The 123,632-nt window shown below is 43.5% G+C and overlaps 2 protein-coding genes across 2 annotated transcripts; both read left to right on the top strand.

Moving 5' to 3' along the window:
• Window positions 1-3,131: 3,131 nt before the first annotated feature.
• Window positions 3,132-45,448, top strand: AK7 (adenylate kinase 7). The gene is made up of 18 exons (XM_056851830.1): window positions 3,132-3,236; window positions 5,705-5,890; window positions 9,172-9,280; window positions 11,846-11,940; window positions 13,647-13,757; window positions 14,094-14,177; window positions 15,153-15,241; window positions 17,507-17,597; window positions 20,197-20,274; window positions 22,596-22,745; window positions 23,600-23,728; window positions 26,276-26,423; window positions 28,923-29,051; window positions 31,193-31,261; window positions 33,488-33,685; window positions 38,327-38,547; window positions 42,889-43,047; window positions 45,364-45,448. The coding sequence occupies exons 1-18, from the start codon at window positions 3,132-3,134 to the stop codon at window positions 45,400-45,402; spliced, it is 2,190 nt and encodes a 729-aa protein (XP_056707808.1). The 3' UTR covers window positions 45,403-45,448.
• A 3,226-nt stretch (window positions 45,449-48,674) lies between these two features.
• Window positions 48,675-89,103, top strand: PAPOLA (poly(A) polymerase alpha). The gene is made up of 22 exons (XM_056850963.1): window positions 48,675-48,796; window positions 57,817-57,990; window positions 60,363-60,429; window positions 61,003-61,084; window positions 62,476-62,585; window positions 62,910-62,963; window positions 64,734-64,845; window positions 65,602-65,691; window positions 65,785-65,923; window positions 67,394-67,466; window positions 69,145-69,265; window positions 70,384-70,468; window positions 74,053-74,106; window positions 74,678-74,797; window positions 76,659-76,768; window positions 79,575-79,696; window positions 80,375-80,517; window positions 82,536-82,636; window positions 83,486-83,685; window positions 85,150-85,212; window positions 86,391-86,465; window positions 88,232-89,103. The coding sequence occupies exons 1-22, from the start codon at window positions 48,789-48,791 to the stop codon at window positions 88,325-88,327; spliced, it is 2,199 nt and encodes a 732-aa protein (XP_056706941.1). The 5' UTR covers window positions 48,675-48,788; the 3' UTR covers window positions 88,328-89,103.
• The last annotated feature ends 34,529 nt before the right edge of the window (window positions 89,104-123,632 follow it).

Below are 123,632 nucleotides of genomic sequence, written 5' to 3'. Positions count from 1 at the left end.
GTTATAAAATAAAACTATTGACTTTCAGCAGATGGAAGTGTATAACGATACACTTTGTTAGATAATGCTCACGCTTTTCTTATTTCTCAAAATTATGAGCTTACAAAGTCTCTAATTCCTTGGGTGTTGATACTTGTTGCACTTTTTAACTCTACTTGAGTGATGCTATCCTACCGTAGCTGAGAATCTGGCCCGATGACTGAAGAACCTCTTAGCTTAGTTGAAGCATTTGCTGTAGCTTTGTATTAATGCTGTAACTATAATGACCTATAATAGAACTTTATATTTTGAAGCCAGTTAATGTTTTCTTACTTCTTTAAAAGGTGAAATGTTTCCCACTTCCCTTTAATCCTGTAGCTAAGGTATTTTTGTTAAAAGTTCAGTATGTTCTAATAAAACTGGGCAGATGCTCACTTGCACTTCAGACTTGTAGCATGTGCGTAAGACCTCCATGAGGAAAATGTACTTTGCCCAGTTTGCTCTCAGTACTATCTTGTGAATAATGCATCCATGTTTGTAGAGAGTATAGTTAAATAAAGAAACAAAAATTGTTTAAGTCTGCATTTCCTTTGTTGTAAAAAGGAGCTCAGTTGACACACATGAAGGTTCCTAGATTTCTGCATTGGATGCCAAGTTTTGCCATATGATCACTTGTTATTTGGCATAAATTTATTGCAATCACAAACAATGTATTGAACCATGTCCGAACTAATATTCTATTCCACCATGTATTTTAAAGCTGTAAAAATGCCTTAATATGATATCTTCTGACCCTGGTTGTCAGGTTTTATCAGACATTTATACCCTATGCTTTCCCCTTTCTGGGGGGCTGAAGGCAGCTTTCAAAAATTGCACCAAATACAAAAAAATAAAATAAAAAATACAATGTTAATACAGTATTAGAACAGGGAGCATCCCAAATGGTTCAGCAGTCCACAATATATATTACCTGTTGCCTTCATCAAAAACCCAGTCAGAAAACAGTTATTGTGCAGGTTCATACAGGGAGAGAGCTTCCAAGTATGGGGGTCCTAGGATGTGAAGACGTTTAAGTATAAGAACCAGCACCTTAAATTGAACTCTGAAACAAGTCAATGCAGATGTTTAAGATTCAGTTGTACATTGAATGGTAGTAGCTGAGTCTTGAAGATACAATAGTGTGAACTGGCATAACTAGATTGGCTGAGTCCGGAAGAAAATATAATTTCTATGCCAGATGTAACTAAAAAAAGCATTTTTGGTACCATTCTAACCTGATTGTCTGGCACCAATGCCAGCTCAAAAGGCATTCTGGACTCATCCTGCCCTTTCCCTGCACAGAACCTTCTGTAAAAACATAAGAAAGGCCATGCTAGATCAGACCAAGGTCCATCAAGTCTAGCAGTCTGTTCACACAGTGGCCAACTAGATTCTTCTAGGAAGCCCCCAAACTAGACAAATGCAGCTTTATCCTGCCTGTGTTCCACAGGACCTAACATAACAGGCATGCTCCTCTGATCCTGGAGAGAATAGGCATGCATCATGACTAGTACCCATTTTTACTAGTAGTTAGGTCTGAGTCCAGTAGCACTTTAGAGTCCAACAGGAGTTTGAGGGTGTAAGCTTTCCAGAGTCAAAACTCCCTCAGGCACAGTAGAACAGAAGTGGAGATCCTACTGACTTTGACCGTGCCTACTCCAAGGAAATTGTTCAAGACTTTCTATTCCTTGGCTCCACCATCAACCAAAAGGGAGACTGCAGCCAAGAAATCAGAAGGAGACTGAGACTGGGAAGGGCAGCCATGAAGGAGCTGGAAAAGATTTTGAAGTGTAAGGATGTGTCACTGGCCACCAAGACTAGATTAAATCATTTTCTGGTAGGGTATGAGCTTTCGTGAGACACAGCTCACTTCTTCAGATACAGCTAGAATGTGAATCCATTGGTCTTTAAGTAGAGGAACAGTATGTAAATGTGAATAGCAGGCTTGATTGGATTAGGTGTGATATGCAAAAGAGTCTGTGATGTCCAGGGGAGAGATGGGTGTGGAGAAATCAGCATTGGTAATGGGCCATGAATGCAAGGTCTTTATTCAGCCCAGGTAAATGCATTGACTTTAGTTTGAATATCAACTCAATATCAACTGTAGTTGATATTCAAACTAAAGTCAATGCATTTACCTGGGCTGAATAAAGACCTTGCATTCATGGCCCATTACCAATGCTGATTTCTCCACACCCATCTCTCCCCTGGACATCATAGACTCTTTTGCATATCACACCTAATCCAATCAAGCCTGCTATTCACATTTACATACTGTTCCTCTACTTAAAGACCGATGGATTCACATTCTAGCTGTATCTGAAGAAGTGAGCTGTGGCTCACGAAAGCTCATACCCTACCAGAAAATATTTTTGTTAGTCTTTAAGGTGCTACTGGACTCTTGCCCTTTTTGACTACTGCAAACAGACTAACACCGCTACCCACTGTAGATTAATTCATGCCATCGTATTCCCTGTTACTATGCGTGGGTGTGAAAGCTGGACAGTGAAGAAAGCGGATAGGAAGAAAATAGATTCCTTTGAAATGGGGTGTTGGAGGAGAGCGTTACGGATACCGTGGACCGCCAAAAAAACAAAACAGTGGGTTATAGATCAAATCAAGCCTGAACTGATCCTAGAAGCTAAAATGACTAAACTGAGGCTGTCGTATTTTGGTCACATCATAAGAAGACAAGAGTCACTGGAAAAGACAGTCATGCTAGGAAAAGTTGAGGGCAGCAGGAAAAGAGGAAGACCCAACAAGAGATGGACGGACTCAATAAAGGAAGCCACGGCCTTCAATTTGCAGGATCTGCGCAAGGCTGTCAAAAATAGGACATTTTGGAGGACTTTCATTCATAGGGTCGCCATGAGTCGGAAGCTACACACACACACACACACTCCAAGGAAAGCCACGCCCCCGAAGCCTGGCCAGTGCATTCTCCATTCGCCGGGCTAAGCGTTAGCCACGCCCACTCCTATCGTAAGCCCCGCCCAGAGGCCTGGTTCGCCTGCCTCCCATCGCTTTGGCGGGCCCTCCTTCCTCCCCCCCCCGTCTCCAGAGCGTGCTTTGGTTGCTTAGCGACGGTGCGGCCTTCCCTGCCCACTGCAGCCATGTCGGAGGAAGAAGAGGCGGTCATTGAAGCGGAAGAGATTATCCGGTGCCAGAGGATCTTTGTGAACCAGCTGGACTCCTACGGCGGCCGCAGCATCGGGAAAGTGAGAAGGACGGCTGGGGAGGGGGGAGGAGGAGGATAGGAAGCTGTGTGTGGGATCGTGGAGCAGTAGGAAAGAGCAAGAGTCCAGCAGCGCCTTCAGGACTAACAGAAATTGCTGGCAGGGGGTGTGAGCTTTCGTGAGTCACAGCTCTCTTCTTCAGACGCTTCTTTACGTTGGCTCGTGGTTAAGAGTCCAGGGGGGGAGACCTGGGTTCAAGTTCCCACTCAACTCCCTGGGCGGCTTTGCAACAGGCATTCTCTTTCGACCTAGCCTACCTCACAGGGATGGTGCGGCGAAGGTAAGGTGGCGGGAGGGAGATCTGGATTTGCTGCCCTGAGCTCATTGGAGAAAGGGGAGGGATTAAAACACACACACACACACACACACACACAAAGTAATCAAAAAGGGCAAGAGTCCAGTAGCACCTTAAAGACTAACAAAAATATTTTCTGGTAGGGTATGAGCTTTCGTGAGCCACAGCTCACTTCTTCAGATACAGCTAGAATGTGAATCCATCGGTCTTTAAGTAGAGGAACAGTATGTAAATGTGAATAGCAGGCGTGATGGGATTAGGTGTGATATGCAGAAGAGTCTGTGATGTCCAGGGGAGAGATGGGTGTGGAGAAATCAGCATTGGTAATGGGCCATGAATGCAAGGTCTTTATTCAGCCCAGGTAAATGCACTGACTTTAGTTTGAATATCAACTGTAATTCAGCAGTTTCTCTTTCCAATCTCCCTTTAAAATTCCTTTGTAAGAGAACTTCTACTCTTAAATCTGCAACAGAATGTCCTGGAAGGTTGAAATGTTCACCCACTGGTGAATGAAGACAATATTTATCCACTTCATTTTGTACCCCACTTTTCTCCCCAGTGGGGACCCAGATTCTTCCCTCCACTGTTTTATCCTCAAAACAGCCCTGAGAAGTAGGTTAGACTGAAAGAGGTGGACCGGCCCAGGACCACCCAGGGAGTTTCTGTGGCAGAGTGGGGAGTCAAACCCGGGTCCCCCAGATCCTAGTCGGACACACTAACCGCTACACCATGCTGGCTCTTTGCTTGTGTGCACATCTGCTACCTCGCAGGGTTGCTCTGGAGATGAAATGGAAGAGAGGAGGACTGTGTATGCTGCTCTTGGAGAAAAGACAGAATATTTTCCTAAAGGGCGGTTCAAAGATGCAATCTCCACCATCATGCCTGCTGTCTTCACTGGAATTCTGGATTGCTTCCCAGTCCCCTCTATACCTGTGTTCCGTTGATGGATGTATTTTCCATCATCATCTGTGCATAGTGGTTCCTTGCAGTATTTACAGGGCAGTATTTCCATAGAAATCCAGTAATGCCCTTTTCACTACCTGCTGTCCTACTAACAATGTTATTTGGAAGTAAGCCCTGTTCAAACATCCCACATCTCCTTGCAAATTGTTCTTTTAAATACATTTACTTCTTTTATTTAACATGTTTTTATTCGTCCATACTTAGTGAATTACACAACACTCCTCAATAGGTCTTTAATGAGTTCCTTTATTCTAAAGGAGGAGGGGAGCTAATCTTTTTGCAGCCAAAGGGATTCCATATGTAATGTTTTTATTAATTTATGATATTCAATAATACAATTATGATAATCAATAATACAAGAAAAATGAATGAATTATTACTTTTGCTGCAAAGAGGGACAGCTATAGTTAAAGCTTTGGGCTAGAGTGAGACCGAATTAAGGATCTGTTGAAAGCTCCAAAGTAAGCATGAGTTAATAATTTAAGTGCAGAAGCTGTTTTCAAACAGCAGAAAGGAGAAGGAAAGTGTAAAAAGACAGTAGTTCTGGGAAGCCTTAATAACACTTTGTTTCAGTAGCTCAGTTGGACACTGCAGTGAAAAAAATGTCCACATCTGAAATCTGAAAAAAAAATCCAGAAAACACTGAATGAAACAGATTGACAATGTCATATGCATTTAACATAAAAGCTGAGTGAATTATGTCCACTCCAGACGTAAATAGCTAGTGTAGAAGCAACCCTAAAGGTCAAGGTGAATAAATGGAACCCAAGTCAAAGATTGAGACAGGACAGATGTGACCAACACCATCCTAAATGAAGGCAAGGAACCAAATGGTGCAGAGGGAAATGAATTGTTTAGTAAAGGAAAAATACTTTAATGCATGCATGGAGACATTACTAAGAAGAATCTGAAAGATATTCCCCCTGATGAAGCTACACGTAAAACGCGTAGGGGCTGCAAAAATTATTAAAGCATTTGTTTCCCTCTGCACCATTTGGTTCCTTGCCTTCGTTTTCCCTGGCTATCTAACCCTTAGCCTTCCCCCTGGCTAGCAGGTTGCTGTGTGTTGAGATATTACCAACTTCAGGAATAAGAAATGAAAAGGATGTTATTGATGGTTATCAATGACTACATCAATGTGAATTGGGTTCCCTTTCATTATCTGATTGGTCGCTTTCTTGTCAACGTTTAGTACTTGTCCACCTGTGTTGTTGGAGCATCTCTGGAAGACATAACAGAGGAAGAGGAAGAAGATGATGAAGCCAGATCAGTTTTCGAACTTTTACCAGCTAAACCAAAAGAAGGAATATACCAAATAGTGGGAACGGTTTCACAGGCAGAGAGTGGGAAACCTGATTTTGCTCAGGAAATATATATTGTGAGTATCAAACTGGTTACGCTTGTAAAAATTCCAAATTAATCTAGCCAGGTAAGGGATTTTTTTTCTAATGGTAGGAAAGGACAAAAATAAAATGGTGCAATATATCGAACAGTCATGAGAGCTTTTAATTCATTTCATACACAATCCAGGGAAAGTGAGTTGTGATGACGTTCCATTGAAACAATGGGATGAGTCAGTTGTGGCTTAGAGCTGGGCTACATCTTACACTTACCATGTGAAAACTTACTAGCTCTGCCTGGTTGAGAATCATGGAGGCTTCCAGCCTACTGGCAGAAAAAAACTGAAGGAAAATCAGTCACAAACTACAGGAAGGCCACCTTTTGCTATCTACTGTTTACCCCAACTTAGTGACTATGCAGAGAGTTAGTAGGGCAGACTTTGGCAGACTTTGGGTATATATACAGGTACACCACTATGGGAATGGCATTGACAGTTCTGATGCTTTGTAAAGGGATGTACTTCTGTTCTGAGGCAAGCTGGCTATGTGGGTTTTCAGAACACTGGACTAGAATCAGGAAGATCTGCCTGTGCAAAGCATTCACTGGCTTTCTCCTGTGATGTCATGAAATCATCTCTCCCCTTCCCCACTGAGTTCTAAGCTGTTTTACAACTAAAAAAAAAAAGGTACAAAGTCTGTGTGGGTGCCGGAGGTAGAGGTGGAACATCACGATTTGTGGCTCAGTGGTAGAGCATCTGCTTGGCATGCAGAAGGTCCCAGGTTCAATCCCCGGCATCTCCAGTTAAAGGGACCAGGTCTGAGATGTGAAAGACCTCTGCCTGAGACCCTGGAGAGCCGCTGCCAGCCTCAGCAGACAATACTGACTTTGATGGACCAGGGGTCTGATTCAGCATCATGTGTTCATGTGTGTTTCTTTAAGATTGTCACAAGGGCCAGCCAATGAGTACTCTGCACAGCCACCTTCTCCAGGAAACAGGAAGAAGTAATTTTTCACTAGGTTCATTTCAGTTTGGAAGTTTGTACATTTGTTCAAAATGTGCGAGGGCAGATCCATATCAGAGTTAGTGTTCAAGCTCTGTCCATCTGTCTTCGTCATTACCGTGATTGAAGGCTGTTCTGATACATAAATTAACCTCATGGGTGACTAGGCCCTTTTAACATAAAACGGGCCTGCAACCTATGGCTCCAGAGTCAAATGCAACTCAGCATGGAACCAAATATGGCTCTTTACTAAAGGAAATGAAATCTTTAGGTTAAGTTATATCAGAAAGGGGTAGGTGGGATGCAAGAAAAAAAATTGTGGTACTAAATAGCTTCTTAGAGATGCTTGACAGAAAGTGAAATGATAGAGGTGAACAGTTGCCAGTATTTCGAGCATGATTCATGCACAGATTTATGCTACTGTACTAAACAGTCCTGCTTCTATGTATATTAATTATTTAGTGTGGGCCTATGTGCTCTACTTCCTGATAAAGGACCTGCAAAAACCACTGTTTGAACTGCAGAAACTTTATGGATTATTGATCAGCACACCAATTATCTGTAATGTTAAATTGCATGCTTTCAGTAATGCAAGTGGGCATTCTTACCAGGGCCTTTGTCAATCTCTTGCTGAGAACTTTGATATTAGTTTGGCTGTTTCATTGTAAAAGGCTGCTGACCCCCAACCTGAAATGTTGTTTCTTTGTTTGCATAGCCCTTTTTCAGTCCACTACTTAGCAGTTGGTGTTTGCTTTAATTTCTTGTTACGTGTGCCAGGATTAATGAGATGCTCTTTTTATTATGCGTCCTAGTCTAGATTGAAAAGCCAAAACCCTTTTTGTGTGTGTCTCTGAGGGGCTCGCTATAGAATAGGGAGCAGCACCATCTGTTATGTAGAATCTTGGATATGGAAGAGCTCAGCCAAAATGCAATTTCAGCTACAGCCTCATAAGAACATAAGAAAGGCCGTTCTGGATCAGACCAAGGCCCATCAAGGCCAGCAGTCTGTTCACACAGTGGCCAACTAGGTGCCTCTAGGAAGCCCACAAACAAGGCGACTGCAGCAGCAGCATCCTGCCTGTGCTCCACAGCACCTAATATAATAGGCATGCTCCTCTGAGACTGTAGAGAATAGGTATGCATCATGACTAGTATCCATTTTCACTAGTAGTCGTGGATAGCCCTGTCCTCCATGAACATGTCCACTCCCCTTTTAAAGCCTTCCAAGTTGGCAGCCATCACCACATCCTGGGGCAGGGAGTTCCACACTTTAACTATGTGTTGTGTGAAGAAATACTTCCTTTTATCTGCTTTGAATCTCTCACCCTCCAGTTTCAGCATATGACCCCTCGTTCTAGTATTGTGAGAGAGGGAGAAAAGCTTCTCTCTGTCCACTCTCTCCATACCATGCCTCACTGAGTTGTCCTACAGATCTTCCTCTGAAAAGTGGAAGTAACACTGGCAGGTTTATAAGAATAACAGTTGAGATAATGACTTTAAAGTACCTGGGTCCTTTTCAGCACCTGTTGAAATGGTGATGGTTAGAGGTGTCCAAAGTCCAGTGTGGCGTAGCACTTAGGGCACTGGACCAGGATCTGAGAGACCCAGGTTCGAGTCCCCACTCTGCCATGGAAGTTTGCTGGGTGACCTTGGTCACATACTTGCAGCCTAACTTACCTCACCTCAGTCACATACTTGCAGCCTAACCTACCTCACAGGGTCGTGGTGAGAATAAAATGGAGCAGAAGAGAACAACGTAAGCTGCTTTGGGTCCCCGCTGAGGAGAAAGGCTGGGTATAAATGGAATAAATAAAAATAAATAAAAATATAAAAAATAGAAATATAATGCATATTTTATATGTGTGTAGATAACTAAATAAATAATTAAAATACATTTGTGAGCCATTTCATCCATTTAGCAGGCCATGTGGCATAGTCCTCACAGTACTTGTACTAAGCCAAATAGTGCCGAGGGAGATTAATTGGTTGAACGTGCCCCCTCTTTTGGTGTGTACAAAGGCTACACATCAGAAAGAAGCACCTAGTCTTTTCCCCAGCAGCTTTGCTTGTACTGTGAAACTCTGATTTTGAAACAAGCTGGTCCTCTGTGTACCTATCTAAAGTGGTATAGATAAGTCACATGGCTCTGCTGAACGCTTCAAGCAACTTCGAAAGTGGCTTTAGAAATTCCAGTGTTGGCTGTAGCTACCCAGGCATCCCAGGTCTACTTTAAGCCTGGAAATTGGAACTTAAAAGTGGAATGTTGGAATAGGAGGACAGCAGTTCCTTCTCCCAGGCGTTTTGTTTTTGTTTTTAGACTTCTTCTCGAGATGAGCTGCTAACCCGCATGAAAGAGTGTGATGTCATCATTTATAACATCACTGAAGATGAAAGCCAGATTGAAGAAGCAACTTGGGCAGCGACAGGTTGGGAAAGTTTCTTTGTTCTCGAAAAGAGGCATAGGGTGTGAAAACACACACACACACACACACCCTGGGCAGAAAAAATCTGGTCACTGTGGTGCATGCCGTCATTATATCTAGATTAGGTTAGATTACTGCAATGTGCTGTATGTGGGGCTGCCCTTCAGAAGTGGGAGGGGCCATGGCTCAGTGGTAGAGCATCTCCTTGGCATGCAAGAGGTCCCAGGTTCAATCTCCAGCATCTCCAGTTAAAGGGACTAGGCAGGTAGGTGATGTGAAAGACCTCAGCCTGAGACCCTGGAGAGCCGCTGCCGGTCTGAGTAGACAATACTGACTTTGATGGACCAAGGGTCTGATTCAGTATAAGGCAACTTCACGTGTTCAAGTGTTTGGAAACTTCAGTTGTTACAGAATGTTGTAGCCATGACGCTGACTGGAGTGGGTTGCAGGGACCATATCACTCCAGTCTTGGCCTATCTACACTGGCCACTAATTTGTTTCCAGGCACAACTCAAGGTGCTGGTGTTAATTTTTAAAGCCCTGTAGGGTTTGGGACCATCATGCCTGAAGAACTGCCTACTCCCTTATGAACCTGCCTGACTACTATGGTCATCCTCAGTGGTCCTGCTTTGGGGACCCTCACCTTCTGAGATGGTATATGTGTGTGTCTGTCTGTTTGTGTGTAAAGTGCCGGCAATTCTCCGCCGACTTATGGCAAGTCCTTATGGGTTTTCAAGGCAAGAGACTAACAGGTGGTTTGCCAGTGCCTTCCCTTCATAGCAACTCTGGTATTCCTTGGTGGTCTCCCATCCAAATACTAACCAGGGCTGACTCTGCTTAGATTCTGAGATCTGATGAGATCCGGCTAGCCTGGGCCATCCTGGTCAGGGCCCCTTCTGAGATTAGGTGGGTAGCAACCAGGAAAAGGGCTTTCTTGGTAATGACACCAAAGTTCTGGAACTCTTTCCCGAGGTAAATTTGTCCCATTCTGTTGCCATCTTTTGCCAGCAGGTGAAGACTTTTTGTTTAGTCTTAACATTCCCTCAGTAATCCCTCATTCCGAACCAATGTTTTAATTGCTATTTCTTTTCATGTATTTTAACTGTTTTTTCCATAATGAATCTGAATCAATAATGTGTGTGTGTGTGTGTGGGGGGGGGGTGATTTTAATAGTTTTAAAATGTGATTTTATCATGTACGTTTTAAATTGTTAGCCACCTTGGTGGCCCTTATAAGGGCAGAAAGGAAGGTTACAAATTTTGTAAATGAATAAATAAGAGACCTACAATAATTACCACCGTTATTTGAGGGGGAACTGGTCTTACTGAACCTCTAACAGCTTTTAATATTCTGGAAGGGGGGAAATAGAGTCAGGGGATAGATGAAGTGATTCTTTTAGTTCTCAACCCTAATTCCCCCCTCCCCATGCCCATCTGGGATACAATGGAGCCCTGGTGTGTGTGTGGGGGGGGGGGCAGATTGATTATAACACAAATGGCCTCTTTGGTTTCTAATATCCCTCCTTTCAAGGACTCTTCAAGCTGCAAAGGGTCGGAACTAATAACTGTCTGTGGGATCCTGTTACGGGACATCGATGTGTGAATTTAGAATTGAGGAGTACACAGCTTCTGCATCTCCTCCAACTAGGGTTGCCAGGTGCCCGGTGGTGGCTGGAAAACCCCCGGCAATTCACCCCTCTGCCCGTCGACCAGCTGAGGGCCGGCGGGCAAACGTGCATGCGCGCAGACACATCACGGCACGTCCCTTCCATTAGTGCTGCCTCGCAAGGGGGCCCCTTATACCACTCACTCCCAGTGGTAAAGGGCCGCTTGCGATGCGGCACTTCCGGGTGTAAATGCATTGCAAGGGGCCTTTTACCACTCAAACTGGGAGTTTGAGTGGTATAAGGCCCCTCGCGAGGCGGCACTTCCAGTTCTAAACTGGAAGTGACTCACGCTCGATCCCCTCGGCTCTGCCCCCAAAGTCTTCCACTGGAGGAGAGGGGGGACCTGGCAGCCCTACCTCCAACCATTACCAGACTTGTGCAACCGGAAAAGCCGTCCCCCAAACTCCATTACAAGAGAGGCTGTCAAAGAAACAAGAAAGAGGCTCTGATATGTATGTGCAAGTCTTGGAGCACACATAAAGATGCTTTGCATTGCAATCTGTATATAAAGTTGCTAACTATCAGACGGCACCTGGAGATCTCCCGCTATTACAATTGACTTCCAGATGACCAAGATCTGTTCCCCTGGAGAAAATGGCTGCTTTGGATGGTGGACACTGTGGCATTATACCTTGCTGGTTCCTCCCCTCCCCAAACTCCGCCCTCCCAAGGCTCCACCTCCAAAATCTCCAGGTATTTTGCAACCCAGAGCTGACAACCCTATCTACACATATATAACAATCTTAATTTGGGGGAAGTCAAGAGCCGTTTTTCTAGAAAGGTTTGCCATGTTATCCCAAGCTAAGCTAAAGGGTGTAACTCTGCTTAGGATGGAACCAATCTTGTCCTCAAAGTTAAGCCGGAAATTAATCTTTTTTACACACTGTGATTGGAATATATAGCACTGCATGGAGAGATGAAACAATTTGAGAAGCAGAAAGTGTTCATTCTGTTATCCACAATCATGACCTGGGCCCGAAGCAAGCCTCTCGATCCGGTGAGTGATAGAGAAAGTGAGTGAACATGCTTCTAATGCTCATTAACTGCCACAACCAAGTAGCACACAGATTTGCCTTTCTAAATCTTGGCGATATGGGGAAAGCTCAGTTATGGGAATGGTCTGGGATGGTTCCAAAATAGGGAGAAAGGCTGCAGAAGCCTCAACTTTTCTGTCTACTTTTTTAATAAAAAAGCAGTTTGTCTATAGGGAAGAAAGTTTGCATTAATTCTTATTATTTATACTGTGACTTTTCAGTTAAATAATGCGCAGACAAACTGTCAAATGGCTTTAACTACCATAAAACAATAATTTTTGCTGCTTCTTCATGGGGGCAGGAAATGGTGCCCCCATGGGTGTGGAAGTAGCAGTGAGTGGAAGCTGATAGGTTTGGTGTCTGAATTTATTGTATTTATTTTATTTATTGGTCTTGTATCCTGCACTATTTCCTGGCCAAGGCTGGGCTCAGAGCGGCTAACAGTCATAAAATATACATTTAAAACATAATATATACAGAATTTAAAAGCTACATCAAATAACAGTAGATTATTAATCAGTTGGCGCTATTCATCTCAGGAATCCATGGCAAGCCCGGGGAAGAGCAATCTGAGTCTCCAGTTATATACCAATTAAAATTATAGAAAAGGGGGGGAAGGGAGGAGGGCTGCCCTGTCCATACCCCTCTCGCTGATGTGCCTGCAACCCTGCCCTCCACACCCTCACACTGTCCCCCTGCAGCCCAGCAACTCTTCCTTTCCCCTTCACAACTGAGCCACGGTTAAAGGGACTCTGTATCTCAGACATGCACAGAAAAAAAGCCTTTCAAAAGGCTGGAGGGGATGAAAAGAACATAAGAACATAGGAAAGGCATTATCCTGCCTGTGTTCCACAGCACCTAATATATTTGGCATGCTCCTCTGATCCTGGAGAGAATAGGTATGCATCATTACTAGTATCCATTTTGACTAGTAGCCATGGATAGCCCTCTCCGCCATGAACATGTCCACTCCCCTCTTAACAGGGTTAGCTGGAGAGCTCCTGCTATTACAACTGATCTCCAGCTGATAGAGATCAGTTCCCCTGGAGAAAAAGGTCGCTTTGGCAGTTGGACTCCATGGCATTGAAGTCCATCCCTTCTCCAAATCCCACCCTTCCCAGGCTCCACCCCCAAAATCTCCAGGTATTTTCCAACCCAGAGCTGGCAACCTTACTTCAGGGCTTTGGGGCTCCAACCAGCTAGCACTAGGCATATTAAAGGTTATGATCTTACATAAGAAAAGCCATGCTGGATCAGACCAAGGCCCATCAAGTCCAGCAGTCTGTTCACACAGTGGCCAACCAGGTGCCTCTAGGAAGTCCACAAACAAGGTGACTGCAGCAGCATCGTCCTGCCTGTGTTCCAAAGCACCTGATACAGTAGGCATGCTCCTCTGATCCTGGAGAGAAAAGCTTAATACTGCCCTTCTGAAGATGAAGCTAAGCTCTGCCCTTGTCCCCAGACTGAATGCAGGTGATGCATCCATGCGTGAGAGCACAATAAATGCACATGTGGAAGCTGCCCCGAAATGTGTAGGCATCCAGCTGTCCTCTCAGGGAAAAATCCTTGTGTGGGAAGCAGCCTTTAGTTTGGTTCCTTGAAAAGCATTAATTAAATCATTCCCAAGGTTGCATTCTTTAACAACAGCTTGGTTCCCCCTCCTTGCCAGGATGATCCAGAAATACCTTTCACAGAAGAAGACTATCGCCGAAGAAAACCTCACCCGAACTTTATAGAGCATATCAATGCTGAAAAAATTATTCTCAAACTTGGGAAAACCGTGAGTATTACTGGGGGAATAATCTGTATAAAGAAAAGACACAGAATATATGTACAAAAGTCATTGCAAATCAGCATTAAATGAGATGACACCAAAGAGAGGGGATAGGAATGCACCTCTTTTGGAGAAGCATTTTTGGATCCACGTGAGTGAGTGAACGTGGTCAATACCGGAGAGAAAAGGGACAGGCTGGAAGCGCTCCCAAGTGTTCTTGCTTCCCCATTCTTCTGCCTTAATTTCATGTTTAAAAATGCCAGTGAGAAGAATATACCTTTGGATAGTTGTATGGGATGAATTAAGTACAGATTGCAACATGCTTTTTTTCTTCCTCTCTAGAACAAAGCCAAGTTTGCCACTTACGTTGTTGCTTCAGGTGTTCAGTATGGAATGGAAGAAAGAATTCTACATTACTTTTTTAAGGTAACTGAGGCCGCTTGGACAGCAGAAAAATCCACTGTTAAGGGGCAGTGTCCGGACAAAGCTGTGCCCAGCCTCTTCCTGATCTGCTGGCTTCTGTTTTCTGCCCTTTCCTCCAGAGAAAATACAAATCTGATTTTGTTCAGATCTCAGAAGCTAAGCAGAGTTGACCCTGGCAAGGGACCTTCGAGACACATGCTACACAGTGACCCTGTTGCAGAGGCTGAACTTGAATACGTCACCAGGATCCAAGCCCACTCTCTGTGATAAACACATGAAGCTGCCTTATACTGAATCAGACCCTTGGTCCATCAAAGTCAGTATTGTCTGCTCAGACCAGTAGTGGCTCTCCAGGGTCTCAGCAGAGGTCTTTCACATCACCTACTTGCCTAGTCCCTTTAACTGGAGATGCTGGGGATTGAACCTGAGACTTTTTGCATGCTAAGAACATGCTCTACCACTGAGCCATGGCCCTTCCCCAAAATAAGTTTTAGAACTGTGAACACATGTAGCTGCCTTATACTGAATCAGTATTGTCTGCTCAAACCAGCAGTGGCTTTCCAGAGTCTCAGGCAGAGGTCTTTCACATCACCTACTTGCCTAGTCCCTTTAACTGGAGATGTCAGGGATTGGACCTGGGACCTTCTGCATGCCAAGCAAGTGCTCTACCACTGAGCCACAGCCCCTCCTCCGAATAATAGGGCCTGAATCTTCCTCCTTTTGAATATCAGATATGAAGGGTATGGCATAGAACAGAGATACTGTCAGCATGGCAGCTTACAACCTACCAAAGGAGGAAGATCTATTTGTACTTTCTCAGGAGTACATACAGGAGTTTACAGAACTGTAAAACCCAGATCCTATGAAATATGCCATTAACTTGACTCTTGCAGATGGTGAGCCAGGCCTCTTGAAGGACAGATTTCTCAGAAATCGTACTAATGTTACAACTCTAAACTCCTCTGTAATTCTTTCCAGTTATCTTGGCTGGGTGAGACTCCTGCAATACCTTTTTTTGGTGATGGAAAAAACGTTGTCCCGACCATTCACATACTTGACTTGGCAGGGTAAGTACAGAACCCCTTTAGCTTTGTTCCACCTCCAGAATGCTTCAGCCCTAAGCACAATAGAAATCAACAGCATGTTCCTTCATCAATGACGATCAGAGTTGGACCTAACCCGGATTGATGCCTACTAGTACAGGTTTCTAAGAAGTCTGACCATTCCTATATTTAATAACTTCATTCATTAGAAACATTTTGGAAAATGAATGTTGCCTAATAGTATGAAATAAATTGAGCCTTCAGTGTCTTGAGTAAGAAAAAAGGTTGCATGAATGGTAGAGCTGATTGCCTTTCTGATTTCACCCTTCTAAGAAATTCAGGAGCCAGAAAGGGGGAGAGCCAGCATGGTGTAGTGATTAAGAGCAGCAGACTCTAATCTGGAGAACCGTGTTCAATTCACCACTCCTCCACATGAAGCCTGCTGGGTGACCTTGGGCCAGTCACAGTTCTCTCAGAACTCTCTCAGCCCCAGCTGCCTCAAAAGGTGCCTGTTGCCTTGAAAATCCTACAGCCCCCTGCCTTGAAAGCCCTACAGGATCACTATAAGTCAATTCTGACTTGATGGCCCTTTCCTCCACCACAGCCATTTGCTTGTGAACATTTCAGACAGACAGTCTGGTGTCGTGGTTAAGAGCAGCAGACTCTAATCTAGAGAACTGAGATTCCCCACTCCTCCACATGAAGCCTGCTGGGCAACCTTGGGCCAGCCACAGTTCTCTCAGAACTCTCTCAGCCCATGTGGAGGCAGGCAATGGCAAACTACCTCTGAACTCCTCTTACGGGGTCACCGTAAGGCAGCTGTGACTTGACTGCACTTTCGCACTCATAAGAAGTTGAAAGGGGTACCATACCTAAGTGGTGGTTGTACAGGCAACCGCTGGAACAGCAGCATGTCTTAAACAAGATGAGGTCCCAATACCTTTGTGCCTCTTTTCCATAACCTCTGGCTGCAACCATTTCTTTGAAGATGTTTTTTAATGCCCTGAACTGAATGGCCCAGGTTAGTCCAATCTCATCAGATCTCGGAAGCTAATCAGGTCAGCCCTGGTTAGTACTGGGATGGGAGACCAGGGATGCTACGCAGAGGCAAACAATGGCAATTCACCTCCGTTTGCCTCTTGCTTCGAAACCCCTATGGGGTTGCCACATCAGGTATAACTTGACTGCACTGTCCACCACCATTACTTTTTACCTTATTGCTATCTGGTTATGATGTGCTAATGTCTTTGCGGGTCTGACCACTTTGTCGGCTCCTTGAGTCTCAGGAGATAAGGCGGGATATAAATTTATTACATAAAGAAATGTCTCGTTTTGAAAACCCTACAGGTTGCCCTAAGTCAACTGCGACTTGACAGCAAAACCAAAGCAGGTATATGTGGGCTTAATTTGGATTGGACCCACAATGTGAAGCGTAGATCCTTGAGCTTCCCCTTCCTGTGCCATTTTGCTAAGTTGAAATGGCTCCGCAGAGCTGCTGTTTGCCCTGTGTGTGTGTGTTAAGTGCCATCAAGTCGTCTCCGACTCATGGCGACCCTATGAATCAATGTCCGCCAAAGTGTCCTATCCTCAACAGCCCTGCTCAGATCCTGCAAATTGAGGGCCGTGGCTTCCTTTATAGAGTCAATCCATCTCTTGTTGGGTCTTCCTCTTTTCCTGCTCCCTTCAACTTTTCCTAGCATGATTGTCTTTTCCAGTGACTCTTCTCTTCTCATAATATGTCCAAAGTATGACAGCCTCAGTTTAGTCATTTTAGCTTCTAGGGTCAGTTCAGGCTTAATTTGATCTATAACCCACTCCTCCAACACCACATCTCAAAGGAATCTACTTTTTTCCTATCAGCTTTCTTCATTGTCCAGCTCTCACACCCATACATAGTAATAGAGAATACGATGGCATGAATTAACCTGATCTTGGTTGCCAGTGACACATTCTTACACTTCCTTACAATGGATACTGTTTGCCCTGCTGAGACAAAAAATGCAGATCCCCATCCCAGTAATGGGTAAAGAGGACAAGTCATTCAGCGGGCTGTTTCAGACTGAGAAAACAGCGTGGAGGAGAGAAGGCTTAACCTGGTCTTCCCGTGTGCCACAGTCCTGATCCAATCTAGACCCCTGTGCCTCTGCTAGGAGCTCCACTCATTGAATGTCCCGATGCCGTGTCTGCTCTGGCCCTTACAGTCATTCTGGGCTGCTTCATCGTCATATAAATCATGCCAAAGACTCTGTGTTGGACCCCTGTCTCTCTCTCTTGTTGGCTTTGCTGCAGCGTGCTACAGAACATAGCGGATCACAGGCCGAGGGTTTATTACCTCATCGCGGTGGATGAATCGATACATACGCTGAGTGAAATCGTCAAGGTAAAGGAGCCTGAGATGTCGATGGTCCTGTCACACCTTTGTGCTTAAAGGCCGGGCTTGTTACAATGACTTTGGGCAGCAGTTCTTGATGACTGGAACCCTAACCGACTTAATTTTCTTTATGGCAGCTATGAGCATGGGTACTTTCACTCACGTTTGCCCCCAAACTGACTCAGTTGTTCCTTGGAGTTATGCATGAGTTTCCCGTCCATTAGAGATGACCTCGCTTCCAGCCCTCGCTAATTCCAGGTCTCCCCATTCCTGTTAAAACCCGATTCTTCAATCTCCTCTGAGATCAGTCTGGGTGAAATCGTCCTCATCTCCATGCATAAGCCAAAGCACGGGACAGGGGAGTTGGGGTGTGTGACGTTTTTCTCACAATAACAACTACAGCCAATTACGAAGCAGTGTTTCAAGGGGCGGAGACACAAATGCTTCCTGATTTTTGTCTCCCAGTTCTTTCTGAGCAGACATTGTTTCCTATAAGAAAGGGTTTTAAAATGACGTTTGGGTCGTTCCTCTCCCCTGGTTCCTTTTAAAGAGTGCCATGTTTTTAAATGGTTTTTAAAACAGCACTTGGGTTTCCACCGGGGAGGGGGAGAGGGGAACTGAACTTTTTTTCACAGTAAGCACTACAGCCAATTACAAAGCAGTCTTTTCAAGGGGCAGGGACTCAAACTCTTCTAGATTTGAGCTTTGTGAATTTGCTGGTGCAAAGCAATGTTTGGATTTGCAACAGAAAAGTGTGGGTCGAGCGAGCATCGAACCCCAGGTAAAACTCCCATGCATAAACGGCCTAATTAGAATCTATGCTTGTCTTCTAAGTTTTAGGTGTTTCTCATTTTTCTGATGTTTGCCTGATATCACACAGACTTGTAGGTGCAGATGCTTTACCTACTGCAAAAAGCCCCTCCCAAAAAAACAAAAACAAAAAGGGGATGGCGGGAGTTACCTGATCCCACCTAAAGCTGGCATGAGGGTTTATCCACCTATGATGCACTACAGATTTCTCCAGTCAGTTTGGACAGAAGTTATGAAAGGTCAGCCGGGGCTTTCCCTCAGTATGGGCAGCAGAGGAAAATCACAGTGGTGGCTGTACTGTCCGGTGAAATCAGGCGAACAGGCCCTTTGCAGCTCAAGGTGAAACAGGAGTCCAAAAACTTAAGACTAATGTTTTCCAAATCAAGTTTTGTGAACCAGAGCTCGCTTCCTCAGACGCAGGGACTGTAGGTCTTTAGCAGTTACTTAGAGTTATCAGCTAAGTATAATGGGTCAGTATAAATAACTACTAAATACCTCTGAGGAAGTGAGCTGTGGCTTGCAAAAGCTTCTTCTGGAACAAATGTTGCTAGTCTGGGTGCCACTGGACTCCTGTTTTTGTTTTGCTGCGACCAACTAACACAGCTACTGCTCTGGAGTTATTAGAACTGCAAAGAGATCCTCATATTGGATTGTCCAGAATTTTTGCTAAAATGATGCTATATCTGAACTCCGTTTGAATTAACACTTTTGATGGGGTCCAGTGACACTCTTCTACTAAGGGAAAATCTTTCTCTAGTGGAAGAAACCTCCTTCCATTGAAAGAGGATTCACTAAGTGGAAATGAGTTGCTGAATTCAACCATCTGTACTGGTTATACTGGGGGCGGGGGCAATGAAGGAGCTTGGCGTTATGTGTTTTCAAGATCTCTGCATAACCTTGTCAGTATAAACAGTATAATAAACTCTTTGAACGGATTCTAAAGAAATGTATATTACTGGTCTTCACAACCTATTAATTTATAGTTGATCCAGATATTTTGGGTTAGTTCTGCCAGCGGTGCTTCCCCTGGCACAGGTGGCCCCATTGATGGAAGGGGCAGAGAGGGGAGTGCCGCTGGGTTTCCCTTCCGCAGTGCAGTCACCCGCGTTAGAATCGTAGAGTTGGAAGGGACCACCAGAGTCATCTAGTCCAACCCCCCTGCACAGTGCAGGAAATTTACAACTACCTCCCCCACATACCCCCAGTGACCCCTAGTCCATGCCCAGAAGATGGCCATGATGCTCTCCCTCCCATGAACTGCTTAAGGTCATAGAATCAGCATTGCTGACAGATGGCCATCTAGCCTCTTCTTTAACACCTCCAAGGAAGGAGAGCTCACCACCTCCCAAGGGGCGCTGTGTGTCTTTTCATATGCACATGTCCCTCGACCCTTGTGGTCCCATGCTGAGACCTCTTGCTATTTCTGAGGCTCACGTGGGGAAGTGGAAGTTGGGGAAGATCCACCTCTGCCCGCCCTTTCTGCTGGCACTGTGTCGGATCCGTCCCATTGACTTCAAAGAAGGAGGCTCAGTGAATGTGGCAAATGCTGGGCTTTGCGGCAGTTTTCGACAAAGGATTATGTTGTGATGTGGCAGAGAGAGTTCTGTACAAATGTAGGTTTTATTTTTATTTTTAGTGTTCTGTGCTGTTTTTGTTGGCGCCCATCAGCGCCATCGTCTCTTATTTTTATGGCCTTATGGCTTAAAACAATTAAGAAAGTATCCTCCCCGTTCTTCTGTATATTCAATCTTTTATGAGTGCAGAATTTAAAATGCACCCCCATGTTTTTCTTTGTCAGTGCATCAGCAAAAACCTTGGCCCGGGAAAAACGCAGAAGGTCCCAAAAGAAAATGCTTTCCTAAATAAAGATTTAACGGTATGTATTTCTTTTTAAAACATTTTCTGCCAGAGAAGGGAACTGTGTTTCATACCAGCTCCCTGCTGAAGAGCGCTGGGTTGATTTCTGCAAGTAGAGGGTAGCTCATGTAAGTGATCTTCGCCCCCTTCTCCCTTCAGCTTCTTATTCCGCCCCTGAAAAATCACTTCTGAAAGTGGGGTTGTGGGGGGACACACCTCATGACCTGTGAACCAGTGACGGGAAGAGCGCACTGGAAGAAAATAATCGGTGAACGAGTTTGTGCCACAGTGTTGGGGGAATGGGACAATTTCCAGCCGTTAGTCATTCCCACTGCAGCATCTTCACGCCACATCTGCACTGTTCCTGCGGACACGCCATATCCGCACTGCCCTGCCCTTTTGGGCAGATTTCTAGGAGTGTCAAGAGAGAAGTCATCTTAGAGGCTTGGGGAGGGGCCGTGGCTCAGTGGTAGAGCATCTCCTTGGCATGCAGAAGGACCCAGGTTCAATCCCCGGCATCTCCCGTTAAAGGGACTAGGCAAGTAGGTGATGTGAAAGACCCCTGCCTGAGACCCTGGAGAGCCGCTGCCAGTCTGAGTAGACAATACTGACTTTGATGAACCAGGGGGGTCCAGTATAAGGCAGCTTCATGTGTTCATGTGTTAGAGGAAGATTCCATCTAAAACTCTAATCTTCTGGCACTCTGAGTGCTTGCAGGTGTCAGCCAACCCTCCCCCACCCCACAACTGATTATTTGCCAAGATCATCTCCAGGTGATCCAGTAAAGTCCTGTGCCAAATACAACAGAGCAGCAAAACTAAACATCTGGGGCAGCAAAAGAAGCTGGAGGAGGGGGGGGGGAAATCATCCAAAAAGGGAGGGGGGAAATCACCTGGTGCTGAAAGTTGTACAAGGAAGGCCCCAGGTAAATAGTGGCCGGGAAGGGATTCTGAAGTAGAGGCGCCAGGGCTGGAAGAGACTCTGCGACTAGCGACCTCTGGAGGTGGGAACACACAGGGCAGGGCTTCTGCAGAAGATCTTAACCAATACTTGTACGGGAGCAAGCAGCCCTTGAAAAATCCTGGTCCCAGGCTGTTTAGGTCTTTTCTCTGTACTGATGTTAATCATTGCCTCTGCACAGTTCCTAAAAACAGTGAAAAGCAAGAGAGAAATTCAAGAATGGGTGAGAGCCAGTTTCCACATTGTGTGTGTGTTAAGTGCCATCAAGTCACTTCCGACTCATGGTGACCCAATGAATCAGTGTCCTCCCAAATGTCCTATTGATCACAGCCTTCCTCAGCTCTTGCAAACGAAGGGACATGGCTTCCTTGATCGAGTAAATCTACCTCATGTTGGGTCTTCCTCTTTTCTTGCTGCCTTCAGCTTTTCCTAGCATTATTGTCTTTTCCAGTGACTCTTGTCCACTTGTAACATGACCAAAGTATGATAGCCTCCGTTTAGTCATTTTGGCTTCTAGGGACAGTTCAGGCTTGATTTGATCTAGAACCCACTTATTTGTTTTTTGGGGGCAGTCCACAGTATCTGCAACACTTTCTTCCAACACCACATTTCAAAAGAAACTACTTTCTTCATTGTCCAGCTTCCACATTATCTTAGGGGGATTGTTTTCATGCATGGGTGTGGTCCACTTTCTTATACAAGCACCTTAGTGTGTATTCCAGCAGCTCTTGGATAAGAACATAAATACATAAGAAAAGCCGTGCTGGATCAGACCAAGACCCATCAAGTCCAGCAGTCTGTTCAGACAGTGGCCAACCAGGTGCCTCTAGGAAACCCACAAACAAGACAACTGCAGTGGTACCATCCTGCCTGTGTTTCATGGCACCTAATATATTCGGCATGCTCCTCTGATTCTGGAGAGAATAGGTATGCATCATGACTGGTATCCATTTTAACTAGTAGCCATGAATACTCCTGTCTTCCATGAACATGCACACTCCCCTCTTAAGCCTTCCAAGTTGGCAGCCATCACCACATACTGGGGCAGGGAGTTCCACAATTTTACTATGTGTTGTGTAAAGAGGGGGGAAATCCAGGAAATAAAAACAAAACAAATACCTAGGGCAGATCTTTTTCGTGATTTTTTTCTGGGCCTTCTAGGGGATGCATGCAGCTGCAGCAGCTAGCGAGAGACCAGCAGTTACCTGGCATGTGGATTCTTTGCGTTGAGCTTTTTATCAGTGATAATCGTCAAGCCATTTTAGCGCTCTGCGTTGTTATTTTGTTTGTTTGTTTGTTTGTGGGGATTCACATAATAATCGACAGTTTCTTATACAATAGGGAATCCCCTCTTACTTTAATTCTGCTTCTTCCTTTTAGCAACTACACTTGGATGAACTACTTATGAATCTGCGAATGGAAGCTGTGTTCTTGAAAGAGAATTTCAACATCAAGTGGGTCGCCCAGAATGGACTGGTGGAGAGTATAGATCAAGTTGTTGCAGAGTACAAGCAAAGTCGAGGATTACTGGTAAAAGTGGTCGATTTGTTGTGTGTTTTTGGCTTGGAAAATTTTGCAGAAAGGCATTGGGATGGATTGAGCCATCCTTTCAACTCCTTCTTGTCCAATTCTCCCCTCTATTACAAGCCCCTTCACACATGGTTTTTGTCCATGCACATCCTATGCTCCCCTGCATAGCCTCTTTGGTGGTCCAACAAAAGCCCCCCCTTTTTTCACCAGCAAAAAAGCTGGCTGAGTCACATTCATAGTGTTTGATCAAGATTCAAGTTCAGTATCACCTTTAAGACCCCCAAGATTTCCAGAGTATAATCCTCAGTACACATGAAGCTGCCTTATACTGAATCAGACCCTTGGTCCATCAAAGTCAGTATTGTCTACTCAGATTGGCAACGGCTCTCCAGGGTCTCAGGCAGAGGTCTTTCACATCACATACTTGCATAGTCCCTTTAACTGGAGATGCTGAGGATAGATCCTGGGACATCCTACATGCCACGCAGAGGCTCTACCACTGAGCTACGGCCCCTAAGCTTTCGAGAATCAGATTTGACTCATGAAAGCTTATATCATGGAAATCTTGTTGGTTCCCAAAGTGCCACTGGACTGGAATCTACCCACCTGAAACTATACTCTCATGGTGTTTGTTTATGAAACTGAGATTTATTTTCTGTTAAACATTTACAAATTCGTGGTCCAAAATGATATCTGATATGTATTGGGCTGCAGGAGGTTGGCAACCCTATGCTGTACTGATCTAGCCCTTTTGCTGTTAGCCCTAAACAACAACAACAACAACAACAGCAAAAAACGGAAACAAAAAGCCAGTCATTTAAGAAATGATAACTTTTTCATCCTTTTTCTTTCAGCCAGTCAAAATTTGTATACTTGGTCCTCCAGGAGTAGGGAAGACGTCCATTGCAGAAAAGCTGTGCAAACACTACAAGCTGCACCACATTAAAATAAAGGACGTGATCACCAAGGCCATCGCAAATCTGGTAAGGAAGGCCGGCTGTTGTGGGCAGTTCCTTTGCATCTGGAGTACATTAAGGAGCTGTTAGAAAAATGTCAAACGCCCCCCCCCCCAAAAAAAAATGATTAGCAACGTGTACAATTAAAAATAAAGATGTTTACAGTGGGTTACATATTTCTAGGGGATGTGGAATGGTATAGCATAGCTTGATCTCATCAGATCTCGGAAGATAAGCTGGGTCGGTGCTTGGAAGGGAGACCTCCAAGGAAGACTGCAGAAGAAGGCAATTGCAAACCACCTCTGCTTAATCACTTGTCTTGAAAACCCCACCAGGGGTCGCTATAAATTGGCTGCGACTTGATGGCACTTTATACACATCTCTCCAGATTGAGCATTTTATTGTCAGATACTTGAAATAATCCCTTTCTTCAGCAAATGGCTGTACAGAAAGAAGTTCATGGACTCAGTCCACCGAAGTCAAGCACTGCGAAGACCCATCCGTTGCAGCAGGAGAGAAAAGTGCTAAGCTTTGGCTGGATCGTGTCCTAAGTTTCCAGCTAAATTGATGGGGAAGCTGTTGGGATTTGAGCATCCGAGTCTCTCCAATGTAAAGGAAAAATACAGTGGCTTAGCTCCAAAGAGACTCTTTTGCTGGCGTAATTACACCGATGCCAGCGAAGCAGAGGATCTTTGCTGATTTACACACATACACAAACACGGAAGATTCCCACTTTCGCCCCTGTGAACCCAGATCTCGTGAACACAGAACAGAATTTGAAGGGACACAATGGACTGCAGCTGGAGGAAGGAAAATCCCATTCTATGGGTTTAGCTCTGCTTGCAATACTTTGGATCCAACCCAGTAACTGTAAGGTCAAAATAATTGAAATGCAAGCATGTGCATGCACACCCACCCATACACACACACATGCATGTTTAAAGGTCATCAGAATTCAGTTAAAAACACGAAACAGCAAAGCTGTTGCAGCTAAAGGTCAGTCAACATGACTGTAAACAATTTCCCCTTATGGGTGGAGAGCACAGTCAACTGACGGCCACTCCTGCTTTCGGGACTGAATACAAAAGAAGCTGAATATCAACCTGTCTATGAGAAGAATGGGATTTCCCTGTTCTGGGAGCAGCTTATGGCTAAGAGAGTTAGCTGTCATCCAAGAGGATACATGAGAGCATCCAACTAAATAATTTCCAGATTGCAGACATACAGTCACCATGACCACTGAATGTTTATAGATCATACATTCAACAATCTTTAACTGGAATACTGATGGTCCTGTGAAAATGGGTACGAAAGTCACATGTCACAGCCCTTGGAAGTGAGAGGAAAGGGTTGCAGCATTCTAGGCCAGGGGTCCCCAACGTACTTCCTGTGGACTCCACACTGCCCGATGACACCTTTTGTGGTGCCTGCCAAGTATTTTTAGGAAGTGAGTGGAGCCAGGTAGGGCTTTTGCCCAGCAACGCTTCTGATTGACTATTGGCGATTTGAATGCCTGTGCAGAGTTCCTTAAATGTTGCTTTGGCGGCAGCAGCTGCCACCACAGCACCAAGATCTACACTGTGTTACTGCAGTTAAGCTGTGGCAATCATTTTGTGGCTGGCTCTGCCTCCTTTGGCAGTTGTTTTCTCGCTGTGCCCACCATGCTGTGTCAGGATTCCAAATGTGCCCACAGGCTCAAAAAGGTTGGGGGCCCCGTTCTAGACACACTTCTATTACAAGTGGGAATTTTTGAACAGTTTAGTTTACAAGGACTGTTTTCTGGCATCCTTAACTTAGATTCATGGTGCGCAGCTATCTGGGAAATCAGGTTCAGGTAGCCAGGTAACAGACTGGAAGATTGCTGAGGAAAGAGAAAGAGCCAGTTCAGGATCGTATAATAGATATAAACAAAACATTTGCGTTATTGTACTTTGGATATAGATTCTCTAGAAATTAATGGTATAACAGGATGGAACAAGTCAAATACAGAAATGCCAGTAGAAATACAATGGTTTATATATCTAATATACGGTCTGCCTGAAAGGAAATATTTTCTAATGCTGTAACTTGTGTCTATCAATAACTGTCTAGATAGTGGGTTGTTACATATCTTGCTTTAAGCATGTCAGATCAATTTTATGTGTAGTAGCAACCTCAGTGTTATTTATAGTTTCTGCTTATTCTTGTTACTTTCTGCGTTTTTATTACTATTTTAAAATAAAAATTAAAAAGAAAGAGAAATCCTTTATCTGGTTTACAGTTCTGTTGATAAAAGCTTGACATAGTGTCAAACAAGACGTGATCCAGGAGATCCATGATTAAGAACTCCCACATTTGGGGGGAGGGATAAAGCTGAAAGCAGTTGTCCCTGGGGGATTCGTTTGGATCTGATCACAATCCCCCCTCCCCTGTTATATTTACCTACAGACTGGGAAACATGGTAGAAAATGGTGAAATCCCTCTAAACCTGTACAATGGCTCCAGTTTCCGTTCCTCTGCTACCCACCCCAAGCAGCTTTTTAGCCTTTTAAAAACTTTTTTTTTTTGCATTTTTGTTTGATTTTTCACCTCCAGGAGACTATTGTCGCTCCTAAAGAAATGGAATCCCTTGACGTGGAAGAGGAGGAAGAGGAGGAAGAAGAGGCAGAAGAAGAAGGAGATAACGTAGAAGAAGCACAGGAATTATTAGACTCAATTAAAGAAAACATGGAGCAAAATGGAGGTATATCTTAAACTATTTTTAAAAAGCTTTTGGTTTATTTCTCTCTGTCCTCTCCTGTTCCCTCAGATTAGGTGCAAGGTAGACACGAACTTTACCCACACCACTTGGAGGTGGGGAAGCGACAACAGATCTGTTTGGCCAACCCCTGCTGTGAACAGGCCCTTTACACCACTGTCTGTCTCACAGCTGAGGGGAGCTGCTGGGCCCCCTAAGGAGCCTCGGCCTCACAATCCACTCTTTGGCAGCCTATTGGGAGCAGCAGGGAGGAGCTCTATTAGTGTTGCCAGCTCTGGGTTGGGGAATTCCTGGAGATTTGGAGAGTGGAGCCTGGGAAGGGTGGGGTGTGGGGAGGGGAGGGACTTCAGCAGGGTATAATGTCATAGAGACCAACTTCCAAAGTATCCATTTTCTCCAGGGGAACTGATCTCTGTCATAAGGTTGCCAAGCCCCCACCGGGGGCAGGGCATCCCCCATTTTGGAGGACCTTGCCCCTGACGCCGTTCATCCAGCCGGCAGGGGTCTTACCAAGCTGCAAATCGACACCTAGGCCTTGGCCCTGTTGGCACGATAACGTGACTTCCGGAAGTGATGTCATCACGCCGTCAACAACGTGGGAGATGCTCTGGTATTTGAACAAAATCTCTTCTTCTCAGGTTCGAAGTACAAGGATCTTGGGTGCAAATGGGCTCAGCCACAGAGGCAGGAGCAATAGGGTTGCCAGCCTCCAGGTACTAGCTGGAAAGCTCCTGTAATTACAAGTGATCTCCAGTCGATAGAGATCAGTTTACCTGGAGAAAATGGCCGCTTTGGCAATTGGACTATAGCATTGAAGGGAGGATGGACTGTGACACCCTCATTATCTTTACTGCTCGTCAGTTTAGTGATGCTGGGTTCATGGATTTCAGATCTCTATCGCTATTATTAACTGCTGTTTTATTGGAGTCCATGTCTGGTTTTACCTGTTTTTATGGCAGGTTTCAGCTGATTTCATAGCTGATTTGTTATTACATTTTGATTATTAAAACTGACTTTCTTTTTTCTTGCATTGGCAGCTGTTTTTGGGTTTAGAGTACTGGGTGTAAACTCCCAAACAGACAAATTATATTTGCTTCATTTGAATTTTTATATTAAATATTCTATATGTTGTAGCACTTGGGACTTATACTAAAATACTAAGCGTGTGATTTTGTGGCTAAAGATTTGGACTGGGGAGATCTGAATTCAAATCTAGCAAGCTATAGAACTCTCGCAGGCTGTCCTTGGTTCCGTCATTCCTCAAACTGACCTACTGTGGTGTGAGTCCAGAAGTGTCGGGGGGGGGGGGACGCTGCGAGTGGGTGGCGACCTGAACACCTACCATACAGGGTTATTGTGAAGATGAAAAAAAAAAATTCATTTGTTCCACCTTGAGGGCCGTGGAGGAAGGGCAGGGTACAAATGAGATGATGAAGTTGGTTTTTATACCCTGCTTGGTGTAGTGGTTAAGAGCAGTGTGTAGTGGTTAAGAGTGGTGGTTTGGTGTAGTGGTTAAGAGCGGTGGTTTGAAGTGGTGGAGTCTGATCTGGAGAACTGGGTTTGGTTCCCCACTCTTCCACATGAGCGGCGGAGGCTAATCTGGTGAACCAGGTTGGTTTCCCCACTTCTACACATGAAGCCAGCTGAGTGACCTTGGGCTAGTCACAGCACTCTTACAACTCTTTCCGCCCCACCTACCTCACAGGGTAGCTGTTGTGGGGAGGGGAAGGGAAGGTGATTGTAAGCCAGTTTGATTCTTCCTTAAGTGGTAGAGCAAGTTGGCATATAAAAACCAACTCTTCTCCTCCTTCTCCTCCTCCTCTACCTTAAGGAGTCTCAAAGCGGATGACAATCACCTTCCCTTCCCCACAACAGGCACCTTGTGAGGTAGGTGGGGCTGAGAGAATCCTGAGAGAACTGTGACTGGCCCAAGGTCACCCAGCAGGCTTTATGTGGATGAGCGGGGAATCAAACCCGGTTCTCCAGATTAGAGTCCGCCGCTCTTAACCACTATACCACGCTGGCTCTCAAATTAAAAATAACTATTATTTACCCAGAAGGAAGCTATTAAAATCCATTAGACCGTGGTTAGGATTTTTTTTGGGGGGGTAGAATTTGAGTCCTAGAAAACTTTGTTCCTCTATGCACAAGTTTTTAAGAAATGCTGCAGAACTGGTGAAGTTTCACTTTACAAAAGCGGGTGAGATGAGAAGAAGCGACTTATGTTCAGTACAACAGTGTATGTCTTGCAAGCCTTCTGGTGAGGTACAGCATAAAGGCACTATATGTTATCCTTAAGTGAAATTGGACAGGGCTCCTGACATGCCATCATCTCTTCCACTAAAGCTCTTCTCAAGTGCGATGGAATGTGCTGAACAAGCTTTTATTGATGTCGCAAAATTTGAAATATTTGTTCCTCAGGGCACCTCCTCTTCCCAGGGCGCATGCACAAGATTAATAGTGGATGTTTCCCTTTTCAACTAGGTCGTCTGGATGATAACTTTGTGATTAAGTTCATGAAGGAAATGCTAATGTCCATGCCATGTAAGAACCAAGGGTACGTTTTGGATGGGTTTCCGAAGACCTACGACCAGGCAAAGGATCTTTTTAACTGTAAGTGTTAATGCTCTGCTGCATTGCTTATGAATATGCAGTAGAGAAAAATCTGCGTGGCCATTACATCATTTCCTGAATCCACTTAAGCCGTGGATTCAGTCTACTCACAGGGTGCAAATCCCAGTTTTTACTGAATTCTGTGATCATTGCTTTCATCTACATTTTTTTGCTGATTTGGCTGAGATTTCCAGGGGGAATTTGCTAGGAGAGGGAAAAGAAAGGCGCATTTATCCCCTTCCTTGTGCCGCTCCCTGAAAAAGTTTCCACTCTAGAATGTTCCTTCCCCCCCCCCACCCATACACCCACTGGGGAGAAGATACAGATACCCACATTTTTGTTCCCTTCCAGTGGTAAAGGCAATTTCCAGCAGGGGAAAAAAGATAGAAAGGAAGAGATGGAGAAATGATCACAAGCTACAGGTTACTTTTGAGTTCCATCCTTAGTACAACATTAATACTCCTTTTAATATTTCTGTTAAGAAAATACTTTGGGTATACTACCAGAATGTGGTAGAGCATCTGCTTTGCATGCAGAAGGTTCCAGGTTCAATCCCCAGCATCTCCCGTTAAAGGGACTAGGCAAGTAGGTGATGTGAAAGACCTCAGTCTGAAACCCTGGAGAGCCACTGCCGGTTTGACTAGACAATGCTGACTTTGATGGACCAAGGGTCTGATTCAGAATAAGGCAGCTTCATGTGACCACGTGTTCATCAATCCTCATTGATATTGTTGGAAAGAAAAAAAAAGTCTCTAACCTATTCAGACATCACACTTGCAATCAACTACATAAGGTTGCTAAACCACATTAATGTTAAATCATCGGAAAGATTAATGCATCTTCTTGAAATCTATCATTCCAAAATATTCTAAAACCCGGTACGTATTTTCCTTTACACCTCTTTTTCTGGCTTATATGGATAGTTTTGGTCATTATAGCTAAGTTTAGAAAATCTATTCTAGAAAATATGTCTGAAATAGGAGGCATCAGACTTATTTTTCCAATCAAGCTATTCCTGTCAGGGGAACAGAATGCTCTTGCTTCCCCCCCTCCCCCCCCACACCTATAGCCCATTGAACTCCCTAAAATTCTGCTCCTGGGGGAGAGGAGACCCTTAGGAAGAACTTGAAAGACAAATAATTTAACGAAAGTGCTATTGTAGTGCTATCTCGTGTTCTGTAATAGCAAAGGGCAGCTTGCCCATCTCCCTTTCATGGGGGTCTTTTAGCCACTGAATTCCCCCCACACACACACACACCTGTTGTTACAGCTTTTTAGACATATGAAATGTCATTTCCACTAAAAATAAAAGTTTAGGAGATGGGGGGCACCCATGACTCCACATGCTCCTTCACCCTATCTCCTCACCCCACTTGTGTGTAAATTCCCCCCACAAAATACACACACATTTCATTTTTTGTGCCCCCCACGGTGCAGCCTTATGTCTCTGCCAGCATTTTTGCTAATCATATATAGCGAAAACCATAGATTTCCAAACCCACTTCTCAGATCTGCTTTGGGGTGAACTATGGGTAGTGAAAATGCCAGTGCAGACATGGCCTTGCTGTGTTAAAGAGAGGGAAAACCTGGTGTGCAAAAGGGGTGAGAGAAGAGGCCAGTTGGCGACCCTGTATGGTTTTCGAGGGAAGAGACAGGCAAGAGGTGGTTTGCCATTGCCTGCCTCTGCATAGAGATCCTGGACTTCCTTGGTGGTCTGCCATCCAAGCACTAACCAGGTCTGACCCCGCTTAGCTTCGGAGATCTGATGAGATCAACCTTGCCTGGGCCACCCAGGCCCATGTGATTCTACTAGCTTTTGGATCATGGGGATGGGGCAACTATGAGTTGAATCCAGCCAACACTTTCACTCATTCTTATCCCAGTTCTCATCCTTACTACAGCCCCTGTCCCACATGGCTTTTTGTCTGTATTGGTCTGGTCATGAGATCTTCAGCGTAGCCTTTTTGGGTAGTCAAAGGGGACCTCACGTCCCTTTTTCAGCAGCTGGTTGGATCCAACGTTTAATGTCGACATTGGGCCCAAATGGTGCCAGTTGAGACCAAACCTGATTTGTAAGCTTTAGTACCTTAGTTGGCATTGGGGGCGGGGGACATGCTAATTACTTTTTTTTTTCATTTAAGTTGAAGATGAAGAAGAAGAGGATGATATGAGAGGGAAGTTGCATCACTATGACAAAATAATAATTCCTGGTAAGTTGGCTGTATTTTCCGCCAAATTTTATATATCACAGTTGCATGTGTTTAAACCTGGATTTATCTTTTTCAGGTGGAAAGGGGTGGCAGTTCCACTTTTAAAAGCAAAAGGGGAGGAGTTTACCTATGCACGCCTGAAAGCCAGCTTAGTGTAGTGGTTAAGGGGCAGATTCTCATCTGGAGAACCAGGTTTGATTCCCCGCTCCTCCACGTGAGCAGCGGATTCTCATCTGGAGAAGCAGGTTTGAGTCCCCACTCATAAAGCCTGCTGGGTGATTTTGGGCCAGCCACAGTTCTCTTCGAACTCTCTCAGCCCCATCTACCTCACAAGGTGCCTGTTGTGGGGCTGGGAAGGAAAGGCGGTTGTAAGCCGCATTGAGACTCCTTACGGTAGAGAGAAAGCGGGGTATAAAAACCACCTCTTCTTCCCCCTCGACACTTTTCTTTCAGCCAGCTTGCGTAAAAAGGCATGGGAATTGGTCCATATGGAGGTTTAAATGTAGTCAGAGGGAAGAGATCCACACTCACCCACATGCTTCTTGTAAAATCTGCACCCATACCTCTCCTCATGCTTAGATGTGACAGTTCATTGTTAAAACCCACAAAACTGCTGCTGCCCACTCGCCTTAAAAGAGGCAAGTGATTGTCACTGTTAAGGAGGCCCAGATGCCACACTCAAATGTTCGTTGTTCCTCCACTGCATATCAGAGGTCTTAGGAAAACACCAGATCTTACAGAGAAATTTTGCGAAAACGTACAAGTGTAATCTGACAGCCTTTTTGGAGAAGAGGAGTTGGTTTTGATATGCCAACTTTCCCTACCTTTTAAGGAGAATCAAACCATCTTATAATCTCCTTCCCTTCCTCTCCCAACAGATACCTTGGGAGGTAGGTGGGGCTGAGAGAGTTCAGAGAGAACTGTGACTAGCCCAAGGTCACCCAGCTGGCTTCATGTGGAGGAGTGGGGAAACCAACTCGGTTCACCAGATTAGAGTCTGCCGCTCATGTGGAGGAGTGGGGAAACAAACCCGGTTCTCCAGATTAGAATCCATCGCTCCTAGCCACCGCTCTTCACCATTACACCACGCTGGCTTTTTGATCAAGTTACTCTGGCACTTATCCGTGTTGATCTCCAAAATGCTAAGAAACATAACTTGAAACCCAACTGGGACCCAAATTTCACAGAAGAACATGGTGACCACCTTCAGTATTAAAGTATAATAAATCAATGGTATATTTCAAAAGACCAGATTATGTCCATTTTTGAAATGTATTGTTGTTAAATTTTTAATTGCTTTTCTGCTGACAATGCTCAAAGTAGGTAATTAAAAAAATAATAATCATGGTCAACTTCACATATTATCACTTTGTAGACATGAATCTAGTTGTGCAATCCTAAAAACATTTTTCCTGGGAGTAAGGATTGCTCAGTAAGGCTCTGAAAGATGCTTTAAGCATCCACCTAATAATGCGAATGGGGCATGCAGCAAACAAATGTACAGGTTCGGCTGCAGCTTTTTTGAATATACATTTAGCTCTGCCTAACAGATTGGATCCAGACTAAATTTTCCAACGGAGGTGTGGAGGTTTGCCCCGGCCCTACAAAGGCACTAGACTCCTTCTTTGCCAAGAATTTAGAAGTTTTCAGGCACCTCAAAGTCACTGCTTGGAACACGACCTACTTCCTTCCTCTCCCCAGTTAACCCTTTCTTTGGTCACCACCACCACCCACTAAATGGGTAGAGTATAACTGGCTGGAGGAATGGGACTCCAGCCCTCTGTGCCTCCAGAGCCTCATGATGGTTCTGCCTCCTTACTTCATTCACTGCATTACAGCATTCACCACTTTGCTTAGCCAAGCTCCAGTGGGAGCAAGCAGATGCCCCTTAACTCCTTCAGTAGGGTTGGAAGGTCCCTCTTTGCCACCGGCGGCAGGTTTTTGGGGCGGATCCTGAGGAGGGCATGGTTTGGGTAAGGGGACTTCAATGCCATAGAGTCCAATTGCCAAAGCTGCCATCTTCTCCAGTTGAACTGATCTCTTTTGGCTGGAGATCAGTAGTAATAGCAGATCTCCAGCTAGTACCTGGAGGTTGGCAACCGTATCCTTCAGGGATGAAGGAGCCCACTGGCTCCCCAACCCTAACTTCACCTTTGGTAAAGTGGTAGAGTAGGACGTGGTTTCGGCGGGGTACATAAACTCTCCAAACGTTTTTCTTTCCCACAGACCAGATCGTTTTCTTGAATGCCTCCGATGACTTCCTCAAGAACCGAATAATGAATCTTCCCGAAACAGTTGTTGCCGGAACCCATTATGCTCAGGACCGGTACTTGAGAGCCCTGAGCCTTTTCCGAGAGATAAACGCTGAAGATGAATCTGTCCTCAACTATTTTGATGAAATTGAAATACACCCACAGCATATTGGTATGGGGGAAAGTACAGCTAATCCCCCTTGTTCCCCCCCCCTCACACACAGAGCTAATACAATGGAATTAACCTTTGGTGCACAGTCAGGTTAATATCATTCCAATAACCGATCTTCATCAAGCCAGACTACTTTTATTGATTTCTGGTATTGCTATACACTGTATGGTTATTTTAAAGATCAACCTGCAGACAAACCGACAGAGGACAGAGAATGAGAAATGTCTTTCTCAGTTTAATCAGGTTCGATCCGCTTCAAACTGAAATTCATTATTTTTCATTGCAAGAATAGGATTTCGAGTAGTTCCCCCCACGCCGTTTCCCCAACCAGTTTTCTGCTTGGACAGCTAAGAGGGCGCCAAAGACCATGTAAGCATCAAAAAGGAAATGGCAGAATTTGCCAAGTACTCCAATCGATAGGCAACAGTGCCAGCTAATAATAATTAACAGGATATCTGACTAACAGCCTTGAGGAACTTTTAAAATAAGGCTGCAGCTGACCAGGCTGAACAAATGATGTCTCTCCTAGCCAGGGAGAGAGGCCATGGTTTTGTTCTTCCATTTGGAAGCTCTTGTTTCTGTCCAGTAAATGGCTGCAAATCTCTGCTCTGTTTCATAAAGTGAGGGTAAACAGGCCTTGAGTAAAGTAGCTCAGAGTGTTTAAAAATTAAGAGCGTGGTAGATAAATGCCTTGAAGTAAATAATAAAAATGAACGTAATTGCATTGTGTGAGCAGGGTTTACTGTCATAACATAGATGTCTAGATCGGGGTTTTTTGAACTTTGTTGACCCTTTGGGGCAAATGAGAAAGGATAAGGCAGACCATCTCAAAATGGGAGGCTGGACAGAAATAATGTCACGGGGGAGCAATCACAAAACGTTGTAAAGTTCTAAGCCAACTATCCTGCTGTGATAAGAGGCAGCTGTTTCTGAGTGGGTGCTCCCTGTAGACCAAAGGTGATGCCTCCTGTGGTCTTCTAAAGCATCTTCTGCTTCAGTGAGGTGGAGGAAAGCCAGGACTAGCCTTTGTTTTAGGGAAGGGACGCTTTGAGGAAGTGGGAAGTGGGTATTAGGAAATACATCATGGTGCCCACAGGCGCCACATTGGAAATCACTGGTGTAGATCCATGATTAAACAGTTGTGTAAAAGCAGCAATAATTCCATAGATGTCGTACTCTCTCCTATGGCAGTTTCCAGTGACTGCTGTTATGGTGGATAGATAGGAACCATGAAATTTGGTGCTTGCTTTGTGCCTTTTGGCATTTAAACTACCTCAGGAGGCTGAAGGGGGACAGGATTGCTCTCTTTGCGGATTTTTGCATGGTAATTAGCAGCGCGTTCCAGGCTGAATTGCCCTGCATTTTTTTTAATTTTGCACCCTGAACCATCATTCCAGAAGTGACTGCGAAGCCGGTGCATACCTGCTTCGCATTACAAAAGAGCCCATTTAACGTGACCTTTGGTGTTTGCCCGAAGAATCCTCCTCAAGGAACAATGCAAAACAACAGAGGTGCATTAGCTATGCATATGCTAATTGCTATGCAAACAGGAACAAAGGAGCAGGCGAGTGGGGGGAGTGGAACTTATCCTTTTGCGTCAGGACCGTGAAAAGGCATTTGTAAAGTCGCATTTTTAAAAAGAGCTTTGAGTGAGCATCAAAATTGACCATGCAAAAATGGCCTTTAAGTATTTGAAGGGCTGTCACTTAGAGGAGGGCAGGGAGCAGAGGATAAGCCTTGCAATAATGGGTTTAAATTGCGGGCGGAGAGGTACCGGCTGGATATTAGGAAAAAAAGTTTTCACAGTAAGAGTTGTTTGACAGTAGAATCAGCTACCTAGGGAGGTAGTGAGCTCCCTCTCACTGACAGTCTTTAAGCACAGGCTGGACAATCACTTGTCAGGGATGCTCTAGGCCAGTGGTTGGCAAACCGCGGCTCCCGAGCTGCATGCGGCTCTTTGGCCCATTGAGTGCGGCTCCCCGCCTCCCCACCCCCCCGTCCGTCGGCTGATGCGGCTCCTCCGCATCCCCGCGCCCAGCCAGGCAGAGGCGCCGCGCTCCCACTGGGCTCCAGCGCACCCCAGGTGGGAGGAGACAGCAGGAGAGCGGGAGGCGGCGCCCCCCTCCCCCGGCCTCCCCTCCTCTCTCTCTCTCTCTCTGGTGGGGAGGGATCAGAGGCGGCGGGGAGAGGCAGTGGCCGGCCACCCAGGCTGCTGCTGCAAGTGGGGGGAGAGGCAGGCTCCACCTCGCGCTGGGCCGTCTCGAGGCTGGCGGGGCACCACCTGCCCAGCTGTTAGGCGGGGTGCGCCGGGCTGTTTCCCCGCCCCGCCTCCTGCTTCCCCGGCTGCCCGCGCCTCTTTCCCGGCCGGCTGTTCCGCTGGGAGCCCACCCCCTCCCTCAGCTCTCCTCGTTGTCTGTGAGGGGTGGAAGAGTAGGCGGAGTCGTCGGTTTGTCGTCCCGCGTAAACCGGTAAGTCTGCCGACTCGGGACAAAATCCTCATCCCTGGCTGAGTGTGGGTGGACGTTTGGCTGACCGGGGGTGGGGAGAGATAGTGGAGCCGGCTTCTTGGGAGGGGCAGTAGCTCGGAGGTCGGCGCGGACAGGCGAGACCTTCGCCCTGCCAGTGAATGGGAGGTTTTGCCTTGGATTTGCCACTCAGATGCACATTTCCCCATCCAGATTCTCAAAACTCTGCATGGGGGGTTATTGGCCATTTATGAATGGGAGGTTTTGCCTTGGATTTGCCACTCAGATGCACAACTCAACAATAAGCCCCCCTGCAGAGTTTTGAGAATGCAGATGGGGAAAATGTACAGTGGTTCTTGTAGGTTATCCGGGCTGTGTAACCGTGGTCTTGGAATTTTCTTTCCTGATGTTTCGCCAGCAGCTGTGGCAGGCATCTTTAGAGGAGTCCTTCAGTGTTACTCCTCTGAAGATGCCTGCCACAGCTGCTGGTGAAACGTCAGGAAAGAAAATTCCAAGACCACGGTTACACAGCCCGGATAACCTACAAGAACCAATGAACTCTGACCGTGAAAGCCTTCGACAATAAAATGTACAGTGTTTGTCAGTCATTGTCATGATTTAATTTTATGGATACCTTACTTACTTTTTTCCCTCCTCAGAGGCCATGTCTACCCATTGGCTTTCTTGTCGGTAGACCTGGACTCCGAGGAGGGGAAAAAGTCCCCCTTCAGAGGCCAGGTCCACCAATTGGCTTCTATGGGCCTCCGGAGGCCAGGTCTACTGCCAAGAAAGCCAATGGGTAGACCTGTCCTCCCAATGGGACTCAGCCGGAGGCCAGGTCTACCAATAGGCTTTTATGGCGGTAGACCAGGCCTCCAGACGAGGACTCCAGACGGGGAGGGGGAAATGGCAGGGACTCACAATTTTTATCAATAAAAAAGATCACTATTAAGTATGATATCAAGTTTTATTCAGTGTACCTATAGTTTAATTAAGACTTAAAACTTTAATTAAAGGGGTGTTGGACTAGATGGCCTGTGCGGCCCCTTCCAACTCTATGATTCTATCTTAATTCCACATTCAGCAGTGTTCCTCGCCACTGCATCACAAGATACTAGGTTGTATACGAAGTGTGCAGGCGTGAGTAGAAGGCACTTGAGTAGAAGGGGAGGGGCTCATATTTTCCATTTTCCCCTCAGGTTTCAGCCATTCTCACTTACTTCATCTTCCCACACTGCTCCTGAGGGTTCCTGGGGAGGGACGGGATATAAATCAAATAAATAAGAGGAGCTTCAAGAGAGTGGCATGGGGAGTGGGCTACATGAGTAGACCTCTGCTTACAGTACTTTGGATCCAACCAATTGTCAAGGGTACTGTTAAATAAAAATATATGGTCCTTTCTCATATGCCTGCAACATTTGAAAGAATATTCAGTAGCTCGTGTTAATGAAGAAATTATACATCTACTTTGACCGTGATAATCTTCAGTGAACTGTTTTAATTAGGTGACTCTGTGCCAGGCTTCTGCAACACGTTGCGTTCCTGGTATAAGGGACTTCACTCCAGACAATGCAGCGAGTTAAAAGTTTTATTCAGAAAGTCAGCGAGTTCAGCAAGTCATAGAAACTTAAGGCTAGAATACAGACATGGGGAAATATCGGTACATATATAGGGTAAATACAGTGGGGTTGATTAGGTTTTAGAAACAAAGAAACAATACAGAAGTTAACTACCGGTAAAGACTTAAGCCAACTCATACAGGAAATAAACACGTGCGTTAACTGGCTGATCTTCCCAGGCTCCTGGCATTGTCTTGCGGGACCCGGTATCAGATCAGCGATTACTCGGGCGGGTCTCCATTGAGGTGCAGATCTTGGGCAGGAGACCGGGTGCAAACGGGGAGGAATGGAGTGCACAAAAACTCCATTTTGTCTGTGGGGGGAACCATCTTGTTTCTTATCCGGGGTCAGCAGAGAGCCTATCTGACATCCTGGGAGGAAAAAACCCCAAGGTATTTCTGTAATATTACTATGAAAATACTGGCCCCTCTTGTCAAGACAATATGTAATAACCCCCAAGAACCAAGGTATTGATTAATGAGAGGGCTGTGAATTAATTGCGTTGTCTGTGGTATAACTAACCAGGATCCTTTATTTCTGGTCTCCTTGCTTGAAAGATGTATCAAAGTTTGAGGATTTGGAAAACAGACTTATAACGAAGGAAATAATCAAGGACGTTGGAGAGCCTCGAAATTACGGTTTGACAGATGAAGAAAAGGAAGAACTTGAACGGAAACAAGCTGAAGAACGTCTGGCCAGAGAGGCTCAAGAAAAAGCCGATCTGGAGCACAAAGAAGCCGAGGAAAGGGCTCTGAAACTGACAAACTGGGAAGAGTGGGTAAGTGATCCCCCAATTCTAACATAGGTAGAAGTCAAAACCTTTGTTTTCTTCATCTCTCCTGCAAAGAGGGATATACCCATTGCAGGTGAGAAGGAGCAGAAAAAGAAAGGAAGTGAATTCTTCACATGAATCGCTGCTGCTGCCCCCTGAGGACAGAGGTGAGTACTGCATCAATGAAAAAGTTTTGTAACTTCCTTTGTAACAAAGTACCTTCTAGCCTTCCATTTGGTAATGCTAATATTGTGGCCTTTTATGCCTCGGTCTTACATGTATTTTTGAAACTCCCATTGATGTAATGGGGTTGTTTCCCAAGTCTTTAAAAGATACTTAGGGATGTTTGGAAATGATGGCTAAGTAACACATTTGAACTTATTTTATTTATTGGTTCTTGTAGGTTATCCGGGCTGTGTAACCGTGGTCTTGGAATTTTCTTTCCTGACGTGTCGCCAGCAGCTGTGGCAGGCATCTTCAGAGTAGTAACACTGAAGGACAGTGTCTCTCAGTTTCAAGTGTGTAGGAAGAGTCAGAGAGGGGTTGGGTTTGAGCTGAGTACTGTCCTGCAGGCGTAATGTGCTAATCATTGTCCTGTAAGTATCAAGATAATGTACTAATGAGAGTGTGGTATGTTAATATGGAACCATTGTATCCTGAAGGGATCTGTTAATGTGTGTAATCCAAAGCTAATCTGCATGGCTATTGTTGAATGTTGTCTTTGTTAGTCTGGAGGTTTTTTAGAACAGGAAGCCAAGCCTTATTCATTCTTAAACTCTCCTCTTTCCTGTTAAAGTTGTGCTGATGTTTATGAATTTCAATGGCTTCTCTGTGCAATCTGACAAAATAGTTGGTAGAATTGTCCAGTCTTTCAGTGTCTTGGAATAAGACCCTGTGTCCTGTTTGTGTCAGTCCATGTTCAGCCACTGCTGATTTCTCAGGTTGGCCAAGTCTGCAGTATCTTTCATGTTCTTTTATCCTTGTTTGTATGCTGCGTTTTGTGGTCCCGATGTAAACTTTTCCACAGCTGCAAGGTATACGATATACTCCTGCAGAGGTGAGGGGGTCTCTTTTGTCTTTTGCTGATCGTAGCATTTGTTGTATTTTCTTGGTGGGTTTAAACACTGTTTGTAGGTTATGTTTTTTCAAAAGTTTCTCCATCCTATCAATGACTCCTTTAATAAATGGCAAGAATACCTTTCCTATGGGAGACTGTTTTTCCTGAGTTTTCTGATTTTTGTTTGGTTTAATGGCCCTTCTGATTTCATTCTTGGAATAGCCGTTTGCTAGCAGTGCGTGATTTAAATGATTAGTTTCTTCCTTGAGAAACTGTGGTTCACAGATCCGTCTTGCACGGTCCATTAATGTTTTGATTATTCCTCTTTTTTGTCGGGGGTGGTGGTTGGAATTTTTGTGTAAGTAGCGATCTGTGTGAGTTGGTTTCCGGTAGACCTTGTGACCTAACTGAAAGTTTGTTTTACGGATGACAAGGGTATCAAGAACTTCTACCAACTATTTTGTCAGATTGCACAGAGAAGCCATTGAAATTCATAAACATCAGCACAACTTTAACAGAAAAGAAGAGAGTTTAAGAATGAATAAGGCTTGGCTTCCTGCCCTGAAAAACCTCCAGACTAACAAAGGCTACAGTCAACAATAGCCATGCAGATTAGCTTTGGATTTCACACATTGCCAGATCATTTCAGGATACAATGCTTCCATGTTAACATACCACACTCTCATTAGTACATTATCTTGATACTTACAGGACAATGATTAGCACATTACGCCTGCAGGACAGTACTCAGCTCAAACCCAACCCCTCTCTAACTCTTCCTACACACTTGACACTGAGAGACACTGTCCTTCAGTGTTACTACTCTGAAGATGCCTGCCACAGCTGCTGGCGAAACGTCAGGAAAGAAAATTCCAAGACCACGGTTACACAGCCCGGATAACCTACAAGAACCAATGAACTCTGACCGAAAAAGCCTTCGACATTATTTTATTTACTTCATTCATTGCTCACCTTCCCCCCCACAACAGGGACCCGAAGTGGTTAACGTTGTTCCCCTCTCCCCCATTTTATCCTGACAATGACCCTGTGAGGTAGGTTAGGCTGAGACTGCATGACTGGCCCAAAGTCACCCAGCAAGCTTCCATGGCAGAGTGAGGATTGGCACCAGGGTTGTTGAGATCCTAGTCTGACAGTCTCTAACCGTTATACACACTGGCTCTGTATCATATGAAGCTGCTTTATCCTGAGTCAGGCGGCTGGTCCATCTAGCTTAATACTGGCAGGAATTCTCTAGGGACTCAGGCGGAGAAGAGCTCTTCTCAGTTCCTGCTACCTGAAATGCTTTAACTGGAAATACCAGAGATAGCACCTTAAGAGCTTTTTGATGCAAAGTGTTTATTTAATTAGATTATTTATAGCCTTCTTTTCTGTATTATAAATCATCCTGACATACTTGAAGACTCATATGAAGCTTCTTTATACTGAATCGGGCCATTGGTCCAGTGATGTCCACTCAGATCGGCAGTGGCTGTTCAGGATCCCACGTATGGGTCTTTATCATCACTTCCTACCTGATCCTTTCAGCTGGCAATGCTATGGATTGAACCTGGGACCTTCTGCCAAGCAGATGCTTTACCACTGGGCCACAGGCCCTCACGTGAAATCAGTTTGCAAAGTTAAAACACCTTAAATGCAGTATAAGCCATAAAAACCTCAAATGAAAAAAGAAAGAAAAGAAAACAAACAAAAATAGAATAAAACTCAGGGATTACATAAAATCATATTCCAGGGTACCCCAAACTTTTTCAGTTTGGATGTTATCAAGACAAATGCGACAGTGGCTACATTAGTTGCTTGCAAACCAGCCCTAGGCAGTGTTCCATGTACATGCTGTAATCTTACTAAGCCATGGACTTTCCACTGTCTTGGGGCTCCTGTACAGATAGCATGCACGTATACAACATTCCAGGTTAACTGAGGGCAGATTATCACTCAGATGGAATCAGGTTGATAGGGGTGCAAGGCTACCCAAAACAGTTGGGTATGGAATTTTCTGCATAGGCACCTGGTTTACATGGAAATGCAAACATGCATATTGCTTTTTAAGCGGCCTTCAGACGTTTGTTGTTCCACTTGTATTTTCTGTTTGGCATATGCACAATGTGTTAGACACATGATGTTACATTTATGAATTTATTTTACCATCAAGTCGCAGCCGACTTATGGTGACCCCAAAGGGTTCTCAAGGCAAGAGATTTTCAGAGGTGGTTTGCCATTGCCTGCTTCTGCGTAGTGACCCTGGTATTCCTTGGTAGTCTCCCACCCAAATACTAATCAGGGCCGACCCTGCTTAGCTTTCAAGCTCTGACAAGATTAGGCTAGCCTGGGCTATCCAGGTTAGGGCATGTTACGTTCTAGCAGCATCTATTTGGATTTAAAGTCGATCTGAAGAGTTCAGAACCAGTTATTATTTTTTTAAAGTTTTTTTCCCCATTCTTTGGGAGAGGAACAATGGGACCACCTCTCTTTTGCAACCTGACCGTGGCCCCTCTTCTATCACAGTGATCCTAAGCAAATCTACTTAGAAGTAAAGTTGATGCTAGTCAGTTAGGCTTCAACCCGGGAACGTGTCCTTAAGAATTGCAACCTATGTAACGTTATTAGCTAGCATGAAAATGGAGCAGGTCTAAGGGCTTGTAAAAAGTCTGATGCTTCTGAAAAAAAAAAAAAAAAAAAACCCTTCATCTGTGCAATTATAAAAGAGATTCCAACTCAGCCATTCCAGAGTTATAGAAATTGAGAAAATGTATGAATGGAAACCAGAACAGGGAGACTGGTGTCAAGTATGTGCCCTACAAAAGGAATATCTGCCCTTATCTTATCAGCCAGATGAGATAACTGTTACCGCACTAGGTATTCCCAGCAATGTATCAAGAGTTTGGAAATGTTATAAAAAACATCGCTTTAAAAGGGTTTTGGGATGCCACGGCTAAAAAATGGTTGGAAGACGTCTTCACAGCTAAAGGGGCCAAACAAAGTGTGAACAGTATTTTTTATAACAGTTTCAAACTCTTAATACATCGGTGGGAATACATAGAAAGTGCGAACAGTATTTTTTATAACATTTTCAAACTCTTAATACATCGCTGGGAATACCTAGTGCGGTAACAACCAGCCTCCAGTACGTTTGTGTTCAACGCACACTTTGTAAACTCTGTATTTGTTTTCTTTCCCAGAATACCACAAAGAGAGAATTCAGTAAATGCCATTGAGTGAGAGACTGAATATATATGTAATATCCTTCCCCCCCCCCCACTATGTTTCCCTAGAATAAACGTTTAGAGGAAGTGAAGCGGCAGGAACAGGAGCTCCTGGAGGCTCAGTCCACCCCTTTGAGAAACTATTTGATGAAGCATGTCATGCCCACTCTGATGCAAGGCCTGAACGTGTGCTGCATGGTCAGGCCAGATGACCCCGTGGATTTTCTGGTAAGGGGGCACTGACATTTTCTCAGGATGTGTATGTTCCAGAGGGCAAGCGGGGTTAATCCTTGGCAGCCAAAAGGACCGACACCTTGAAGACTTACGGATATCGCAGCTTTGGGGTCAGGAAGCAATTTTCCTCCAGGCCAGATTGGCCAGGGATCCTGGAGGGTTTGTTTGTTTGTTTTGCCATCTTCTGGGCATAGAGTATGAGTCGCTGGTGTGTGGGGGAGAGGTAGTTGTGAATTTCCTGCATTGTGCAGGGGGTTGGACTAGATGTCCCTGGCGGTCCGTTCCAGCTCTATGATTCTATGTGACTTAAGACACAATTAGAAAAATTAGATTGGCCATGCAGTCCTTACACATTTCTGAGTTCATTGAAGTCAAACAACTGTAGTAGGGCATAATTCTGGTTCTTAACAAAATTACATCCTTAACAAAATTAAGGCAACCTAGGGGTTTCAAGGCAAGAGACTTTTGAGAAGTAGTTCGCCATTGCCTGCCTCTGTGTAGCAACCCTGTACTTCCTTGGTGGTCTCCCATCCAAATACTGACCAGGGCCAACCCTGCTTAGCTTCCAAGATCTGATGAGATCAGGCTAGCCTGGGCTTTAGAATGGGCTAACTTGGTTTAGGACTGTGCTGACAATTCACGGGGAGATTTATTCTCCAAGTTGCAAACAGCAGAAGGACTGGGATGGTATTACCAAGAGAAGTCAGAAATCCCATTATTCCAGGTCATCAGGGTGTGTTCTTAATTACATTACAGAACACACAGATGTAAATAAGGTCCAGTCAAAAGAGCATAGTGATCCAATCAGGGTGGGTGTGAACCACCCCATCTGTTCATGAATTAGCCCAAGTAGTTGAATCTGAATAGCGGTGAGCAGCACATTACATAGTGTAATTGTCTCACCTTTACAGGTTTCTTTACCCCATTCAGATTACTTCCACTTTATCAGTTCATTAGCAACTGGTTGGGTGTGGTCCACGCCTTCTCTAATTAGATCTTTTGCTCTTTCCATTCAGCAATGTAACATGCCCCTGCACTGGGAAACTTCTCTTTCCTTCTTCACCTTTCCGCTGGCTGTTTGCACTGTTTTATAGAAAATTCACTGCTAAGCTCCCGCTGGTTGCTGGGAGGGACATGGCAACCCTATCTCAGGGAAGTGTATGCCACAATAAATAAAGTTTTTACAGTGCCACTAGGCTCTTCTTGTTTCAGACAAGAGGGGAGTGGACATGTTCATGGAGGAGAGGGCTATTCATGGCTACTAGTAAAAATGGATACTCGTCATAATGCATACATATTCTGTCTAGGATCAGAGGAGCATACCTATTATATCAGGTGCTGTGGGACACAGGAAGGATAATGCTGCTGCAGCCATCTTGTTTGTGGGCTTCCTAGAGGCAGCTGGTGTGAACAGACTGCTTGACTTGATGGGCCTTGGTCTGATCTAGCATGGCTTTTCTTATGTTCTTATGACTACACTATATTCAACCAAGGATATATCCAGTAACTCCCTTATCCTAAGTGAGGATTCTTCCTGCAATGGAGAGAGCCTTACTCTGACTAAGCAACCCTGCTTCCTCCCGAGTAAGGCTCCTCACACTCAAAGGGGAGCTTTGGATCCAATCAGTTGTCTTCTTTTTGATTCACGCTTTGTGAATCCTACCTGTGCCATAGCAACATTGACCAAGCGTGTTATGGTGCCCCCAAGTCTACCTTAGCATACTTAGGAGCAAAGGACACCCCGCCACTTACCTACAAATGGCAGCCGCACAATTCTTATTCCTTTCAAGATGTAATAACTGGCTTTGGAGACTGATTTTGGTTGTGACGTTGTGAGAAATCAGCCTGTGCACCTGAAAGTGCTTGCAAAAGGCTAGTTGTGTGAGCCTGTCATATGAAAAATAAAAATCCCCCAGCAGTTTCCTGTCATGTCTCTTTCTGGCAAAGTGGGTTGTGACCTATAAAAGCTTCTATTGTGATCAATATTGTTCGCCTTTTAAGGTGCCGCTACATAATTATTTGATTTTGGGCACCCCAGTATGCCTCCTAAGATCCTCAGCCGACTTTCCTGTAAAACCCAGAAAGATTCAGCCTGCCCTCCTCTGTTCTGTGGCATATATGCTACCACCATGGCCTCCTCTTAAGAACATAAGAAAAGCCCTGCTGGATCAGACCAAGGCCCATCAAGTCAAGCAGTCTGTTCACACAGTGGCCAATCAGGTGCCTCCAAGAAGCCCACGAGCACACAACACTAAGCTAGCTCTCAAACCTCTTCACTGAATTTCACTGTGCATTTTTTTTCCCCAACAGGCAGAATATCTCTTCAAGAATAATCCTGAATTTGAATAAGAAATGCACCAACCCGTTGCATTATAAGCCGTAGTTACACCAAGATATATTTCCTTCTAAATTATTATTGTGAAATGGGGGTTTGATGCTGAAATAAAATATTTCATGATGGTCTCTATAGTTTGTTTCAGGCAAATTTCCTCTTCCTCAAAACGGTACAGTGATAATAGATCCAGAAAAGCTGGCAGGGACTCCTCTGAGTCAAAAGGGGTTCATACCTTTCAGCCTAATGTTGCCTTTCACGTTTCTCAAAATTTGAACGAGTACTTGGGACATGATGCAAGATTGGCTTTTCAAGGAATGAAAGTAAAACCACACGGAATCCCATGAGCATGTGCAAAGGAGCATTCAGATCAGGCTAAAATTAACAAGAAGGTGCTCAGGCAGTCAGTTAAACACATATGTGCACGTATCCTTCCATGCCATCTTAGGAGACCTCCCAGGCAATACAGGAGCAGGGCATTCCTTAGTTGGTTTTTTTTTTTAATGTATTGGGCTTTTTATGATCCCCATAGCTACTACTTTGATTTCACAGTAAGGATAAGAGAAATGTCTTATGAAGTGCTGTGCTTTTTCTCACTTCTCGCATATGGGGGGGAAAGCATAAACTCAGGTTTACCTTTAAAGCAGAAGACAACTGTTGTGCTTAGGGTTGCCAGGTCCCTCTTTGCTATTGGTGGGAGATTTTTGGGGCGGAGCCCGAGGAGGGCGGGGTTTGGGAGGGGAGGAACTTAAATGCCATAGAGTCCAATTGCCAAAGCAGCCTTTTCTCCAGGTGAACTGATCTCTATTGGCTGGAGGTCAGTTGTAATAGCAGGAGATCTTCTGCTATTACCTGGAGATTGGCAACCCTAGTTGTGCTGGACTCAGGGTAGGTTCTGAAATGGTTTTTCTGATGCAGCAGTAGTTTTGCATAGTGCTGTGATCTTGACATTGTGCATCCCTGTGGAGCTCTACAGCGGCGGATCGAGCAGGTGGAGGGATTTAAGGCAAAGAAGTGGCATGCAGAGAAAGGTTTTTTTAAAAAAACTCTTCCTTGCTGCTGCTTCATTCTAAATCATCCACCCTGAAAGTGCATTTTCGTTTAAGCAAATACTTGTGTGGGTTCAATTATAGGCATTTACATGTTATGTATAGAATTAGACCCTAAAAGTAGATCAGCAATACTACAGTTGCTGTGCTAAATCAGATCACAGGTCTCTTCTAGGCTTAGAGGCAGAAAGCTACACTGGGCAACATTGGCCAAGAAGTTACCTCTGAGAAAGCACCATGTCCTGTTTGTGGCTAACAGCCATCTCTGTTTGCATCTGCATGTGGAAGTTCCATTAATGTTTGTACCTGATATGTATAATTTTTAAGGACATGTAAATTAGTATCAGGAATGTATCTTGTAGTAATGATTCCATATTGATTTAGCCTCCCCCACTCTTTTCAGGAAGATTCTCTCCATTCCCCAGTCTTGTTAATTAGTTTTTCCTGCTTCTTTTCTCTCTGTGTAAGTCCCTTTTAAGATCAGGCAGTCAGAAAAGTTAAAAGAAAAAAGTGTAGAAAAATGTAGATTTTGATATCATCCTGACATTTCTAATTTTATTTACTACTCTGTAACATGGAATGGTCCCTTTTCTTTGCCACTGCACAATGAACTGATGCTCTCAGTGGTTTTTCCAGCCCAGTGTGATACCACATTCCCTTTCTAAGACATAACAAGTTCACATCCCATCAGTGTATATGTAAAGATGGGCACCCCCCCCCAAGTTGTGCGTCATTTTATATTTTGAATCCCATTTCCTTATTCTGTTGCCCTGCTATGTAACTTAGAGATTCATTTGGACCAAGTTCACCAGTGTCCTCTAACTGCTGCTACTCTCTGCTGTTGGTGTGTATGGGTGGAAAGGGGCAACTTTTAATGTGATTGCGTTATGTTGAGGAATTCACTGAGGGCCATGCAGGAAGATTGATTTACTGCCCCTTTTAACCTTCCTGCAATGCAAATGTGATTAGTTTATCAGGCCTTTTCAGCCTGCATGAGATTTCATCACCATTACAATGACAAGGCACACAACTGGCTTCATGCCAACACCTGGTAGCACTGAGACTCTGGCTCTGCCTTAGAGCCAGTTCAACATATTTAAATGGCATTTAATCCACATGCAAACCTTTAAAAAATATATGTATTTAGTACGTATTATGATGCAGCAAATATTTTATCCCTGTCCATTCTTTCCAAGTTTATGAATAGTGTTATGTACTGATCAAAATAACACCCCAAGCTGTCTCAGAGTGAAACTAGGGCACGCTGATGTTGAATATTGCCCCTTAGCTATATTATTGTGTGTGTGCGTGTTAAGTGCCGTCAAGTCGCTTCCGACTCATGGCGACCCTATGAATGAAAAGGGCAAGAGTCCAGCAGCACCTTAAAGACTAACAAAAATATTTTCTGGTAGGGTATGAGCTTTCGTGAGCCACGGCTCACTTCTTCAGAATGAATGAAAAGTCCTCCAACATGTCCTGTCTTTGATAGCGATATGATTACAGGTGTGTTTATTCATACGTGCTCTGTAAGATCAGTCCGTTTAGCCAAGGATGGCGGCTCTATGTCTCTAGTCTAGCCTGTTATCCCAAAATACACTGTCTCTGCACATGGAGGTTCTGTCATAGTTCATTCATCTTTTCCCTGCGTTTTTTTTTTTGGGGGGGGGGTTGCCCGACCAACTTTAAAAACCCTATCAGTACTTTATTGGACTACTTAAAGAATAACATTTTTCATTCCTGTCATTTTTAATTAAACCAGAATACGTGTGTGTGTGTGTGGGGATGGGAAATCTCTTTCAGCCGCCAAGAAACTCTCACAACCCTTAAGCGAACCGCCCGACCCAGCGAGGAGGAACAGCCAGACCCGTTTTCCTCCTCCAAAAGCGCATGCGCCTTCTCCGCGGTAACCGTTAACTTCAAACGCTTCCTTTCAAGACTACGTCTCCCGTGAGGCCCGGCGAGGCAGCGCAGGCGGAGCGCACGCGCGGTTGCGCTCTTGGCGTCATTGGGCGCAAAGAGGGCCGCGGGAGGGGGGGTGGTGGGCGGATCGATTGCGTCAGCACGCCTACTGGCTCTCCTCCACGCCTCTGTCCCCTCCCCCGCCCCAGAACGTTGCTGTGGTAGCGCCTGGGCGCCATGTTAAGAGGCCGGAGGGGAAGACGAGACGGAAGAAGCGGCGGCGAGAGCAGCAGCCGCCACCCCCGCCAGGCCTAGCGAGGGCCTCCTTCCCCCGACCCTCCCCGAGAGGACCAGCGCCAGGCCCGTATCATGCTCGCGGCGCCCGCTTCTCAGGGGCGGGGAGAGTGACTGTTCCGCGGAAGAGGCGGCGGCGCTTCACCACAGCCGGAGAGACGATGCCGTTGTAAGTTGGGGCCTGGGTCGGAGGAGGGGCGGGGGGGGGACTGAGTGTGTGTGCGCGCGCGCGTGTGTGGGTCTGTCTCGAGCACGCCCGGGAGGCCTCGCGGAAGCCCTCCTCGAGCCGCCCGAGCGAGCTCTTCCGGGGCCGCCCGGCGTTCCCCGCTCGCCCCGTCGCCCGACCTTCCCTCCCCCCCCCATCTCTCTTTATGAGGCGAGCCTCCCCTCCCCTCCGGCCGCGTCCTCTTTTTCCTCCCACGCGGCGCCCCGGCGGCTCGCGCTTATCTCTTCCCGCTCCCGAGGGTTAAACTGCGGGCGCCGAGGAGGAGGGGGGTGCGCGCGCAGACGGCGCCTGTCCGACCTCGGCCTTAGCCCCAGGGCCGGCGGCGAGGCTGTGGCAAGGGGGCCCCGTCGCCGGCTACTACGGCGGTGGATTGTTTTCCCGCTCACGTGATTCGTCTCAGGCGCGGCGGCGGCGGGGGAGCGGTTTGCCGCCGCCGCCTGTGGCCTAGGAAGACGCGCAGCCGTCTCCCGTTGTTGGCTTTTTGGGGGGCTGCAGTCGGCCGGGTCGTCGCAAGGGAGGGGGGGGGGCTAGCGCCACCATTGCCCGTTTGCAAAAGCCCCCTCTCTCTCTTCCCCCCCCCAACACCATTGCATCTTCGATCCGCCCCGCCGCATGCTCGGAAATAGCAACAGGCCCGAGTTTCGTCGGTATGGTAGAGCTGCAGGTGTTTTCTTTCCAGAAAAGAAAAAAAAGGGGGGGGAGGAGGACAGGCTCTCACGTTATACGGAAATATGGCCCTGTTTATTGTCGAAGGCTTTCACGGTCAGAGTTCATTGCTTCTTGTAGGTTATCCGGGCTGTGTGACCGTAGTCCTGTTTGTTTGTTTATTTTCAGATGGGGTGGGCGGATCACGGTCCCAAGTATCTTTTTAGCATTGTGCAATACAGAAAGCTCCAACTCGTTTTCTTCCTTTTGCTTCCTTCCCTCTTTTGTTTTGGCCTCCTCATGCTTAGGGCTGTGTTTTGCAGGTTACAGTAAGGAACCTGATGGTTTTTTTTTTTAATGTTAGCACGTGCTGTTCCGTTGGACTTACTGTAAGGCTTTTTGCGTGTTTGTATACGAAAGTATGGATGTTTAATAACGTATTGAGGGTGCAGTGATGAATGAATCTAAAGGAAAGACTTCTAGTTGGGTCTGAAGACAGAAGTCTTTCCTTTAGATTCACTCATCACTGCACCCTCAATCTTTTTAACATTGTGCAATACAGAAAGTTCCTACTCGTTTCTTCCTTGTACTTCTTTTCCTCTTTTGTTTTTGTTTTGGCCTCCTCATGCTAGGGCGGTGTATTACAGGGTTCAGTAAGAAACCTGATGGTTTTTTTAAAGTGTTAGCACGTGCTGTTCCGTTGGACTTACTGTGAGGCTTTTTGCGTGTTTGTATACAAAAGTATGGATGTTTAATAATGTATTGAGGGTGCAGTGATGAATGAATCTAAAGGAAAGGCTTCGTACTATCCCTTTTAGTTCAGATCCGCCCTATACAAATGGGTTGCGTTGGAGTATGCAAACCACAGTGGTTTTATACTGATAGAAGAGTCAGCTTTTGTCCTATAGCAAATTTAGTATATGAACTTTGCCATAATAATGTGGCATTAGTGGATTTTTCTTAGTATCAGGAGTTCTTGTTGATTTTTGATCTGTTGGTGGGAAGGTTAAATGAGCATTTCTTCCTTTCTGGAGTGTGTTTTTTCCAGTTTCTTATAAAACTTGTGCTAAATATTTTCTTCACAGTGGGAGTTTTAAATAAGCTACTAACAAATTACTCTTACCAAATAAGTAGTTCAGGATTCGTATTTGGAATTATGGTAGGATATAGCTCAGTCCTGTATACTTGGAATTAATTTTAGCAAAGGCTTGGGTCAGCATGCCTGAGATTGTAGCCCTGATGAAAATATAGCTGGAATAAAAACTCTTGTGTGTTTAAGCGGTTTTTGATTGAGGTGGTACCATTTTAAAGCTGAGCACGGAAGCCCTCCTATACCAACTTTTTAACAATTTTGAATAAAATTGTAGTAGCATAGTTAACTGAAAGGTAGCAGTTGTGTGTGTATAGCAACACTAACAAATTCTAATTATCTTTGTGTTGGAAGACACTTATTTCAGTAGAACTGTTCTGGGGAAAGTGGTGAAATTTGAATCTGAAGATTTGAATTTTTATAAAGATGCTGTAGTAACTAAAATGTACTGGTTCTCTTTGAACTGTTAAGTGTTTCTTTAGGTTAATGCCTGCAGCAGTATTACAATTTCTTTGTTACAACAGAGGTTTAGGAATTGGGATAAGAAGGTATTGTAATGTCCATAGGAATAGCTGTGTTGTACTCTGTTGTAACACAGTGAAAGCAGGAGTCCAGTAGCATCTTGAAGATTTAAAGAATTTATTTCAACATAAGCCTTTGTGGGTCAGAGTTCACTTGATCAGTTACATTGCCTGGCCATCCCAAGCTGTTAAGAGTTCAAGCAACAGAAAGGGCGGGGAGTGGGGATAAGTTGCAAGGAGAGGCCTTCTAGTCAAAAAGAAAATTCAATCAAAGAAAATTCAATCTATTCAAAGTGGGTGACAGCCCTCCCAGTTGTTCTGGCTTATCTTACCTTGTCTATCTACTATTGGTACTGGTTGGTGCCACTCTGAATGGCATGATTACTCTTAGACTGGGTTGTGTTCTTCTCCTGTCTTTCTTTGTAAATTCTCCCCACTCTTTTTCTAGAATTCTGTGTATAAACTGTGTATAATGTACCTTAGTGTTCGGATGAAGGGAGTACTGATTCACAAAAGATGATGCTGGAATAATTTTAAAAAGTTTTTAAGGTGTTACTGGACATTTCTTCAGTATTATGAATACATATCGAGTCTTGGAATTCTTTATTTTGTACCCATAACTTTGATAAGCATGCCATAGCTGATCATAGCTTTCTACAGCTGTCTACCTAATTTGTTCATATTGCCTTTTTAAAGTATTGGGAATTAAGTGAGAAGAAAAGGTGTTTGAAATCCCTAACAATGCAATCATATTTCGCATTCTACCTGTACACAGTGTCCTTCTGCACTTAATTAAAGTGTCTACATTTTGCCTAAATTTGAAACTGATTATGCTCTTGATTCAGCACAAAATGTCACATGCTTATGATATTGAAATCAATAAAAGAATCAATTGAATCTGCTGTTGAATTGTGGCATTAGATAACTGGCTAGCATTATACTGCTAGCACTAAGGTACATTATTTGTAATATCCATTCCATTGTGTGACACTAATCTGGGAGCAGTATTTTAGAACACGTTCATAAATACTGCTCGTGTAATCTAGACAATTCCTTCAAGGCAATGTTACTGATTTGCGTGATGATGGTTGAATTCTGCCCAAATAATATTTTGCTGGAAAATGCCACCATCACCTGATGGGAAATGTAGCTCTTTTCCCTCCCAGTGCTCATCTCATCATAAACATTTGGAGCTTCATTATGTCTTTTGACTGTAGGATCCTTCTATTGTCTATAATAATTTGTCATTCCTGAGTGTACCTGATCAATTATACAGTGGAGCACACGCTTCTTACATTTTTAAAAGTGGCCAGGTAGCAGGTTTTTAATAGTATAGTTCTGGAACCATTGTAAAGTTTAATCTGTTCATTTCCTGACATCAGTTATCAAGAACCCTTTTTTGGGTTTAAGAGGGTGTGCTTGTTTTGGACATTATCAATGTTAGGATGCGTTGCTTAGACCTTTGGAGTGATTTGCAACACTTCAACAGTATGTTTTGGATGGAAGTGCAGAGTCTGCCTTAATGGGTTTTGAGGTGCCTTTGTTTTCAGTATGCAAGTCCCATTATCATGCAAAGGTATACAAAATGAATTTGTGTGGAGCAAGGCTCCATGCTAGGGCAACTACTCTGCATGCAGATGTTTGAATTTCTGGCCTGTCTAGTTAAAAGGATGAAGTTGGTGGTGTGAAAGATTGCTGCCAAAGCCATTGTGAAGGTTAATAATACTGACCCTGGTAGACTAATGAGCTGACTCAGTAGGTTGCAGGTGGTGTTTATAGTAACTTTGAGGATGCCAAGGAGCATTTTGTTGCTTTTGAGTCCTGTTACCATGCTTTAGATTCAGAATTAGATTAGATTTAGATTCCGTCTAAGATTAACAGAGTAGGCTAGTTCTTGTAGGTTATCCGGGCTGTGTGACCGTGGTCTTGGTATTTTCTTTCCTGACGTTTCGCCAGCAGCTGTGGCAGGCATCTTCAGAGGAGTAACACTTGACACTGAGAGACACTGTCCTTCAGTGTTACTACTCTGAAGATGCCTGCCACAGCTGCTGGCGAAACGTCAGGAAAGAAAATACCAAGACCACGGTCACACAGCCCGGATAACCTACAAGAACCGATGAACTCTGACCGTGAAAGCCTTCAACAATATTTAGAGTAGGCTAGACGTGAGTACCTCTGATCTCTTGCAGCGCAATCTGCCAACACTTAACTTTGCCTTTAGGACCACCTTGGCAACCACTGTTAGCTGAACAGGTAGCATGTGGCTGTTTTCTAGTATTTCTGGCATATGCTGATTCTAGGGAGGCTTCGCATTAAGGCCTCAGTGTATGTGCTGGCTGCAGCTCTGAGCTTGTTTGCACCATCTGCTATCCCAAGACATTAGTCAGGATTTTATGTGGAAATGGGAATTTATTGGAGTTTTGTTGGAATACAGTGGAAAGTTTTTTGTACTTAGTTTTCTTGTACTTGGTAGATATTTGAAAAAGTAAAATGCTTTGTGAAGGAGGTCTAATGGAAGAATTATGAACTTTAAAATGAGCAGAGTGCCTCCACCCGGTAATCAGCCCTTATTTGAAAGTTTTTAAGGCACTTGTGCTACCTTGAGACCTGAAAGTGTTTGATGGAAGGTGCATGTAGTTAGTATTTGGCAGAAACACTGTCCATTATTCATTAGCAGATGAGAGATACATAATATGGATGCATTTATTCTAACAAACATAAGTTTGTGTGCATACTTGTTGGAGGGCTGTTTTTTGTAACACTAGAAAATATCAGGCATTAAATAAGATTTCCTTGTATCAATTTCCATTGAACTGGTGTATTTTGTTCATGTGCTTTATGGCATTTTTTAGGAATAGTGACAAACTATGGTTTATTGTTATATGAACAAGTTTGAGGGAATCTTCTGGCTTGCATGCTTTCCCTGGAAGGAAAAAAACAAACAGAATTTCAAGTGCATTATAGTTTGCTGTAAAAGCAGAAGTAGCTTAATTAGCTGCCTACCCTTGAAAGAAGATGGTAGCTTACAAATGGAGGATATCCTAACATGTACATAGCAGCAAACCATGGTTCACAGTTATGTCTGAGCTATTCTACCTTGAGGATAAAGGAGTTCTAAGTGTTATTTGGAATGGATTATGAAGGTGCTCTTTGGCTTGGCTAAAATCTATACATGCTATAATGTACATCGAATACATTAAAGAAAACATTTGCATAATTTGGGGGCAGGCAGTCTAGCACCCAAAAAGTGCAAGGGGTAGATAGCTAATCATGTCACATTTCACCATCTGTACCAGATTCCTTATCTCCCTCCTTCCAGCTCTCTCACTCTGCTATTGTCCTTTGCATTCATAGAAGGTGTAAAGTAAGGGAGGTACCATTAGTGGTGCTTGCTTTGTACAGTTAAGTACATTTAATGTTGATGTAGTCAGAAAATGTAAATTTTGGAGCATCTATGTACTGGGTTAGAGTATATTGAAACATTAGTGAAAGCTTAATTGGATTATAAAACGAAATTGTTTTCCCCAAGTTGTAACTAGTAGAAGTGCCTTTGGAAGCTACAGCACTATTTGTGGGAGTCCCTTGAACTCTAGGAGAAGTGTTTCACTGGGCTTAGTCACTGTTTATTTAATGGAAAATAATTTGATGTCTAGCATTCCTAAAGCTTTATTCTGCTTAGGAAAATGTTTGCTTACTTCAGTTATGCCCCACTTTTCTTCCCAGTGGGGGCCTAAAGTAGTTTACAACATTTCCTCCTTCATTTCATCCTCACAACAACCCTGCGAAGTTGGTCAGGCTGAGTGTGACTTCTCCAAGGTCACTCAACAGGCTTCCGTGACAGAGCTGGGATTTGGCCCCGGGTCTAGTCCTGCTAGATAAGAAAGAAATACTGTGGAGTGTTTTGATGCATATAGTCTCTCTTGAAAATAAGTTGGCAATATTGTTGCCTGATCTTTAGATAAGTTGCACCATGTACCTGCAAAGACATCCTTGGGATATAGCATGCTGAATGATGTTTTACTTCATAGTACACTAATGGTGTAGAGTGATAGGTACAGTAGCACGTGGCAATGCAGATCTTCAGCTTTATGGGGCTAAATGTGGCTTGCAGTTGCTTATAAATCTGCAGAGATGTTGGTTAGCACTGAGTTCTGCTGAATTATCAGAGAAATAGGTAACATTAGTTGGGAAATTTCATTCGCTCCATAAAGAATTAAAATGGAGGATCCCAAATTCATCCATTAATAATGGGTTGGACCCTAACATTTTTGTAGAAGGATTTGTCAGAGTAGTGCTTCTCTACCTTTCTTTCTGTTACGTTGCATTTGTTAGCTGCATTTCTTGTGGAACTCAGTGTGACTTACAATATAAATATTATGAAAAAAGCAATAAACTATAAAACGATAAAACTCCACCATGGAGGTCAACAATATTCACTGCTGCAAGGAGTGCAGTGAGGACTGGGGTGTTAGTCTTATTTTACCTCCTCACTGTAGCCTCCCTTGCTGTGGTGCATTTCCTCAGCATACAGTTGGGTGTACAGCGGGGTGTAAACTTTGGTAGGCTTAAGCCCAGTGTGTCACAGTGGCTGTATCAAACTTGTGTGTGTGTGAGGGAATAGCTGTGCCTTTTCTAAATATTGTGGGGTAGTAAGCATCTCTGTTAACTATTATCAGCACAGCTGTTAAATACACACCTCACCTGTGACTGACATTAATCAGTTAAGGCTGTGTCCCTGTAGTTGTGGTTAGGGTGGGAGAGAATTTCCTTTCAAGAGGGGATGGGGTAGAAGGAAGAAGTGCTCATTGTGCAGGTTACCCTTCTGATTTTCTCAATTGGGAGTTAATAGTGAGGCTAGTGTTAGATCTACACTAAGAACATAAGAAAGGCCATGCTGAATCAGACCAAGGTCCATCAAGTCCAGCAGTCTGTTCACACAGTGGCCAACCAGGTGCCTCTAGGAAGCCCACAAAAAAGACGACTGCAGCAGCACCATCCTGCCTGTGTTCCAAAGCACCTAATATAATAGGCATGCTTCTCTGATCCTGGAGAGAATATGCTTCATGACTAGTATCCATTTTTACTAGTAGCTACGAACTCTCCTCCATGAACATGTCCACTCCCCTCTTAAAGCCTTCCAAGTTGGCAGCCATCACCACATCTTGGGGCAGGGAGTTCCACAATTTAACTATGCCAAAAAGTAGTCTCATCATATTCATAAAGATTTCAAAGCCATCAATAATATCCTTCTCAGGCTTCTTGGCTAGTGTTCCTTTTCTATCGATTAAAGCTACTCGTTCATATATTTATGAACATTTGGCAGCTATATAATGGTGTATGACTAAAGCTAGACCCTATGTGTATTTATCTGAGTGTATTTTCTTAGGGTTTTTTTATTCAGTTCTTTCTGCCAGGGGGTGGGTCTAAAGTGACTCACAAAATAGCAAAAAAAGTACATATGAACAAACTGGGGAAGGTCAGGGAATACATGAAACCGTTTTCTGGACTGGTCCTGGATCATTCAGGCTAACTCATGCGAAAAGCCACAGGTTGTGAGCTGACAGCAGAGAGCCCCATGGCTCTTGCCAAAAAGCTCATGTCACACCTAGGTGTGTGTGTGTGTGTAGCAAGGCAGTAGTCTTTTCAAATCTTCACTATTTTCTTCCAATAATGTAGTGTCATCAGCATATCTCAAATTATTAATGTTCCTCCCTCCAATTTTCACTCCACCTTCATCTAAATCTAATCCAGCTTTCCTAATTATATGTTCTGCATATAGATTGAAGAGATAGGGAGATAAAATACATCCTTGTCTGACACCTTTGCCAAGTGAAAACCATTCCGTTTCTCCGTATTCTGTTCTAACTGTGGCCTCTTGTCCAGAGTACAGGTTGCGCATCAAGACGATCAGATGTAGTGGCACACCCATTTCCTTTAAAACCAGCCATAGCTTTTCATACAGTCAAAAGCTTTGCTGTAATCTATGAAACACAAGCTGATTTTCTTCTGAAATCCTCTCGTATGCTCCAGTAACCAGCGTATATTTGCAATATGATCTCTAGTGCCTCTTCCTTTTCTGAAACCAGCTTGAACATCAGGCATTTCTCGTTCCATATATGGTAACAGCCTTTGCTGTAAGATTTTGAGCATCACTTTACTTGCATGAGAAATTAATGCGATAGTCCGATAGTTGCTCCAATCTTTGGTGTCTCCTTTCTTGAGAATTGGAATGTAAATGGATTGTTTCCAGTCTGTGGGCCATTGTTTTGTTTTCCATAACTGTTGGCATATTCTTGTCAAGATTTTGATGGACTCCGTTTCTGTGGCTTGGAATCTCTCTACTGATATACCATCTGCTCCTAGTGATTTGTTTCTCCCGATTGCTCTCAATGCAGCTTTCACTTCACTTTCTAAAACTAGGTTCTTCTTCTTCAAAAGATTCTTCTTGGAAAGAATCTTTTATCCTTTAAAAAAAATCTTTTATTCTTTCATCTCTTCTGTATAGTTCTTCAGTGTATTGTTCCCACCTTTTCTTTATTTTGTACTAGTTGAATGTATCATACAAGGTTTTACCAAGAAAATGCTTCTTGATCTGTTTTTTGAGGTGATATTAAGGTTTTTCCTCTGTGTTTCTTAGAATGCAAGAAACTAATTTATGACTGAAATGGGGTTTATCATAATCGTTCTGTCTTGTTTACCTTTATTAGTCCAGTTACAACCCAGGGATCACAGCAAATGCAGCAACCACAGAAGCATTATGGCATTACCTCACCCATCAGTTTAGCTGCCCCCAAGGAGAGTGACTGTCTGCTTACTCAGAAATTAATTGATACCCTAAAACCTTTTGGTGTCTTCGAGGAGGAGGAAGAACTGCAACGCAGGTGAGTGGTACAATCTGTTCAATCTGTGGAGCAATGAAAATCAGTGTCAAGATTTGTAGGGAGCTGTTGGCTGATTTTTCAGATTATTTCTAGATTCCCGTCATTGCAAGTTGAAAGTTCTGACCAGATGTTCAGTACTGCTGAAACCTCATCTCTAACTGAGCACAATTTTTTGTTTGCATAACTTACACTGCTTATCTTTTTATTATTTGCTTTATTTACTTGCCTTTCTTAGTGAGACTCAGGACGGACTACGAAATGTAAAAACAAAGTAGTGAAAACATACAATACCAAATGAGACTGGAATACAAAAAGCGAATTTTAAAAGCCCAAGATGTGACCTAAAATGCAGCCAAACAAGATAATTCTAGCAATAAACAGTGCTATAAACTACAATCCTATTCCCCTTTTAAAAGCACTCTTAAGAACAATTCCATTCTGTTACCACATGACTGGAAGATAAGGAGCTATATAAAGAGAAATCATTTGGACCCAGCTCCGAGTTTGGAAATACTGGAGATTCTGGGGCTGGACCCTGGCTTCAAGCTTACTAGGAGGAGAGCCATTCCATGGAGATTGTGGGAGAGCCATTCCATGGAGATTGTGTGCTCCAATCTGTAAAAGTTTGGATCCAAGAAGTCCATGTCCACATTACTAATTTGCAAAATATTTATACTCATACATACAGATTTTGAGCTTCATCTCTCCTCTAGGGTTGCCAACCTTCAAATGGCACCTGAAGGTCTCCTGTTATTGCTACTGCTCATCTCTTTGATTGCTGTGGGATTGTAATTACTCTTGCATGGTCACGTCCTGCACCATCTTGACACCCAGATACTGCACTGGACACACACATTATATGTCTAATTCCAGGGCCAGCACTGCCTCTGACAGTGTGAGAACTGACTCCTGGGTTGTATTGACTTGACCCGAAAGGAGTGATAGGTAGCTATTGGCTTGGGACCTGGAAAGAATTGGAGGGTGGACAGGCTTCAGAGGATGGCACATTGATTCAGTTTAATGAGTTACACTAAAGAGTTCGGGCTCTATCCAGTAGGATCAATTCAGACTCCAGTAAGCCGAAGAGATTCCCCATTCCTTCCCTCTGCAGACCCCACCCAGCCATTCCCAAAGGTCTTTTGATGGGGGTAGGGGGAGGATATTCATTACAACAGCAGAGATCTGCTGGCAGGTCTTTGGATCCATCTTATAAAACCAAAATTTTGATTTGGAAGCGGTTATATTCTTTTAGCATTAGAATTGTTAAGGATTTACTCTTATTCTTACTAGCTTTGATTTAGTAAAGGAAATGTTGCTAGATGGGAGGGTCTGAAGTTCTGTATTTGGTTTTTTAAATTTGGTGTTACTTTGATTGGTCTGGGATGCCAGTTTAAGTCACTTTTGTGAGTAGACTATGTTGGGTTTTCCTTTTCAAAAGGAGTGAGAAGGAAATCCTTGCAGTCTGGAACTTCCGGTTTCTTATGCTACGGCAGCTTCTTTAGTAGTTTGTTTGTGCCAGTAACTATTACTGCTGTGGCCCTGAAGCTTATGTGGGCAGAAGCATTGCCATCAGTAACTTCTAGTTTCTAGGACTTGCCCTTGCTGAAATAAGGGTATCCTGATCATGAAAGTCAGTGCCAAATATTCCATAAGTAAAAATTATTTTCTCCCCGATGATCTCTTGCATTGTGGCTTGAGAACTGTAAATGAGGTCGGTAGAGATTTGGGGAGAGTAGCTCATCAAATCTACTCTGGAGGAAGGGTTGCTAATGTGTGAGCTGGTCTCTGTTGCGGTGCCCCAACAATTTGATATGTCTTTATAGTATTTGCATCTCCTTTCTATCCAACCAGGGCCACCAAAGCATCTAACAAACAAATGTAATAAAAATACACTATAAAACCAGAGCTAAAAATACACAAGCAGATTAAATCATATGGCGGAAAGGAGGGGTCACTGAGGGACACCAGACAAAACACAACACTTTTCATCTGTTGACAGAAGGCTGTTACGTGAGGCATTTAGGTGGTAAAGCTGGTCTGCATGCTGTGAAAAGCCGTACCTGCTCACTTCCTCTCATCAAGCTGCTATTAAAGGAATTGACGAGGCCCTTTTTTTCCTGGCATCTTTGCGAACAATTCACAGGGGTGCTGTGAGGATCAAATGGGAGAATTCCTATATGTATTGCTCTGAATTCTGTAGAGAAGAGATGAAGTCCAAACTTGATAAATGATTTTGGAATTAGTTTTAATAAGCTAAATTGCTCCCCAGTATCTGTGTATATGTTAGAGTACGCACATCTTAGATGTTTAAATACTCTTGTTACATTTCTTGGTTTGGTGTAATTGTGTATGTAATCTTGTTCCATCAACAGAATTCTGATTTTGGGAAAACTGAATAACCTGGTAAAGGAATGGATACGGGACATCAGTGAAATTAAGGTATGAGTGACTTTATGTTGATACGAAAGTGGTTTCTTGAGTTGAACTAATTTTATTGCATCTCATTGTTTAAATTTAATCTACATGCTAAAACTACTAAATTTGCTGACATTGGTGGAAGAAAAGAAGTATTTGGTTCTGACCCTATAATTTTTTCTGCTCATGAATATATTATTGGAAATTAAAGGAATCTGATTGGAATTTGTAATTAAACCCACCAGACTTCTATAGAGTATGCAGTTGATTCCGTATGATGAACTGATTTGTGCTATACCAAGCTTGAACCCATTACTGTTTCTTTAGATAAACTAATAGAATGCTGTTGAGATGGCAGCAAGTATTGTGGGGTTATATTTCCCTCCTGAAGCTACTGAATAGCAGACATCTGGTTCAGCAGCCAGTTTGCATGATTATGTAGCAATAGCTGGATAACTGTATCCTTGCTGCTTATCAGCACCCCACAACCGAAGAAAGCTCTGATTCATGGCTGAAAACTAGCTTCAATCAGTTTGATGAACTTCAGTCTCATTGGTTTTGCATTGCTTTAAAAAAATCTTCTGTTTTCTCCCTTAGAATCTTCCACAATCTGTAATAGAAAATGTTGGAGGGAAAATATTTACATTTGGATCGTATAGATTAGGTGTGCACACAAAAGGTAATGTGCTTGCTTTCTGTGTTTATGAGAGAATATATTTTAAACACTATATTTCTATAAAACTTGTTTGTTACTTCAGTGTTTTCTTGGTAGCCAGTGTGGGATGCAATATAAAAGCCTGTTGCAAATGACAAAAATCACCTACTTGCAACAAAGGTTTTTTGTCCCCAATCATGTGATTGGTCGAATCATTGACTGGAGCCTGTATCATACTAATCATAGCAGATCTACTTTCTAAATCTAGCCAAATCTTCATTTATGTAACAGCAAGTTCATCTACACAAACTACACTGTGATTGTATACAAAAATATAACTTTACCAGTTGTAAACATTCCATGAAATGCAATATGCAGCTAACATGATGCAACAGGTTTATGCCTAGGACAGTATAAATGTCTCATGCCAAGACAAGCAGTCTTCATCACCGTTGGCTAGTTTTGCAGGAGCAAGCCAATGGTTGTATCCTATGAGCTATAAATAAAAGGCGCTCAAGGGTCTTTCCACTTGCCCCTTCCCACAACAGCCTCCTGAGACCTCTGAAAAGCATGAAGGAAAAAAAATACCTTAGTCTACTAGCACACAGGTAACATAAGAGAAAATGGCTAAGGTAGCTTTTGTCTAGCATACTTTGCTTCCTTTGTTTTGGTATAGACATTGCTGCAGCTTGCAGAGACCTAGTGTGTATGTCTAACATGAAATACAGTGAGATGTGGTGTCTGATTCAAAGTAGTGCTGTGTTCTCATTGAAATATCGAGAATCTCAGATCAGTTTTGCAGCTTCTTTCTTTGTTAGGGTACTTCACTTAAACATACTGGAGACTCAGCCTATATTCAGGTTTTCCACAAAATAGCTCTGCTTAGTAGGACCAAATAGTCAGTTCTGTTTGGATAGTTCTGAAGTTCCCTGTAGTCTATATATACGTACAATTCATTATGTTTGGAAAATAAAAGTATACCGTTCATTGTGTGATTGTCAACCTTAATAGTAAAGAATACTATGAGTCACCATTTTAGTTTAACATAAAGTATTTTACTTCTTCAAACATATACAACTTCTTTTGTATTCATGTCATTGCTGTACTTAACAATTCTTTGTTATCAAATTACTTGCTTTAGAGACAGTAAGAGTTAACATTTTGTATAGCCATCATTCATTAAAAGTAACAATGCAGAATTTTTGATCATGATAGCTTTAATGTGATTGCTAATTATATATGTATGGGCTTTGACATAAAAGTTGTTACTCCTATTGAACATAGGTGTTTGGTTTAGTATTGTAGTGGAGTTGGCTAGGTTTAGGATTGTGTTAAAATACTTGCCATTGCTCCATTATAAGCCTTTTCCGATATGTATATAGTAGCTAATAAGCATTTCTGCATGCTTGTTTTAGGTGCGGACATTGATGCGTTGTGTGTGGCGCCAAGGCACGTTGATAGGAGTGACTTTTTCACCTCATTTTATGAAAAACTCAAATTGCAGGAAGAAGTGAAAGACTTGCGGGTAGGTGGGGCTTTTTTATTGGGAGGTGTTGTAGGCCTAGTAAAAAGCATATGGAGACTATAAGTCCTCCAAATGATACAAACACTGAACATTGAGAGCTGTCTTGATTCCAGGCTTTTAAAATAAAGGTAATGATTCTGAAAATGATGAAAGCTTGTCATAGTATATTTTCCTGTACTGAAATCTGGTACCTTTTGTAATGGCTTACTGCTGTAAATCAGAACTGGAGGATGAAAAAGACATTGAATCCAGCCTTGTAAAGAGATGAGGTTTGCAAGTACACCTTGTATAAGCGCTCTTCATATCAAAACATTTATGTTTCAGGCTGTTGAAGAAGCATTTGTTCCCGTCATCAAACTGTGTTTTGATGGAATAGAGGTAAGTATTTTATGCTTTCTTTCACACCACTGCACTTAGTTGTTCTACAGTTGACCAAAGGAACATCTGTTCACCTAGGGCTAGTTCACATTTGATGGCAGTTCCCATCGTAGTATATGGGGCCATGCTAATAAATTTTCATTTGGGTGAAGTCCTCTCCAGCTAAGATTGGTCCAGGGCCACCGCAATTTGCACTGTTGTGGCTGTTCGAAAAAAATGTCACTGCAAATGCAAATTATAATAACTATATATGCAGTTACCGCTTGGAGAGATCAGTTCACTTAAAATGTGCCTGTACTTCAGGCAGTCCATCAATCGTTTGGGAGTACAAAGTGCTTCCGTGCCAAATGTGAGCTGGCCTGTTGAAACATTCTCAAGCAGTTCAGAGAGCTAATTATGTTTAATATTCCAGGTGAATGGCTAGATGTTTTTTAAAAAAGATCATCCAAATTGTCAGAGTAGGGTGTATATGCTGCAAAGTTGTGTGTGTCTTAATTTATTTACCTTTACCAGAAGAGTAGGGGGAACCTCTCTATGTGTATTGATAGAATCATTGTTTGCATAGGAAGCACTTCTTTGTATGTGGAATAAGCTTGAAACTGCGGAATTTGTGTTTACTGCCTAAATTTCTTTTTCTGGAGATCCCTTAACATGCTGGGGCAGCATTTTGGGGAGAGTAGTGAGCTGTCGCCATAAGTCGCCTGCGACTTGACGGCACTTCACACACACACAATGAGCTGTAGCAGGAAGGGGGGAGCCAGCGTGGCGTAGTGGTTAAGAGTGGCAGATTGTAATCTGGAGAACTGGGTTCAATTCTCCACTCCACATGAAACCTGCTGGGTGACCTTGGGCTAGTCACAGTTCTCTCAGAACTCTCTCAGCCTCACCTACCTCACAAGGTGCTTGTTGGGGTGGGGAGGTGATTGTAAGCCACTTTGAGACTCCCTTAAAGCTAGAGAAAACCGGGTTATAAAAACCAACTCTTCTGTGAAAGAGATATTCAATAAGCCAATCACAAAAGACAGCTCTGGGAGCAAAACACGACATCTCAGGATGGAGCCTGCAGAAAATTATCTGTTTCGTTAACATAGCCACTATAAGTACTTGCAAAGTCCTTTTCCATCAAAGCCATACCAGCCACATGGTATCAGGTCACCGTAGATTAACACAATCCAGTCTAGATTGTGTTAGATTAATCTGCGGTGGCCTGATATCATGTGAGTGGTATGGCATTGGTGTCAATGGACTTGCAAGTATATGTAGTAACAGCACAAAGAATTCCAAATCAAGTGGAGTGTTCCTGGTAATTTAACTGTTCCCACCCATGGAGTTCAACTTTCTGACCTCCAGTCTCCCACTGCAACCCAAAATGCCCCTCCGAATGTGCTACTGGGGGACAAGTGAGTCTGAAGCACAATTCTGTGAGGCATCTATTGATTTGTTCTTTTTTGCAAAAGATAACATTCATACTTGCCAAAGTGGTTGTGCAGAGAATTAAGTTATTTGGAGGCTGCTGCAAACACAGACCTCTGTCAGACAGGAGTGTTGTCTGTAGTATTTAATTTTCTATGCAAGATTCATTAACAGCTCAATAGTTCAGATTGCAGCCTATGTCATAAAGCTGACCATGGTACTAAAATTAGTTGTTCATGTTGAAAAACAGGAGGTACTCTACAATAATAGCAGTTCATTGGTGTCATAGACTTAATTATTTTCATAACTTGATACAGTGAGATAACCAAGTTCCTTTCTTTGTGCTTGATTGTTTAGATTGATATCTTGTTTGCCCGACTAGCACTGCAAACTATTCCTGAAGACCTAGACCTTCGAGATGATAGTCTGCTTAAAAATTTAGACATTCGATGCATACGAAGTCTTAACGGTGCGTATATTATACTTTAACCTGGAACCTCTTTGAGTAATGGGAAGGGAGATTTTGTTTAAAATTCAAGAAAATACTTTGTATAATCAGTTTTATAATCACATATTAGTTTCTCATTATGCATTGATTAAAATTTGAATTCTGATGAATGGTTGTGCTGCAAATCTATTTGTTTTGCTAACACTTATTTATTTCAAGAGACATCAAACTGACCTTTCTTAGGACGCTATTTACTATGAAAAAACTGTTTAGCATTAAGATCTGAAGTACAGGGCAGATTTACTTATAGCAAATGCTGTGTAAATGTATTTTTCATCCCTTAATAGGCAAGAGTACATGTTATTTTGAGTGATTGCATCTCCTGGTGTCATAGTTATTAAATATTAGTTTGCTCTTAAGTCAGGTGCATAATTTATTTTATCAATGTAAATCCTCCTTAAATCTTGATTCAACGTGTAGTATTGTAGTCACCTGTAACAAGCAGCAAGCTAGAGCATGATAAAAAGTAATCACAAACTATCATTGACAGTAAATGTTAGAGCACTGGCACAGACTTCCCAGTTTGCGGGGAACTAAATTCACAATTGCCATTAATCCAAAGAGCTACATGGATACAACTTATTTAATTTCCAGAGTACCAACCTCTCATGGGGCTGAATCTGTCCCACAGGCCTTATCTTTGACACCCCTGCTCTATTTGTTTGTGGCTTTCGTTCTTTATTTTAACTCATAAAGCATGTCTTCTGTTTCCTCCAGGTTGCAGGGTAACCGATGAAATCCTCCATCTAGTACCAAACATTGACAATTTCAGGTTAACACTGAGAGCTATCAAACTGTGGGCCAAACGTAAGACGAGTTTTACAAAACTGATTTTTTTTAACAATTCTTTCAAGCTGAATGAAAATGACTAAAGTTGTCTCTTTTTCTCTGCAACAACAGGGCACAACATCTATTCCAATATACTAGGTTTCCTTGGTGGAGTTTCCTGGGCTATGCTAGTAGCAAGAACTTGCCAGCTTTATCCAAATGCAATAGCATCAACTCTTGTACATAAATTTTTCTTGGTATTTTCTAAATGGTATGTCTCTTTAGATTACACTAAAATAAAATTTCTTATAGACCCTGATTTTTAGTGTTGTTTCTATGGCATTCCGTCAGATGGTGTCAGGTTGAGAGGTGTGCTCAAAGGAGTATTTACAGTCCTGCAGAGTAGTAAGACACTGGCAGGGATGAGAAACGTTCAGGTTTTTTTTTTTGTAGCCTTCAGTGCAAAATTTTCACTTAGATTGTGAGGCATGCAGAAATGTTACTTCTGGCCTGTATATACCTTCTAGCTGTGGTCTCAGTTGGTCTCCAGCTTATGCCATTTTAGGGCAACATTATCTGGGCAGAGCATGCTACTGAAAGGGGGCCAGAGGATATAGCATTCTTACCTCATCTAGGAAGTTTAGTACAATAGAGCAGGGAATATCTTAGAGAGACCCGCAGGCAACTGGGAGTAGTTTACCATTGCTTGGTGACATTTTTTTAAATGAAAGAACTGAGTTGCTCAAAAAGGTAGTCATATTGCCATCAGTCTTATATAATTGGATTTTTAAAAAACATGGCAACAGTAGTATATCAAATTGAAGCTGATGTACTACCTTAATAATAAAAAATAGAATTAGGGAACTTCAGCATTTACTATACAGAATATTTCCCCCAAAAAGTTGATTGCCCTTCACTGTCCTCTGAATTGTTTGAAACACTTCAGAGAATAAGTTTTTTATATTTTTAAAGTTGGGATTAAGTGTAATACACTGCAGAATTCTATATATTAAAAATTGCCAGAGAATTGGGCTTAAAGCAAAAAAACAAAATTACACACACATGTCGTGGGTTTACGTGAGGGCTGCATAAGTATCTGATTGCTTAGCTTCCAAACAGTATTCTAAGACACAAGACAAATTAATAACATAACATGTTAACTGCATTCTGAAGTGGTGCTTCAAACTGTCTTTGAAGAAATTGTAATGGGTAGCACCGTATGGGAAGAATTTACTGCGAAAAAGTTAAGCCTTTTCCTAGCTATCTTGGGGCGAGTTCAGACATTATACCAGCTTCTATATGGCTGAGGTTCTGCTAAGGGGGAGGGAGCAACAGCCAAGGATGCTTGCAACATAGATTTGCCAAACGTGAAGTGTCTGTGCCAGCACCCTCCATTGCTGGTGGCAACTCTTTTTCATTCTGAGCTTAAGGGATGGGTCTGCATACATTGCCCTTGGCCAAAAGCTCTAAAGAAGCCTATGAAAATGTGATCCATGTATCTTTGAAGATGAAGGGCTAGAAAAATGAGGTTTTGCCTACTTAGTTGGTATGGAAATGCTGTGGGTTGGAAGGAACAAACTAAATTCATTAATAAGGAAGAAGGGGTATACAGCTTTCACTCTAAAAAAGAAGCAACATCTGGTGCTGCATTCAGTATAAGAAATGAAGGTTCGCATTCAGACATGCTTACTTGTTATAAATAAGTGCTTTTCTTACTCAGTGCTACGATCTCTCTAAACAGGGAATGGCCAAATCCAGTGCTATTGAAACAGCCAGAAGAATGCAATCTTAATTTGCCTGTATGGGACCCAAGGGTTAGTGTACTATTTTTTCCCCCTATAAGTTCACACTTTAAAGCATTGTTTTTAAGCCCCAGAAAAAAACAACCTTTGTTGCCAGACTCAGGTACTGGTTAGCATGATGGGCCTTGTAGACAAGAGTTGTTCTGCAAATTGTAGAAAGCAACTGGTGTCCAGGTTATACTTGAAGGCTGCCTTTAGTTGAAGATCGAAGCTTGCATAAAAGTTGTCAGGTGTGGAAATACGGCAGCTTTGATTTAGTTCATGCAAGTTATTTCCCCAAGTGATTTACTTGAGATCTTTGTTGAGCGACGCAACTGGAAAGATGGTTTGAAGTTGAGCCACATATTGCATTTACGCCAAATATTCCTCTTGTGGGCTATAGCCTTTTGCCATGGATGGCGATGAATGAGTCTTATACGTGCATCCTCCTTTTTCCTTTGCTCTGATTGGTTTTCATGAGACTTAGTGATCTCCCATCCAGATACTTACCGGGTATACATATCCTTAGCTTCACTAATGCTGTATGATTAGGTGCTCCTAAACGATTCATTGGGTTTGTACTATATCAGCGGCATATTTCTTCCCCCCCCCCCAAAAAAAGGGTACCTACTGTTTTTCCTCCATATGGCTTGCGGCTATCACAGTCACGTTCTGGGCTTCCTGAAACCCAGCCGGATAGAAAGACTTGTGACTGCAGAGTACTTGGAATAATCGAAGCTTGTTGGCTGGCCAATGCGGACAAATTCGGTGTATATGAAGACTGTACCATTTTTTATTTCATTAGATAGCATACTTTAATAAAAGCCCAAATCAAAATGTTACAGTTGTTTTTACCCTTCACGTTGCCTTGTTACCCTTAACATATGAGCAGTATGTAATAGAAGCCCTTTGTATGCTAGTAGTTTAAGCAAAACCGTGTAAGGCAATAGTAGGGTTTCAGCCTTAACAAATGCTGCTTTGATAGTATTGAAATGCATCTTCACCTTTTTCTTTTTCCTTCCTTCATTAAACATACTGTTTTAAATAAAATCTATGTTAAACACATTTGATCCTGTTGGGTGCTTAGTGTTTTTTTTTTAATTGGCTTTTTCTTGGCAATAGGGCTACAGAAATGAATCACACCACATATTTCAAAGGGGTTCTTGATAGTAGTTTGCCTGGTAATATCTCAAATTCATCCAAGTAGTATGGAGGTATCATTCCAGTTGCTCAATATTATGCTGCAGTCTTCTTTTTTTAAAAACGGAGTGAATTCACTTTTGTTATTGAGAATTTGAAGTAGGTTACCTGTGTAGGCTTACCCTTGCAGGCTGCTCAGCTAATGTGGCTCATTCTGTCAACGTGTGTGAGGTGTCTCCTCCAGACACGAGGCCTTTCTGCCAGGAAGGCGTGACTTGTTGCCCCCCTTGGCTGAGTGAGTGATAGAATGCAACCCAATGGGCTGTAGCCAACAACTCTGTTTCACTGAGAAAAGGGGCTCCTTCCTCCAGTGAAATGGAGTCACTGGATGCAACCCGTTGTCTCTAGAAATATATAGGAAAGTATTACATTATTAGAAACTGTTCACAGAACTAGTAAAATCGTGACATTGTAGAATTTCATTTGCGACATTAGGCTTTCTCAGTGGCTAGATCCCGATTTTTTCCTTGAATGTGATTGAAGAAAACTGATTGGCTGTTGTTATATATAGGTAAATCCCAGTGATAGGTACCATCTTATGCCTATAATTACACCAGCATACCCCCAGCAGAACTCCACCTACAATGTGTCCGTTTCTACCCGCATGGTCATGGTTGAAGAATTTAAGCAAGGTAAGTAATTCTGAGTATGTGTTCCTGAAAGAATGGTGCGCACTAAACTGCACGTAGACTGGTAACCTAGATCCACACATTCTGCAAAAAGATTATCAAATAGTCTGAATTGCATGGCTTTCTTCAGATTGTGCCCTCTTTGGAAAAGCAACTACAAATTAATTAGAATGCGGCAATCCTCAAGTCTGGCTTGTTACCCAACTTTGGCTTTCCACGGTATTCTAAAAGCTCACCATTCTTTCCTGTTTAAGTAGTGTGTTCCTGAAAATAACTATTAAGTTTTGTTCACCATGGAGTCCTTCCCAGAAAGGATGCTAGTGCCACTTTTACTATCTCAACAGATAGCACTGCATGTTAATCTTAGAAGTTATTTATTGTATTGCATTCAGCTTTGTGTCTAAAGCAGTGGAGTCTGATCCGGAGAACCGGGTTTGATTCCCCACTCCTCCACATGAGTGGCGGAGGCTAATCTGGTGAACTAGATTTGTTTCCCCACTCCTATACACAAAGCTAGCTGGGTGACCTTGGGCAAGTCACATTCTCTCAGCCTCCACCTACCTCACATGGTGTCTGTTGCGGGGAGGGGAAGGGAAGGTGATTGTAAGCTGGTTTGAGTCTTCCTTAAGTGGTAGAGAATGTCGGCATATAAAAACCAACTCTTCTTCAAGTGGTTCATTGCCCACAAATAGCAGTGTATGGGTTTGTTTGTTTTTCATATGTAAAGCGTCCAGTCCAGGCCTTGGAATCTCAACTTTGGGGGTAACTTTGCAGCAAGAAAGATGAGTAAGGCTGCAATCTTAATCATGCTTTTGTAGGCGTAAGCCCCATCAAACTTAGTGGGACTTCCTTCTGCATAAGCTTATGTTAGACTATACAGTTCTGTGGGTACAGTTTTTAGCTGCTGTATCACTAACAAGCTGAAGCCATAAGTAAAGCTCTTCAAACATAACCTTTTAAAAGGAAGACCCCCAGAGTAGTTGAAATTATCATTTATACCAATTATGATGCTTTTCTAAACAGCTGAGAAATGATGGATGTGAAATTACCTCTTGTATTTTCTAAGTTCTTTTGTTTGAAAGGAATGTATGAGAAAGCTGAAATGTGTTTTTATAATTCAGGTCTTGCTATCACAGATGAAATTTTGCTGAGTAAGGCAGAGTGGTCCAAACTTTTTGAAGCTCCAAACTTCTTTCAGAAGTACAAGTATGTATTTTACAGCATGAAAGATGCTTTTTAAAATACATTTGTCTTTTAACACTTTTGCACCTTCTTTAATGCAGACTGACTAACTTGACTAGCACAGTTATAATGGGCAGCCAACACGCAGATGTGGAAATAAAATTGATGAATCCTATCAGCCACTTCAACTAAGATGAAATGCATCTGGCCTTTTATCACTTAGGAAAATTCCTTCTAGTATTTGTCCTTAGGTGTAGACTTCCTTGGAAAATTTCTTGAGGTTATCAAACGCTTTAAGGGTTCCTAATAAACATTTGCATACTAATATAATGGGAAAAGTTTATTTCTTGTATTTGATCAAAGAGTATACATTATACTGAGTAGCTTATTTGACATCCATTAAAGTTCATCAGAGGCCTGCTGTGAACTGAGACTTAAAGATTTCCTGTATTGGGTAGTTTGTATTAATCTAAATTTGATATTACAGTTTCCTTCCATTAAAAAAGATTGATGATCACCACAATGTGTTTGTGTTTTGTTTCTCTTAACTCTTCCATAACAATGGTTAGAACCCTAAACAGATTTGGGAAGATTTGATACATTTTGTCAAAATGTCATCTAATGCATTTGCAGTTCTCTGTTTGGTCACTGTTGAAGGTGCTTCCCCTAACTCATTTTGCCATAGTGGAAGGAATGCTAAATCTTATAAGTGTTTCTGACCATAAAAATGATTTTGAATTTGAGCACTATTGTTGATATTGAAAGCTTTGGTGTATATTACTTAAAACATAATATTAAAATACAGTTAGCTGGCTGTTTATGATCCCCCCGTACATATTGGTGCATGTATACAGTTAAGGTGTTAATGTTGAGAAATACACATGAAGGAAGCTGAGGTTCATCCTTACTGCCTTCATGAAAAGGAGTGGATCCTACCCCATCTTCCCACTCCTCTGAAAAAAGTTTGAAGCCTTTCTCCAATATAAGTGACTCTTCTGATGAAGTGAGGCTTCTTGGAAGGTGGTTGGATCAATCAATCCCCTTGTTTTTAGGATCCCCATGTCAGTGAAAATTCTTGTGAGTTGGATCCAAAATGTAGGTTCTGTTTATGGGAGGCACTTCTGTCAATGAAATAGAAGTTTTCTTCCTTTTTCTCTTCCCCCTTCCCCCACCCACTCAGCTCTCCAAAATGGCCCCCATTCTCCCTAGATCAGCAGGTGGCGGTAGTGCAGAAGGGGGAGGGACAGAAAATTTGCATTCAGCTGACCTGTTAATTGAAAAATTAATGTGGTTCTAACCCTATCTCTTTGTCCAGTGCACAAAAGATTATTGTGAGGCCAACACATCAGTTGCCCCAAATTGAAAAAGAATGAAATTAAGTATCCTCTCTGTATTTGGGGATTACAAATTGAAAAGATCGAACTGCCAGATCAGTATAGTTAGTGAGTGGGATCTGAAGGTTAATGAAGCTTGGGTGCAAGCTAGATAAGAAGGGAGACAATGTTTACATATTATTGGTGAAGTGTTACATGATAAAACCAATTAAACATCAGCACTGATTGTCACAACACAGCCGCTAACAATTTATTTCAAGGATCAGGATTTTGTAGAAACTGTTACATAAAATAAGACCGTTTAGTAGAGTTCTGTAGGCCTACCAATGGGGTATACGACCAGTGGCATTCTGTGGACTGCAGCCTTCTTCGCCCTCGGTGCCCCAAAGACTCTTAAAAGGCACGGTATGTCTAAATGTCCCAATTCTTCCAGAAATGCTCCATCTAGAGGCCATTACATTTAACAGTTGTCCAAATAATTGCCAGTAGGTCCTAGAAACACTCCCATAAAAAGTTGGTGTCCAATATACTAGAAAGATTTGAAATCCCAGCTCCCTGTGGGCGTAAAGTGTTTAATATTTTCCCACACAAACTAGTGGAAATCCAGCTTACTGTTACAATGTTGTATCTGCTTCAGTTCTCCAAATGGTTTATGCTGAGTCTTAGGTGAGGCCACTTAGGTAAATAATGTCTGTGAAGGCAATTAGGCAGTGTTCAGGAGACACGGGTCTTTGAAGGGATGGCCATGTAACTGCTCTCACCCTACCTTCGAGTAATTCAATCTGACACATTACACGAGGCATCAGAGTGTATAACAATGCGTTTGTTCACAACCTGCCATCATCGAAAAAAGTGTGAATTGGCCTCATTAATTGCATTTCGAAGGTATACATATGGCAAATATCTGCTTCTTTTCCCACTTTCCCTTGATTTTATTTCCACTAATCTTAGCAGCTAGAGTCTGGGATTCGTTTAGACCCTAAGTGCTTAAATTTGTTCGTTTCCGTAAGTGAGGTTACAGATTCTGACAACTTTTGCCAAGTTACCGAGGATTTGTTTTTTCCTGAAAAGCATTTCCAAAGCATAAAACAACCATGGCATGTCCATGTTTGTCTCGTTATACTGATAGGGGCCAGGAATTGCAAAGGAGAATTAGCAGCCAAGTGGGTGTACCTAATCCTTCTCCTGTCAGTTGCTGTTCCCAATAAATGCCCCTATGGCTGTTCTTAACCTATTTCATCCAGATATCTTTATTTTCTCTCTGGGAGAGTGGATGGGGAGAAGGCTTAAAAATGGCCAGGGGGCATTTCCAGGGATAAGTGGCAAGGGATGTTAGGCGCTCCCTCCTACTAGCTGTGTTTCCCCTACAAATACCACCCCATGTTAGTTCTAGTAGGGAAGCACAGTATTGGAAACAATAACATAGCTCCATCCTAAATTTTGTCTGGAATGTGAACAGAATTCCCCTTAAAGTCTTTGGGGGCCCTATGGTTTCCTAGTAATGAAAAAAATATGCTAAATGTATACATGCTCAGTGTTGATACAAGAAACAAAGGCATAATTCAGCACTTCCACCCAATTTAGCGTGCGCTGACTGACCGGAGAGCTTTTGTGCCTGTGAATGCTGCTCTGTTGGCTTCATTAACGGCAGCCAATTGTGGTGTGGCACATCCTAAAACGGCAGTTTCCATTAAAATGAGTTAACCTCCGTATCCAGTTCTGTGTACATGTAAAAACTCACATGGGGCTCTGAATTGGGACCACCATGCTCAGGTTTGCTTAGTAGGTGGTTGAGACCTTGTAAGGTTTTGCAAAATCTTTTCTGCACGATCCAGATCTCTCTTGACTTTTTCACTATTTTTTGCCCCATTTATTTGTATGAAACATGCCTTCATTCTAGGAGAATTTCTTAACAAAACAAAACTGCTTTCTCCAAATTAAGTTCTTGAAATGTAGGCTTTGAGGTCGTATTCCAATTCTGGTTTCCCCCTCAGTTAGGCGTTATTTTTCTGACAGCTTCAACAATTTTAATATTGCTAATTAGTTTTGGCAAGTGGATCTCATCCGAATGAGTACTGTACTCTAGGGTAGTTCTGACACATAGATAAATGATTTTGCATCTGTATGTACTTCCCTGAAGCTATTGACATATTGTTTATTTTGAAGCATCTGATTAATGTACTAATTAGGTTCCATGAAATGTTGAAAATTGACTGGTTATAATCTGAATTTTCAAAATCAAGGTAGTATATAATATTGTCTTTATTTTCAAAGGCATTATATTGTACTTCTAGCAAGTGCACCAACAGAAAAACAGCGACTAGAATGGTGAGTATCTTTCTTCCCTAAGTAGTGCGCAGTTTTGTTAATGATTGCTACCCTATTTTATAGTGATATAAATTGACAGCACCGCAGAGCTAAACTCAAAGATGCATTCATTCTATTTTTAAAAAAGTATAATGAGGAATGAAAATGAAACTTCAATCTACTGTTACTTGTAAAAAAACTGACCTTGAAACAAAAATGACTTGTTTTCACATGATTATCTAAATAACACACTTCCCAGATTCCTGTCTTTGAATAGGATGCACCCTAGCTTCTGTCTTTTTTTCCAAAGGATGCTTGTTTTGATTAGAAATAAGTTCTTGCTTGGCATTCCGTTTACCATTTGGCTTGTATTATTACTTTTGAATTCACTTTTTGCAACATGGAGCTGAAGCAATTAGTGTATAATGACTTAGCTAGATTTTTTTTACCAGATCTGTATAAACCAGGAATCTTAGAGTGATACATGAGCTTAAACATAAGCTTGAACATAGAATTGGAACTTATTAGTCTCAAGTAGGAAGCCGGTATTTTCTATTTGGATTATTGAATCAGCACATTTCTGTTCATTCAGGGTTGGCTTGGTCGAGTCCAAAATCCGTATTCTGGTTGGAAATTTGGAAAAGAACGAATTCATCACACTGGCTCATGTAAATCCTCAGTCATTCCCAGCACCCAAGGAAAATCCTGACAAGTAAGGCAGATTTTTTACTCAATTAGTGTGTTGGAGGAAACATCTTGGTTAAAGAAAGAATGCAGGGGCTAAACTCAGGTTGCTTTTGTCAGAAATAATGATGGATGCTTTTACCGAGACTGCCCCTTCTGTTTCACATAGAATCATTTACAGAAGAAACGCATTACCCTAAATAGGGTTCCATATAGGCCATTGGGGGCAGTAGAAAGATACCCCGTGGTTCAAAGTAAGTGAATCTACGTATGGGGTATTTTTGGATTTGAAAGTGACAGATCAGTTTAAAATATCACTACTGTGTTGCAAATGGAGTATGATCAGAGATGAGAGCACTAGACAATCCCTGCTGAAACGGCGACAAGCGCTATAGTTATTGATGTGCTGATCCCAAAGGCATGATTTATGCTCACAGAAGACTCTGAAGAAAGCACCCCCCCCCCAGTTTTTTTTAGGCACGGATATAAGGCATTTGGGCCCTGACCTGGATGGCCCAGGCTAGCCTGATCTTGTCAGATCTCAGAAGCTAAGCAGGGTCAGCCCTGGTTAGTATTTGGATGGGAGACCACCAAGGAAGTCAAGGGTTGCTATACAGAGGAAGGCACTAGCAAATCACCTCTGTTAGTCTCTTGCCTTGAAAACCCCATGAGGGGTCGCCATAAGTCGGCTGCGACTTGACGGCACTTTACACACACACACACACACACACACACACACACACACACACACACACAAGGCATTTGGAGTTCTTGAGGTCTTGGTCTTTAAGGATGAAGAGTGTGATATATGCTGACTACGTTCTTAGATTTTAAGGTCCTCTGAACTTTGTTACCCACTTTGAGTCCCAGTTTCATTGGGAGAGAGACAGGTCTGTACGTATTTTATATTCAATAAATCTGATGGATTTTTTGTTCCGCTAAACTGAATGGATTGTAGCCTACTCTATGTGCATCAAAGGGCAGTGGTGTTCCATTGGTGCAAGCCACCGTAGTTGCATGTGGTGGCAAGAACCCATTCTTTTTAGAAGAAGCCATCTTGAACTTGCTTCTGATCAAGGACTCGAGACCTGGTGCAACATGTAGATGTTGCACCAGTTGGAAACCGTGATCACAATGCTATTAGGTTCAGCATTCATGTCAATGGAAAATTGCCCCTTTAAAGGGGAATAGACAGATTTATGGAGACTAGGTATATCAGTGGCTACTGGGCACAGTGATTAAAGGAAACCTCCATATTTAGGAGCAGTAAACCTCTGAGGTGATATCAGGGGAAGACCTCGATCTCTCTGCCTTGTTGGCCTCCCAGATTAACTGGTTGGCCACTGTGAGGCCAGGTTCTGATGAACCACTGATCTGATCCAACAGGGTTCTTATATTCTTAATTCTTAAAGCTGAGAACTCTGCACTGTGGCTGGTAAATATCGCTTACATCAACGAAGAAACAATAATAGTGATGTGCCAACTATTGGAAGAGACTGCTTATAGCAAAACAAAGAGTGCAGCAGCTTATGCTTTTGGGCTCACAGGTTTAAACCATTATTTGCTGTATATAGATACCTCCTTGTCTGTAGATAACTTTGTTTGAAGTCATTTGAGAGTTGTTCCCAGTTCAGACAAGGCATCCTGCTGTCTTAAACTCCATAGAAATTCAAGAATGCCAGTCTCCCAGGTTACAAGATCTGCGTTATTAGAATTCAGGCATCTTACTTGATTTTCAAACTATCCATAACCTTGTGGCTCTGTTCCTTACACTAGCCATTGCAGAGTTGCAGGTTGACATAGGAGTTCTAAAAGGTTGCTAACCAAAGGCGTCATATAGAATTGCTAATGTTTTAATGGTGGTGTTTTTTGTGGTTTTTCTTTTCCAGGGAAGAGTTTCGTACAATGTGGGTGATCGGGCTAGTGTTCAAGAGAACTGAGAACTCTGAAAATCTGAGTGTTGATCTTACATTTGACATTCAGTCCTTTACCGACACTGGTAAGTTTGACTTGTCCAGTTCTTGCGGTTCTAAACCTGTGCTTGCCTCAAAATCGATATATTACCTTTGATCATAGCGGCCCTTATTTGAATCATGAACAAATGCTAGCAAAGTAGTTGTTGCTGTAATAGCTGCAAGTATTGTCATAATTAGCGGTAACTGCCTATAGTCAAGTGGAGACAGTTTGTGATAGTAGAAAAAGGAGATTCTTGGAGCTTTCTCATATTGCAGAAATACAGCCTGCCACAAAGATGCTAATTTTAGAATATAAAGAAAACAAGTGGAGCCCGTGAAACTCATGCATGAAACCCATCTCCCCCTGCTTTGGGGTGGGGGGAATCCCATCTCCCCCCGATCGCTGCCTACAATGATCCCAGGCACAGCGAGGCTCCCAGCCCCCCTGCGGCTTTCTCCCTCCCCATCACTACTTCCGACCCAGGCCCAGCAAGGCTGTAGGCATCCTCCTCACCTGAAGGGTAAGTGTGTTGTCTGAGCATGCACAGACAATGCTGTTTTTTTTAATTGGGGGAGGCACTTAAACCCCCCATTATATTTTTTTATAAATTTCTGATTTTTATGCAGATCTAGGAGGTCTCCCAAGTCTGCAGAAAAACCTGTTGGGGTCAGTCTGCTCCCTCTGTGGATTTAAATACCCGCAGGCATGGGGCAGACTTGGGAATTCGATATATAGATTACAAAGCAGCATGAGGAACATTAAACTGGTAGCACAGAGAGCATTGAACCTAACCTCATGTTTGGATCATTCCCATCTTAGGAGAGACTTCACTTTGGTGGCATAAACTTTATCCTAGTACAGGAGTTCCCTTTCTTGACCAGGACTGCTCCTTCGCTTAATTGATGAAAGAGGCTGACCTGAACCATCCTTCCTGTCTCAATGAGGGAGGACATTGTCTGGATAGGGTTTTCCTCCATCTGTTCTTGCAGGCCCAGGGTGCATGTTCATGGGAAACTCGCAGCTGTTTCCTAGCAGTTAAGTCTTCGGAATGATCCAAAGATACCAGAAAGCATTTGAACCCAATGCTGCTGCACTTCAGGGTGGGAAATCTGCAGTTATTATTTTCATGTGGCAATTGAGCCACTCCAGGGGTGGTGAAATGGCTTATATGTCTCAGTTCTCTATGGCCTCATTTATTTGATAAGTGAGTTACTGTGAGATCACCTTCCCCTGAACTCTAGCACATCTTACAGTACTGACATTCTGTGGTGTTTTGGCCGGAAATCTGCTAACAGAACTGATCTGGTAATGCTGCTACTGGAGGGCGTGCTTCTTGGAAATAGCCTATCTTTTGCAAAGGATGGGAAAGGTTTCTGGTTTTGAAATTGGGGCTTCAGCTGGATTGTTAGTATTTCTTTCCTCTGCTCAATGATCAGGCAGAATTTGCTGATTTGCTTGGACAGTGTGGAGGCATATGGTCAGTATTCTTGCAGTGGGAAATGCCTCCTTGTTTTGCATTAGGACTTCCTCTTTATGCAGCATAGGTGCACGCACACAAATCTTTATTGCTGAGGCCTTTAATAATTGTATTTAGCTTCCCCACCTCCCTGTGGGCTCTTCTTTCACGGGGCAGCCTGTTCAGTGGGCAGTATGAGCAAAAAGTGCTTGTGGATTGTTCATCATGTTTGTGTCCTCTGCTCCTTCACCTTAGGACAGTGTACATAGGGTAATCCCATGTCCTTGTTACAGTCGTGAGGTAGTTTAGGCTGAGCAGTAGAGATTTGCCCTAGACCACCCAGGGAGCTTCCATGTTGAACAAAGATCTGAGCTGTAGTGGTAAAAGTGCAATATGTTGTCATCCTCTGCATCAGACCAGCTTTCTGTAGCCTCAGGGATGCAGCTTCTGATTGGTTGCTGCTGTAGAGAACATAACGAGAGCTTGTCACTTTGCCAAAATCAGTGTCTTAAACTGGTTTATGCTCTGCCAGAAGGTCCTCTTGGGAGGATTTCTAGCAAGCCGGGATTTTTTTTCTTTGGCAATTTTAATCCTACGGTGGCTGTCATTTTGTCAGCATCCTGTGAAATAATGACCCTCAGCAACTTCTTGAGAGGTTGCCATTCCCTGATACAAAGTCTGTTTTTGCTTTGGAATTTGTACAAGGCAGTTTCTCTCTCCCTCTCTCCCTCTCCCCTTTTCTTCTTGATGGAGACCCAGAGTGGCTTTACTACAACGTTCTTCCCTCTTCTATTTTATCCTCACAGCACCCACCATAGTGTGAACTAAGGGAGGTTAGGCTAAGGGAGGTTGACTAGCCCAAGGTAACCCAATGAACTTACATAGCAGAGTAGGAATTTGAACCATGCGCTAGACCGATACTTTCAGCACTACACCATACTGGCTTTTAAGGGACTTTATACCCCACCTCTCCAGAGTCCTACTTCAGGCAGCTCAAAAAAGTTCCAGTTAAGAGACCAACTCTTAACATGTTTCTGCCGAGGTCTGTTTGACCTGCAACAAAACCCTGTTCACCCACTGGCTTGGTGGGCCAATTGATGGAGCTCTCCTTCGGCCTGTAGCCAGGCAGAAATCCTATTCCAGAAGTGATACCTCCCTCCTCTTTGACACATCAGGAGAAATGTTGCGCTTGAGGCAAAGTGTCCCATGTTCATGTACCTTTAAAGAGGTAATACATCTTTACTGTGTGTTAAGATGTGGTGTATTTCTTTGGATTTTTTTTAATGCATTTTTCCTTCCAAACAAGCATACTTAGGAATACAGATTTCTTCCAGGGAAACTAATGGTTTTTCCTCCAAATGTAAAACTTCTTAATGTTCTTCTAATTATGCAGTTTATAGGCAAGCAATAAACAGCAAGATGTTTGAGATGGATATGAAAATTGCTGCAATGCATGTTAGAAAAAAGCAACTTCACCAACTGCTACCTGGTCATGTGCTTCAGAAAAAGAAGAAGGTAATACTGCAAGTTAACTTGATAAATATAACAAGCATTACGTTGAAAGAAAAGTGTGGAAAATGTTCTCCTGGTTAATATCTAGAAATACAAACAAACTTGTTTGTCACAAATATTCTTACCTATCAGGATGGCTCGAGAGCCCAGATTCTCTTCAGGAAGGGTGGGGGGGAGAGGGGAGTCCCTTCTCAGATGTGGCTCTTGGAAAGGAGTCTGTATGGCTTTTGGAAAAGATTCTGTTTGACTTGTAACTTGGTAATGGTTCAGAATTGTTAAAAGATTTAATATTTTGTGGAAATTGTGATTTTAAACAGCTGACAAGGATTAATAGGAATACTATTAAACTTAGGCATGGTAATGAAGAAGCTGATTTAAACATCTGTTGGATTGTTTCAGGGTTATACAGCAGTTTTCAGACTTGCTTCAGCTATGAGGAAACTGTTCGACGAGGAACAGTTTGAAGCTGAAAGTATTATAAACGGGGGTGTCTCTGCATATGTAACAACCTAGATCACAGGTTCCTTTCTACCCACAATGCAGTGTGTGATGCATCCTAGTAAACATACACACTTCCTTTTCATAGTGCCTTCTTGGGGAAGCATTAAGTACTGTGTCTCCATTGCTTCTGAATCCTTCCTATGATGAATAGTGTTTTTGTGGTTCTCTCTTTGGTTGCAGCATTCAACAGAAGGGATCAGGCTGACAGCACTGAACGACAGCAGTCTAGACTTATCTATGGATAGTGATAACAGCACGTCTGTGCCTTCTCCTACAAATGCGATGAAGACAAGTCCACTGAATAGCTCTGGAAGTTCTCAGGGGTAAGCACCTCCAGCTTTAACCTTGACTTTGCATGTTGAGATTGTTGCTGAAGCTAAGGGATTTCCTTATTCCTGACAGAGTCAGGCCTTGGTTAGATGAGTCACTTGAAGAGCCAAAATAGGTGAATGGAGGTGATCACAAGCACTCTTGAGTAGAACCACCACCATCACTTTCCTGTTTAAAACAAAAGGGAAGCCCCCTCTGAATTAAAGTAAGGTGTAATTAAACAAACTTTGAATGGCGCTCCAGGTCTATCCTACAGTCCTGTAGTAAATTACTTCATTTATCTATCTTGTTTGTTTGGCTGCCTTAGAACATAAGAAAAGCCATGCTAGATCAGACCAAGGCCCATCAAGTCCAGCAGTCTGTTCACACAATGGCCAGCCAGGTGCCTCTAGGAAGTACACAACCAAGACGACTGCTGCAGCATTATCCTGCCTGTGTTCCACAGCACCTAATAGAATAGGCATGCTCATCTGATCCTGAAGAGAATAGATATGCATCATGACTAGTATCCATTTTGACTAGTAGCCATGAATACCCCTCTCCATGAACATGTCCCCTCCCCTCTTAAAGCCTTCCAAGTTGGCAGCCATCGCCTGTTCATGTCAGAAGTCTTTAATAGGACTTCACTCTGAATTCTCGAGTCCTGTTCCAAGACAACAAAGCTTGAAACCTTCCCTAAGCGACTAACACAAGAATCAGTATTTCAATAATATAGGTATGTGTTAGAAAAAATGACTACAAAACATCCACTTCAGTGAGAGAAACTCTCAAGCAATCCCCACTGGGGTCAGTTTGCATTTGATTTTAAGTAGTTAAGTGCAGGTAACTTTAACTTTTTGATGTTTTTTTCTCACATTATGTACTCATGACTGTACACAGTTTTGTACGATCCAACTTGAACATGGCCTGAGAATACTGCCTTCTACCTTTTATAATATCCAGCCTGATGAAGAGCTCTGATGAACTCGAAAGCTTGCACAGTGTTTAGTGTCAGTATGGTTGGTCCTAATAAAAAGAGTTACCTTTGCGAGTTTTTGACCAAATTGCTGCGCAATGATGAATTAACCTCACTAGGCATTCCGATTCAGGCTTATGCAAGCTGTCACCCACTGAGCTGAATGCAGGTCATCAGGCCTGTATTGTGACTTTCAAGATTGTTTTCTATCCTCCTCTCTCCATCAAAGGCACTCAAGGCAACTTACAAACAATTAAAAATAGTAGCAGTAATTTTAAAGTAGCAGTATGTAATAGTTGCATATTTAATAAAACAAAAAGGTAAAGGTCCCCGGTGCAAGCATTCCTGACCCATGGGGTGACGTCACATACCGACGTTTACTAGGCAGACTTTGTTTACGGGGTGGTTTGCCAGTGCCTTCCCCAGTCATCTTCCCTTTACCCCTAGCAAGCTGAGTACTCATTTTACCGACCTTGGAAGGATGGAAGGCTGAGTCAACCTTGAGCCGGCTACCTGAAACCAACTTCTGTTGGGATCTAACTCAGGTCGTGAGCAAAGCTTGGACTGCAGTACTGCAGCTTACCACTCTGCGCCAATCTGATCAGTCGCGTATTTAAATCACATTAAAAGCACACATATCCCATCTGAGACCCTTGGTAGACATACACAAAGCAAAACATCAGAAATGTAGCACGCTGGGCACTGGCTAAATATATGTGGTGAGGGTTTCCATAATCAAGGGGCTGCCACAGAAGATGCCTTGTCTCATGTGGCCACTACCTTGTTTCAGATAATAATGGTAAATGAAGTAGGGCTTGAGGCTTGACTGCCATTCCAGATGGGTTTAATTATACCCCAGGGGTGGGTTACTGCTACACAGCTTGTGAACTGTGTTTGGTTTGGTGGATCACAAGTTGTGTGAGTTCATTATCATTCATGCAAGTGTGTGCGTCTGTGTCTCTGTGTGTGTGTATTTTTATATATATATATATATATATATATATATATATATATATATATATATATATATATACACTTTTGTTCTTAATACTTTAGCAGAAGCAGTCCTGCTCCAGCTGTGACGGCAGCATCTGTGACCAGCGTGCAGACTTCTGAAGTCAACGTGCCACAAACAAATTCCAGTGAAAGCTCAGGGGGTAGGATAACCCTACTGTTTTGCAAATATCACCTTTCTAAATTGTTGATTTGTTGGAGAAGGTTTTTCTTTTAAAATGATTTGTTCTTTGGCCCTCAAATCTTAATTTGTTTTGAAGGGCAAGCATTGCTGCATGCTTCACAACACGTGTGTACCGTGGCATATTGGCGTGTTCAAAGCCTCATGGCTTTGAATAGTTGGAAATCATTTTCAAAAGATCCGTGTGAAGGATGAAAGTGGCTGTAGAAGTTGCTTCTGCAATTGATCGTGGTTTCTTCAGCAAGCACGAAAGACAGCCTGCCTTGAAGATAATTCAGAATATGATTTTAGACAATGTCTCAGCCTCAGTCTCTTTCCCTTTCAATCCACAATTCGGTGACAGCAACATTGATTAGAACAGTATGGTCATAAGGACTATTGTACTAATCTCTTTTAAGTGCTATATAAATGCTAGTTATCTAATCAGTTACTTAATATTAATGAACATTTCAGTGGAGGAAATGTGATCTTTTTAACCCTTGACAGTACAGTAGGCAAGCTGCTCGTGGGGTAATTTCAGAGGTTTCCTAAATTATGCTTAATACATAAATTTTCAGTGGTTGCGCCTTTGGAATATTTGCTCTTCCTATTGACTGACAAAGCTGGAATAAACTGCAAAATAAGAGGGTGTGCAAATTTGCTCTTGTCTGCCTAATTTATGCATTGCAGAACTTGAATGCAGAATTTGGGAGTCCTTGAGCACAGAATTTTAATTGGTCTTAGCGCAGTCTCAGGAGCTCTGTTTTTGGGACTAGAGGCTGAATGATATGTCCTGATGATGGGTGTCCTGATGGTCAAAATGCATTCCTAGGTACTTCAAGTGAAAGCATTCCTCAAACTGCCACACAGCCAGCCATCTCTCCGCCACCAAAGCCTGCCATCCCTAGAGTTCCTTCAACTCGTCTTGCAAACCAGGCACCAAGACCTTCGGGAAACACTGCAACAAATAGCCTGAAGAGGACATCGTCTCCTCATAAAGAAGAGTCTCCCAAAAAAATTAAAACCGAACAGGTATTTTTGTCCGCAATCTGAATCTTTGTGTTGTCAAAATGTTTGTGCTGGTTCTCAGTGCTGCCGACAGAAGGTTTTGAATGGGCTTCCTCTGGACCAGTTCCGAGGATCCCTAATAGTGTACATTGCAGATTTCAGCAGGTAAAGCTAACACGTGAATGAGCCTCTGGAAATGGAAGTTTTTGTTGGTGAAGGTTGGGAAGTGCAAATCGTGGTGTCTAGAGCAGGCTTTTTTGAAATCCTCTGGAATGAGGACTGCATGATGGAATCTGACCACTATTTCGTGAGGTGCACTCATATTGTCTGTACACAGGTTGAATCGGTCCGAGACTTGCTGTAAATAGCTGCCTACCTCTCCCCTCTACCTCCCTCACTCTTATTATTTATTTATATTTGGCCTTTTTTAAGTATATGGGGGTCAGTTCATTCATCAAACAATTTATTTTTAAGTATATGGGAGTAAAAGCCCCTAATAGCATCCTGTTCCACAGGCCTCTTCCTAGTACTGAACAACACAGTATAGATTCATGCCTCATCATCAGGACAGCTATTTACGATGGAGGAATATCTAATAAATCTGTAAATCCATACATTTTATTGCTTGCTTGTAAACAGTTGATGTAGTGGTCTTGTCTTCCTGTTCTGAACCACCCCGAGCCCTGCTTCGGTGCAGGGAGGGTGAAAAATCTTTTTAGCACTTGGAATGTTACGATAGAACAGTTAAGGTTAGTGGGCAAAGTTGAAGCCACAATAGTTGCTGAGTGCCTGCGAAATGGTTTTGGAACTGGAGGTGCTGAGACATGATGCTGCTGTGTCTATCGAACTGCAGCCAGTTGAGGTAAAAGCACTTACTTGGGCTTCAGTCTGTTGCCCTCAAGACATCGGCATCCAATATCTGAAGACCCTGCAGTTCTTCATTCCATAGATCAGTGGTTCCCAAAGTGAGCAGTACCACCCCCTGGGGGGCAGTGGGACTACCTAGGGGGGCTCTAAGAGGCAAGGGGGCAGCAGGGGGTGCTAGAGGTGGGCCCCTTCGACTGTGTTGTTCACTGATTTACAATAGATCAAGCTACGGCACCATGCCGGCAAATTTGGTGGAAACTATCAGAATTTTTTTCCAGGCTTTGAAGAGCTGGTACCACTGGATCAAGTTCATCAGTTTTGTTGAATCAATTTCAACTAACAAGCTTTAATTTGATTTTGAATAGATGTGCAATTAATAGCTACTGTTTTGAAATTTTATTGCTATTATCTTCTTTAGTGAGTCATGCAAACCCCTGTTTTGGATAATGCTTTTTATAAGATAGGGTAGAGGGTGCTGGGGTTGAGATTGTGGAACCAAGGGGACGGTGGCCCGAAAAGTTTGGGAACTACTGCTGTAGAGTTACTGGACTTAATGTATTTCGATGAAGGCTGCTGACAGAACTATCCTGATCCAGTTTTCATATACTTGTTTTGTAACAGGATGAAGCGAATGACGATGCCAGTTGTGTTGATATGACTGATCATGAGAAAGTGGAAACCAAGGTAAGCTTTAAGGTGTCTTGGTACTCCTCTGCTTTTTGCTGGTGACTTATGACCTTGCTCTACAATAAGCCAGTATGTCACTTTCCTTATTAAGTGCAAACCGGAGGCCTAAGGCTGCATGTATGAACCTGCCTGAAAACAATTTAAAAAATTGTACAGAACTGCATCTCTGGCAGCTCTAGCACCTACACACAGTTGTGCAAATTCAGGAGACAATTGAAAGCCTTTATATTTTCAGGGATGCACATATCACATTAATGGATTGTGAGCAGTATCCCTCAAAAGGCAATAACAATTATTGGATCATTCAAAGGTTGCTAGAAGTATTGCTGTATTTTTGCACTGCCTGTCTTTTTGTGATTTGTGGACATCAACACTTAGCCACGATTGTGTTGTGTCCGTGGTTATGTGCACAGTGATTTACCCATATCCTACGAATAGACCCCCCCCCCATATATTGCATGAAGCACCCCTGAAATGTGTGCTTATTGGTTCTTGTATGTTATCCGGGCTGTGTGACCGTGGTCTTGGTATTTTCTTTCCTGACGTTTCGCCAGCAGCTGTGGCAAAACGTCAGGAAAGAAAATACCAAGACCACGGTCACACAGCCCGGATAACCTACAAGAACCAATGAACTCTGACCGTGAAAGCCTTCGACAATATTTTGTGTGCTTATTGTTTCGAGGTACAATTCTAGTATAAATTGAATTTTTTTAAACCTGCGTATTTAAAAAGTGTATGGGTGGACAAAAACGTAGCTGAAGGGTATGCTTGTACTGGCGTTTACTGTCAGATACACAGCTGAAGTAGCTGGGTCTACCCCACACACACACTGAAAGGCAACGTGACAGTCAAGAAGTGAAGTACTTTACTTTAAAGAAAAGAAAACTGTTTGAAATGTAGGTGGGGACAGTTCAGGAGTTTTGCATTGTGAGTGCAAAGTATGTGCAGAGACTTCTTCCAGAATGGAACCAGCAAAATGCTTAAGTCCTGTTCTGGTTGTGTGTGGAAACTACTGCAGCAGAATAGCTGCAGATATCTGCTTGCACCTATGCAAATAGGATTGATTGTGCAGTGGCAACCAGCAAGGAACTCATTGTGCAAATGTGGGGTTCTACTAGGGCTGACAAGTGCAGTTCAAGGGAGCAAGCTACTTACTTTTTGTTTCCATCTTTCAGGAACTACTTGATACAGAATTGGATACTGCTTCTCAAACTGAATCTGTTCAAACAGTATCTCTGCAAGCTCCTCAGGTACAAGATAATCCTTTGGGGGTGTTGTAGTTAATGGCATAGTAAGACCTTTAAAGTAACTGCAGGGATTAGAGCTCATGCACTACTATGGCGCAATCAAAGCCCATGTCTGATATTGCGCAGTTGTGCTACTTCTGTTGCGTAGTTGCAAGTATCCATGTGTTCACTAGAGGTGTGCATATCAATATGGCAAATTGCAAAAAAAAAAAAAATGGCAATAAATTGGGAGCCAAAAAAGCGGACCCGGATAATGCCGAATTTATTCGAGCTGCTTTGGCTCTACATCCATTTTTTTCCCCAGAGAAGTGGGGCAGCATGGATTTCTTTCAGATCCACACCGCCAGCCTTCTCTGGATTCCAGGGACAGCATGATTCTGTTTTTTGGGGTCCAGTATTTTTCAACCTGGAATTTTTCAAAAAAATCCAGATTTGATAAACCTGGAAAATACATGAACTGCCAGCTGTGTAGAGTCTCCATGCAGGGACTGTTGGGGCAGGGGAGCTACATTTCACCAATATAACAGGGGAATAGGGCCTATGCCTGCCAAGCTTATCATATGTAGGCATAATCTGCTAATTTTTTCTCCAGGGTCAGTTGTCCTTGCTGGCTCTGTAGTTGGAATACTTGTCCTGTTAGGGCAACATATGCAGTAGTGTTTGATATTTTGAGTTGTTAATACTACAGTTTCTGCTGACTGTACTAACTGTCCTAGGTATCTCCGTATGGCTGTCTGTGCGAGGGAAGACTTAACATGGCATTTTTTAAAATTGCGATGCTCACAGGATAGACAAAGGGTTTTCATAGAAACTTGAAGGAGCAATCAAACAGTTTGCAATACTAATACTAATACTTTCAATTGCTTTTTTTTTTTTTTTTGCTGTCAAGTCATAGCTGAGTTATGGTGACCCTGCATAATTTTCAAGGCAGGAGACATTCAGAGGTGGTTTGCAATTGCCTGCCTCATTGTCGTGACCCTGGACTTCTTTGGTGGTCTCCCATCCAAATACTAACCAGGGCCGACCCTGATTAGCGTTTCCTGAATTTTATCTGTGATATGTACTTCACAGTTGGGGATCTACATGGGATGGACAGCGTGTGGATCTATGTACCCCACTCAGACATTGCGCACATGAATGTCTGGGAGGTCTTGTGTCATTGAATTAGAAGAGGCACCAAATGAGGTGGGAGGGAGGACATGATCTCACAATCCCCCATGTGTGTTTGTGGGGAAGCCTAGCAGCCTTAAGAGCCCAGACTAGCCTGATCTCATCAGAGCTTGGATGTTAAGTAGGGTCAGTACTTGGATGGGAGACCACCAAGGAAGACTGTGGCCGCTATGCCGAGGAAGGCAATGGCAAACCACCTCTGCAGAGCTCTTCCCTTGAAATCCCCACAAGGTAGAACTTCATGGGGTTTCCATGAGTTGCTTGTTACCTAACAGTACACTTTTCCTTATAGCCAGCCAGGTCCAAATAAACTGCCAGTAGATACCAAGATTTGTCTTTAAATGCAGTATCTTACAGTATATTAATTCCCACTGGCAGAGGAGTTCTGGTAGTTTTCACAAACATTATCAAATCCTTATTACGAGAGCTGCTGCCCCCACCCAAATAAAGAAGCATGGCTTATTTCTGTGACTGAACCGATACTGATAGTGGGAGAACTGTTAAATAAGAAACGTGACAGGCGTCTTTGTTTTGTCTTGCATATTCCTAACTGGGAGTTTGTTTAGTGAGTCTTAACACATCTTTCCCTTCTCCCTCAGAAAATGCCCAGTACAGACCTTTCAGATATCCCTGCTCTCCCTGCAAATCCTATTCCGGTTATCAAAAATTCAATAAAACTAAGATTGAATCGGTAAAACCAACCTCAGGGGTCCATAAACAGTATCTGCCAATTCAACCCGTTGTCTTCTGATGCTGAAATGGAGAACAGAAGGTGCAAGACAAGAATGTGAACACAGATGGATTTAGGTATATTTTGTGCACTTCCCTTGCTGGGCTATAATCACTTGATCTGGACATCCGGGTTAATATGTGAAGCCAGGAGTACTGTTAATGTGTTAGCAACAGTTGCATTAAATACTTCCAAGGATTACTGCCTTTAAAAAAAGGAACGGGAATACTATTTCTAGCCATATTTGACTTACCGATTGGGTTTATGTTGATGCATCATTTGGAAAGGGAAAAAAACAAAAACGGAGATAAAACTGGCAAAAGAACCCCTTAAATGCACTTTTATGTACTTTTTTATTGGAATATGACTAATTTTAGCGCTTCGGCTTGATAGATTTTATTTTTATTGAAGAGATTCTTCAATATTGGTGACCTTCAAATTAGAGAATGGCCTGATATATTGTGTACTGAAGGTAAAAAAAGTGTGCACTATATCTTGCGCAGTTACCATTAAGCAGCAGTAAACCTTTAAAAATAAAATGTCAAACCTTGAGGTTGTAAGTTTTGAGAGAACACATGTTGTGTATTTGGATAGGGCATGATTAAGAAGCGGTCTATTTTTATTTATCGGATTATTTTATAGTGTATACAGATCAGCTAGCAAAAAGCAATTTTTTTTCCTTCGATCAAATCAGAAACTCCTCTTCAGTCTCTTTCTGTTTCTGTCACCGTGTTTCTTAAGAGGGGGAAAAAATTGCATTTAACTTGTTTTGGTTTTTCAGTTTGTATGCACAAAATTGGACTAATGTCAGTTGAATGCTGGTATTTTTTTTTCTTTTAACTGGTCATGGTTACGTAAGCCCTGTAACTTTGTGGCCCTGCGACAAATGCCACTTTTTCTCCCATAACTGAAACTGAGTGAATAAAGTGTGCCTGTGAAGAAGCAGAACACCTGTCTGGATGGCCTTTCGTCACTAAATATAAGAGTTTTGTACACTCCATAAAAGTCCTGTCTGCATTAATGAACATCTCAGATTTTAAATATGAAGGCAGATCTCTCTCTCTACCCTAGGATTTTAACCATTTTTTAGTTTTTAGATAGCTCATCCGAAAGTAGTTTTACATTCTGAGTGTTTAATTTTTTTAAAAAAAATCACATTCTAGCAGGCACTTAAAAAGATCCGATAAGCTCAACCTCCCGGTGTCTTCATTTTGTTCTGTAGAGCTATCAAAATGATTAGCAGCAACTTTGCGTTCAAGAAGTTAAAATCTTTTCATGACTCAGCACTAGAACATGAGGAATGCCAGTGATATCAGATGCAGATAATAAACTACATGTTAACTTAGATTCAATCAAAAATTAAGTGGGATGGGTAAATTGCCCTTCCCATATTTTTCTGATCAGCATGTTTAATAACTTCCTTCCCCTGCATTGTGCTCAATCCTCCTACATGTGCATTTCCATGTTAAAGTAAAATTACTTGCTCTTTTCCTCCCTTCCCTATAAGTTAATTTTCCAAAGTCAGAGATTGTAGCTTATTCCCTACCTCCCCAGCTGTGCAGTAACCCAAGATTTTATTTTCTTCCCTCTCGTCCACAATGTCTAGTATACAAAATTCTTGCCCCTAACCTTCTACAGCCTCCTGTGGTCAAACCTTCCGCCCCACTGAACATGGCCCCGCACCTCCCTCTCCTCCCTCCTCTCACCCGCCACCCAGTCCAAAAGGTTTAACTAACAATTGAAGTGTACAAGCTGTCTGTGTATTTTGTGTAGCTATGGACTTTAGATCGAACCTGCCCAGGCACAAATTTAGTCTCGTTTTGTTTACACATCAGGAAATCCTCTTCTTTTTTTCTCTCCCCCCTTTTCCATTTTATTAAACGTTTCATGTATCCGCAAAACCAAGTTTTGCCAAGCTGGAAACTTGGAATCTTTTTCTGTATAGTGACTTTTTAATTCTAGTTTTCATAACCTGGAGATCAGACTGTTGCTTTCGCATGATGTGCGTAGGTGTCTCATGACTGGAGTTGCTTTGTTTTATAGTATCTGTACTCCTTGTATTTTTCAAGAGCTATTTTGTAAACAGATGATGTATTTCTCCATGGAAAACAATAAAAAAACAGCACAATCCCAAAGTTGCCTGGCTTCTTTTTAAATGTTTAAAATGGCAGTGCCTCAAAATGGTCAAATTAACTGCTTGTCCCTAGTTGGGAGAACTATATTTTTTAAAAAAACAGTGACACATGAAAGAATATTCATCATTAAAGTATCAACTGACTACAAGCTGTAAAAGAGAATAGGGGAATTGCTATTTTCGCATCTACATGGTTCAGTTGCTTGCTTGCAGCGGCAGTCTTAAGTATGATCAATGCCTGGATAGGTGGATGATGACCTATTTATGCTGCTTTAAGTTTCTTGGTAGAAGCCAAGCGGGATACAATGCAGTAAAGAAGAAACCAGCTTCCATTGGTGTGCCTGTTCAATATTACTATGTTGTGTCTGCCTTATCCTTGACTAGGGAAGTAGGGGAAAATAACATTAATACAATTTACATGTATGGGGGAGGATTGCAGCTGTTTTTTTTTTATATATATAAATTTTATATAAATTTTATTGGGTTTTATACTAGATTGCAGCTGTTTTTAAGCCTGAATCACCTTTTGCATTTAGGGTTCAACCTACTTGTACTGTGGCTATCTATCCACATCTGCTTGTGAAAAGTACGCCATTAATTTTATTACCAGCAGATGGCACTATTTCTTTGTGACTGTTGAAAACCCTCACAAAAATGGTAACAAAGAACTATCAGAACCCATATTACTTACTATCTATCCATTGGCTTGTCGTTCACAATAAAATAGCAACTATTCCATGCTGTGAAGTCATTTTGGTTTTGACCTTCATCATTTCACTTGGGCACTGAGTCTTGAAATCAATAAGCCGATACATCACCCTCTTCAGAGTTCAGTTACAGCTCAAGTTGTGCTACTATTTGCATGATCAATTTATTAAAAGTTGTTCCAAAATCAGTCTGTAATCTACAATTAGGAAGTGGCTTATGTCTGAAGAATTTTGCATGTGTGTCGCAGTACTCCATGGATTTCTCGAGATGCAACACTCCTTGCTGCATCAGAAACCAGATTGCCTCTTCGAAAGTTTGGGTGGGAAACACACAAAGCTGTAAGAGCTGCAGAAACCTTGCAGCATGGAAGAATCTAATGGCTACTGCTTTATGCCACCCTCTTAAATGTTTCCAGTTCAATTAGCCATTGAAATAACCTATCAACACCAATAAATGTTTCTTGGTTGTGTACATTAATGTTTCCCAGTTAGTGCAGAACATACATCTCTGTAAATACATTTTTGGTGTCTGATTTGTAGAGATCCCATCTCAAAACACTGAACTGAAATGTCTTCCTGCTTTGTCTTCCTAAGTAAATTTGCTTAGGTGCAAGTGTTTAGTCCCCCCCCCCCAAGAATGCTATAGCATACAACAGTATTAATTATTTTAGTTTGCTTTAATCATCTTTAAAGCATTAGTTCGATATTCAGCAGAAACCAGGCATCATAAGTTTGATGGAAGCAGATGCAATTTGAGAAGTCTGCAAGGTTCAAACCGGTTTTTGAAATCTATAGGCATCAAACATCTGCCACTATCATCACCAAAAGAGTAGTGCTAACTTTGATATCAAACTTCAGAGTCTGTGCCTTGTTATAAAAAGATAACACAGTGAACCGCTGCTGGATGTCCCATCTGTTTTGGTTGATATTTAAGCTCCTAATGGCTTTATAATACTGTTTAGGCATGTCAGAACTGCTCTAAATTCTGTAATATTTGGTCCCCGCACTAAAAATCAGGGGTTTGGCTGAGGCTTGGCTTGTTTACGTTCGTTTTTCTATCCATGTTGTTCCATCCATGTATCCAGCAGTACAGGGAAATGGTTTTAATTTAAGTACAGTAAGAATTCCCTGCGTGTTTCAATAAACATATAACAAAATGAACTTTAAAGGCAAACTGAGAAGCTGAATTCAAATAAAACTGTTTTGTGATGGGTGCAAAGCTGTGCATTAATTAGTCTGCGGAGACATAGCATCTATTAAATTACTGTTTTTAAATAAGAATTTGTACCCGGAGAAGAGTTCTTAAGCTATAATTAGTAAAGAGGAAAATTAGAAATATTGAAGATGCTGAGGTTTTTCAAAGAATGCTTATGTAAGAAGATAAGGCTGGATTTGGATGGCAAGTTTAACCGCCATTAAAATGTGTACAAATCTCTCATGCAGTACATCTCTGATCACCTTCACTGGTATGTCATGGGTATACAGGTTAATCTGAGATATTCCCCTACACCCAAACCCTGAATTCTGAACATGGATTAAATCTGGTTTCATATTCTGGTTAGTGGGGACAATAACTGCAGCAATTCGAGGTAGGTGGGATGGAATTGTTTCTAACGGGTGGTATTTCTTTGCCTGTGTGCAGGGGAGGAGGATCAGGGTGTGTGGAGGAGCCCGGCAACGGCTCCTTTTAAAACGCTCTTGACTGGCCAAATAATGGGAGGTGACAGAAGGGAACAGGTCAAAATGGCCAGTATGTATAAACAGACCACTTATTAGGATTAGTTTCTGGCTTATGTGTATTCATAGGAACATGCTCTAATCTAGCATTCTCTATGATCACATCATTCAGATACAGAAATAATGTTTGGGATCTTTTCTTACTAGGATCTTGGAAGCATTGCAGTGAAGCAGCCTGAAAACCTGAGTTTACAGGTGTGTGTGTCATTAAGTCACAGACAACTTATGGTGACCCCCATAGGGTTTTCAAGGCAAGAGATGTTCAGAGGTGGTTTGCCATTGCCTGCCAGCAAGCTTCATGTGGAGGAGTGGGGAACTGAACCCAGTTCTCCAGATTAGTCTGCTGCTCTTTAACCACTACACCACACTGGCTCACATTAACAGATGTACCTGTAGGAATGAGGGGGGACTATTACGGAAGAAGACATATGAGTGTACAGCTCTGGTGCTGCTTGATCTTGGACCCCCCCTAGAATCATAGATTTGGAAGGGGCCATCTAGTCCAACCCCCTGCTTAATGCAGGATCAGCCTAGAGGATCCCTGACAAGTGCTTGTCCAGCCTCTGCTTGAAGGCTGCCAGGGAGGGGGAGCTCACCACCTCCCTAGGTAGCTGATTCCACTGTCGAGCAACTCTTACTATAAAAATATTTTTCCTAATATCCAACCAGTACTTCTCCAGCCAGTACTTCTCCGGCAATTTTAGCCTATTATTGTGAGTCCTATCCTCTGCTGCTAACAGGAACAGCTCCCTGCCCCTCCTCCCTTTAAATACTTAGCAGTCATGTCCCCCCCTCAACCTCCTGTTCTCCAGGCTAAACATTCCCATCTCCCTCCGCCTTTCCTCATAGCCCTTGGTCTCCAGGCCCCTGATCATCCTCGTCGCTCTCCGCTGAAGGACTTTTCATACTGACCAAGTGTAGATATGCCTTCCTAGGTATTCCTTTTTTTTCTGAGGAACCCTAGAATTGTTCCGGGTATGGCACTATGTAAGAAATGATTAGTTGTATCTGGGGGCCCAACTAGACATGACGGCGTCCTTGTATCCGCCATGGGGAAACTGGCACAGTCCTAAAGTCGAAAGTGGAGGATTTAAAATGGCCATGCAGCGTAACAGGCCCACAGCACAGGGAAACAAGGTGGTCTTGTATACTCTCATGCACTTTTTCAAGTGCCAAAACACCTACTAGAGAGCCAGCGTGGTGTAGGAGTTAAGAGCAGTGGTTTGGAGCGGTGGAGTCTGGTCTGGAGAACCGGGTTTGATTCCCCACTCCTCCACATGAGCGGCGGAGGCCAATCTGGTGAACTGGATTTGTTTCCCCACTCCTCCACATGAAGCCAGCTGGGTGGCCTTGGGCTAGTCACACTCTCTCAGCCCCACCTACCTCACAGGGTGTCTGTTGTGGGGTGGGGAAGGGAAGGTGATTGTAAGCCGGTTTGAGTCTCCCTTAAGTGGTAGAGAAAGTATGCATATAAAAACCAACTCTTCTACTGCTACTACTACTAGGCGGGGGGGCTTGAGAAGACTACACTTGAGAAGTGTTGCAGGGGGAGCAAGAGCTCCTTGTCCTGTCGCCCTGCACCCTCAGGGCACTTTTAAACCGCCCATTTTAGGCTTCTAAGTGGCAGCAGCGGATAGTTTCATCCTGGATGTCAATGGACACTTGGTCTTTGCTCAGGTTCTCTACCACTTCTCTCCAATGAACGACACTTCCAGTAGTATGCCTAGAGTCTTAAGGTGGGAGGTGGGAAACTTTTTAACGGTTGCAGTCTCAGTGAAGTTTTCCACCGAACTGTACCTAACAGGTATACATCTGGCAATCCTTGCAGTAATTTGATAGTTTATTTTTATTACAGTCATTAGACAAAGCATAAAATATTTGCGGTTACATTGCCTTACTCAAGCCGGCAATATAAAACAATACATTTTGGTTAAAACACTATACAAAATATTACTCTCTTTAAAAGGGTTAAGAACTGGTCAACAATATAAATTTAAACAATCGGTCCCCTCTACAACTTTTCATTTCTATTTCCTGTAATTTCTATATAGATTTCCTATAATTAAATACTATTCTACAAAACCTGGCCACTAATTTTGTTACCTGAGAAATTGCATCCTTAAGAAAGATGTTAACTCTAACAAGATTCAGGATAACCAGTGCTCTTTCTCAAAAGAGGGCCAAGAATCTTCTCCCTGTCCTCCTTATAGTACCTACACCGGAGAAGGACATGTTCCAGTGTTTCTGGTTCACCACTGTTGCTGGGTTTGTGAGAGGGGATTTGATTATGTTATAATTAATGTATATTTGAGTGTTGCTAATGATAGGCCAGGCTAGCCTGATCTTGGAAGCTAAGCAGGGTCTGCCCTGGTCAGTATTTGGATGGGAGACTACCAAGGAAGTCCGGGGTTGCTACGTGGAGGTATTCAATGGCAAACTACCTCTGAATGTCTCTTGCCTTGAAAACGCCACCAGGGGTCGCCATAAGCTAGCTGCAACTTGACGACAAAAAAAAACAAAAGTTAGAAACCTGATTGGTGGATATATAATCCCGCAATTTTCTCCTTAAGTGCTACTACAAAACAAAACCAACTTGAAAACAATTATGTTAGAAATCATGGTTGTTGGAGCTGCAATTTACTGCTTATTCAATTTTGCTATCCAGGTGACGTGATGCGATTTTGCTATCCAGGTGACATTTGCCATAGCCGGAAAAAAAAATCTAAGGGCAAAGCCAGGCATGCTCCACGGTAGTTTAATACAGCCAATTGGGGTAGGTGCTTTTTTCTGTGGCTTACCAAAAGGACATCTAGTAGGGGTGTCTCAAAATAATAAATGCGTTCCTCTGAAATTCTGTAAAATGCACTAGTGTATTAAACTATTCTACTTCCTCGGCTATGCTCTCAGCATTTTCTAGTGCTCATTGTATCCCTTTGGGGGAAGAGTGTCATACTTTGGAGACCGGCTTACTCACCGCTTGTGCACAAATCATCGATGATGAATTGTAGTTCTCCCGTTGTGGAATTTCCATGTCTTCTCTTCACCGTTCCATCGCACCAAAGTCTTCATACAACAGTCGTACATTCTTGCTGCCCGCGTCTCTGGCTCTCACCGCCTCCACTGCACGAGCCCCTGATAAAATGCACTTTTTGGCAAGAGCAGTGGTCGCTCTGCGTTCTCAGCCTGTGGTGAAGTTGTTAATGAAGAGATTGATGAGGTGGATGTTAGAAAGAGACAGTTGGAAAGGGCTGCTCCCCGTGAGCGGCGGGGCACGTTTCCCTTCACAGCCAACAACACTGCCCCCGACAGAGATCTGGCCCTGCTTCGGCAGTGTGCCAGGGCTCTTAGGTACACGGAAACCTTCCATCCTGCCATGGTATTAATAATCCTGCTTTTTCGCTTTATTTTGATACTCCTTTGGCTTCAGGGCCACTCTCGACTCAGGTTTTTATCAGCTCGTTTGCCTTCTGGATGGCAATTTCAGTTCTAAATATGAGATGCTCACATGGGGGTATCAGATCTCACTGGTGACTTTTGACTTTTTTTGTTCAATGCACAGTCAGATCAATTTTTTTTTTTTTTTTTTTTTTTTGCCTTTGATTCTCTTATTGGAAAGAATTCATTTTCTAACCTGAGGAAGTTTGGTTAGAATGAGCTTTGCCTAGGAAGATGAAGAAAGGTATCGTGGAATACTTTTAATTGATTATTTTTTTTAGAATAGCCAAAGAATTCAGCATTTAGTCAACTGATTTGAAATACTTTGACTAAAAAATGTTTTGCCAGGAGCGGGGGCTGCCACCATGGGGGTGAGGTTTCGTCACTGCAGTGGGTTCTAGATCAAATCAAGCCTGAACTGACCCTAGAAGCTAAAATGACTAACCTGAGGCTGTTGTACTTTGGTCACATTATGAGAAGACAAGAGTCACTGGAAAAGACAATCATGCTAGGAAAAGTTGAAGGCAGTAGGAAAAGAGGAAGACCCAACAAAAGATGGATTGACTCAATAACGGAAGCCACGGCCCTCAATTTGGAAGACCTGAGCAAGGCTGTTAATGATAGGACGTTTTGGAGGACGTTGATTCATAGGGTCGCCATGAGTCAGAAGTGACTTGACAACACTTAACACACACACACACTATGTTCATGCACATGGGCCTCCCATCTGCATAAATCAGAGTTGGAAGGGACCACGAGGGTCATCTAGTCCAACCCCCTGCACAATGCAGGAAGTTCACAACTACCTCCCCCACACACATCCAGTGCCCAGAAGATGGCCAAGATGCCCTCCCTCTCATGAACTGCCTAAGGGGATAATGTCAAGGAAGAGGATTTTCAAAGTTCTACAAACTGCTATTGACTATATTTATACCCCAGTGGGGATTCAGTGTGGCTTATATCATTCTCCTCACCTCCATTTTATCCTCACAACCCTGTGAGGCAGGTTAGGCTGAGAGTGTGTGACTGGCCCAAGCTTCCATGGCAGAGTGGGAGGGTTCAAACCTGGTGCCCTAGTCTGACACTCGAACCACTACCCAGAATGGGCCCACCAAACCGTAGTCAAATTTCCCAGATTCAGGGGGTTACAGCACTTTGCATTCCCAGCAATGTATTAAGAGTTTGAAAATGTTATAAAAAACCGCTTTTAAAAGGGTTTTTGGATACAACGGCTTATAAATGGTTGGAAGACGTCTTCACAGCTAAAGGGGCCAAACAAAGTGCGAATAGTATTTTTTATAATGTTTTCAAACTCTTAATATATTGGTGGGAATACACAGAAAGTGCGAACAGTATTTTTTATAACATTTTCAAACTCTTAATACATCGCTGGGAATACAAGTGCGGTAACCCCCTCAGTCTTATTTAAACACCGTTATTTCCAAAGGAACTGAAGACCTACTTCTACACTATATCCAAGTTTTATTTTGCAGAGAGAAGCGAGTTAAGGAAGTCAGGCTGCTTTGAAATCAACTCTCGGGACGTTTTATTCAAAAGTCTCCTGCGCTCGCCCGTGTTTGCCCCTCTACATTTGTTCTCTTTGTGTACAAACACTACAGAAGGTAGATTTTCTGTATGGCGGAGCTTCAAGGTCCAGTATCTGCCTTGCTCACGGTCCTTCTAGCAGCCTTCTGTTTTCAAATCAAGAAACGCCGGCGGCTGGTTCAGTACACAGCTGAATATGTATGAGCTCCTTATTTAAACAACTTTGTATATATTTTTACCGATAAACTAGAAACTGAAATATGGGCAGTCCTGATAGGAGAGGCCGTTTTGTCCGAGCGAGGGAATGTTTTGGCACTTGGCCATTTCCCCCTCTCCGCCACCAACTCCGCTCATTGTCTTTGTCATATTTTGAACTTTATATAAGCACCTTCCATCTTCTGATCTCAAAGCTTTTGGCAAACATTAATTAAGCTTCACAACAGCCCTCGGAGCTAAACAAATATTGGACCATAGAAGTTAGATGCATATTAGATGGGTGACGGAAGATAGAGAGGTGGCAATTTGACCAAGGTCACCCAGGGAGTCAGCAAGAGGACTGCAGAGCGCACAGGGATGGCGGTGGGAATCCCTAATTCGCTCCCTTTTTCCTTTCCCTGGATTTTTTGAATGTTACTCGGTGCTCTCTCTGTGCATGAGAATGAGCCAGGAGTCTGTTTGCAGGATGCGTCTCTGCCAAGGGGGAGAGAGAAACAGAGTGTAGCAGTGAGCACAGAATTCACCTTTCTGAGAATTTTTTAAAGGCAGGTTTCTAACTGGGCAATGCCAGCTCAAGAAGCCAGAGATGTTAGATTTCCAGCGGTTGGGAGATTCAGCGCCCTCCGTAGCTCTTTGTTTTCTTCCTCCTGAGCAGCCAAAGCGGAATAAATGATCAAACTTGCGAAGCAGAAAAAACAGAATAAAGCAAAATGGGAAGAAGAATGCAAAAGAAGAGACAGCTGGATAAATTTGTGGCATTTCTACAGGACACGGAATTCAACACTTTTTTGGAGGGGTCATAATTTTGATTTTTTTTTTTTAAGAGGGGTTTTAATGAAGCAAGACATGTTTAGTACATCTTTGGGGGGAGGCAAAAGGAAAGAGGTATGCCTCCCCCCATCACTTTTCTGACAGGGACCCAAAGTGGTTTACACTTCCATTTAAGCCATACAAAAGCAACCCTGTGAAGTAGCTTACGCTGAGAGAGTGTGACCGGCCCAAGCCCATCCAGCGAGCTTCCATGGCAAAGTGAGTGAGTATTTGAACTAAGGTCTCCTAACTCTTAGTTCAATACTCTCACCACTCCACCTAGGCTTGCTAGCTCCTGGATGGGAAATACCTAGAGAGCCAGAGTGGGGTAGTGGTTAAGAGCAGTGGTTTGGAGCGGTGGACTCTAATCTGGAGAACCGGGTTTGATTCCCCAGTCCTCCACATGAAGCCAGCTGGGTGACCTTGAGCTAGTCACAGTTCTCTCAGAATTCTCTCAGCCCCACCTACCTCACAGGGTGTCTGTTGTGGGGAGGGAAAGGTGATTATAAGCCGGTCTGATTCTTCCTTAAGTGGTAGAGAAAGTTAGCATATAAAAACCAACTCTTCTTCTTCTTTTCCTGCAGATTGTGGGGGTGGAGCCTGAGGAGGGAGGGGTTTGGGGACGGAAGGGACTTCAATGGGATAAAATGCCATAGATTCCACCTTTCAAAGCAGCCATTTTCTCCGGGTGAACTGATCTCTGTTGCTTGGAGACCAGTTGTAATTCTAGGAGAGATCCAGCTACCAGCTGGAGGTTGGCAACCCTAACTCCATCACAAGGAGATTACATTTCTTGCATTTGCATGTATGGTGTAATTAGGTCTTCCTCTGGAACTGGTCTGTAGAAGTCCAGTTCAATGGGCATAGCAGTTTATGAAAAAGGAAATCCAATTGGGATGAGGGAAACAGTGGGAAATGAGGCTGATTTGAAGCTAGGCCTTATGGTTGCCAAATCTCCAGGTACCACCTGGAGATCTCCCGTTATAACTGATTTCCAGATGACCAAGATCAGTTCCCTTGGAGAAAATGGCTGCTTTGGAGGATGGATTCTATACCATTGTATCTTCTTGAGGTACCTCCCCAACCCCAATCCCACCCTCCCTAGGCTCCATCCCCAGTGTTCATTCTGGAGAAGAAGAGGTTGAGGTGGGGACATGATCGCTCTCTTTAAGTATCTGAAGGGCTGTCACTTAGAGGAGGGCAGGGAGCTGTTCCTGTTGGCAGCAGAAGATAGGACGTGCAACAATGGGTTTAAATTATGAGCGGAAAGGTACCAGCTGGATATTAGGAAAAAACTGTTTACAGTGAGAGTAGTTCAACAGTGGAATCAGCTGCCTAGGGAGGTGGTGAGCTCCCCCTCTCTGGCAGCCTTCAAGCAGCAGCTGGATGAACACTTGCCAGGGATGCTCTAGGCTGATACTGCATTGAGCAGGGGGTTGGACTAGATGGCCTGTATGGACCATCAACAGAGGCATAACATCCAAATTGCAAGATGTCATCGTTCTGCTGTATACTGCATTGGTCAAGCTGCACCTGGAGTATTGTGGGCAGTTCTGGAGGCATCACTTCAAAAAGGATGTGGACAGGATCGAGCGGGTGCAGAGGAGAGCGATGAATATGATGAGGGGCCTGGAGACCAAGCCCCATGAGGAAAAGCTGAGGGAATTGGGAATATTTAGTCTGGAGAAGAGGAGGTTGAGGGGGGACATGATTGCAGGATGGTGCTGCTGCACTCGTCTTGTTAGTGGCTCCCTAGAGGCACCTGGTTGGCCACTGTGTGAACAGACTGCTGGACTTGATGGGTCTAATCCAGCAAGGCCTTTCTTATGTTCTTATGTTCTCTCTTTAAGTATTGGAAGGGCTGTACTTAGAGGAGGGCAGAGAGCTGTTCCTGTTGGCAGCAGAGGATATGACTCGCAATAATGGGTTTAAATGGCAGGTGGAAAGGTACTGGCTGGATATTAGGGGGGAAAATTCAGTAAGAGTTGTTCAACAGTGGAATCAGCTAGCTACCTAGGGAGGTGGTGAGCTGCCCCTCCCTGGCAGTCTTTAAGCAGAGACTGGACAAGCACTTGTCAGGGATCCTCTAGGCTGATCCTGCATTAAGCAGGGGGTTGGACTAGATGGCCTATATGGCCCCTTCCAACTCTATGATTCTACGATTCTATGACCCTTCCAGCTCGATGATTCTACGATTTCCCTCCCTCTGATTTTCCCATCGAAGGCAGCAATGTGTGGCTCACTCTGGGTGAATCCTCAAAATCCATGGAGGGTTTCCACCCCAGCAACAGAAGCCCAGAACATCCAGCAGCGTCATCTATTTATTTATAGATTTAGAGTTAGATGACAACTCTCAGTGCAATCTGAGATGTAGCAAGTCTCTCTGGCTATTCAGCCACCATGGCTAGGAGATTTGCCATAAGCCTGTCTTCTGCAAAGGAGGTAAGGTGACATGTAAATTAGCACTTGTTAACACACACACACAGGTCTGCAGTAAATCCAACACCAAGAAGCTCGAGATAATAATTCACAAGCAATAAAATGTCCACTGAGTTTATTCTTGTGAATATATTTTTCTGCACTCAGAAAAATATATTCACGACCTCATTGGGTTTTTAAAAGTATTTCTAAAGATAAAGTTGCAGCCGACTTGTGGTGTCCCCCTCGACGAGGTGTTCCAGGCAAAAGACAAGCAGAAGTGGGTTGCTGTTGCCTTCCTCCGCATTAGGGTTGCCAGGACCTTCTTCACCACCGGCAGGAGGTTTTTGGGGTGGAGCCGGAGAAGAGCGGGGTATGGGGAGAGGAGGGACTTCAATGCCACAGAGTCCAATTGCCCAATTAGCCATTTTCTCCAGGGGAGCTGATCTCTATTGGCTGGAAATCAGTTGTAATAACAGCTACAACCTGGAGGTTGGCACCCCTACTCTGCATAGAGCCCAGTCTTCCTTGGTGGTCTCCCACCCAATTACTGACCCTGCTTAGTTTCCAAACTAGTCTGGGCTGTTCGGGCTTCTGCAAATGTACTTTTTACCTTTTCAAGTGCCCATCTAAAAATTGTGGTCATCTGCTTCAAATAGGAATGTCATCAGAGCTCTATAGCTCTCTCTCCTTGAGAGACGATAGTAAACCTAGGTTTGTTGCTATCCATACATATTTCCTCCCCCATCCTTCCTCCAAGGAGCATATTGTGTCGAGCACGGTTGTCCCTTCTCCATTGTATTCTAACAGCCCTGAGAAGTAGGTTGGGCTGAGAGAGAATGACAGGCCCAAGATCACCCAGAGAGCTTGGTGGCAGAGGAAGGATTTGAACCCGGATCTCCCAGACCTTAGTCTAACATTCTAACCACTGCACTATGTTAGACTGGCTATTGCTGTGTAATGTATGTACTTAGTAACATGGCTAATTCAAATGTTCTCTCCAGACTCTATACCAAGCCCTAAGGGAATAACAAAACACTCGATGCAATCTGTTCTTCGAAGGCACTGTTTTCCTGCTCGCCTCTAATTACCCTGTTAAACTAAATTCAGAAAAGATTTGATGCAAAAAAAATGTAATATGCTTTTAAGGTCAGAGGGTGAAAAAGAGATCTGGAGTAAAGCTGATATGATCAGACAGCAGTGAAAGAGCTTTTTGTAAGCCGGACCATTCGTTATCAGAATCAGCAGTGATATTTGACAGGTATTTTGTCATCTAAAAATATAAATGCATCTGAAAAGATTTTGCTTGCTCGTGAAATCATATTGACAAATTAGGAGTCAAAGGAACAGAAATAATAACTTCATAGGAAACTGAGGGGGGTATTATTGTGGTGTTTTGACTAGTTTTCCTCCTGGTATCAGTGAAACTATAACGTTCATATATGTGTTAGAGTGAGCGACTCCATGCCTGGACTTTGGGATGCGCTACATCATTCTAAGTGTGTATGAGTAGGGTTGCCAACCTCCAGGTACTAGCTGGAGATCTCCTGCTATTACAACTAAGGTTGCCAACTGCCAGGTAGTAGCAGGAGATCTCCTGCTAACTCAACTGATCTCCAGACAACAGAGATCAGATCACCTGAAGAAAAATGGCCGCCTTGGCAATTGAACTCTATGGCATTGAAGTCCCTCCCCTCCTCAAACCCTGCCCTCTTCAGGCTCCGCCCCCCAAAATTTCCCACCGGTTGCAAAGAGGAACCTGGTAACCCTAATTAAAGCTGATCAGTTCCCCTGGAGAAAATGGCCGCTTTGCCAATTGGACTCTATGGCATTGAAGTCCCTCCCCTCCCCAAACCCCACCCTCTTCAGGCTCCACCCCAAAAACCTCCCACTGGTGGCAAAGAGGGACCTGGCAACCCTATGTACGAGTGTTATCTCCTTGAATGGGATGTCCCTCTTTTTGTCCTAACTGGGGACTTGCCCTCTGACCCCTTCTCTCTCTATGTGTCCATTGTTCTTCCCCAGTCTCCACCCCCACATTTCCAGGAATTTCCCAACCTGGAGCTGGCAACCCTACCCCCCCACCCCCCGCTCATGCCCAAGGAGGACCTGACAACCGTATTAAGACTGCAGTCTAAGACCAGCAAATGCCAGTGCAGGACAAACTATACACTGCATTATTGGAACTTTATGCTTCAAAAGTCTTGCTTTTTAATTCGGATAGATTCTGCTGATACTGAAACATTTTACAGATGTCTTCCAAGGTACACAACAGGGGTACATGCAAGAACAGGGGAAGTGCTTTGTGGACCCCAACAGAAGGTACGCTGAAAGCACCCACCAAACAGTATTTTTCCTGAGAGCCAAGGTTCTCACCTAAAGATAAGAAAGAAGTCCCAATCTGGAACAGGATTCTCTGCCCTTCTTCCAGTGGTGGAAAACCACCAGAGACACAAACATTTTCCAACCTCAGAGAAGGAGAGGAGTTTTAGGGTTGCCAGCTGTGGGTAGGGAAATACCTGGAGATTTAGGGGGGTGGAGCCTGAGGAGAGAGGGATTTGGAGAGGGGAGGGACTTCAATCCCATAGAGTCCAATTGCCAAAGCTGCCATTTTCTCCAGAGGGACTGATTTCTGTTGCCTGGAGATTAGTTGTAATAGCAGTTAGAAACCAGCCACCACCTGGAGGTTGGCAACCCTAAGGCCTTGGTTGGCAAGGTTACCAGTTTGAGACTGGATTGCCCTGGCCTGCTCCATAGGCAAACACGATGGGTTTTAGCACCTGTCTAGCATCCATCATAGAGGGCTTGAGGGTGGGCCACTGAAACCACAGCTGGAGGCAAATAGCAAAGAAATGCTGAGCATGAGCACACATCTTTTGCAAGAGACCCCAAGTTCCTTCTTCTTTTCCTCTAGACCTTGGAAAAGACACATCTTAAATTCCTCATCTGAGTACAGCAGTTCATTTCAAGGGTTAAGAGTTTTGGAGTGCTAAAAATTACCAAGAGAAAGAGAGGAGGCCTCAAAGAAGAGGACTTGTGAAAACAGACATAGAAGACCATGTCTTCCAACCTTGTCAAGGACTAAGGTCCTGCCCCCCCTGTGTCATCCACTGAGAATTTCCAAGAAGAAGGTTTTGTTCTTTGGATGAAATACATTAGGGAAATAAAGTCTTTGTCCAACAAAATATTATTCACAGTTGAAACTAAAATTCAACAGCTGCAGTGTGTGAAATGGCATGCTGCGCATTGTGCGGTGCTTTAGTGTTCATGTACATGCATTTACAGGGATGTGTACTAGTGACAAGATGTTAGGGTTGCCAACCTCCAGGTGGGTCTGGAGATCTCCCAGAATTAGAATTAATCACTAGACAATAGAGATTAGTTCCCCTGGAGAAAATGACAGCTTTGGAAGGTGGACTCTATGGCATTATACCTCCCTAAACCCTATCTTCCACCGGCTTCACTCCCCAAATTGCCAGAAATCTACCAATCCAGAGTTGGCAACCCTACAAGATGCAACCCTCCACCCCACCCCATCCCACCCATTCAAAGATTTAACTTCAGGAGACAATCCTGGGGGAAGCACTGAAGTTCTAAGAATGACAAAGGTAGAAGAAGAAGAGTTGGTTTTTATATGCTGACTTTCTCTACCACTGAAGGAAGAATCAAATCAGCTTACAATCACCTTCCCTTTCCCTCCCCACAACAGACACCTTGAGAGGTAGGTGGGGTTGAGAGAGTTCGGAGTGAACTGTGACTAGCCCAAGGTCACCCAGCTGGCTTCACATGTAGGAGTGGGGAAAATAACCCGGTTCACCAGATTAGAGTCCGCCACTCATGTAGAGGAGTGGGGAATCAAACCCGGTTCTCCAGATTAGAATCCACCGCTCTTCACCACTGCTCTTAACCACTACACCACGCTGGCTCTTGGGTAGCAAAATACACTAATAAAATTTTAAGAGGATATCCCCATCAGGCAAAAAAAGAGGATCAGTCATTTATCAGGCACAGAAACCAGAAAGTAGGGGACTGTGTGAGCATATGTGGGTCAGCTCCTACCTCCATAGGGTTGCCAGGTCCCACTTCGCACCGGCAGGAGGTTCTTGGGGCGGAGCTTGAGGAGTGCGGGGTTTGGGGAGGAGAGGGACTTCAATGCCATAGAGTCCAATGACCAAAACGGCCATATTCTCCAGGTGAACTGATCTCTATTGGTTGGAGATCAGTTGTAATAGCAGGAGATCTCCAGCTATTACCTGGAGGCTGGAAACCGTACACCTCCAAAGGGCTGGTGTTATAGCTCCTCCAGGAGCTTCATATGTGAAAGAAAATATACTCCTTCCAATGGTGGATCTTAGTCCTGGTAAACACTTCATTTCCAGGGATGAGAGGGAACTGCTCACATGAACACATGAGGCTGCCTTACACTGAATCAGACCCTTGGTCCCTCAAAGTCAGTATTGTCTACTCAGACTGGCAGCAGCTCTCCGTGGTCTCAGGCCGAGGTCTTTCACATCACCTACTTGCCTAGTGCCTTTAACTGGAGATGCCGCGGATTGAACCTGGGACCTTCTGCATGCCAAGCCGATGCTCTGCCACTGAGCCACAGCCCCTGCCTCCTGGTTCACTCGTCTCTGAAGGGTCATTTGCCTTCAGCGACAGGAGTCTACTATGGGAATGACCAAAAAGGACAGTCGAGGACAGTTTCCTTCATCGAAACATTTTTTTTAAAAAAAGAATGCTAATTTTGTGTTCTTCTTTGCCTGGCAATCACGTGAATGTCAATGTACGTTTTGCGAAGACTGGGCGAGATTCTGCATGAGAGGAATATTTGTATTATGTAGCTAAGGCTCCTGCTCATACAGCTGATCCGGACCCAGTGAGTGAGCATGTGTGCGAGCGCATATATGCTTCTCTGTAATTACGTGGCGCACAATCAACTTTGACACACTTCCCTTTTCAATAGGCGGCATCAAATTAGCTAAGCCTCCCCGCAGAATGTGTGAAACTTTTTGACCGGGCCGCAGCATCCGAGGTAAACACTCTTTGGTTTCGAGTTGGCGTGGAGCCCTCAAAAACTATGGTCAGAGCTGGAAAGTAGCCAGGAACGGTTGCTCCGTGTTTGGCACTATTGAAGCTTCAAAAAAAAGCAGGTGCCCTCCTGGCATTTTATAAAGAGAGTCATTTCTGAATGCAAGAGACTTGTATTTTGCATATTAGCACGAGTGCCAATATAAACCCAGCTGTGTGCGACATAAAGTGAAATATATATTTCAAAAACTAGGACACAGCTTTTCTATGGAGTAATCGCGAAACATTTGCATATGGATAAGCCACTTCTTTTTAAAATGTTGGCTTTTCTTTGTTTTGAGGGTTTTTTTCCCCCCTCCCCTCGTAAACACGGCAAATGTGTAATGTTTAACCAAGGTGACAATACAATAGCTCAGACGCAAACTGAACATAATGCCGGCAGGTGTTGCACAGGTTTCTGTATTAAATGCTGAAACCCACTCCTCTGTACAAACCTCCAGGAAGCACCACCCCATCTCCCCTATCCTCTTCCAACCTTTTCTCTTGAGTGGAGTGTAACTAATTTTAGGATTCAGTTCATTTGGTTAACTGGGGACACTGGAACATCAGGTGTGGAAATGTAGTACTAACATTTCTTTAGGCTCACCAGGTCCTGCAGCTCCATCAGCGGGAGCTTTTCAGGAGCGTTGCTGCAGCGTGCGACACGTGTGCGCGCCTGGCGCAATGAGCGTGCGCGTCCTGCGTGACGTGCCTACGTCACTTCCAGGTTGAGGTTTGGGGAGGGGAGGGGCTTCAATGCCATAGAGTCCAGTTGCCAAAGTGGTCATTTTCTCCAGGGGAACTGATCCCTATCAGCTGGAGATCAGTTGTAGTAGCAGGAGAACTCCAGCTAGTACCTGGAGGTTAGCAACCCTACTAGGGTTGCCAGGTCCCTCTTTGCAACCAGAAGGAGGTTTTTGGGGTGAAGCCTGAGGAGGGTGGGATCTGGGGAGGGGACTTCAATGCCACAGAGTCCAATGGCCAAAGCAGCCATTTTCTCCAGGTGAACTGATCTCTATTGGCTGGAAATCAGTTGTAATAGCAGGAGATCTCCAGCTAGTACCTGGAGGTTAGCAACCCTACCATTTGCCCACCTGCAAGGAAGAGGCAAGATATATAGCTATTGACTTGGGGACAAGCACCTTAATTTGATTGAGAAAAGGGTGCAGAGAAGTACATGCAGGACACGCTCCTAATTTCATGATAGGTTAAAGTGAAGGCATCCCAGCTGGGACAGGAAGGATTAAAAGGTCTGGATGTGCTGTCAGAAGGACACACTGTGTAAGCCAAGGACCTGGGAACAAGGGAGCAAATGGAAAGATGTTAGTCTTGACCAGCCTCTATTTTCAAAGTTCCTGCAGGCTTGCATCCAATCCAGGGAAGGGAATGCCAAGATAACACCAGTGACTCTACAACCTAGTTAGCCTCATAAGGTTTTATTTCTTTTCTTATATCTGTAACACCTGATAGTGTTTTGATATAGTTTCCCAATGCCTTGTGCTCTAGTGAATTGAGGTTATATTTCAGTAAATAAAGATCTTTTCCTTTTTAAAGATCTCAGACTGTGGTCACATGAACACATGAATACATGAAGCTGTCTTACACTGAATCAGACCCTTGGTCCACCAAAGTCAGTATTGTCTACTCTGACCGGCAGCGGTTCTCCAGGGTCTCAGGCAGAGGTCTTTCACATCACCTACTTGCCTAGTCCCTTTAACGGGAGATGCCGGGGATTGAACCTGGGACCTTCTGCATGCCAAGCAGATGCTCTACCACTGAGCCACTCTGTCCGTTATATCAAATCTTCAGATGCTTGTCTTGTACACAATTCATAGTAGAATGAAGCTGTTCAGTTTGTAGGTTCACTTACAGGTTAAGGAATTTCAACGAGTGGATAGTAACTTTAAGTTCCAACTGAGATCGTTCACGAATTGCAACACGAAACGGGTTGTTTACTGCATCTTATTACCGTGTAATAAGATGTATATTGGGTCTACACATAGGACGGTCAGCACTTTTTTTATTGGGTAATACCACCACCATTCTGTTTTGTTCAGAAACAGAGCCAGCAACAAGATAAGGACTAATACAGATAAATGGGGGTGGTGAAGGAAAAGCAGGTACTTCTGTTAGGAGTTTAAGACAGGTCTGAAAAGCTGGAGATCACTAGCACAGTAAAATGTTGCAGTCTACAGGGTTTGTGTTGCTCCTTCACCTCAATATGCCTTGCTGCTAGCGTTGCCAACTGCCTGGAGACCAAAAAAATGCCCAGTCCCTTTAACAGAGGCTTAACAGAATGTTATTTACCAGGTGATGCCAGTGTGATGCTACTGTTTACCTTCATGCCATAAAAAGCTTCAGCTGTCCATTTCCACATGTTAAACCTCTATTACAAGGGACAGGGCATTTTTTCTCCAGGCCTCTTGGCAACTGTACTTGCAGCTTACTTGAAATATTTTTGTGCACTAGGCATGGTTTAATGCCATTAATGGCAACTAGGGTTGCCAACCTCCAGGTACTAGCTGGAGATCTCCTGCTATTACAACTGATCTCCAGCTGATAGAGATCAGTTCACCTGGAGAAAATGGCCGCTTTGGCAATTGGACTCTATGGCATTGAAGTCCCTCCCCTTCCCAAACCCCACCCTCCTTAGGCTCTGCCCCAAAAACCTCCCGCCAGTGGTGAAGAGGGACCTGGCAACCCTATTGGCAACACCTGATGCAGGGAATCCATGTTTGGATCCCCAGATAGGGTTGCTGGCCAGTGGCTGGCAACCAGTGAGTGTCTGAGAGGGCAGTAGGGTTGCCAAGTCCCTCTTCGCCACCGGCGGGAGATTTTGGGGGCGGAGCCTGAGGAGCGCGGGGTTTGGAGAGGAGAGGGACTTCAATGCCATAGAGTTCAATTGCCAAAGCGGCCAGTTTTCTCCAAGTGATCTGATCTCTATCGGCTGGAGATCAGTTGTATTAGCAGGAGATCTCCAGCTACTACCTGGCAGTTGGCAACCCTAGAGGGCAGGGACAGGGGGCACTATCAGGCAATGGCACGATGTCACTTCCAGGAGAAATCCAAAAGTGATGTCATGCCTCTAGGAATCATAGAGTTTCTGGCAGTTCCTAGAGTGGGCTGATGCCACTTCCATGTTTTCCCCCAGAAGTGACATCACATTGTTGTCAGACAGTGATATATATATTTTTTTACATTACCCTGCAGCCAGCAGCAACCGGAAGCCAGGGGTGGGGAATCCCCTGCCCCAAGAGGGAAACTTGCCAGCCTGTCTCCAGATGAGCTGCTAAAAGCACCTTTGGGGGGAAGGGAGAAATAGATCAGGCTTGTGGAGCTGGGGGTGGAAGGGTTAACTCCCCCTTCTTGCACGGTTTCCACGATCAGGAATGCCTGATCTGGCTATTGTAAATGCCAGGAGGGAAAACAGGTGCCCCCCATGCCTGTCTTCTTTCCCTAGAAGGGCTTAAAGCAGCTGTTTGGGGGAGCGGATTTCCAATCACAACAAAGATAGCACAGGAGGAAAGTGTTACCCCCCACCCCTTTGTATCTCAATCCATACTGGGCTTCTGGAGGCTGCTTTTTGCAGCTCAGTTACACCTCTGGGGATCTGAACTCTGATTCCCAGCATCAAGAGTGGTTTGTCTTAATGCAAAGTTTGCATAATGCCTCCTCTGTTCCATTTTAAGACAAACTGCAGCTACAGGGTTTTCATCCTGCCCAGCAATGTTTTCTTTTCCCTGCTCTTTTATGACTCTCCCCACAACATCCATCCTAAAGAAGAGTTCTGGTGAACGTGAAAACTTGCCTACTGTGACTTGGCTCCTACCAACTTCCTCCTGCAGAATTGAATAGTTCCTCACCTTCCCCTTCCTCCAACAGCTCCTTTTGATCTATGCCAGGGATCAGGGGACCCAGGTGAACAAAGATCCATGTGGGATGGATGGGTGTAGTGAGGCGGGGAATATAGGGTGACTTTGCTCCTCCACCATACTGCTCAAGTAGGAACTAATTTGCAGGGGGGATGTCCCTGGAAAGAGACTCTGCCCCTAGCCCTGACTTCCAAAGGAAGGAGGGAGAGCCTTTCTGGCCAGCCCTGAACAGGAGGTGCTCAACCAAACTGGGTGGCCAAGTAGGGTGAGGCTGAGCTCTCCCACACTGCGGCAAACCCTCCTTCCTAGGGCTGCCAGGTCCCCATTTGCCACCAGCAGGAGGTTTTGGGGGTGGGGCCTGAGGAGGGCAGGGTTTGGGGAGGGGAGGGACTTCAATGCCATAGACTCCAATGGCCAAAGCGTCCATTTTCTCCATCAGAACTGATCTCTATTGGCTGGAGATCAGTTGTAATAGCAGGAGATCTCCAGCTAGTACCTGGAGGTTGGCAAACCTACTCTTTCCTGTTCCTCTCTTTGGGCTGAGGTGGCCTTGGCTAGGAGTGCCCCCCAAGGTGGGGTGGCCACAGTGCGGAGTGGGGAAGTCTCCCAGGACATTGGCCCACCAGGACTCTTCTCAGTGGTCTTAATGGCCAATCCGCCTCTGCTGGTTGGATCCAAATCTATGTTGTGATCAGGGTTGCCAACCTCCAGGTGCTGCTGGAAAAAAGAGGCACTTGGTACTAATGGGAATTTGAGAGAAAATAAGTACCAAAACAACGTAAATGCAACCTAAGTTTAGTACAGTGAAAAAGTGCACAGTGAACAAACAACAGACATTACAAACAGGAAGAATACATAGCTCACAAGGAATCTCAAGGAGTCTTCAACAATCTTCACTGAAGTTCTTAGTAAAGTCCAAAAGGCTTCAACAAGCAAAGTCCATAAGAAGGACGGTGAAAAAAACGGTTTGTGAAACGCAGTCCGGATTAACTTTAACGTTTTCACCCCCGCATTAGCGGCTTCATCAGCACACCGTTCTATTATCGGGAGACAAGGCTCCTAAATAAATATAACAAATATAATAATATATAATAATCTTCTAGGTACATTTTAAATGCATTTTAAATAATTTCAGTTGATTGTTACTGTTGCTAAAATACATATTTACTATTAAAACAATGACTTGACATACCTTAAGATAGGGTTTACAAAAGTCTCAAGACAGTTTAACAGCGCTGCAAAGCTGCTCCGTTCGAAGTCGAATACTGAGGTTACAGGTGAAGTTAATTTATACAATGCTCCACAGTAAAAACGTTATTAAAGGAGACAGACAACTAAAGACAATTATAAGAAATTTATAAGAAATTTATACTTATTTTCTCTCAACCACCAGGTGCTAGCTGAAGATCTCCTGCTATTACAACTGATTTCCAGCCAATAGAGATCAGTTCACCTGGAGAAAATGGCCACTTTGGCACTTGGACTCTATGGCATTGAAGTCCCGTCCCTCCCCAAACCCCACCCTCCTTAGGCTCCACCCCCAAAACCTCCCTCCAGTTGTGAAGAGAGGCCTGGCAACCCTAGCTGCGATTCTTTAGTTGGTCCTACAAAAGATATCATGCAACTGCTTGGTATTTATAATGGACCAACATGTCTCCTTGAATGTTCTTTTCTCCCCCCTCTTTTTTTTCCTTTTTAGTGTGTGGGGATGGTTCCTAAACAATTGGCCCCACCAAATGAAATGTTGCTGTTGCTCTGAATACGTTTCTTGGCCTAGAATGCCCCTCCTGGATTAGTCACATGCATCATCATGGGTTGCAAATCTGCAGAGCTGCAGTAGATCTCACAGTGGGCTGGTGAGCCTTGATCCTGCTTTTAGAACCCTTTATTCTCTGCATGAGTCAAGGAGCCAAATGCGCTGAGCATAAACAATCCCATCTACATCGACTTGTGTTTTTTTTTTTTTTATAATTTTGATTTGTTGGCATTGTTGTTTTGCATTTGGGGATTTGGATTTTTTTAAATACCTTTCCCCCCCCCCTTCTTTTTTTTGCTAACAGGTGCTTGGTTTAACAATATTCGTTCCATTTTCAAGTTCTGGTAGATTTAATAGCATAGTAGCTAAATGGAGTTTATATAGCTTATCCTGTATATATTTAGAGATAAGAAGTTCATTTAGGGATTAGGGAATGCTTCTTGTATATGCACCATTAAGCATAGCACATCTGCTACTGAGCTGGCAATCAGTGGAATATTGAGAAAAGTTATAAAGAAATCTTTTTGTACATTCCGCCACACGCACTCACTGCGAGGACATTTGCATACAGGAGGAATCAGATCAGAGATTTCCAGCTCAAATCCACAAGGAGACCACCAAATTCATAAAGTTTTCAGAAGGAAGAAGAAGGGCGGGGAGGGGAGCGGGGGGGGGAGAGAAAGGCACGAAACGATATTTGAACTTTTGCGAGGATCTCTTTCTGTTTTGGGAAAAAGTGGGTCAGCGAGATGGATAATAGGAACAACAACTCGATGCATATTCCATAGGAAAGTCGAGGGTTCCCTTTGTAATGCCGTGACAGGCTGCTTATTCTGTTTTGCGGGCTGTGTGATGAAGCAGAATAATAATAGTGGAAGGGGAAAACAAATAATAGATCAAGGGTTCCTCCCCACCCTTCCCCGGTTAGTTCGCATTCAGATAATGAGAAAGGCCCCCCCAGCAATGGCCTTTATAGTCATGCAAAAAAGGAAGAGCTGCAGTGGATTCTTTTGGTCCCGGGCTCCCAAGGGCCACCTCTGAGGAGACATTTTGTGGTCGGGAGTACAAAATCCACGCGTACCATGGCTTTTAGGAACAGAGGCTGCCAACTATCCAGGAACAAAAAAATGGCCTGGCCTGCTCTTTTCCTTTTAGAGCACAGCAGTTTCAGATCACACTTCACTGCCAAGGGAAGTTTTTCGGCAGAATTATCACTAGCTAATATCAGCTGATCAAGAAGCGCTAGGGTTTCAATCTCTGGGTTGGGAAATACCTGGAGATTTTGGGGGCGGAGCCTGAGAAGGGCAGAGTTTGGGGTATAATGCCATACAGTCCACATTCTAAGGTGGCCATTTTCTCCAGGTGAACTGGTCTCTGTCAGCTGGAGATCAGTTGCAGTCCCAGGAGATCTCCAGCCACCACCTGGAGATTGGCAACCCTAAGAAGCTATGAAGGGCTATAGAGCAGGTTCCTGTCCTTGAGTTGGCCACGTTATAGTGCTTCCAACTTCCAGGTGGGACCTGGATGACAGGTCCCTCTTTGCAACCCGCAGGAGGTTTTTGGGGTGGAGCCTAAGGAGGGTAGGATCTGGGGAGGGGAGGGACTTCAATGCCATAGACTCCAATTGCCAAAGCGTCCATTTTCTCCATCAGAACTGATCTCTATTGGCTGGAGATCAGTTGTAATAGCAGGAGATCTCCAGCTAGTACCTGGAGGTTGGCAACTCTATGGGTGAGTATATGGGAGATAAAAGTTTCATTGGCAACACCAGGACTCTGGAACCTCCTGTCTAGGGGCTCCAGGTGATCCACTTGACCTCATCCCTCTTGGTGTTCAGACACACAATATTTTAGTCTTACTCCTCTCAGCGGGTGGCAGCTCTTAGCTGTCTTTGGACTTTTCTCGGTCAACTTTCTTCTGGCTGTTTGACACTGGGTCCTTCAGATTTTGACTGCAGGGGTTTTAATCTATTTTATATGTTTCTGTTAACCCCTTTGGGGGCTGTTTGGCTAAAATTGGGATAAGAGTTTTAAACAAAGAAATAAGTAAAACCCAAGTGATAGCTTGGATATAAATGAAAAGTGCTACATAAAAATATTGAGAACGGGCCAAAGCTCAGTTCCTGTGGGCCTGCTGGAGAAGGAGCGACGTTGCAGGCTAAATCGCTGAGGCACAACAAACGTTTGCTGTGGCTGCTTTTTTACAGCCCAATCCCATGAGCTGTAAAAAAACAAAAACAGCCACAGCAAACTTTTGATGTGCCTTAGCAATATAGCCTTGGAGAGCCAGCGTGGTGTAGTGGTTAAGGTGTTGGACTAGGATCTGGGAAACCCATGTTTGAATCCCCATTCTGCCATGGAAACTTTATTTGATGTATCTTTACAAAGTAAGCAGGTTGGGTCTGGGTCTCCTCTCCATGTTGGATGTAACACATAATCACACATTGAGTTGTGGGTTCTCCATGTGTTGCCCAATTAGGATCAGGACCACGATTAGGGTTTCCAGTCTCCAGGTAGTAGCTGGAGATCTCTTGCTATTACAACTGATCTCCAGCCGATAGAGGTCAGTTCACCTGGAGAAAATGGCCACTTTGGCAATTGGACTCTATGGCATTGAGGTCCCTCCCCTCTCTAAACCCTGCCCTCCTCAGGCTTCACCCCCAAAATCTCCAGATATTTCCCAACCCAGAGCTGACAACCCTAACCATGATGTGTGCGAAGAAGGAACTTCCCCCTGCACCAATTTCCCAGCCTGGAACTGTTCTGGGGAGGCCTGATGAGGAAACCCATGTACATGTCAGAGAGCACATGGGTTTCCTTACATAGTGCTACTTTAGGAGTGTTTCAGCCCTGGCCTGTATGGCCCAGGCTAGCCTGATCTCGTCAGATCTCAGAAGCTAAGCAAGGTTAGCCCTGGTTAGGACTTGGATGGGAGACCACCAAGTAGGGTTGCCAGGTCCCTCTTTGCTACCGGCGGGAGGTTTTTGGGATGGAGCCTGAGAAGGGCGGGTTTTGGGGATGGGAGGGACTTCAATGCCATAGAGTCCAATGGCCAAAGCAGCCATTTCCTCCAGGTGAACTGATCTCTATCGGCTCGAGATCAATTGTAATAGTGGGAGATCTCCAGCTACTACCTGGAGGTTGGCAACCCTACCACCAAGGAATACCAGGGTTGCTATGCAGAGGAAGGCAATGGCAAACCAGCTCTGTTAGTCTCTCCCCTTGAAAATCCTACTGGGTTGCCATTAGTCAGCTGTGACTTGACAGCACTTTACACACACACAGGACTGTTTCAGGCTAGGAAAAATAGCAAAGGGAGAAGCATGCAGTTCCTTTTCCACACCCTGATCCTAACTGGGCACCACATGCACAGGCACTGAGGATTAACCATAACTCATATGGTTTAGCCTGAAGAGGAGAAGTCTGAGAGGGGATATGATAACCATGTTCAAGTACTTGAAGGGCTGTCATATAGAGGAGGGTGCCGAGTTGTTTTCTGTTGCTCAGGAAGGTCGGACCAGAACCAACGGGTTGAAATTAAATCAAAAGAGTTTCCGTCTAGACATTAGGAAGAATTTTCTAACAGTTAGAGCGGTTCCTCAGTGGAACAGGCTTCCTCGGGAGGTGGTAAGCTCTCCTTCCCTGGAGGTTTTTAAGAAGAGGTTAGATGGCCATCTGTCAGCAATGCTGATTCTGTGACCTTAGGCAGATGATGAGAGGGAGGGCATCTTGGCCATCTTCTGGTCACTAGGGGTGTGGAGGGGGGAGGTAGTTGTGAATTTCCTGCATTGTGCAGGGGGTTAGACTTGATGGCCCTGGTGGTCCCTTCCAACTCTATGATTCTATGATTCTATGTTTCATATGTTGAACATCTGTGATCCAAACCCAACCTGCATGCTCCATAACATGCGAAGAGGTGAGCGCTGTGGTACTGCTCTGGAATGGCCACCGCAGGACAAGTTGGGCAGGAGAAGAACAGTTGCAAAAGAATAGAAGGCCCTTAAAAAGCCCAACAGTGCAAATACGGACCTCTCTTTTTTCTTTGATAGCAAGGTTTTCTCCTTCGTTCTGGCCTGCATGTCAAACCTAGGCCGTTGCTTTCCCCGAGGATGAGGAAATCAAGACAATGGCCTGCTGCTTCCATGAGAAGAAGAAAAAATTCCAGGACACTCACACATGTATCTGCCTGTTTCCTCTTATGAACCAGACTGAGGAAAGCTTTGAGAACTATTGATCGACATTAAGGCTAGTGGTTTTCTCAAGGCGTACGCTGTGTGAGGGTGGATGAAAAAGAGCCAAACCGGTTTAGCAGAAGCCAGGGTTGCCTTGCCCAACTGGCCAACAGAGTTCTGGGTGTTTTTGAGTAACTAACCAGGAGCTGTCGACTATTTGTATCCCCCCAAAAAGGAATATCCTCCGTTGGAGTAGTTTCAAACAGCTCTGTGTGTCAGTGTGTTGGACTTAACTGCAGGTGTCACTGTTAGATCTGGAATCAGAGCTTGCTCTTTGACGGTTGCTATCAGATAGTGTTTTTTCCTCCCTTCCTCGCAATTTGAAAGCAATGGGAAAAAAGGGGGGGGGAGGTATGAAGGAAGAGGCAAAGAAATATAATTAACCCTCTCCATGTATAGGTGTGCGCATGCATGATATATATACATGAAAACCTCAGTAGCTCGTTTGATGCTTTTCAACTCAACATTTCTGGGTCAGAGGTAGGGAGGGAGTGGGTAACTCGATGCTACTTTTAGGCTGAAAGTGTTTCGAAATGCTCCCAGTGTAGGGACTGGTACCTAAGCCTCCCTGACAATTGAGGAGGTGATAGTAGAGGAAGGATTAAGGATGAGGAAATGTAGTGCTGGGTCACAGGTATAATTTGCAGCTTCCAAGAAATGTGACACTTACTACTGAATTCTATATAAATCCTTTTCTCTTTCGGAAATCTCATTGTTCAGCAAACGCCAAACAGAAGTTTGTGTTTGTATTTGTTTTTAAAAAGGGGCAGGTAGAGAAGGAAAACACCGTGGGATCACCTGACTTGGACTGGCTTTTTTTAATTTGATGTCAATCTGATACAAAGGTGAGTTTAGTTTAAAAACCCAGTGGGGCCAAAAATGCAAAACCATTTGTGTTAAAATCCATTTTAGTGTCCTGTTACCCATCCAAAGCTGTCAGAAAGGAACTGGGTGGCCATCTAAATAAGTAAATATTTCCCTTAAAACTACAACTGCTGAGTGGATTGACTAATTCTTTGCTTAAAGTCTCAGATCTATAAAACAGAACAACTTGTTTTATGGATCTGAGATTTAAGTAAAGAATCAGATAATCCGGGAAAAAGGAAATGCAAAGCGTAGGAAGCACAAAAAAATGCTCTTACTAGTTGTGTTTCCAAAAGACACACTGAAGCTCCTTTTTTAATGTGAAGGATATATAACAGAAATGCAACTAACTAAATAAAATAAATATTCTCATTAAGAATTGCTGTCAGCACCTCTCCACCACACACACACAGAAATGCACACACATGCAATATATTAGAGCTGCTGATATGGTATGTGACAGTACTGACATTTGTGAACTGTAGTGGGGGTCTTTTTCCTGTTGTTGGCGCTACTCCTAGTATACTTATTGGATTTAAAGAAAACCCCTCTTGAGTCTCAACTAATGTCTATTATTTCTTCGGCAGTTCCAAGGATTTTTTTTTAAAAGGTAGTCTGTTTATGTAGTCATGTTTCTTGCATCTTTTTTGGAAGTCTTGGCTCTGGGTGGTATATTCACGAGACACAAGAATGCTCCTTTCATTTCAAGCGAACAATGGACTATACATTCTGTTGGCACACTGCAATAGATCCACTCTGCGAATAATTGTTCTGTGCCCCTCTAATTGAATACTGAAGGTATCGGAGGACAATTTTCCTTCTCTTCTCCCCCCCTCCAATTTTTTTTAATTGTACAAAAATGAGACAATATTTTAGGGGTGGATAGGGCCAAGGGGGATTGAAAAAGCAGGCCAATAAAATTTTGAATAAAAATGGCCCGTGTACTGTGACCGTAGGGTAAATGCAAATCTCTGTTTTCAAACACAGGCTCGTGAATTCTTATTAGGGGGTTCGTGACTTCGCCTTCGAGCGCGTCATTCCATATTTATAAGTGTCGGAGGAAATAGACTCCTTCCTCGTTCAGGTGTGTTCGGCTAAACGCTGCCCCTTTAATCTTAAAGAACAGCTCATCTGGTACGTTTTCTTCAATTCCCAAATTGTTAAGGGAATACAAGATAAAAGATGCAGGCACAAAAGGAAAGGGGGGGGGGAAGCGGCAATCCTCCACAAAGATCTTTTTAGTGTCAACTTAAATGCACACAAATAGCAGATGATGATCTCTTTTATTGGGCTAACATTTATCCAGTAATATCCACACACTTTTAAAGCCATTGAGACCTTCTCTTCAGGTGTTCATTTGAATAGAAATAGCTGAACGAGTGTTTTTATAATTGATCCCCTGAGTACTGAATGTCTAGTGCAGCATAACCAACATTTCTTTCCCCCCATTGCTGATTTTTTTCTCCAAATTACTACTCTGCAAAATTAGGAATTTTTTTTGGGAACACTTTTGATAAGAAAATTAACCTCCCAAATGCCGAAATCCCTTATTGTGACTTATTAAACTATGTGGTCTTGAAAGAGTCTTTCTCATTCTCAGACTGACACAAACAATACAAAAACAAAATTTAATTTTCTTCTGAAATTACTAAAATAATAATAATAAGAGATCGACTAAAGGGGGCTCAAATGGTTAACAGCGATGCAGTTCTGAATGTACAGTATCTCAGTGATATTCTATGGGACAGTATATGAGAAAATCTTTGCTTCAAATAACGCCGCAGAAAGTTTATAGTTCCCTTGTGTTTAGATCAAAGGCTGTTGTGTCATCAACTAGATTAATAATGACTCCGTTGTTGTTTTTGGTTTTCAACCCCCCCCCCCCATCTCCTTTAACCTGTGGTATGTATCACCAAGTCTGAATGTTCGTGCTGAACTTTCGAGTGTGGATGGTACTACCTTTCAGTCTGTTGAACTGATGCCAAAAAACAAGCACCTCGTAATTTCCTTCTTTTCTTCCTTTTCTTAAAAAAAAAAAAAACCCTTTAAAAATAACTGATCCTGTCATTCTGAGGAACGAGAATCAAAAGTTGAACAGCAGCTTTCATGAACAGCAGTCCCTTTTAAAGCCAAGCCAGTCGCTAGCGGATGCTCGAATCGCCCTCTTAGAGAAAGGCTTACCTGAATAGCATTTAAAAAGTAACAGAGGGAAATATGATAATGAGCATGTGACAGAAACCAGTTAACATTTGTGTGCTATAGTAAACGCTCAAGTATAAAGAAAATACTAGCTAGCCACTAGAGAGATCCACTTGTGTTCATGATACAAGCACTACAAACCCCGGTTCTATCAAACTATCGTCAAGTACAAGATCCATCTTTAATTTAATCCTGCCGAGTTGAGACTCATTTTTATTTGTGACTGTGCAAAGAGAAATTACACTACTCTGCTTGCCTTGAACTTCACCCTCGCCCTTCTCTTTCCACACTATTGAATAGCACAAAAGCTTATGCTTGATAGTGCCGATTCTTTATTTCCCCCCCTCTCCCCCTTGTATGAGATTATTCAGATCAACCTTCACAAGGTTCCTCAATGCTTTTGGCAGAAAGAAAGAAATGATTCATTCTTTCCCCTGTCCACCTCACATCAGCGTGTTACTTGCATGCAGATCTGGATTAATGGACACCCCCCCTGCCCCTCATGGCGCTGTATTCGGGAAGCCCCTGCACCTCTTTGACCCCTGGGCCACAACCTTCCAGCATTCACACAAGTGCACAGCCGCAACTGTCTTCCTCTTGCTTCTGTAATTCTGTCTCTGAAACCTGAAATGAGTTATGCATATCTTAGCTGTCATTGTTATTATTATTTTTTAAAGTGCTGTTAAGGCTGCAAAGATTTTTGAACATGATTAGGCAATGCGTGACAACACTTTGGAAGGCGTAGAGGTGCCTTGGCAACAAAGGCGCCCTTTGGGCTGTTTCAGCCTATCCTATATGAGTGCATGCAATTATTCGGCAGCCGCACCTGTACTTTCAACCAGTTCGGCACACTAATGCTGCTTCCACACGCTTTCTCCCCTGAATAGAGAGCAGTGTGCCGCTGCATTTGAAGGGAACATCCCCACAATACCTTTCTCATTTTGAGCACAACTTGTTGGGCTTCTCCATTTAAACAGGATCAAATATAAACCTGCAAGGGGAGGATGTGTGATGACTCTGAATGCTCTGCCTGCAACCAATAAGGGGAAAAGGACAGAGCTATGTTCTGACTTCAAAATGGTGGAAGTAAGCTCTACATTCCCCGCTTTCAACCCTTTAAAGGGCTTTTTAAAAACTTTCCCAGCTAAGCCATGGTGTAACTTTACAACAGGGAGGAAGAGTCTACCATGTCTCCACTATGCAAGGAATTTTGAATGCAGAAAATAATTCCAAATTGTATTCCTCCATGATTCTCTACCTGTAGACTGAAGTGGTGAAGTACATTCTGTCACCTCTTTCCCCTCCATATGTGAACCGGGCCTTTCTCCCAAGTAAATGAGCATAGCACTACAGTCTTAGGCCCCTTCCACACAGAGGCATGAAAACATGCCCGCACTGTGGCAGCAGCAGCAAGTGATGTGGAAGCAGAAGTGAATGGTCTGTCCCCATGTCTCCCACTAGTGTTGCCCCCATCTTCTACCTCTAACATATCATGTGATGATGTGATTTTGCAAACAGAACCAATATCATCTCCCTGGGGTAGTTGAGAGACAGCATGGTGTAGTGGTTAAGAACGGTGGTTTGGAGTGATGGACTTTGATCTGGAGAACTGGGTTTGATTCCCTACTCCTCCACATGAGCAGCGAAGCCTAATCTGGTGAACTGGATTTGTTTCCCCACTCCTACACATGAAGCCAGCTGGGTGGCCTTGGGTTAGTCACACTCTCTCAGCCCTACCTACCTCACAGGGTGTCTGTTGTGGGGAGGGGAAGGGAAGGTGATCGTAAGCCGGTTTGAGTTTCCCTTAAGTGGTAGAGAAAGTCGGCGTATAAAAACCAATCCTCCTCCTCCTCCTCCTCCTTCTTCTTCTTCTTGAAACGGCATGGAGGAGAAGGTGCTGCTGGAGGAGAAAAGGGTGCGTATGAGTCTGGGTGACACAACATTTCTTTTGAATGTTTGCTTGGAAGTCCTTGAGTCATACTCAGCAACCACTATGATTTTTTAACATGTAAAGAAGCCCTGAATGAGGAATGCCTTTGAAAACTTTAATATGAAAACAAAAACATCTTGAACATGAGTCTCTAAGCCTTGTCCTAGAACAGAGATCCCTGCTCTTATTGAGCTTATGGGCACTTTTTGGGATTTTGAGGACGAGGAATGGACACCACCACAAAATGGCTGGCAAGATGGGCAGTCACAAAATGTTGGAAAGTTGCAATGGGAGAAGGTTTTTTGACATCAATGCTCCTTGAAGATACATATTTTCTGAAGCACCTCCTGCTCCAATGAAATGGAGGAAAGCTAGGATTGGCTCTTTGGTCTGTGGAAGAGTTACTTGGTCAAAGAAGAAGAAGAGTTGGTTTTTGTACCCTGGTTTTCTGTACCTTTAAGGAGTCTCAAACCGGCTTACAATCGCCTTCCCTTCCCCTCCCCACAACAGACACCTGTGAGGTAGGTGGGGCTGAGAGAGCTCTAACAGAACTGTGACTAGCCCAAGGTCACCTAGCTGGCTTCATGTGGAGAAGTGGAGAATCAAACCTGGTTCTCCAGATTAGAGTCCCCCACTTTTGACCAGTACACTACACCGGAAAGCAGGAAATATGTTGGTGCCCATAGATGCCAGGATGGGGATCACTGCTGTAGACCCAATTAAAGGAATGTGATCTTTGGTCAAGGCCACAAATGACTAGTTTTTTAATACTATTAAATATAAGGGACTGGCTTGGATCCCATCTTAATATTCACGGGCACAAGGAAAGAATGATTTTGGTTGATTCCTCCTTCACACACAGCCCAAAACATACCCCCAAATTCTGCTCCCGGGCAATGGGGGACCCTCCCCCCCCCAGGAATAGCTAAGGGGAACTGTAGGTCTCTTTCAGAAGGTGGAGTTTGGCAAAAATGATCCCCTCCCCCCCACCACACACAGAGAGAAATCTAGGTAGGATTCAAGACAATATTTCTAAATTGTAAATTCTATAGCTACATTATTGGTTCTGTTGGATGAGGTAACTAGCAAAACTGACAGAGTTCTCAGTTTAGGTAGAGTCTTGTGGTAGAAATGCTGAAAACTCATAGGATGAATACAGGGTTCTTGTAGGTTATCCGGGCTGTGTAACCGTGGTCTTGGAATTTTCTTTCCTGACGTTTCGCCAGCAGCTGCGGCAGGCATCTTCAGAGTAGTAACACTGAAGGACAGTGTCTCTCAGTGTCAAGTGTGTAGGAAGAGTAATATATAGTCAGAAAGAGGTTGGGTTTGAGCTGAGTACTGTCCTGCAAAAGTAATGTGCTAATCATTGTCCTATAAGTATCAAGATAATGTGCTAATGAGGGTGTGGTATGTTAATATGGAACCAATGTATCCTGAAGTGATCTGTTAATGTGTGAAATCCAAAGCTAATCTGCATGGCTATTGTTGACTGTTGTCTTTGTTAGTCTGGAGGTTTTTCAGGGCAGGAAGCCAAGCCTTATTCATTCTTAAACTCTCTTCTTTTCTGTTAAAGTTGTGCTGATGTTTATGAATTTCAATGGCTTCTCTGTGCAATCTGACAAAATAGTTGGTAGAATTGTCCAGTCTTTCATAAACATCAGCACAACTTTAACAGAAAAGAAGAGAGTTTAAGAATGAATAAGGCTTGGCTTCCTGTTCTGAAAACCTCCAGACTAACAAAGACAACAGTCAACAATAGCCATGCAGATTAGCTTTGGATTTCACACATTAACAGATCACTTCAGGATACATTGGTTCCATATTAACATACCACACCCTCATTAGCACATTATCTTGATACTTACAGGACAATGATTAGCACATTACTTTTGCAGGACAGTACTCAGCTCAAACCCAACCTCTTTCTGACTATATATTACTCTTCCTACACACTTGACACTGAGAGACACTGTCCTTCAGTGTTACTGCTCTGAAGATGCCTGCCACAGCTGCTGGCGAAACGTCAGGAAAGAAAATTCCAAGACCATGGTTACACAGCCCGAGTAACCTACAAGAACCAATGAACTCTGACCGTGAAAGCCTTCGACAATATTATGAATACAGGGGTTTGTTTGAAAAGAAAAATCAGTGACAGAGTACTTGGAAAGGAAAGCTTTTTTCAGTGGGAAGGGTGTGCCCTATTATCTAGGCAAACAAAGCTTGATTTCACCACTGTCACGGTCTGCTGTTGCTTCACAGCATCAGTTGTGCCAAGGTAGGCAAGAACTGAAGGATGGGTGGGTCATTGCGAAGGGGAGAAGTCAGATTACCAGAGCAGACCAGACCAGA

This window comes from Euleptes europaea, chromosome 6 (assembly GCF_029931775.1).
Source record: "Euleptes europaea isolate rEulEur1 chromosome 6, rEulEur1.hap1, whole genome shotgun sequence".
Taxonomy (NCBI): domain Eukaryota; kingdom Metazoa; phylum Chordata; class Lepidosauria; order Squamata; family Sphaerodactylidae; genus Euleptes; species Euleptes europaea.
Note: the sequence above shows the minus strand (reverse complement) of the source record. Positions and strands in the feature narration are given on the sequence as shown.

Coding starts and splice junctions, on each gene's coding strand:
- AK7 (XM_056851830.1), top strand. CDS start 3,132: ATGTCGGAGGAAGAAGAGGCGGTCATTGAAGCGGAAGAGATTATCCGG. Junction 11,941..13,646: donor GAAGCAAGCCTCTCGATCCG/GTGAGTGATAGA, acceptor CCTCCTTGCCAG/GATGATCCAGAAATACCTTT. Junction 26,424..28,922: donor AAACATGGAGCAAAATGGAG/GTATATCTTAAA, acceptor CTTTTCAACTAG/GTCGTCTGGATGATAACTTT.
- PAPOLA (XM_056850963.1), top strand. Junction 62,964..64,733: donor TGTGTTTTGATGGAATAGAG/GTAAGTATTTTA, acceptor TTGATTGTTTAG/ATTGATATCTTGTTTGCCCG. Junction 70,469..74,052: donor AACTTCTTTCAGAAGTACAA/GTATGTATTTTA, acceptor TTATTTTCAAAG/GCATTATATTGTACTTCTAG.